Source organism: Lissotriton vulgaris, chromosome 12, assembly GCF_964263255.1.
Source record: "Lissotriton vulgaris chromosome 12, aLisVul1.2, whole genome shotgun sequence".
NCBI lineage: Eukaryota > Metazoa > Chordata > Amphibia > Caudata > Salamandridae > Lissotriton > Lissotriton vulgaris.
Window position 1 is genome coordinate 76,635,330 of NC_141700.1, and position 144,179 is coordinate 76,779,508.

Genomic DNA, 144,179 nt, shown 5'->3' on the forward strand with positions numbered 1-144,179 from the left:
TTGTCCCAAACTACCCCGCCGGGTATTGGAATGGCTGTGACATTTACTGATGATAGTTCTCGTTTCTTGACGTGGGATGATCTGTGTGGTTTCAGAACTAAGTTGATGTTCTGACTTGCTGTGTCCATTGAACTGTAATAAATTTTCCTAAAATTAGAATTAAAATTAGGCATAGTAGGATTATAAGTACCCCTGATACAATCCAATGCTCAATTAATGGTGCATCCAGATATGCTTCTTTGATTTGATGTAAGAGTTCTGTTGCTTTTGCTTTAAAAGTCTTTGTTAACGGTGGTTAACGTCGACTAGCATAAATGGCAACCTGGTGGAAGCGCAGCGGACGAGCGCAGCAGGAGCGCCGACTTCGCGCCGAAGTCGCGCATAAGTCAAGCCCGTCTGCGCCCGTCCGCGGCCGACCGGGGCCTGGGGCCATGCATGCTGCTCAACGTATTACATATACCTCTCTGGAACTTCGCTCATGTTTTTCCCGTGCTCCTCCTTCCCCTCACACGATTGCCATCGCTCGGAATCATGGTATTTCCTCCCCTCTCTCACCTAGCACCCCTCTGGCTGCTCCCTCTACTACCCTTCCCCCCAACTCTACCACTCCCACACCCCCCAGGCCTAGTTGCTTTGGTACGCGCTCCATTTCTGTCGTGTACCTGAACACCCGCTCTCTTCCCAAACATCAGCTTGAGGTCTTCCAACTTCTCGAGGCTGGCAACATTGACATCCTGCTCCTCGTTGAAACCTGGTTACATGCGGACTCCTATCCTGACATCCTGGCCGCAATACCCCCGGGCTACTATATCCTTCATTCCAACAGGACCTCTGGTAGACCGGGTGGGGGAGTTGCTGCCATCATTCGCTCCAACCTGCAATTCACTTCTTTAACAACCACTCCTATATTGAACTCCGACATTCTTATGTTGAAATTTTCCTCTCCCAAACACTCCTTCATTTGTGTTTTAGTGTACCGTCCCCCTGTTAACATGCCCTCCTTTCCATCTTTGTTCAGCGATCTCATTTCGCAACTAACCATCAACTCTGCTAGGATCCTGATCATTGGTGACTTTAATTACTGGCCATCCGACCCTTCTGAATCCTCCGTGTCACTTGATTTTTCTGGTTCTTTATCTGGCCTAAATCTTTCCCAACATATCTCTGTTCCGACTCATATCAAGGGCCATACCTTGGATCAGGTGTGGACCACTAATTTGGACATTTCTTCTCCTTTGGTGTACCCCTGTACCTGGTCCGACCACTTTTTTATTTCTTTTGTCCTACAAATCATTGCACCCACCCGCCCCCCTCCAACCTCTAATTTTTCTGCACGCAATTGGAAGCACGCTGATATTCCTTGCTTCCATTCGACCCTTGCTTCCACCCTACCCCCTAGTCACTCCGATTTGAACTCCCAAGCAGCCGTGATGGATCAATGGCTGTCTCAAGCCAGTGACGCAGTCGCTCCAGCCAAATCCATTAAATCGAAGCGACCCCACGACGCTCAGCGCTGGTTCACTGACCAACTCAAGGCCAGCAAACTCCTTCTTCGTCAGGCTGAGCGCCGATGGAGGCGTAACTATGATCCCTCACTGAAGTCTATCTACACTGACTTACTTAAATCTTACAAAAAATCCATCATCCTAGCCAAATCTGCTTATTTTTCCCAAAAAGTAATTAACACTGCATCCAAGACTAAAGAAATGTTTTCAATTGTCGCTGAACTTTCTCTACCTGACCGTGTAACACCTCAGCCTCAGCCATCACAAGCTTTGTGCGACTCCCTCAATTCTTTTTTTATTGATAAAATTGCCACAATCAAAAACAATATTCCCCCTACCACTACGTCTCACATCAGCGCCCTTCCTCCTTCGAATCCCCACTCCCTGAATGTTTTCCCCCCGATTTCTTTAGACACCTTCCGCTCTCTACTTTCGGCTGTGGGCTCAGGCTCTCCCAAGGATTGCTGCCCCCCCCAAATCCTTAGAGATGCCTTTATGGCATGTCCCGACCCTCCTCTACACCTCCGAAACCGTTCACTCTCCATAGGCTCTGTCCCAAATGCTTTCAAAAGCGCTGTGGTGGTACCTATCCTGAAAAAACCCGGTTCCGATCCCGCGGTACTGGGCAACTACCGACCTATCTCCCTTCTCCCATATCTTGGGAAGGTCTTGGAAACCTATGTCACCCGTTGCCTGAGCTCTTTCATCGAGGAGACTCACTTCCTCGATGATCAACAGGCAGGTTTCAGACCCTCCCACTCTACGGAGGCAGTGGTGACAGCGGTCATGGACACGCTGAGACAGGGGGCGGATAAGAACTTGGCCCAGGCCCTGGTGCTACTTGATCTTTCGGCCGCTTTCGACACGGTCGACCACGACATTTTGGTCGACCGTGTCAGAAATGCTGGGATCTCGGGCCTGGCCCTGTCTTGGATTGTGTCCTTTCTCCAACTTCGGACCCAATCTGTACACCTATCCTCCTTCTCTGCCCCTTCCACTTCACTTTCTTGCGGTGTCCCCCAGGGTTCTGCCTTATCCCCCCTTTTGTTCAATCTTTACATGCAGCCTCTTCTGGTCTTCCTCCGTCACTCTTCTGTTACCACTTTTAATTATGCAGACGATCTGCAACTTATCTTTCCTATCGACTCTTCTCCTCTTTCCCGCTCTAATTTCCAAACCACCATGCTTTCCATCTATGAGTGGATGAACTTCAGCCAGCTGAAGCTCAATCCTAGTAAGACAGAGCTGGTCCTGATAGGTGGGCCCCCTCATCCTTGGACTTCCAACTTCTGGCCTCCTGCCCTCGGCCCTCCCCCTTGCCCAGTTGACTCCGTGAAGAGCCTAGGTGTTGTCATCTCCAGCGATCTCTCGATGCGGCCGCATATTAATGCTGTTACCTCGGCCTGCTTCTTCCATCTTCGCAGGATCGGGAAGATCCGAAGGTACCTGTCCCCAGAGGCTCTTATTCTTGTCATCTTGGCCCTGGTCACCTCACGCTTAGACTATGCCAACTGTCTATACGTGGGGATTCCAGCCTACCATCTTCAACGTCTTCAACTGGTGCAAAACCAGGCTGCCAGATTAATCTTCCAGCAACCAAAACATCAACATGTCACCCCGCTGTTAAAAACCTTGCACTGGCTTCCGGTTGCGCAACGATGCATTTTCAAACTTGGTTGCACCGTTTTCAAATCTCTTTCTGGTTCTGCTCCTGCTTTCATTTCTCTTTGCCTACACCCTTACACTCCTTCCCGACACCTTAGATCCTCTGCCCACAATCTGTTGGTCACCCCTAGGTTTAGACGTAAGAAGCACGGTGGTGCTGGCTTCTCCTTCCTTGCCCCATTCACTTGGAACTCCCTTCCCCTCCCTATTCGGCTCACCCCTGACTATCCCACTTTTCGCAAATCTTTAAAAACTCATTTGTTCCGTCTTGCTCACGGTTAGCTGTCCACACCCCCTGCGTCCTATTCCACTGTCTTCGAGCGCCAAGAAACCAATTGGTGTATGAGCGCGGTATTAAATTTTTTTAACATAACATAACATAACATAACATTTGTTTCTGGCGTTATTTCAGGGTCGCTTTGATCTTCTGAAAAGTTATCGAAGTGGATGAAGTAGCCAGAGGCAGTTCTGTCGATTGTTGGAATAGTATTTTCTATTTGCTTTTCATTAGCACATTCTGATGCCACTTCATTGTAGACTGGTGTTTCACGACGAACTGATTCAATTTGAGTTCCAAGAGGCACGAGTGCCATGGCATTATTGCATAGTCCTTCTCTGTGCACTGCAGGTTTATCGAATGTGATTAGTCTTTCAGTTTGAACCTCTTGGATTGTTGCAAATTTGGGTATTCTGTTACTTCTTGGGAGTCCACTGGGCCTGCTGTTGATTATAGGCCCATACTTGTGGTTTCACCAGGTCGATGGATACAACTCGGTTCTCCTTTTTACCAGCAAGGGACGGTAGTACTACTGATCTTGTTCCGTTGATACTTAAGACAGGTACTGCTTTTCTGTAAGAAGGCCCAAATTCCTTCTTCACCGCTATTTTTTCTCTGATCAGATCCCCAATCTTTGGAATTCAGACAGGTCTTGCTGGGACCGGTGGTGTGTCTTCAGTGGTAGCTGGCTGTTGCTTTAACTTTGTGTTGCTTAAGGATTTTCTTGTTTCATTCAAGTCCTGTAAAACAGCCAAACGATCCTTGATATCAAAGTCTTTATTTTTATCTTTTACCACTGAAGCCTGACTATCAAGATCCTGAATATACATTCTAGTTCCGAACAATAGTTCGTACGGGCTGAAACCTTTTAGAGAATTTTTTGGCAAATTATTAAGACTATGTTGGACACTTGTTAAATGTTTGACCCACCCATCACCCGAACCTAATACCTTCGCTGTTATAGATTGCTTTATGTCTCGGTTTTTTCTTTCCACTACACTGTTTCCCTCAGGGTGAAATGGACAAGAGAATCGCAATCCAATGCCCATACTGGTCATGGCCTCCTTATAAGCTCGAGAGCTAAAAGCAGGACCCTGGTCAGAATGAAGCATGGCAATTGCGTATGTGCCGATAAAGACTCGCAGATCTTTTATAACAGTTTTGGCGTCAGCCGAGCGCTGGGGCCACATTTTTTAAGTGAATGTAGTTTTAAACAATTAATAGGACGCTGGATTGCATATAGACAGCATTATGCTATACTCATACAAGGCCATGGCATTACTCTGCTTGATTCGTTACTGCGGTCTCTGTCGCAGTCTGGACAGCTCTTTACAAATTTATAATGGTGCAGGCTCATCTCCGGCCACCAGTATACTGCTTGTTATTCAGTCAGAGATTCCTTCATCTGTTTGTGCCTTGGACCTTCACCCATGTGTGCGTCTGCTATTAAAAAGATTCTCCGGTTCGTGTTTGGAATTACCCTATCCCCCACTCCAGGGATTCGAGCAAAAGGAACGGAGTTTGCATCAATTACGAATGTATAATTGAGTGGATAGTTCACGGGTGGTGCTGCACAGTCGCCTTTTAAGGACGTTTTTACTGCCAGCATGGTTTCCCCGTCTATGTATTTTTCTGAACGCTTTTTTTGTGGCTACGGAAGCCGGTTTACCTGCTTCCGCTATGGCTGTATTAGCCAATGAATTCCCTGCAATGTGAACGCCATCACGTTGATGACTCAGAGTGTGTATCACGTGAGTCTTTTGTAGTTCTTTTTCTAAAAGAACTACCTGTTTCCAAAGCATCTTATGCTTGATTGTGGCACCTGTGTCATCTTTATAATCATTTTGAATCCAGCTCTGCAAATCATTATTGTAGGAGTTGACGCATAAATGCGAAACGCACACGATTAGTGTCAGGAATTCACGTTCCGCATTTTCAAGCGTCATCTTCAAAGATCTGATTTCAGCTCGCTGAGCCGAACATTTTCTCAGTTATTCAGTTTTTGTTATTTTCGGTCTGAATTTACAGCAGAGCCAGCGACCTTTAACAATCGCGCAGGCTGCATCGTAGGATTTATTTTCTACATTGTAGTGCTGTACAAATCTGTCTGTATAGATTATACAGGAGTACTGTTCAAGGGGCAGAATTTCGATTGGCAGAGAATATTCTTTTTCATAATTTAAGTCATTCAGTTTTTTCATGTGCGGGGTGAAATAGTATTTCACGTCTTCTGCTGCAAGAGAATTTTCCCACTGTATCCATTTCGGATCCAGTGACATTGTAGGCAGGTTTACTGGGCTGAATAGTGTCTCGAAGGCGGATTCTGCTGTGAGAACAGTGATCCTTTTACCTTGTGCGAAATTCTCGTTCTTTCGCTATAGCAGTTTGCACTGCCTTCACAGTATTTTCTGTGAGACTGAATGTTTTTTCTGCTTGTGTGTACAAATGAGATTTGTAAGCTATTGGTACCCTTTCTCCCTCATTAGAGGTCAGGTACGTGAATCCGCATCTTCCTGGGATGACTCGGATTACAAGATTTCGTGTATTGTCACGTGTTTCTAATTTTGTTTTTGCTAACATGTCTGTTTGCAGTGATCTCAAAATTTCTGTGTGTTTTTGAGTCCAGTTGATTGGTTTAAAATCAGGTTTAATTAATTTGTAGAGAGGTTTAATCCTCTCTGCGTAGTTTAGAATGTAAGTTCTTCCGAAATTCAGGAAGCCTAGAATCGATTGTAAGTTCTTCAGCGTTTTTGGTGCTTGGAGTACAGCGCACTTCTCTAAGAAGTTGTCCGCTAGGCTTTTTCCTTCACTTGATAATTCGTAACCTAAAAATAGTACTGTTAGTTGGGCAATTCTCGACTTTTTAAAGTTGAATTTGTAACCCTCTGCTGCGAACTCAAGTATTATGGTGTTCACCCTTTTCAAGTGAGTCTCCAAGTCGTCGTCTGTGAGATAGATGTCATCAACATAAGATAATGCCTCATCATCATATATTTGTAGTAACTCTGTTACTCTGGCTGAAAATAATCCCGGGCTATTCTTGAACCCCTGTGGGAGCCTACAGAAATTTTTCTGTGACCCCATTATTGAGAAAGCGGTCAAGTACCTGCTTTCTGGTGCAATATTTTGACAAAAGAACCCATTAGATATATCTAATGTTGTTTTGTATTTTTTCCGAATTATGTTATTCATCAGTGCCGCACTGTGTGAGTTCTGTACCGCAAAGGTTTTGCAACACGAGTTAAGGTGTCTGTAGTCCAGGACTAGACTATATGAATCGTCTGGTTTGGAGACAGGAAACAAAGGATTGTTCATTTGAGAGGTGCATGTTTCAATCACCCCCTGGTATTCAAGTTGATATAAAATCTCCCTGACTTGTTTTTTAGCTTCTTGCTTAATAGGGTACTGCCTTTGTGCAGTAGGTTGACTTTTTAACTGGATTTTGTGAGGAGGAGAGTCCTCATCCCATCCTACATGATTTTTATATAATGCTGGTGCCTGGGCTACTGCCCATTTCCTTGCATATATATATATTTAGTGTGAATCGGAATGTGATTCGAGAAGGCAGGCATAATCTTTTGTTCACCATGAGGGCACTCCCTGACAAACTCCGGGGGCCAATCTTTTTCCTCTAACAGGATGTCATAGCCTTTTGAGTGATTATCCCAAAATAGACCCCTTATTTTTCTAGTCTTATCTCCTTCTATACGCAGTGTTATTTCGTATATCTTATGAGGTTCGCTAACTCTGGTGTCTGCAGTTTCTACCTGAATGTATTCATTCGTGTCCACTGTCTCCAGATGACTCATCAGGATCTTGCGAGCTATGGTGATTTCTGCTGCACTGTCTAGCATTGTCTGTGCCCACTCTCCATTTTTCAGCTGTGTCCTCAGTATTCTCGGCATGTTCGATTACTCTAATACTTGCTACCTTCTTTCTTGGAAATTGTAATTTTTTACTTTGAGCAGGTTTCTTGTCTTTGGACTTGGTGTGCTCTCCTGGGTCTGACTGTCCTCTTCTTTCCGATTTCTGCGAAAAAGATCGGGAGGGACGTGTATCAATACTTTGATATCTATCAGGCTTTCTCAAGTTATCCCTATTTCTAAGGTTATATCTTTTCTCAGAGTGCTCCCTCTGGGGAGACTGGTGTTCTCGAGTCGGAGTTCTTTCCCTCCGTCAAGGAGACCTTCCTCTGGGCTGGAAACCTTTTTCCTTGGGAGTGGACTCTTTATTTCATCCCAATTTTTCTTTGGAGTATTTTGATTATTTTTAATAAACAATTTTTCAGGATTTTCGAGTAGTTGGGGTTTTACTAGTTTCCCACCTAAACTATCTCTTCCTAATTCTTCATAGCATTTTTCTATAATTCTGGCAAGCTCAATTGGTTGATCTGTTATATCTGTTTCTTTCAATTTCTGGCGGATCGCCACAGATGCTGCTTCTCCTTTTATGTTGGCTAGTAATATAGACGAGACCTGCTTGAAGTCTTTCAGTAATTTCATACCAAGAGTTAAAGCAGGTTCTGGACCGTATTCCTTCTGAATTTGTTTTAGCACATCTGGTATTACCGCCATTGACGGAACACCATGTGTTTTTGTGTAAATGGAAGCAAAGACTGTACCCCAAGTGTCACAGTCCTCCACGTGTGGTGCGACCCCCATTGGAAGGCAGATGGTCAGAATTCTGTGTTTCTCAATAGGGGTAGTATTTGGGAATACCACCTCTATTTGAGTAATTTTATGTGCTAACCAGAAAGGAATTTGTTCCCGTTTTATGGGTGTTTTTCCAAGACATGATTGTATGTTCTGTGGTGTGATTTTATTTGTGTTCCCCTGATGAGGGGTCAGCTGTGGAACATTAACAGCTGTTTGGACTGTTGCAGTCCGCATTACATATTGGACTAACTGTCTATGTATTTTAATCAGTAATTTTAGCTGTGCTAAAAGTTCTTCTCTTGACATTTTTTCAATGTCTGGATGTGGTGTGTAGCTGGCTAGAACCGGCCACGTTGCTCCTGGTCTACCTAGTGGACCGAGCCTAGTGATGTGATCATTGTGTTTTAGGGCGCCTTTAAACCAGAGCAGGTGCTCTTGGTATTTTAATGGGATTTCAATCTCCTCAAAAGGAGCGTACTCATCCGGTGGTTCCTCTATGTTGTAATAGTGGAATTCATGTGTTGTAGCGTTTGCCGCTGGAAAGTTTATCCATGAATAGAATACCTCTGTCTGCCGATATTCGTGTGCCTCTATCACGAAAATGACTGTACCACCTCGTGATGTCAGTCCGTTTTCTATAAGTTTTAACGTTATAGTTTTTCTTATGTTGACCGGAATGAGTATAGCATTCTGGTCAGTCTGTAGGAGACTCGTGTCTTCCTCCATTAGTTGATTTGCTAGTATAGCAGCATCCCTTTCTTCATCACTCATTTTACTGTCAGAAAGGTTTTTTGTTGCAGATCAGGTTTTCAAGGAAACAAAGATTAAGGGCCCGATGTAGGTAAATCGCTTTTTCCGATTTCAAAATACCGAAGCGCACCGAATCGCTATTCTGAAATCGGAAAACGAGATGTAGGGGAAAAAAACCGAAAAAATACCGAATCGGTCGTAATCGGTATTGTGATTCGATACGTACCGAATCGGCATGGACCGATTCGGAATGTACCGAATCGGCTACCACCGAATCGGAATTTGCCGATTCTGCAAATACCGATTCAGCAATTACCGAATCGGAGATCCAAATACACCCCCATGGCCAAAATGCCCATAGGAATGCATTGAACAATCCGAATCGGTAAAAACCGAATCGGTAAAATCCGAATCGGTAAAATCCGATTCGGTAAAATCCGATTCGGTAAAATCCGATTCGGTAAAATCCGAAACAGCCAATGAGGTGGATCCACCCTCCCCCACCCAAGCAGGGAGTGGCTACCCAGGCAGGTGCAGCTCATTAAGAACTTTCTGGAGAGGCAGCCTGAGCTGAACATTCACAGTGAGCAGCAGTGGAAGCAGGAGCCAGAGCACTGTGAGAGAAAGGTGGCTAGCAGCAGTGAGAGCCAGAAGGCTGGCCACAAGAGAAAACCCAAATTCAGTACCATGGAGCTGCAGGTGTTGGTGGAGGAGGTGGTGAGGGTGCACAGGCAGCTCTTTGGGAGGCTGTCCCTCACTGTACCGGACAGCACAAAGAGGAGGCTCTGGTGCGAGATTGCTGAGAAGGTTAACTCAGTTGGCGTTACCCCCAGGAGCCTTGATGACCTAAAAAAAAGGTTTTATGATATCCGCAGCCTAACTAAACGCAAAATGGCAGAGCTGCAGAGGCAAGCTGGACTGACTGGTGGAGGCAGGAACCCGGCGCCACCCCTCACTGAGCTGGAGGAACTGGTGTCCAGCACCATCGAGAGGGAGAGTGTGTCTGGAATCGGGAACCTGGATAGCTCAGCCAGAGCTACAGCTAAAGGTAAGAAGCATGCGCATCATGACACACCCTACCAGACACCTCCCCTTTAGACACAATGCACAGCCAAACCCCAGCCCAGTACTGCTACCAACAGACAAGAGAAATGCATCATGGTAAATGTAGTCAGCAGAAGTAGGCAAAATATGGCAGTGCAGAACCATAATATATAAAACAGTGGAACAGATTCAAAGTATAAGCAAGGACATGTGCAATGCTTTAATTGTAGTGACTGTAATACATCGGCACTCAATTCACAAATGCTTCTTTATACCTAGGGGCACCATCAGGTGGAGGAGCAGAAGCAACTGAGGCACCAGCACCAGCAACAACTTCCAGTGCGGTGGCAGGGCCAAGCACTAGTCAGGCTGCCCTGGAGGAGGAGGAGGACACCATTGGCCAGGGAAATGAGGGAGACCTAGGACTTGACTTCACATTTCTTCACTCCCCCCAAATGTCTGGCACACCCCCATTGCTGTTCTCCCCTGAGAACTCACCAACAACGGCCCACCCTGCACCTGCCACATCTCCTGCCAGATGTATTGTTGTGGCTCCACTGAACCCTATCCAGGGAGCAGCGGGTCAGGCCCCAGCTACCACCACAACAACACCAGTGGCACCCCAGCCCACACAGCAGGGCAGCAGCAGTTCCCGGAGGCGTACAAGTTCCAGCACTGCACTTCCGGCACGGGAGGGCAGCGTCTTTCAGGGGCTGGAGGGCAGCATGGTGAAGATACAGCGCATGCAGGCGAAATCCATCATGGCCTGCCAGCGCCAGCTTCGCCAGCATAACCTGCAAATGGGAGAGATGGTGCAAGGGTTTAAGGCTTTCGTCGAAACCAATAAGGAAGTTGCTGCAGGTCTTGGCCGTGTGACCACAGCCATCACACAGCTATGCACCAAACTTGACGAGCACGAGCACTCTCGCCGCCGGGATGCCCGCATGCACAACAGATCGATTAGCCGCCTTGCTGCTGCTACCGCACAACTGTGCCAACGTGGGGCTAATATGGAGGCCAGCTTGACCCAGAACACCGCTGAGGTCACCAGGGGCATGGCCCGCATAACAACAGCCATGGAGGCAATGATTATTTCCAACACTGTGGCCAATCCAGCCCTGGACCTGGGGGAGGCTGGGGACAGCAGCAGCCGCAGCAGCCCGGCCAGCGCTGTGTCGGAGCCGCGCCGGAGCACCAGGCGCTCTGCTGAAGCTGCTGGACATGCGGAAGGGGGAGAGGCACACCCCAGTGGGGCTGCTAAGCGCAGCAAAAAGTAGGCTTGCCAGGGCGGGTGAGGCAACCCGGACCTTTGACATTGATTTTCTTTACATTAACATTTTCTTTTGTTGCACATCAGTGCAGTAACGGTGTTGCAACATTATTAAAATTTTCTTTTCCTCACAACCATTTACCTGTCTGTGCATCTGTACTCACTCAGAAATAGTTTTCTGTAATCTCCTCGCGTCTGTATCTGCCATCACTTGGCGTAGACACCCCAGCAGGTTGTGTTTGTGGCACAGCAACGTCGTCGTCATGGTCCTCGTAGTCAGACAACTCCACCTCAGTGCCCTTCTTCACCGCAAGGTTGTGCAACATTGCACAGCCAGCTATGATCTTGCAGCAGGTGATGGGGGTATACTGCCTTGCACCTCCACTCTTGTGCAGGCATCTGAATCTGCTTTTCCAGATGCCAAAGGTCCGTTCAACTACATTCCTTGTGCTTTTGTGGGCCCGGTTATACCTCCTTTGGCTGGGTGTGGAGGGGTTGAGGTAGGGGGTGAGTATGAATGAGCGGAGGGCATATGCACTGTCGCCTAGAAGGAAAAGGGGTAACATTACTCACATGCATACATGTATTTCACTTAGCTACTTTGTGTTATGGGGGTCTGATGATGTGTCTCACCTAGGAGGTATCCTTCACCAAATTCGCCAGCCATCAGCCGTGCATAGATGCCGCTCTGTTGAAAAATGTAGGAGTCGTGGGTACTCCCTGGGAATTTTGCTACCAGGTCTGTGATGGTGCACTTCGCATTGCAGATCACCTGAACATTGATGGTGTGCGTAGACTTCCTATTGCGGTATATGTATTCTGTGTCAGCTGGGGGGCAAATCGGAATGTGCGTGCCATCTATGCAGCCAATGATTTGGGGAAATTGTGCCATCTGGTAGAAGTCAGCTTTAGTTTGTACCAGTTCTGCGTGGGTTGCAGGGAAAGAGATGTATTGGTCCATCCTGTGTATCATGGCGTCAAGGAATGTGTGGAAGAACCTTGACAGGCTGCTCTGGGTCACCCCTCCTACCGCTGCAACTCGACTTTGATAGCTGCCAGACGCAAGCAGGTTGTAGGCTGCATAGCACCTGGACGTGCGCTGGGATGGCGTGTGCCCTTGGGGTGGGGTGGTCCAACAGTGGTTTGAGGTCCCTGATGAGCTCCAGAATGGTGTCTGAGTCCAGCCTGTACCTCTGTAGGATCTCTGCCTCTGTGAGCATGAACAGGGTGATCCTCTGTCTGTAGACCTGTTCCTCTCTTTGCCATTCCCTCTGTCCTTCCTGCTGTAGCCGTAGCCGCCTTGCAATGACATAAAAAGCAGCCATCCTGCAAGTTGCAATGCATTTTGGGTCTATTTTTATGGGTTGCAGTTGGTTACCACCTGATTGTAATCCATGGTAAATACCGATTTAGAAATACCGATTTTGAGCCAAAATCGGTATTTCTGTGCTTCCCTACATCTCCCTATCTGTCCGAATCGGGGATTTTCCGATTCGGTGATTCTACCGATTCGGTAGGTTATCCGAATCGACTTTTTTCCGATTCGCTGTCTCTACCGATTCGATACATGGACCGATTCGGATTTTTTCCGATTCGGTGTCACTACCGAATCGGTACATGGACCGAATCGGATTTTTTCCGATTCGGTGTCACTACCGATTCGGTACATGGATCGATTCGGTATTTTTATCCGATTCGGTATGTTACCGAATCGTTATATTTCCGATTCGGGGTATTTCCGATTCGGATTATTTTCGATTCGGTAGTCATCCCGATTCGGTATTTGTACCGATTTGGACGTTTTTCTTTGCCCTACATCTCGATGGCTGTATACCGATCGGTAAGGGCCCAAAATCGGTATTTTCGGCCGTTACCGATCGGTAACGGCCTACCTACATCGGGCCCTAGGTGCACAATATTTTGAAACACTGTATCCTTCAACGTTGAATAAACCAGAAGCTTTACATAGGAATCTCTTCCTACTAAGTTCGGGCGGTTTTTTACCTTTCACCCACTCCGGACGTCTATTGGAGTATTTACGGGAGAAAGGGTCTGTGTGAAAAAGCACAACTGAGTTACTCTAACGCCTTGCGTTAGTTTTTTCGCCTTACCAAACGTTGGGCGCCATGTAGTGTAGTTCCATTTTCCCTATAGGCCCTGCGCATTGGAATAACATAAACAGCAGTGTAGACGTAGGAGTGCGGTCTTTTAGGTCTCTACTGACTATGTTAGACTTAATTGGGTTTGTACCAGCTAGCTCAGAGGTCACTGGAAACTTTCTTGACTGAATAGGAAGTGATCAGCTTCCCTGGCTCAGACAAGAAGGGTTTCAGTTTTCCAACAACCGCATTAACATGACAACTTTGCTCCTTAGAATAAGAGTCAATCTCTAGAGTCGTGTGAAACAATAGACAGCTATTTCACTCAGTCAGTTGTGCAGAATTACTTTCACCAGTATGCAGAGAATAGAGAGACAGGCGTTTTCAATAAAAGGTATTATTTATTGAACAGTCTTCCTTCTCATGCAAGAGAAATGAATTGCCACAATTGCAAGACTTGTTAATATAAAAAGTGCGTACAGTAAAAGGAGTATCACGAAATAATACTGTAAAAGCATTGATATGGTTTCTTAGCCATAAGATGGTTAAAATAAATAAAATATATACATTCATATATATATTTGGCTAACGTACTCAACTGGTGCTTCTAACTACGCCTACCCCAATGTACCTGACCTAAGCCTAATACGTGGGAGGGAGTAAGTAAGTAGTAGTTTAAGTTAAGTTGGTTTTGCCAAGGGTTTGCTTCAAGAATTCTCTCAGGGTTTAGTCAGCACCGTACCTCTGGAATAGAATGTTGGAGGTCTGGTATCTCCTCTCAGGACTCGATATTCCAGTCACCCGCAAGGGTAGGCTGGAAACGCTGGAGCAGGATTTTCTCGGCAAAAAAAAAGACAGCGTCTTTCTCAGCGCGTCAAGGGGTAGGGGCAGCGTCCTTGGGCTTCTCGCATCTGCTGGGCTCTCTGCAAGGGACAGCTGCTCTGCTCCAGTATTCACCACCACCACCGTCGCGTTTGCTTAAGGCAACGTCGGTATTATTTATACCTATAGGTGCCGAGTTTGACGTAAGTTTTTGGACATAAGACGTCAATAAAGATGTCACTAAGAACTGGTTGTTCTTACAGTGCTCGTTAGGAGTTCTATTACAAATCAAAACAAAGCAAGCGGGGCTTTCCCAGGTTGCTGGAGGTTTGGTATGTCGAAAGAACTCAGTGGAGAAGTGTGGCTCAATGGTTAGAGCGGCAGACCCTGATGCAGAGGTCTAGCCCGGGACCAGGGTTCAATTCCCCGCCTCGGCGGGTCTTGGGCTCAAAATTCCACGGACCTGATAATTCTCGCCTCGGTGCCTATTCCAATCATGGAGTCCCACTTTGCAACTCTGGGCAATAGCTTGCTTAATCTCCACAACGGCCCCCACAACGCTAAGGATGCCTGGCCTCCACCTTGGGGGTGTCCAGGAGTGGACACCTCACAGGGAAAGCCAGGACGGGTTCCACAGCGGTATTCGTACAAGCGCCTTGAGACCCTTGTGGGTGAGTAGTGCGCTATACAAGTATCAATTTACATATCAATTTTACAATTTACAGTGTGCTATCTAGGAATCTAAGGAAGTGACTTCTGCTGTGTCATGGACTGTCATGGACTGCAGAGGCGACTTGCTAAAATATGGCTTTGAATATTATGCCATTATAGGGATATGTATTGATTATAGCCGTATAGGGGCATAAGATCATGATATTGATCGGGGTCCTAGATAAAACACAACACCCTAAGACACGGTTGAAGCGTTCAATAAGACCGTTCCCCCTAGGATGATAAACCGGGGTTCTCAGATGTTTAATCCCCCATGTTTTAAGGAAACGACTAAAATCATCGGAAATAAATTGTGGACCATTGTCGGACAAAATTTCTGCAGGACAACCTTCCCTCCTAAAAATCTCCTCACAAAATTCAATAATATTCTCCGATTTGACCTCTCTAACAAAAGTGACTTCTGGCCACTTGGAGAAATAATCCATTAACACCACAGCGAATCTACTACCAACCCCAAGAATGTCAAATGGACCACAAATATCTATTGCTAACCTTTCCCAAGGAAGCTTCGGACAATCCATATGTTGAATGGTAGTTTGCTTAACCATGTGTGACTTATCGCTTCGAGAACACTCAATGCAATCTCTAACAAATCTTTCTATGCCTCTATCCATACCCGGCCACCAAAAATCCTCCCTAGCCTTCCTTTTCATAGCTGACATTCCCCCGTGACCTTCATGTAAAAGATTTAATAATCTGGGCCGGATGGAAAATGGTACCACCAATTTGTCACCTCTTCTTAATATACCCTTAACGAACGATAATTCATTCCAAACGTCTTTATACGTAATTAAATCAACATGAGATTTCCAACCTTCTCTGGACGGAAGACACTCCATCACTTTTTTAATAACAACATCGTCCAAAATTGCTTATTTCCAATCAGACTCTTCTATAGCTTGGCAAACTTCTTCTACTTTAGCGACTACCCATTCTTCTTCATCAATATCCATGTTCACCTCATCACCTTTGTCCACAGGAAGGCGTGACAAACAATCTGCATTTACATTTCTGACACCAGGTACATATTTAATGCAAAAGTTATATTCTTGTAAACGATAAATCCACTTCGCTATGCGTGGTGTGGCCTTTGCCGCCCCCGATGTGGAAAAGACATCAACCAGTGGTTTGTGATCTGTTTGAAGATCAAAACAAGTTCCCCAAACAAAATTCCGAAAATGCTGTACACCCCACCAACACGCTAATACCTCTTTTCCAATGGTCGAATAAGTGCTTGTCATGTCTTGCTTGCAATAAAGACAGACAAATATCTTAGTTAACACGGAGCTTTAGTTCACATGTGCTCTCTGGTCCCTGTCCTTACTCTCACTGCCCCTTTCCTGTCGTTCCTCCTCCTCTTCCCTTGGCCCCTCTCGCTCCGCCCACCCCAACTACTAGACTGCACAGCATAACATCTCCCCCTTTGTTAACAAACAAACACACCAACTTGATCATCATTACTCCATCAGTCAAATGGGTCACTGAATGTTTTTTCGCGGTCTACGAACCACAACTCCGTCGTCAGGATCACCCTCTGCTTGAACTTCCGATTTCTGCCCTGCAGCTGTATGATCAAGCCTCTCAGTATACGGTTGCTCCTTTGTCTTGTTGAGAGCCTCTTCCATAGTATGAGTACACCGTCAGCCACATGGGTCCACAGTTATCCCATTTAAGCTATGGGGACACCTATCCATTTCCGTGGCGTGACTTTCCCTTGCCTTGACAAGAGTCTCCTTGACAACACGAATGCATCTTTGAAACTGCACAATGTCTCGTGTGACCTTCTTGTCCACCAATTCATGGCAAATTCCAATGTACTTCCGGGTTGTCCACTCATCTTCATCAAGGTAATATCTGAACGGGTCATCCTCATCTGGTCCAGGGAGTCCTTAGTAGCTTCTGGTTGTCTCAGTCACTCCCCTTCGCGTCTAAGGCTGATGCACCCTTTAGCTATCTGAGTAGGTGCATATTCCTCTCTCCTTCGACGTGTAGTGTCTCTTATGTTTGTTTTCCTTCGGCATGTCCTTTGAGTCAACCTCGCTGACCCCATCAGGGGTGATGGCGCATTCTTTATGTCATGAGTTACCTGCGACCACCATGCCAGGTTATCTTGTGAGGTGATCGAGTCTTCAGGCACATTGGTGTGGGATAGAGTGCGCTTTATGGGTAGGGTGTCCTTTGGTTCTATGGTGTGTTCAGGTGCTTGACACCATGGCAATTGTCAGGACCATGACTCAGCCAACTCACAGGATTGGACAGACATGCTTTCTAAGTCAGAGAAGTCTTTTGTTGACTTCCAGGATCGGACAGACGCGCTCTCTGAATCAGAGGAGTCCTTAGCCGCATTCTTTTTAGAACGGTCCTTTGAGAGTGTCTCGGGTAAAGGATTTCTGAAATGAGTAGGCCGTGACAAGTTGCTCTTTAACTCAGGGTTGTCTTTGAGACGCTTCTCCGGGTGCTTTTGTCGACTTGTCTTCGGTGTTGTTTCATTTGAGACGTTGTTGGATAACCACGTGCTTGTTCCTTGTGTTTGATCTCGAGGTTTTTCATCTTTGCCCTTCTCACATGATGTCAACGACCTCTTCTCAGTTTCTTCGTTGTCGCGGGTGCCATTGATGCGTTGGTCTTTTCCTGTTCGTTGTTGGAGAGGATCAGTCTGTCTTATGCGATCTGTTTCTTCTTCCCACTTGTTTGGTGCTCGGACACCTATGATACGGGTGTGATGTGTTCTCCTGCTGGATGTTCCCTCGGACTCATCTTCATAACTTGGCAAATAGTGTTCCTGCACCGATTTCCAGTGTTGACTATTGTGATCTCTTCTTCTATAGTTTGTCTTCCTTACCCTCTTGTTGTGCAGGTTGCCATCTTGTCCAGGGGTGCGATCTGTCCCACTCGACACTCCCTCCTCGTCAGAGTAGTGTGTGTCAGACTTTGAATGACACCTTGAGGGTGAATAACTCCTTGGGGTTGTCCTTTGAATGGTTGACTCGGAGTAATCCTTGTCACTTTCCTTGTCACTTTGTCTCTCCCCGTTGTCTTTTCACTGGTCTGCCTTCCCCCTCTCTCCTTTTCGTTTTGTTTGTTTTCCGAGTTTTATCTGTCCAGGTATCTTGACTTTGTGCCTTCAGATGCAAGTCCTTTGATCTGTCTCTTGCCTTGATGTGCATTCCAATTTCAGCCTTCCTGATGATTTCCTCTAGCGACCAATGCCCTCGCAGGATCTTGCGCTTTGTGTCGGGGTTTGCTCAGCCTTCGATTATCCGGAGTCGAACTGCGTCCTCATTTGTAAAGGTGTTGAAATGGCAGCCTTGTACCAGATTTTGCAACCGAATGATGAAATTTGGCAATGGTTCGCCTGGTTCCTGCCGTGCTGTGTTGAAAACGATGCGATCATGATCCACATTTGCCTGTGCGTTGAGATGGGCACATAGCTTCTCTTGGAGTCTTTCATAGATTTCTGTGTCTTCTTTGGAAAATGTACTGATTGGGCATCGGCCCTCAGGACCCACCAGATGGAGGAGTAGTATCAGACATTTTCTCTCTCTTTGCTCATCTTTGCTCACCATTGGCTTCCAGGAAGTCATCCAATGCTTCCAGCCATCAGTTCCGTTTGAGACTCAGGCTCCAAGCATCAGTCTGCCCCGCTGGGGGCGGTACTTCAATGCAGGGGGTGAACCGTTGTGCTACTTCTCCCCCCGCCATGAGAGGAAAATTCTGATCTATTATACTCGCGGGGCACTGGGCTGTTCACTTTGCTTCTCGTCTTCTTAGCTGACTCTCTTTAGTCGAGGTCTTTGGTCTGATCATTTGCTTGGACGTTGATAATCTTTGCAACCATCACAGTATGCGTCAGTGAATAAAACTTAGATTTCTTGAGTTCAGAATGTCCACCACTCAGCTGCACTGTACTAGACACGGGGCTCCCTCTCTTTAGAGTCGCATGCTAGTTGCAGGTGGTTGACGACTCTTCTGCGGTGATGCTGGACACATTTGACATCTTTGTTCGTTCGGGCGTTTCCTTTACACTAGTGCAAGTCCTCCAGTCACTTCATTGATGCGAGAAGTCTAGTGTATGTTGTGCTTGTTTCTGGGACTGTCTTTTGCAGTCCTGCCCTCTTCTGCGATTCTGCCCAGCAGCTCTTCTCCCTTTTGCGCTCTTCGGTATGTGCTCACCATCACCTTTACCTGTTGCTTGCATTTGCTTATGCTAGTTTGCTTCTTCTCTCCAGTGCTTGTTTATTTGGTCTTGTCAATGCTTATTTGTTTACTCTTGTCAATGCTTGTTTGCTTATTTTCACCACTGCTTGTTGATTTGATCTTGTCAATGCTTGTTTACCTGTTGCTTGCATTTGCCTATGCTTGTTTGCTTCTTCTCTCCAGTGCTTGTTTATTTGGTCTTGTCAATGCTTATTTGTTTACTCTTGTCAATGCTTGTTTGCTTATTTTCACCACTGCTTGTTGATTTGATCTTGTCAATGCTTGTCTACTTATTCTCGCCAATGCTTGTTTATTTGTTCTGCCAATGCTTGTTTATTTGACTTTGTCAATGCTTCTTGATATTGCTGTATGCCTGACTTCAAAATGGCCGTTTCAAAATTGCACAGGGATGTCCTTCCCAGTTGCCTGACTCTAAGATGGCCGCCCCACTGGAACTCTCATTCACCACGAGGTTTGGGTTCCATGCATTCTTCAGCTCACTCGGTCTCACAGGGCACTCACCGAGGATCTCTTCTTCAACACCAGGACTTTTGCAGTACCGCTACCACTTCTAGGCCACTTTCCACCCTTAAGGTAGGCCACATGACAAATTCCGATTTTCTTCGTCCGCCTCGTGCCGTTCCTCACGCATCGGGAGTGAGACCCGATGCCGGCAGAATCGGCGCTTTTCTTCTCGCGCTCCCGCAGGAGTCACAGGCTTCTCCAGACGCTCCCCGGCTTTCAGGGCACTTCTGAAGGACTGGGGTGGGCTCCCAGTTTCTTCTTTATTGGCACATCTCTCTCGGGGCACACTCACAATTTTCGGGGCGAAGGAGCGCTTCAGGGGCCGGAGACACAGGCTTCACACACGCTGTCCTAAAAGGCTTCACACGGTCGCCCGATCGTGAAAACAGCTCGGCTACCACGGGCTCAAGGCTGTAGGCGGCGGTATCTCGAGGCACAGACGGTGCAGCAGCAACCACGTCTTATCTGGTGCCCAGGACAGGATACTCCTCGATGCAGCAGGGATGGCAGGTCACTTCATCCCACCTTCGTCGCCAGTTGTCATGTCTTGCTTGCAATAAAGACAGACAAATATCTTAGTTAACACGGAGCTTTATTTCACATGTGCTCTCTGGTCCCTGTCCTTACTCTCACTGCCCCTTTCCTGTCGTTCCTCCTCCTCTTCCCTTGGCCCCTCTCGCTCCGCCCACCCCAACTACTAGACTGCACAGCATAACAGTGCTCTCCGCCCCTTTCAATGTTCTGGAAGCAAACGCAATCACTCTTTCCTTCCCTTCATGCATTTGCATTAACACCGCTCCCAAACCATAACTACTGGCATCAGTGACAATGACACATTTGTCATTAATGTTGAAAGGCAAGAGGTAACCTAGCAACAGCAGCCAGGAAGAATAAACACACAGATATAACACTGACGAAAGTCCCGCCCAATTGTTTTTAGGGACTGAAACATGTAGACCGCATCACATAAGCCAACTCAGAGTAATATTTATACTATCTGTAGTTGCATCACATAATTTTAACTGATACCCTGGGCCGCCAAGAATAAAATAATAGGTAAGGATCCCCAGAGGTATATTTTAATACTCACCTTCATCCACATCACACAAATTGCACGATACCTGCTCCGCTGTAGTCAGGCGTGGACGCACAACCAGGCGGCATTCGGCTGCCTGATTGGAGCCCGATGATGAAGCATGACACCAACCAGGTTGGTGTGTGAGGGGTTTATAAACAAGACCAATTGGGTCCAGCCTCAAGGCCATTATTACAAGTGACCTAGAACAATAGTACACACCCTAAGCTTACAGTGGCCCAGTCCACATTGATTTTTCCATACTATACTCGGGGACTGGAGAGGCCCCTAAAAACCCTCACTCTCTCTATTGTTTATGTATACCAATAAAGATTGAACTAGTACCAATATCAAGAGAAAATTGCCTATACTTTACTTTCAATGTATTCTTCAACAAGAACGTTGTGGAGCTAATCTCACTCCGTTTGGCACCCTTGTGGTGTGGAGAGACAGTCTCTGTCTCTGAATAAACTGAAAGTACAATTTCCTAAATTTTGCCTCAATATTGGTACTGGTTCATACTGTATGGGAATAGCTTTGGCGTGTTTGATATGAAGGAGATTGGTATTGTTTCTTAAAGGAATATGCCACAGCACTGAAACATTTGACTGGGAAAGGCCTGGTAGTCAGATGACTACGTCCTGAAGAGACCCTAACAGTCACACAGGGTGGAAACGTTGACATACCTTCAATTCAATTCAATTCAAAAATAGCTTTATTCGGTATTTTGACAAAAAACCATAAAAGCATACAAAATACAAACATAGACAGACTAAATAGCTTTTCTCATTAAAAAACTTCTTACAAAAATACATATCATGAGGACAGAAGAGATGAAGTTCATTAAAATGTATAAACATTTCTAAAGTTCCTTGAAAGACTCTTGGAATTCATACAGACTCCTGTATTACGTATTATCTGATGTGGTAAGGTACAATATAATACGATTTTACAATTTTTGATTATCCATGAAGTCCTAACCATTGCCCATGGTCCCTCTACACTTTACAGTGAAGGTCAAAAATGTTATCGCTGTCACTATGGTAAGTTCATCTTGCATCATGTACAGTCTGACCAGTGCAGTTTTACAGGTTCTCAAACCCCATGTCTTTAACAATGGTAACAGATATCTTTTTCTCCCCCACTGGTAATACTTGCAAAAGAAAATGCAATGTAAGTTTGACTGTTTGGATAGGTCATCACACGGGCATTTTTCCAAATTAGCAGACCAATCATTCGGGGCCGGAAATGATATTAACCTGTAGAATGACTCCGTCCTCATTCGAGTCAGGAGCATTCTGTGATAACACGAATAGGTTGGGGCTAGATAAGCGTGAAGGCCTGTGCCATGTAGGATGTTACGATGGGCTACTATGGTAGACTTGTGCCCGTCTAAGTACCATCTCCTTTCCTCCAGTAAGTCAAGGCATGCCACTTTTAGAGCTTTTTTTGCTATTTGTGAGCATGATGTGGGATTTAGGTAGAGATCTGGTTTACCAATAGAGAACAAAAACTTTTTCACATAGGCTTACCATGACTGCTTACTAGAAGTGGAATGATTTAAACAGTCTTGGATTACTTCCCTGTTGAAACCTGTATCATCACATGTCCAGATCTTAAACCACAACATCACTGGCGCTATCTTTATCAGATCGGTGATGTGGACTCTATCCAGTTCATTGTGGCAAATGGTAGTGGACGTGGAGCGGGGGACTGATAATAAATACCTCAAAAAAGCATTTTCCACTGTTTGAATTTGTGTACAATCTGCTAGTCCCCAAATGCCTGCCCCATATACAGCAGTGGACACACATTTGGCTGCATAAATCTTAAGTAATATATCTACAGGTTTCCTACCCAGTCTTTTAGCAAATTGTTTAAGAGCACCTATCGTGCGAGAAAAGGCCAGGTTCCGGGAGGTTATTGCTGTTGACTATGTGCCCCTGTTATTAAAAATGATGCCTAGGTAAGAAAAGGTTTTGGTCATAGCTATCTTAGTGTTATTAACGAAGGTTTTACAATCTGGTATATTTTTCCTCGATGTACATGACATTGTGAATGTTTTTCCCTCGTTAATTTTTAAGCCTCTCGTGGTCATAAAGGTTGAGAATCCTGTTAGCGCTTTCTGAAGACCCAGCTGCGTGCGAGCCATGATCACAGCGTCGTCAGCATATAATAGTAGTGGTACTGAGGTGCCATTTATTTTGGGGTAGTCCACTTTAAGATCTTTTAAAAAGTCTGCTATCTCGTTAATGTATAAATTAAAAAGAAATGGCGCAAGGATGCAGCCCTGTCGAACACCCTTTGCTATAGGGATTTTTTTAGTTCGCTCACCGTTTTTGCCGTATCTGACCGTGGCACCTGCGTCTCTCTATAGTTCCTGTATGAAATATAGAATGTTTTTATCTATCCCCAATTTAACCAGGGTTTTCCATAGCACACTATGGTCTAAACAATCAAAAGCCGAGGTTAGGTCGACGAATGTTAGGAACAGATTCCCTTTTTTCCTTCCAATATATTTATTTGTTATTAAGGCCAGGTTTAAACCCTGCTCTACAGTGCCTACACCAGTTTTAAAACCATACTGCAATTTCGATAGAATCCCTTTACTCTTAGACCAGGTTTGTAATTTAGTTAATAATACTCTACCTGCGACTTTCATCAGGGTATCTAGCCAAGAGATAGGGCGATAGCATTTTGGGTCCTGTCTGTCCCCCTTTTTAAATATTGGAATTACTATGGCTTCATGCCATGTGTCAGGAAAACCCATTTTGCTGTACTCGTTTATTACATTTGCTAATAGAGGAGCCCAAAGATCTACATTTTCTTTAAATAAATCAATGGGAACTCCATCTGGGCCGGGGGCCTTTAAATTAGCGCTCTGGGAAATTGCTAGCTCGACCTCTGGGGGGGTAATGACTATATTTAAAGGGAAACTATCTTGAATCACTGCCTGTTCCCCCTGCCTATTGTTAAAATCATATTCTGGGGTCATAGTTATTAGGTCTTTTTTATATAGGGAAGTAAAGTAATCAACCCAGACGTCTTCCGTTATGGCTATCTCCATCGAATCAGACTTGCTGTCCGTGGAGAAGAAGGGGGCATTGATTTCTTTCCAGAAAGAAATATTATCCCTTAAGGCACTTGCCTTTACTAGGGCTTCCCAGGCCTGGTTTTTCAGTTCGTCCTGTCTATCGCGTAGGGTCTGTTTATATACTCGCCTGGCATCCTTAATCAAACTAGTATCTTTAGGGATTATCTTTAGTGCCTGTAACAGGTCTTTATGGGCTTTGGAGCAGGCGGAGTTAAACCAGCCGTGTACTCTCTTTACTGTCCCTATCTTTAGTTTTTTTGTTAACTTATCATTTATAGTGGCAGTTATCCTTCCATAAGCCTCTATAATTGACTGAGGGTTAATATTAGATTCTAGGCAGGTCGTGAATTGTTTCAATTCTTTCTGGACTAAATCCTTCAAGAAATTTGTAGAATCAATTTTTGCCCATTTTATGGCATATCCATTCTTTCTTGCCAGTGACACTGAGTGACCGTGAAGAATACTAGGTATGCTTGACACAGAGCTCTCGGTCTTCCCGACAGAAATAGTAGTGCTAATCGGAACGTGATCGCTTAATGCCAGGTCTTCCGTGTTAAACTCCTCCAAACAGCCCTGATTCCTATTGGACACTAGGATGTAATCAATTACAGTGCCTGACCCTCGCCCAAAAAAGGTTGTCTGGAAAGCTACAGAAGGCTCACATAATTCGTTAGCAAACCCCAAGTCCCAATCGTGCATTAATTGGTTTAGCATGTTACCCATAATGGAGTGTTCGAAGTGTGTGGTGGGGTCCCCTCTTAAATTATAAATGCCACAGTTTTTTGTGGCACTGTAAGGACATAGGTGACAATTATAATCGCCTACTAATAGAATGAAATCTGCGTCCTGCCCACCCCTCGTAAGCATTGTAGTGAGCTCAGCTATTAAAGCTTTAGGATCTACTTTTGGCACGTTGATGTATATGTTTATCACGAAAAGGGACCACCCCTTTGCTTTGACCATAAGTCCTTGCATTGATCTAGCCACCCCTACTTTGGGTCCACTTGCCATATATGTGGACAGTTTTGTGTTACACAGATTGGAGGCGAAGATACACAAACCCCCCGACCCTCTACCTCGATTACCCTGTATCGACGGGATATAGAAGGTATTAAAGCCCTCAATGTGGGTCTCCTCCTGATCCCAGCATTCCTGTAAGCATATTATGTCCTGTTTTTCCATAAAGAATAGGAATGTCTGGGCCCTTGATTTGTTGTTCAGCCCTGCGATATTCCAGGAAGTTATTTTTAGGTTGAATTTATGTTGACTGGGTTCTGATGCCAGTGTCTGAGGAATTAACCTCTCAGCACCCTCTATGTTATGTTCTACCTCCCTATGGGTTTGTGTGGTGTCCCGCGGGATTATGGGTACAGCCCCAACATTAAATTTCTCTTGGGCTGCGGAACCTTCCCATTTTGGGGCCTTAATTAGATGGTCTGGTGGTTGCTGAAGTGTTAGCGATGTTTCCCCTATTGGGGAGTCGGGTGTGTTCCCTAATGGCAGGATGTTAGCGATGATAATCTGGTGTTCATTTTTACAGGTCTCATATGGGATGCCTAAATTATTTCCTTTCTGTTTTGTTACCATTATTGGTCAATCGACCATGTCCAAACAGTCGTACCTATTCCTTGTGGGGGCCCCCCTCCAATAATCAGGATTTAAGTTTTCTCTCCTCGGTGGCCAGGGACAGTTATCCCACCCTCTATTCCAGTGGTTGTTATTATTCCTATTTCTATTTCTGTTATAGTGCCCCACCTGTGTCCAAGGCCAGTCCTGGACTTCCTCCCAACTATTAGGGTCGCCATAGTTAAAAGTATTTAGAGGTGGGTAGAAGAAGGAGAGACGCTGTACGTCGACCCCCCCCCCCCCCCCCCCTTTTCTCTAGAGCTGGCCATGAGGAAATATAATCAGCTGTAGCGGGGTCCTCACAATTAAGTACAATGCAATCGCCCTGTAAGCTTTTTTTGGTATCGCCAATCCAAAACACTCTTCTCATTGAAATAATTCTGCCATGATTAGATGGATGGAGAGGTCTATTTTGGCTCAACCACTGCAGTACCTTGTTGCGCAAAGACCAAGGGGGTTCGTCTGTACCATCTGCCAGCTCGGTGACCCCAGTGAGTATGACAGTGTATGGGGTCGACTCGGGCGGCAGGTGTATCGGACGCCTGTACCTTGGGCCTTTCCTCTCATTGGCTTGTGGCTGGGGTGGTTGGGCTTTTTGTGATGTCTGTGGGGTATTCTTCTGCTTCGCTGCTTGACTGTTTGACTCCACAGGAGCCGGGGTTTTTTGAGGATTATCAGTGGGGCCTTTTTGTTTTCCAATCCCTTCTGTTGGGGCGGGTTTTGAGGTAATTTGTTTGTTTTGCCTGTCGTTTTTTAGAGCTTCAGTATTTGCAACTCTTTCGAGCGGCAGGGGCTTGGGCCGGGTAACTGGTAAAGACGGGGGTTGAGCCAGGTTATTTGTGTCTTTCGCGATCCCCAGGCCCTTGGCAGGTGTACCCAGTGATTTTTGCTTGAAAGCAGGGGTATTTAATTTAGCTAATTGCTTCTCAATAATCATAATGCTCTTTTCCAGTGGTTGCAGATGGTGTTTTAGCAACAGCCCCATGCTTTTTGTAATGAAATCATGTAGTGTTACACATGCGGTGCATGGTTTCTGTATGCCACCCCCGAGGGCTTGGTTCTCTGTCAGCTCTCGGAGACCAGCGTCATGTGAGGTCAATATACAATCGGCACCACTATTGGTAGCGATCAATTGATCTGACAGGATTGTATCAGTAGTTGGGTTAAGGGAGGACGTGGTGTTATGCAGAGCTGGAGTGGTCTTGTGTGGGGTCATCTCTGTGTTTTGCCTCTTGGCTGTGGCACCCTCCTGCTTGCCCGTGGAATTGGGGTCTACGATATCCACCTGATGATGGGAAAATTGTAGATCTGGTGTTTTTTCCAAGTCCTCACTGGAGTTAGACCCCAGTGAGAGTTGGGTGGCAGATAGATCGACAATATTTGGAACCGTGTGTATTAATGCGTTTGTGTTCTCAGCTTGCTTAAGCAATGGGATGATTGGTCCTTGTTGAGTAGGGGTTTGTGCAGAAGCCAGGGGCCCCATGGACGATCTTCTTGCAACCTCCAGTTCATGAGATACCCTGCGTTCTAAGATGAGTATGCTTTTGTCTATGACTTCGTGGGTCTTAGTAATGAATAGATCTATAGGGCCAGTGATATCGGTTAGGCTAGAGGTCTTTTTACTTCTAGTGCGCTTATTCATAGTTGCTTCAAGTACGACAAAATTAATAATAAGTGCAGATCAAATACAATGTCAACATCCAACAGGGGGTCACAGATAGAAGTAGCGGGCTGAAAATGTAAATGTAAATACCGTGGCCCAGTCCAGTCCTGCACAGTCTGGAACGGGCTGAAACGGGCCCGCCCTTGGCCCGGGCTTCGCCTCGCGCTTCTCCCCGCGCGCGTCCCGCGTTGCGTGTGGGACTGTTCAATTTAAGGGGAGGATCGTGCAGGGGGGCGTTGCCGCCGGGGAAAGAGGCACCAGCTTGAAGATGCAAAGGCTTCTGGTCCTCGCAGTCCCCCGGTACAGGCAGCCAATAGTTATGGGGTCAAGCGCTCACTGGGAGCAAGTAGACAATCCGCCGACTGCGGAAGAGCTCCCACCAGCGGCGCGACCTCCCAAGTTGCTGGTCGTAGCAGGGCAAGATTACGATAAAAAGCACCCTCCGTTTGGCAACAGGAATCCTTTCCTCGTGAAAACGAGAGTCAAGCTATGTGAGCGGCACCCGCGGAGCGGGTGTCGCGAAAAGTAAATAGGCAGCAGGTGGGGGGCGTTGCCGCCGGGGGAAGAGGCACCAGCTGGAAGATGCAAAGGCTTCTGGTCCTCGCAGTCCCCCGGTACAGGCAGCCAATAGTTATGGGGTCAAGCGCTCGCTGGGAGCAAGTAGACAATCCGCCGACTGCGGAAGAGCTCCCACCAGCGGCGCGACCTCCCAAGTTGCTGGTCGTAGCAGGGCAAGATTACGATAAAAAGCACCCTCCGTTTGGCAACAGGAATCCTTTCCTCGTGAAAACGAGAGTCAAGCTATGTGAGCGGCACATACCTTTCCTCTTGATAATTACGTGTAATTCAACTTCAAGGGATTCCACACTGACATATCCAAACACTGCTATGAATTTTATCAATCAATGTATACAACCATTGGGAATAGTACATTGTCTTTGATCTATGTTCTTTGTACATATAATCACTATTGAAGCACTGTGTTGTCTGCACTATGATCACTTATTTCATACACTTGACTGGAGTCAAAACATTACATAAAGCAAACTATATCAGTCCTGTGTTTTGTCTTCTTTGTAATGAATTTGGCCTGATTAATAAGTCTAAGTAGCTCTGGGTTCCTTGTTAGACACATAACAATGCACTATTTTTGAATGAGCCCCACAAGAGAATTGTCTAAATACATACCTACCCTGGTCCGCGTGGGCAGATAGGGTTGTTCTTGTTATTTACACACAACCTCTTCCCAGAGTAAATAGATATCCTTAGCAATGGCCTCCCCTAGTTTGCTGAAAACGTTTCTACCAAATTAACATTTACAATCGGATGCAAGCTGTACTTTTTGGGAGGCTCCAGGATCTTTTTGATGTATCCAAAACATGTCCCTGTTTCACTTGGCACCTGAGTGGTCACCTGCATCAATGGGAGTCACTTTTAAAAATGAGCCAGCCTGTCAGAAGTGGGGAGCAGCCACCAGGGCTGGACAGACCATTTAATCGACCAGGCATTTCCCCAGTACGCTGGAGCCTTGGGTGCTGATTTTGAAAGCTTGGCTCTGCCCTTGGTGCCTCTATCTCTTCCCAGATTTCCTAGAAAAGTGACAGAAAGAGAGGGATGGAGTGGTAAAGCAGAGAGAAAGCAATGAGAGGGAGAGCAGAGAAAGGAGAGAAGGGGCGAGAATGGATAAATGGAAGGAGAGAACTTGCACAAGTATTTGAAGCGAGTGGGGCCGGTTTGTGCATTCGTGCCAGGAATGCTTTTGGTTCCCCGTTCTGACCCTGGGCTGATTCCAAGCAGGGACACACTCTAGAACCTGGCCATAGTCAATGGACACTGGGCTTATATCAACAGGTCTATCAGAAGCTTTTGTAGGTTCTGGGTCCTTAATGGCATGCGAGGGACTTGCTGAGTAGTCTGGGGCATAAGGACCTCGTTCAAAAGGAAAACGAAAGTCCTTGCATTTATTTCATTGCAGCACTAGCATACGGCAGGAGGCATGACCTGTTTTATCATGAATACACCACAAAATCAAGGTAAGCATGCTGTTGTGATATATAAATACATTTAGCAGGGCCAGAGCAGGGGCTTGCAAAGTTCTAAGCCTGGGACAGTCAGCCCAGGATAACACAACTGAGGGAGAAGAGGTTACACTCCTACACCAACCTCCCCAATAAATATACAAATTCACACAAGAAGAGTAGAGTACAGAGAAACAAACAGCTAGTATAATTAGTGGCACACGCTTTGTTTTTGAAAACTGCCCTGACCCACGAATTGTGGCATGCTTCATCATAGAGCTAACTAACAACATCCCTGCACAGACCAACACCTGGGGTGGAGCAAAAGCGAGGGGGAAGACAATGCAAACATAAAGTAACAGGGATCTGTAAAGAATAGTGGTGGAGAAATAGGAATTTAAAACTGGCTCAGGAATGTCCGCTTTTACTTTTATTCCGGGACTTCCTGGTCAGGATTAAAATGAATGTAGGATGGTGGTGTCAGGGAGTATTTGTGGCTCCACACCCCTCCTCTCTGCATGTTTGTCAACATGTTTCAGCCAATTTTTTCTAGCCCTGCAAGGGTCTTTCGGTTTTGCCAGGACCAACGATCCCTTTAATTCCTCTAATCTCCTACCCTCCTTTCATAGGTTGAAGATAGACCCAATCTGGCCTTGGGGTTGCAATACACACTCGGTAATACCTGTAGATCGAAATATAACAATCATAACCATTTGTACATGTAAGAGAACTGACTCTCTGTGTGTTAGAGAAAACCTGTGTGCACATGTGTAATGTAATTGTAATCTATTTGTGATGATGTAGCCTAATCTCTTCCTAACACACGCCTAACACACACACACCCACACACATTTATATCCCTTTTTCATGATGACCTTCCTTGCCTGGAGGACCTCATCACAATAGACAGCAGCTGAAAATTCCCAGCTCTGACATCACTGCTGCCTTTATGACACCACTGAGCTGGGGCAGCGCATGTCCCTAGACACCACTGCCCCATCTTCTTTGTCAACAGCAGACATCTTGTTTCTACTTCCAGCCTAACTATTTGAGGAAAGATGGCTTCTCCAAGTACAGCGCCACCATCTTCTCCTGACAAACTGCATCCATGCAGTGCTGAGAAAAATAATGTAATGGTTAAACGACCCGTGACAGAGAGCAGAGTACTAAGATCGAAGGACAGCAATCCCGCTGATGGCCCTTTAAAACATAGCCATGAGCTCTTCTTGCCAGTGAAGAAGTCAGAAGCCATTGTGATTGACTCCGGCAGCGGAAGTTGCAAAGCTGGCTTCGCTGGACAGGCCACGCCATTGTCGATTTTGAAGACCGTGGTTGGCTATCCTCTGGAGAAGTCTCTGGATTCTGGCGACATCCGGGAACCCCATTTTGTTGGACAGGTTGCCTTGGAGGAACCAGACCTAAGAACTGTTGAACCAATAAAGCACGGCATTATCACTGACTGGGATGCAATGGAAACTCTGTGGCGGCACATCTTGGACCACGAACTCAAGGCCTCCCCGGAAGAGCATGCTATCTTACTCACCGACCCACCCCTTAATCCCACAAACAACAGGGAGAAAATGGCAGAAGTCTTGTTTGAATCCATGAACTGTCCATGCGTGTGTGTGGCCTATCAGTCGGTCTTGTCGGCATATTCTTACGGGAAGATCAGTGGCTTGGTGGTAGAGTGCGGGCATGGGATGACATACGCTGCCCCTGTTTTCCAGGGACACAATGTTCCGAACGCAACAGAGAGGATGGATGCCAGTGGGGCAGAACTCACTGAGTCCCTGGTGAAGATGCTTTCTAGGTTTCAACATATGTTTGAAGGGAACATGAAGGACCTCATGGACAACATCAAGCGGGAATGCTGCTATGTGGCCCTCGACTATGGAAAAGAAATGAATCGACCAGAAGACGACTATCTCCGCGACTTTCAGCTTCCTGATGGGAAAGTCATCACCATTGGGAAGGAGAGATTTCAATGCCCTGAAGCCCTCTTTAGCCCTGCGGAAGCGGATGATGTCAATCACTTGGGTATTCACAAGATGGCTCAAAATAGTCTGAATAGAGTCCCAGAAGAAAGCAAGAAGGCAATTTCTAATAACATTCTCCTTTGCGGAGGATCCACTCTCTTCGAAGGATTCTATGAACGGCTCTGTCGAGAGTTCCAACAATGGCAGCCACAACTAGTAGAGACCAACGTCATATCCCTCCCAGAAAGGAAGTACTCGGCATGGATTGGAGGCTCCATTCTAGCTTCACTGAAAGCCTTCCAGTCTTGTTGGGTCCCTTGTGAACAGTACAAAGAGTACGGGCCTTCCATTATACACCGTAAGTGCTACTAAGGAAAGTGGATAGTCCAAACTCCATGTCAGGAACAAGAATAAAAGACTGTTTATCCGAAATTGTCTCTGACCATTTTGTAATACTGTGTTGCAAAAAAGGCAAAGTTGTTAGCCATTTTCTCCACAAATATTAGGACTTTTATTTCAAACGGCACATTCTTTTCAGACCTAGCAGAAGTTAAGAAATGTAAAATTGGATTAAATTCGAAGTGTTGCATCAAGTTTTCTATGATGTGTGCCCTGATAGCAAACCCAGAACATTGATGGACAGAATATCGAAATATTATCTGGTAAGTTTAGATTTTCTGTACCTAGCTTGACATGTATGCATGTTACGCGATATATGTATACCTTCAAGGCATGTAGATATGGAGTTAGGAATAGTAAATCTATACTTTCCTCAATGCACTTGTCTGTTGATATGCTTCCTCTATGTTCTTGTACCAGGATATTCTTGAGGCCGACATTTATTAGTGAAAACACATTTCATTGATTGAAGAGCGTTTTGCAGATATTAATAATACAGAAATATTTTGCTCCACTGTGCACATGTGTGTAAAATCGTATTTTCAGCTGCCAGATTCACTTCTCAGCTTATCTGCAAGCTAATCCACCACACACCACACATCCACCCACACACAAACTTCCCTATCATAGAGAGAACATCGGTTCAGCACAGACAATGCACGGAAAGCTTCCCTTAAACACTGAAGGCCTGATGTAGTTACTCTGTCAAAAAGGTGGCGGATATCACGCTCGCTGAAATATAAATTCCATTATATCCTAAAGCATTTATATTTCGGCGGACAGAATATCTGTCAGCATTGTGATGGAGTAACCCGTCCCCTAAGATCTAAATCATGTCCAGAAAAGCAGAGTTCATCTAGTGTGAGTACATCATCCAGCCCCCAACTTTATTTTGCAATTTTTGTATCTGTAATCCTGTTTTGAGAATAGGGAAAACTGTGAGCACAAGAAAACAACTTAAAAACAGGCACTGGCAAACCAATATATTTGAAGTTTGCAAGCTTCATTCTTACAGACTGACATACAATCCTGTGCAAATTGTGGACTCATACACCAATGTGGAAATAACGTTGTCACGTGGGCATCTGCATGTGTTTGCACATTGCTTACCCCACTCTTTTGGCCCTGGTAATTATGATCTGATTACTGCACACTTCAATAATTACCGCATCAGACTAAATGAGGGGCGGGTCTCTTTTTTTTGTGCCATTTCCGGCGAATTTCATAATCCCACTGTAGAATGATGGGTCTTTTCGCCCCATGCCCAAGGAATACAAATGTGAGCTTCATACCTCTTTTTCGTTGCTGCGCTGCATTAAGCTATGCAACCTGGAGGTGGCGCCAGAGTCACATTACAACTGCTCAGCTGCGTTTATGATCAGACTGAATTGCCTGCCAGAGACGGTACCAGAAACTGCTCATACCTGCAAATTTACAAAATATTCTCACCGTGTGAGGAGGGGGCGGGGCCTTTGAGAAGGCGAGGCCTGGTGCCCAGAGCTAACTAAAACTTTCTAAGGCCTTTTGGCGCATTCGTCGTAAATACGAATGCACTCTCCGCAAAAGGCCTTAGAAAGTTCTTTTGAATGCAATGGAATAAAGAATGTATACTAAGTTTAAGCCTTTGCGAGACCAGGCTTAAATTAGATGAAATCAGGATTACGTAGGCCTGGTAGTAGAATCAGTTGGTAGGGTACAACCTTGAAGCTTGGTAAAAATGTTGTTTGGTAAATGTTTTTCAATGTAATTCAATTGTTTATGTATTGTAAAAAGTGTTCACAGTAAATGTGTAAATTTATGTTTTTTGTACGGCAACGAACAAACCTCATACTGCTTTCAAAAATCTGAAAAAAAGTGATGTAACTTGTATAATTCAAAAAAAGTGTATACATCACCCAAGGATTAATTACCTTAGGGGTGAGATTCTGCTCAAAATTAAAAAAGCGGCAGAACTAAACAGTGACAGGGTCCCTCATTTTCTCAGTTCTAAGACGTTGTCCTACCCGGCCACAGTGACAGACACAACCCCACTTCTTGCATAAGTATACAGAGCTAACTAAAAGGCACTCTTCCCTCGCTAAGCCCCCCACCCCCAAACCCAAAACAAAGGGTCATGGAGGCTGTCACTGATTTCCCGGGGTGTATGGACGTCAGCTGCTTACAGCCTCTGAAAACGAGCTGAAAATCCACTGTTTACCCTCACCTCATTTTTCCTGCCACCTTGAGATTTTGTCTCCTCACCGGGGAAGCGAAATTTCATGACACACAGTGGCACCCTGTGAGTTGGCAGGTCTGCTGCAGGCTATTCTTTGCCAGATTAGGTAGCATTGTGCGGGTGCAGTTGGCTATCAGCAAAAAGTAAATGGCGGAAAAGCTAATTGTTGTACCAATTGATGGGTGAACATATTGTTTTTGAAACTCTTGTTCTGAAAACTGCAAAGTCGTTAGCCATTTTCTCCACAAATATTATGACTTTTATCTAAAACTGCAGTTGCTTTTCAGACTTAGCAAACGATAAGAACCTTAAAATTGGATACATTCATCAAGGTTTCTGTTGTGATGCAATTTACCTTTTCTTCCTTGCAGCATGTCCTTTTGTTATGTTTACCTTACCTGGGTTTGGAGTGTTCATATTTTCTTGTTCTTTAGAATGTTAGGCTAATATGGTGTGCAAAAAACACTATAAGGGGTCTGAGGGAATTTTAAGACACAACACGGATTAAGTCCCCCTATTCTATTTATCACAAAAACAATATGAATAATCCTTGGTCTATCGGAGCCAGCTGCTGATCTAGATGAATTTCTAGAACAAAGTGCACAGAAGTTGCTTTCGAACTGAGTGTAACCAAAACAAGGAATAAAGAAAAGCTAAAGAGATTAATAGGAAGAGAGGACCCATTCAAGATTGTTGGAGTCCCATCATTCACCTAAGTGACCAGTGTCATCATTTGGGGTTCCAATCAACCTTCTCTCCTTCCTCGCCGATCACAGAGGAATACTGAAAGAGTGGTATCCTCTGTTGGGTCTTATCAAAGGAAAGAGAGCATAGAGGAAGGTTTAGGACTTATATTTGACCCCTTGGGGTAATTCCAAATAGGAAAGGTGCAGTGCAAGAAATAGAAATGTGGATAGTTTAAATAGGATTCGCAAGTGAAGGAATATTATCTTTTTAGTGACCTTCAATGCATTCCTACGTAAAAACAGTTCTGGAAAACAGCAGTTCAAAAAATTCACTGCTAATAAATGGTCGACATGTTTCAGCCAATGGGACAACTGTCCCCGGCTTTCTTCAGGACCTTACCAAAGATTTTACTTTGCTACTGCAATACTTTGTTTGTGAAAGTCAAATCTAATTATACATACACTATGGATTCACTATACCCTTGTTCTCTTATTCTGCTCCTCTGTATCTACAAGATGTATAGGACATCTGCAAGACAATAAAGTTACAATCTCAGTGATAATGCATCTAAATAATGTGGACACATTCTAACAGTAGAAAAAACAGCTTGCTAATCGGAAAAATCAAGTGAAGATTCAAAATGCTCACCCGTAGAGTACGAGGACTAGACCTCACCTCACTTGACCAGCTCCAGTCAATTAAACCCTGCGACGACTGCGACCGACTGATGACGGTTACCGCCCCCCACTGCCGGTGTCTTCATTGCCTGGGCCTCGACCACGACGACAAGGCCTGCTCCAACTGTCGGGCCCTGACTTCTAAAGCTAGGCGGGAGCGGTCCCGCAAGCGTCTTGAGCTCCGGCAGTCGGCCCGCGCCGCTCGAGGTCCTGTTCCGCGAGGAGGTCGAGGGACCGGTCGCGGGGTCGGAGCCACCATAGCTCCGGGAGTCGTCCTCGGTCTTCGGGCTCGAAGTCCTCAGGTAAGCACAAGAAGTCGAAGAGACGTCATCACTCTTCCGACTCCCCCCGACGCTCGTGTGACGCGACCGGGGGTTCGAGCGACACCGCCCTCGCGGCTCCGCCGGAGCCGCGGGCGTCCCAACCTGCTTCATACCCGTCGGTCCCTGGGCAGAACGCAACGTCGAAGGAGATCAAGGCCTTCCTCACGGCCATGAGGTCGCTCACTCCTCTATCGGGCTCCACGGCGCCTTCGGGCCCAGCGGCCCCGACTGGGGGTCCCAGCGGGTTGGGCGCTTCGGCCCCGATTCCGTCGGGTGCTTCGGTCCCGACGCCGCCGGTGACTTCAGTCCCGGCGCCGCACGCCCCGCAGTATCCGGGTCCGGATCCGGGTTGTCGCTGGTCGACCTCACGACCTCGCCGGCGCCGGCCCCCAAGGTATCGCCCCCGGCGCCGCCTCCGAGCGGCTCCGTCCCCAATCCCTCCCTCAATTCGGGTCCGGCGCCGGAACAGCGCCGCTCGGCGCCGCTCTCGACGCCAATGGGAGATTTCTACTTCTATGACCCGCCCCCATCCTTTGGTCCTGAGTCAAGTCAAGTCAAGTCAATTAATTAATATAGCGCGCTACATACCCAGAGGGTCTCAAGGCGCTTGAAGAAGGGTGGGGAATTACTTGTCGAATATCCAGGTTTTCAGGAGATGGGTGGCGAGGGGGATTGGGAGGGTCTGAGGACCCTCTGGCACAGGAGTGCCAGTCTTATCAGGACTGGACAGGTGAGCTAGGGGAGGCCAGTGGTCTGGACACGTCGCCGGACACTGGTTTGGTCTCCCCTCCTACCGTGGCTACGGAGGAGGGGGCTGCCTATAGCTCTGGGAGTCGTCCTCGGTCTTCGGGCTCGAAGTCCTCAGGTAAGCGCAAGAAGTCGAAGAGACGTCATCGCTCTTCCGACTCCCCCCGATGCTTGCGTGGCGCGGCCAGGGTTCGGGCGACACCGCCCTCGCGGCTCCGCCGAAGCCGCAGGCGTCGCAGCCTGCTTCATACCTGTCGGTCCCTGGGCAGAACGCAACGCCGGAGGAGATCGAGGCCTTCCTCACGGCCATGAGGTCGCTCACTCCTCTGTCGGGCACCGCAGCGCCTTCGGGCCCAGCGGCCCCGACTGGGGTTCCCAGCGGGTTGGGCGCTTCGGCCCCGATGCCGTCGGGTGCTTTGGCTCAACGCCGCCGGTGACTTCGGTCCCGGCGCCGCAGGCCCCGCAGTATCCGGGTCCGGATCCGGGTTGTCGCCGGTCGACCTCACGACCTCGCCGTCCCCGGCCCCCAGGGTGTCGCCTCCGAGCGGCGCCGTCCCCAATCCCTCCCTCAATTCGGGTCCGGCGCCGGAACAGCGCCGCTCTCGACGCCGATGGGAGATTTCTACTTCTATGACCCGGCCCCATCCTTTGGTCCTGAGTCTCAGGAGATGGGTGGCGAGGGGGATTGGGAGGGGTCTGAGGACCTTCTGGCACAGGAGTGCCAGTCTTATCAGGACTGGACAGGTGAGCTAGGGGAGGCCAGTGGTCTGGACACCTCGCCGGACACTGGTTTGGTCTCCCCTCCTACCGTGGCTACGGAGGAGGGGGCTGCCTATAGTGTGGTACTGACGTGGGCGGCCAAGGCCTTGGGCCTGGAGCTCCCCGTCGCGGCCGTGAGGACGAACCTCCTCACTGAGGTCCTTAAACCGCAGGCAAGCTCGGCTGAGCCTCTGCTGCCGTTTAATGAGGCCTTGTCTGACGTTCTTCTGGGCACTTGGTCTAAGCCCGCTACAGGTCAGCCTGTAGATAGGAACGTGGCCAGACGCCACCGCCCGGCTCCGGGCGACCCTTGCTTCCTGTCCACCCATCCCACCCCCGAGAGCCTGGTCATCCAGGCCTCTAACTCCCAGACCACATTCCCGAAGGCTCCCCCCGAACGGGAATCCAAGAGGTACGAGCAATACTGGAAAAAGGTATTCTCCTCCCTGAGCTTAGGGCTGCGGTCAGTCCACACAGCGTGCCTCTTGGGCCGTTATACCCACTCTCTGTGGGGCATGGTAGCGGACGTGCTGCCACAATGCCCGGCGGAGGTCCAGACTAAACTTACCCAAGCCCTTGCGGAGGGTCGAGATGCAGCACGGTACTCCATCCGGTGTGGACTGGATACCACAGACTCACTGGGCAGAGCGATGGCAGCGACGGTGGCGATTTGTCACCACGACTGGTTAAGGTCCGCCAACTTTTCGGCTGATGTCCAGAACACCCTTATGGACATGACGTTTGATGGCCGTCGCCTCTTCAGGAACAAGGCAGACCATGCGCTTGAGCGCTTTAAGGACTCCAGGGCTACGGCCAAGTCCTTGGGCCTCTCGGCCCGCACCAGCAAATGACTGCTTTTCGCTCCTTTCGGGGCCAAGGAAGGGGCGCCCCCACACGTTCTGCCAGACACGGGCTGCAGACTACCGTCCAGCACGGTGGCGGATGTGGAAACCGCCGTGGTGGCGGTCGGGGACAACGGCGAGGCCAGTCCACACCCGCCCCTGCAGCATCCGCCTCAAAACCCTCCTAGTCTGAGCTTTCAGGCCCATGTGACGCCAGTGTGGGGCAGGGTTCGCCATCACCACCTCCACTGGCGCACTGTCACGTGGGTGCTGCAAATCGTCCGAAGGGGCTACTCTCTCCCCTTCGAGGTGACCCCTCCAGCCATGCCACCGCGATACCACCGCATGTCGGGGGATCACTTGACACTTCTACGAGAGGAAGTTACGGCCCTCTTGGCCAAGGGGGCCATCGAGCGCGTTCCTGGGCCAGAAGTAGGGTGTGGTTGTTACTTCCACTACTTTCTGGTACCCAAGAAGGGCAAAGGGGGCCTACATCCTATCTTGGACCTGCGGAACGTCAACGGCTTCCTCTGGCAGGATAAGTTCAAGATGCTGACACTAGCTCAGGTCCTAGCTGCCCTGGACCCAAGAGACTGGATGGTAGCGTTGGACTTGCAGGACGCTTATTTTTTTGCTGGCCCACCGGCGTTACCTGCGGTTCACGGTAGGCCACGAGCACTTTCAGTTTACTGTGCTCCTCTTTAGCCTTCCCAGCGCCCCACGGGTGTTCACGAAAGTAATGGCGGTGGTCGCAGCTCATCTGCGCAGGTTAGGGGTTTCAGTCTTCCCCTACCTCGACGACTGGTTGTTGAAGGCGGGCTCGCCCCAGACAGTCGTCAGCCACCTCCAGACTACGGCCGACCTCCTGCACCTGCTGGGGTTCTCTATCAATGTGCCGAAGTCACACCTGTGTCCCTCTCAGAAGCTCCTCTTCATCGGAGCGGTTCTGGACTCGGCGCAGTTTCAGGTTTATCCTCCCGAACAGTGGGTTCGGGATATTCAGGCTCTGATTCCGATCTTTCAGGCGTTATCCTGAGTCTCAGTCAGGTTGACGCTGCGGCTTCTGGGGCTGATGGCCTCCTGCATTGTTCTGGTGCATCACACCAGGTGGCGGATGCGGGCTCTGCAGTGGGACCTGAAGTCCCAGTGGGCCCAGCATCAGGGCAACCTGTCCAACCATGTCTTGATCTCAGAGGGCACAGCAAGACTGTTGCAGTGGTGGCTCACGGACCGTGATTGGGTCAGCGGCAGATCTCTCTCCCTACCCCAACCGGAGCAGGTAGTTGTGACGGGCGCGTCCCTCCAGGGCTGGGGAGGCCACATGGGAGAGGCGGAGATCAGAATCCTCTGGTCTCCTGCGGAGTCCCGGCTCCACATCAACCTTCTGGAGCTGCTGGCGATCCGGCTTGCACTGAAGGCATTCCTCCCCTCTGTCCGGGGGAGTGTAGTGCATGTGTTCACAGACATCACCGCCATGTGGTACTGCAACAAACAGGGAGAGGTGGGGTCATGGATCCTATGCCAGGAGGCTCTGCGCCTCTGGCAGTGGCTGGAACATCAGGGCGTGACCCTGGTGGTTAGACACCTGACAGGTTCTCTGAACGCCAGGGCGGACTAACTCAGCCATCGGTGCATGATGGATCACGAATGGCGTCTGAACTCGGACGTGACGCAAGGCCTCTTTCAGCAGTGGGGAGAGCCTTGGTTAGATCTATTCGCCACAGAAGAGAACGCGCAATGTCATCAGTTCTGCGCGTTGGAATTTCCAAGGTGGCACTCGCTCAGAGACGCTTTTCGTCGCGAGTGGAACTGCGGTCTGTTGTACGCCTTTCTGCCTATACCACTTCGGCCCAGAGTGCTGAAGAAGATCAGGCGCGACCGGGCCCAAGTTATCCTTGTGGCTTCGGACTGGGCACGCAGATACTGGTATCCCGAGCTACTCAGTATGTCTGTCGATCCCCCGATTCGTCTGCCTCTTCAGGAGGACCTTCTGTCGCAGCAGCTGGGGACGGTCCTCCACCCGAACCTGTCCAGTCTCCACCTCCATGCTTGGAGATTGAGCGGCGACAGTTGAGGTCATTTGACTTGCCTCCTGAAGTTTGTGATGTAATTCTGGCAGCCTGGCTTCCCTCCACAAAATCGGTATACGCCTGCGGGTAGAACAAGTTTGTGGCATGGTGCACAGCAAAGGCTGTGGATCCCCTTTCTGCCCCTCTTTCTGAGGTTCTCCTCTTCCTTCTTTCTCTTGCCCAGCAGGGCTCTGCTCTGGGCCCTATCAAGGGCTACCTTTCTGCCCTCTCCGCCTTCCTAAGGCTACCTGATCAGCCTTCTTTGTTCAAGTCCCCGCTTGTTAACAGATTTTTAAAGGGCATCACTCATATGCTCCCCCCTGTTCCCTTCGTGATGCCTCAGTGGGACTTGAACCTTGTACTTACTTTTCTGATGTGCGCTCCCTTCGAGCCACTTCATAACTGTCCTCTCCGTCTTCTTACCCTTAAGACTGCTTTCCTGGTTGCCAGCACCTCTGCCAGGAGAGTGAGTGAGCTCCAGGCTCTTTCATCCAAGCCTCCCTTCCTTTCTGTCTATCCGGACAAGGTTGTGTTGCGTACAAGACCCTCTTTCCTGCCCAAAGTAGTCACGGCCTTCCACATCGGGCAGTCCATCACCTTGCCCACCTTCTTTCCGCCTCTGCATCCCTCTAAAGAGGAAGAGCGGCTCCAACGTCTGGACCCAAAACGTGCGCTCTCATTCTATTTGGATTGTACACGCCAGTTCCGGGTGGATGACCAACTCTTTGTTGGTTACGTGGGCGCTACGAAAGGTCGGGCGGTGCACAAGCGGACCATCTCTCGGTGGGTCGTGTTATGCATCAAGGCATGCTACTCTTTGGCTAAAAAGGAGCCTCCTGTTGGGCTGAGAGCCCATTCCACTCGGGCCACGGCGGCTACTACTGTCCTTGGTCGGGGAGTCCCCTTGCAGGACATCTGTCAGGCAGCTACGTGGGCCTCGCTGCACACGTTCGCACGACACTACTGCCTGGACAGCCAAGTCCGGAGGAATGGCTTTTTTGGCTGTTCCGTCCTCCAGGACTTTCTGGTGTGAGTATTGGTTCGCAGACCCACCACCGGGGGTTGGTATTGCTGGGGTATCTATTCTAAGGTAAGGAATCTAATACTAACCTGTTTCTTTCAGATGCACAAGTTACTTACCTTCGGTAACCATATATATCTCTAAGAAACAGTAGTTAGTATTAGATTCCTTACCGCCCCACCCATCCTCCCCGTTCTGCGAACCGATATCTAGGGTTAAGTTCATCCCCTTTCAGGGCCCTAGTTTCATGCCACCAGTGTTGGTTTTTATCATGGCTCTGTGCTTCTGGCGCTGAAAAGCTGTGTATAAGAACTGACGTCAGCGCGCGAGGGCGGCGTCTAAGTACTCCGGCGCCATCATCCCGGCGCCAACGACGCTGACGACGGACGCGGAGCCGCAGACGGCGCCTACCGATGCGCAGGGTTACTGCTACGCAAGAGTTTCCAGATCCAGTCTGACGCCTGGGGATATTCTAAGGTAAGGAATCTAATACTAACTACTGTTTCTTACAGATATATCGTTACCGAAGGTAAGTAACTTGTGCATCTATGACATATGTCAGTGAAAAATGTCCAAGGTTATTTGGGATAAAATATCCTCTTGCAAAAAGCAGAAATGAAAGGATTTTGTCCCTCTTGTGTTAATATACGTCTTACTACTGAAGAGCGTCACTTGTTCTGCTTAAGTGGGGGAGCAGCTTAGGCCTTGGCAGCCGGGTAGACCGGAGAAACTGATGGGTAATTTCCTCCTTCGGCCCTGGTCAGTTCATGAAAGTTATAAGCACACACTTACACATAGGACATTAAATTTACCCCTATACTGCAAACGAGGTGAATTAATGTGTCCTTCTACTGTAGCTCCACGCAGGCCTAGGAGATAAAGAGATAAGCTCATACACACGGCCCTGGTTGGGAAACCTTTAGCCAGTCAAACTTGGTGTGTGTTACAGTGGCAAAACTTTTAAACAAATAGAAAAGAATGTGGCTCATTGTGCCCCATAATTTACCTTTTCTAGTCACATACTTTAGTCAACCTGGCAAAGTAAGACACAGATAAGATGCTAGGATCCTGCAAGACAGAATCCACGGAGGTCCACAGCCGGGTCACGGGACATCATTTTCTGAAGCTGAAGTGTGAGGAGGAGCCTAACATTGGTGGAGACAAGCTCCTGAGAGTGTATCTGTAATAATGAGTGGCTTAGTATAAACAGCTGTCTCCAGGTATACCATTGACCCTGGCATTATCAATATAATATCCAGTGCTTCGTTTGCAAAACAATAAGTGCCAGGGCTCTTGTCAGGGGGCCACTGCAGCTTGCACCACACATTGCCCCTGCCATGCTGCCAATGATAATAACAACACAACTACTAACCATCACACTTCTACAAGTGTGACAATTGAGACTAGTCCAGGCACCCCCCCCCCTCGATCTACGGGCAGCATGTATAAATCATTTTTAATGTATATTGAAGTAATAATAAACTGTTGTTGTAGTCATTTCTAAATTAGCCAGACATCACCACCGGAAACCACCGGCTCAAATTAAGCACTGATAATAACACTTGATAATGACCGAGAAAATCATGCAACAAATGACCTGAGCTCATTTGGAGTAGGAGATATCTATGCTCCTCCTATAATTTAGCAACCCTATTTGATCCGTATCCTCACGTCCCACCCACAGGTACTGCCCCAGCACAGAACACTGCATTCACAATGATAAACTTTGCAAAATAATAAATGGTCTCCAGAAATGACGAGAAAAAAAAATTTCAGTCACTTCACAAGATACACTGCCCTCCATCAGGCCTTCTCTGACACATGCAGGGGTTTTCACACTCCCAGCAGACATCCTGTCACTCCTATCCAAGTGGCTAGTTTTACAAAGAGGCCTTCACATTCTGGTGCAAAGGTGACTTCTTTGTTGCAATAACAGATGGCAATATAAAATGGTAATAACATGCACCTATGGGAACTCACAATATTTCACTCCAGCTAACAGTTTACTACTCATTCCCTCTCTTTATACTCCTCAGTTCAGTGTAAGGCGTGTTTCTATCATTCACCCCCGCCATCTTCCTGCCAAGATCCTCCAGCAAATCAGCTGTCTTCAAATGGACTGTGACACCCCTTAATTTGACTTTTTGAATTTTTTTTAGAACTAAATGGTGGTTACACATAGTTTTATATTAAGAAGACTCAGTACAATTATGCTATTTTAAAATTATTTACAAAGTTTAAAAACTTTGTGGTGCTATCACAATCTCACACAAAAACAATGCAGACAAATACATACAGGAAAAAAATCCCCAGATCTAAGAAAACACCTGTAACAGGAAAGTGGCCAGAGATTATTAGTATAACAACTAAGTTTTTATTCATTTTTAGGTTGAGCATTCGTGACCTCTTGTATATACTTTAGTATATACTTTGTGGGCTCTGGAGCTCTGGAGATCAGCCCTAGGACTTGTCTGCTTCCGCTTAGGGACTTTTTTTTCTGTTGAACTGCCTCTATTTAACTGTCTTAATAGAAAACGACCAGTAGAGGTCAGTAAAATACCAGAATTGCTTTCTGCTGAGGGAACTTCTTTTTTAACATTTTTCTGGCAGCTGCCTCTCTTTAACTTTCTTGATAGAAAACTACCAGCTGAGGTCGGTAAAATACCAGAATCACTTTAGCATTTTCTAGATTCTAGTCCATAGAAATTGTCTTCCACGAGCACCTATAGACAATAATATTTTTTTCAAATCTTGTATTCCAATGATATGACCACCGAAGGCCGTGATTTAATATTAAAAACAGAGCTTTGGACCATACCATTTTCTGCTGAAAGGCAATATTTCTCCTCATGTGTTCCCATACCTGGCGTGACACGCAGTTTGGTGCTTACTTTCCCTCCATCTTAAAGAACAGTAGATGTTTCACCACCCAGGCTAATGTGCTGCATAGCTAAATACATATAAGGTCCCGAAGGCGAGACTGATTGCATTGTAAATGCTTGTTTAATCTAAGTCGACATAATTCTGTGGACAGAAAGACTAAGAAGAATTTCAACATCTAGCAGCTGGAACAGAAAAAGCCCTAGGACTATTTTTTTTAATTTTTAAAAAAAAAATGTTATCCTCATTCGCCTACTCGCCACCCATTTCTACTAACGAATCCGCCACTGGGCTTTTTATCTCATGAGCTGGTAGGAGGAAAGAAGCATAAGCCTCACCTGTTATTGAGTCTGCCCTGCTCGAAATAACCAGCTGTTCCGAGCCGGCTGACTTAACAAGTGTGCCCACCTCATCCTCTAATGTCGACCTGGAGTAAAACGGAGTGACTACCAGCGAGATAGACGGAGGCTTAATCATCAGACATATTTGTTATTTACATTGTATCCCACCCTCTCCAAAATCTACCTCACCCAAAACATGAAAGAAAAGGTACCCAGAACCCTAGTCTTTTCTTAGTGTGATCCGAAATATCCAACTTGGCTATGTATCTCATAGCTAGTATCCAGTCTTTTACTTTAGGGGAGAGCGGTGACACCCACAACTTGCACAACTCTCTACGGGCTAACAAGATGGCATAAAAATAAGTTTCACATTATCATCCATGCTTTTTCTCTCTAAATCATGTCTCCCCGTTATTACTGATTCGGGGCTTACCTCAATCTGCAGATTCAGGGCTTGAGACAGGCAGTTACTTACATCTAGCCAGAATTGTCTTATATTCAGACAAGACACAAACATATGTAGATCGTCCGCATTGGGGGTCTTGCATTTTGGACATTCCACCACGCACCAGCTTTAAATTTCGACAGTCTGCGAGGAGACCAGTACGCCCTGTGGATCGTGAACAAAAGGTTTAGCCTTAAGTTTGCAGGTTTGACAATTCTATAAAGCATAGCCATTGTTACTTGCCATTGGTTCTCCGTCGCGATCTTCGGCAAGCATTCTTTCCACAGAACCTCTGGAAGCAGAAAAGGACCATCCTCCAAATCCAGTGTCATCCAGTACCACATGGCCACCTCCTTCTTGAAGACCCCCTCTAAACCAAGCTTTACTTCAAAGTCATTTTGCACCCCGATTACATTTTCCGAATAGTTGGCCCAGCTCTGAATCTGCAAATACTTATATTTTGAAAACAAATGCCCCCACATTTGCTGACATTGACCCCAAGACACCAACTTGCCCTCCTGGAACAAATCCTTCCACCTCTGGAATAGGCCTGCCCTCTTTAGTGGGAGAGCCAAAGCGTCCTTTGTCCACGGCGGAGATCCCGGAGAATCCCACAATGGAGCCATATAGCTATAATACGGTAGTTTTCATACCTCCTTATCTTATACCAGATCTCCGCCAAATCCCGGAGGACCTTAAGTCTAACCTTCTTGAAAAATTTGGGGTCTGCAAATTTATTTAAAAAAAACAAAATCTTTATAATCACAGCTTTTTAACATCACACTAAATAGTCCTCCAATTATCGACGAGGTCAGGGTACCCAACAACATCCTGCAGTTTTTTAAGCAGAAGGCCCACACGTAGATTTGCAAATCTGGGGCCGCCAAACCTCCTTTGCTAAGTTTCCTCCTTAGTTTTTTCCAGGAGAGGCGCGACCCCTTTGACGCCCAAATGAATGAGGCTATCTCACTCTGCAGTTTAGCCAGCCATTCCTTCCTGAACCCAAGGGGGATAGTCTCAAACAAAAACGTAACCTTCGGCAGGATCACCATCTTAATTAAATTAGTCCGGCCATATAAAGATAAAGGTAGATGCATCCAACCCCTAAGAGTGGCCGAAATTTCTCTCTTTATCTTGAAAAAAATTACTTTAGTAAGGTCCCCAATGTTTTGGGTGATCCTAACCCCCAGGTATCTCATTTCTGTCTTGCTGACTAAACCTTCTGTGTTCAAATTCCAAGTCATGATCTCAGTCTTGTCCCGGTTTATCTCATAGCCCGAGACAGCCCCGAAATCCTTAGTTATCTTTACAAGATCCTTCAAAGACTGATTCAAATTAGAAGAATAAATAATAATATCATCTGCATACAAGCCCATTTTTTTTTACCAATCCCCGACCACAAAAGGGGTTATCCTATCCGAACTCCTGATTCTGCAAGCTAATGGTTCTATATATAAATTGAATAACAAGGGTGATAAGGGACACACTTGTCTTGTCCCACGCATTATTTTAACGGACTGGGTTAATATACCGTTAACCATGACCCGAGATGTCGGAGAACAGTACAAAGACAGGAGGGATTCAGTGACATTTTTTCCTAACTTAAGATGTTGCAAAAGTGACTTTAGGAAAACCCAGTTAACCCGATCAAAAGCCTTGGCGGCATCCAGAGCAATCACCGCCAAGGGAAATTTATAAGCAGAGGCCATATCTATGATACCAATAAGAGAGAAAGTTAATTCTTTCAAGTACCGCCCTTTAATAAAACCTTTTTGGTCCTGATGGATCAGCTTTGGGATAACCCTACTCAATCTATCTGCCATAATTTTAGAAAAAAACTTATAATCACAATTTAATAGTGATATAGGTCTCTATGAGTCCATATACCTAGGCGACTTTCCTGGCTTAGGTATCAGAGAGATTGTTGCCTCATTCCAGGAGCTGGGTATAGCTGCATTACCAGTAAATATCTGATTAAACAGTTGGCACAATATAGGAGCAAATACGTCTACCAACGCTTTATATATTTCAACTGGAAGGCCATCCGGGCCTGGTGCTTTCCCCCTCTTACTCTCTTTAATGACCCTAACCACCTCTGCTCGAGATATTTCATTATTTAACAAGCCCACTAGGTCACCAGAGAGAGGTTCCATATGTTGTAGCCACCCCTCCATCTCAGAGTGTCTTGGACATAAATCTTCCCTATATACATTCAGAAAAACTTGTGGAAAGCTTCCACTATTCCTCTACTATCTGTGATAATGACTCCAGAATCTACCTTTTTAACTTCTTTTATTTGATTGCGTACCTGATCTCTTTTGGCTTTCCACGCTAAAAGTTTACTGCACCCTTCTCCATAGGAAAAGTGGGCCACCTGACTGACTTCCCATTTTTCCTTAACTCTCTGTGACAACACTGTTGTTAATTCTAGCTTTAATTCAAACAACTTATTTGTTGCTTCCTCGTTCCTCGTGTGGCTCCCTTGCCTTAATATTGTAGCTTCACATGAGCGGATTTCCTCCTCTAGATCCAACACCTTCCTATAATATAATCTTCTCTTCTTAGCGCCCTGAGCGCCCAGTCTCCCTCTCAGAAAGGCTTTACAAGTGTCCCACACAATCTCCAATTTAGCTGACCCTACGTTTTTGTCTAAAAACACCTGTACTTCATCCCTAAGAGCCTCTAAATAATCCATATCTAAGAGGATTGTGCGATCCAGCCTCCAGATTGAAGTCAAACCCTCTGCACCCAGCTTTAAATTCATTACAACTGCTGAATGATCTGAAATTTGGGCACCGAGGTGCTCCACCTTCGTAACCCAATCTTTTAACCTTACATCAATCAAAAAATAGTCTATACGAGACCTATGATTGTATTTTTAATTATGAAAAGTATATCCTGACTGTTGACCTGCTTTTATTCTCCATATATCACACAACCCTTGCTGTACCATAAGCATCTTTATTCTAGCAGACATCTTACCGTTTACCATAGCTCTACTTTTTTACGACAGGTCCAACTTACAATCCAACACCGTATTAAAGTCTCCAGCCATAATTATTTTACCTGAGAAGTCTAGTAATTCCCCAGGCAGCTCATCTAAAGGGGCTTCATCATCTAGATTCGGCCCATAGTACCCGACAACCACCAACGATTCCCCTGCCACTTTTAATTTCACAATCGCCCACCTGCCTCTCCTGTCTGCTACCTTATCTTCCAAAACAACATTTACCCCTTTCCTAATCAGAATTGCCACCCCCTTTGTAACTATTTCTTGGGGTGTAAAAAATGCGCTAGCAATCCAACGTTGAACAGAAAAAATCTCATTACTTTCCTTATTAGTCAAATGTGTCTCTTGTAAAATAATAACATGAGCAGGGGAATCCTCCAAATATTTCAAAATGAACTGTCTCCTGGACTTTACTCGTAGGCCATTAACATTCCATGTGAGGAACCTTAGTTCCATGGAGTTAGCCCCACTCATAACAACTAACACATAACTCCCACTTTATGGTGGCAAGAACGCTTCTGAGGATATTTTTATTCTTTTCCCCCTCCCCCCTTCCCCCCTCCAGCCTCACCTCCCTACCCCCCACCCTCCTCCCCCAACCCTCCCCTACCTCCCCCCCACCCTTGGAAAACCCAACCAAAACACCCATGGCCTTGGCCTTGTGGATGTCCGTAGTGGCGGTGCACAACACCTCACCTAATTCTCACTATACATCAATATCACTGCCGGGCCGAGATCCGACCTTCATTAATCTGCTCCCCCCTCCATGTTACTAACTACTCCACTTGACATTGTTCCAAAAAGCCATCCACCTCTTCAATTGCCCGAAACAAATACATTTTATTTTGCCACATAACCTTTAGGAAAGCTGGGAATTTTAATTGGACTGTAGCCCCCAATGCTCTTAGTGGCTCCATATGCTTCCCCAACTCCCATTGCCTATTTGCTGTAGCAGGTGACAAATCTGATCTTACTTCCACTGCAGTTCCATCTACCATTATGCTCTTCTTCTTAAGAGCGGATGCCAAAATCTTTTCCTTCAAATTATATGTCAGGAAGTTAACCAGTATCCTTCTGGGCATAGAGCGGTTTGGGTTCAACCTGAAAGGGTCTCGATGAATCCTCTGAATATCACGCAATAACACGTCTTCCGTTTCTTCTAACTGTAACTCAGTCTTAAGCAACTTCACTACATAGTTCCTTATATCAGATCCCTCCTTTCCTTCCGGTAACTTCAAAATCTTAAGATTGTTTCGCCTTTGCATATTTTCAAGCCTTTCCACTCTCTCATCATTCTCTCGCTCTTTAAACTTAATGGCCTCAATCTCTTTATGATTGTCTAAAACCCTCTCACGCATCACTTTTACTTCCAACTCCAACAGTTCTGTACGGGCACTTAGTTTGTCAAACTTAGCTTCCAGAAGACTACAAGAGGCTCTTATTCTCTCCTGATTTTTGTTGGAACCCTCAAAACCCTGATGAATATCCTTTTCCAATTTTCTAAGAAGCGCCAAAACTGAAGAATCCAAGCTATCTAGCTCAGGGTCCACCCCAGATTCTTCTAGGAGCTTGTGATCTGTCGTTAGACTATCTGCTATCACCAGGACCTCTCCCCCACACTCCCCATCTCTGACATACCTTCAACAGCCGACACTACATCCAACTGCGGTGGGGTACCTGCGGTGGCCATTTCACCATTATCCTGTGCAATCTTCCCCTCCTCCATCTCAATCGAAAGATCTTGAAACCGATTAGGGGTTAAATGCAAGGACCAGTCCTGTACTTCTACGTCCTTCAGAGCACCCTTTGTACCCCTATCACCCTTTTCAGAGTCTATGCCCTGACTCAACTGTGTGGGGTGTGCTTTCAAAATTAGTATTTTTGGAATGGGTTTAAAATAAGAATTCAGCGACGGGGTCGTATTTAACTTATATTCCAGCCCCCTCTGTTTTCCTTTTTTAATGTCCGTCTCCCCCCCTTTACAATTCTTTCCTTCTTTGGCCGAACACTTCCACGTTTTCTTAGGCAGGGCTTTCAACTTGCCCAAAAAAGTGTTGCTTATACCCCTCCTTGTACTCCTTAATGTATATCTGGGGTGTTCTGCGACTACTGCTGTTTTCCTAAGCTCCAACTTGCTATTTCCTCCCTTACTCCCTGCCTGCAGTGCAGCCAAACCTCTACCAACTAAAGCTGAAGATGGGGGGATCCTGTCACAATTTCCCTTGCTCCCTTTGCCTCGGACACAATCACCGCCAATGGCTCCGCTCCTCTCCCGCGACCCCCAGCACCTCTCAATGGAATCCTTGCTACTGCTCAATTTCCTCTGCCTAGTTCCAGCGCCGCCCTGCTCCAGCTACCACTCAGCGGCTCTGCAGTCAATCCCAGCTCCTCCTCCACCTCCGTGCAAACCTGTACGGACCCTCCAGCCTCTGCCGCCATCCGTTACTGAACGCCTGCAAAAGACCCCTTTGCCAAACTCAAAACCCGATGTCCGCTCACAGCTCACTACCCAGGAGAGCAGTATTCTCCTCCACTCCTAATCCACTCCTAATTCAGCCGGTCTTCGCCCCAGCACTCCTTCCTCACACCGCCACGTCTCCCGACATCCGCGACCCGCTACCTAGCCGGCTGCCATGTTTTCCTTCTAGAAGGCCTAGGACTATTGTTATGGTTCTATATTTGGAGAAGAGTTTAATGTGCAGACCATTAACACAATCCTGTAGTGTGCCCTTCAATTTCAAAGCAAAAGAACCTTGAGGGGATCTTTAGTATTATTTTTGTAAATCTCCATGCTACAACATTTACTGGGGATAAGGAATACCTTTAATTTTCTTGCACTTAAGAAATATTTCAATATCATCCTGATGATATTCAAAGAGGCCAAGTCACTTCTGTGAGAGTTCTATGTCGCTTACAGTTGTCATCTGTCTATGGGGAACAAAGTCAAATAAAGTTTTGCTGTCTTTCCACATTGAAATAAATCATTTATTTTCTAAAGAAGGCATTTATCTCTGAAAATTTGCATACTTCTGTAAGTATCTTAATCTTAGGGTAAAAACCCTGGTTTAAGGGAGCCTGATGCACACAGTGTGTCAGGGTGGGGCTAGTGATTTTGCACTGTTCGAATTAGTGAAATGAACACTTTTTGCACTTGGCGAACTTGCAAGGCTTTGAAGTTCTTTTCTAAGTGTGCCTCTGTCACAAATGTTCTTGTCAAAAGCTTTTTGTGGTTTAAATCTCCTCCTAAAAAGTGCATTTGTGCGTTTCAGTTTCATAGATATAAGATTTTTAAAAAAGTGTAATGGTATTAATAATAGGTAGACGATTTAAAGGTAATTAAAGACATTTGCCATCACGATATGTGGTAAGTAATGTGCTAGATAAAATCTAATTGTACGCCAATATTATTCAATATATATTTGCTAATTTTTTTTCGAATTATTTGGAAATAACATGAACTTTCCAAAGTTTGCACATATGTACAGAAAATGTGCAGATTAAAAGGTCAACAAAAGCTTATCATATAAGTACATTTTACATGCACTGTTCAAGTACGGTGTAGTTGCGCATGTAAATGTGTTAACAATAGAGACCCACAAAGTACTGTTAATGTCAAATACTTTCAAGATGTAGGTCAAAGATATATACCAAGTTAGTTTCACCACAAAAAAAGACGCCACTAAAACCCAGTGCCTGTTTTGTATAGCATATTTTCTCTCAATCTCTGGGGAATTTGAAGAAACTTTGAGTTAATCTGAACAATGAACGTGCTGCGGCGTCGACAGGTGAGGGCAAAGTGAGAAATGTAGACACCTGAACAAAAAATACTAAGACAGGAAAAACGAACAAAAGTACCTTTCTTATGCTTTTCTTCTAAGTTTCTGCTTGATGGTGGCAATGTTTCCAGTGTTAGAAAGTTGAAAACTGTGTAAGAAATGTGAGAAAGATAGGCAGGCGTGCTCAACAGCACAATAGTGATCCCATAATAGAAGATAGGGAAAATAAGTCTAATTTGTTGGAGCTGCTTGGATAAAAAGTGCGCTGTGCCCAGCGATGGGTACATCCGGGGTGTCCAATGTGGATCCAGGAAGGCAAGATCTATGCAGAATTTCTCGATGTCCACAAAAGGTACATTTGCATTGGAGTGATTCTAAAAGGAACTGATTAGTCGAGGGTTATTCTAAACCTCTGGCAAGGAGGATCACCCCAGAACATTAAGCTGAGGCATAACATAGCATAGTGTATACCGTGCAGTGAGAGTCCTGGCACCACCAGGAGGCACCCATTCCGAGAGTGAATGTTCACTACTGTTGTGTTTTACCCCACTGAGGCCAGGAGGTAACCCTTCTATCTGCCAATCCATATGAAGTGTGCTTCCTGTGTTTGACACTTTTGTTATCTAATGATAGGAATAACTGCAGTCAGAAAAAGATGTACAGGGTAGCACACAATAAGCTTGCAGAAAAATTGGGCTTGATGTACGACAAGCCCGTCTGCCAAAAAGTGGTCGCAAATTACGCACTGGCTTCTGCGAAGGGAATCTGATTCAGCGAACCGTACAAACTGATCGGTTCACAAAATAAGGACTTACAGAGGATTGCATAAAGATCTGCCAAATAAATATTCATTAGGCTGGCCGTAATTTGTGACTCCTTGTATTGGCAGGAATCAGTGATAGTTGCCAGCGGGGAGGGGACACCTCATCTCTGTGACTGCATTGCAAAACAGATTTTGTTTTAAAAATCTGCCTGTGTTCCTTAAAGTATTTGGTGCTGCTTAAAAAAAGCTTCTGTTTCTAAAATTTTCACAAGGAGCATGCAGTGGTCCCCTGAACACAGCTGATTACCGCCTGAGTCACCCACACTGATTCCCAAAGCGTGAGGGGTCCCAAAGAGACCCCTTTGCCTTTGGCAAATCATTCACCATCTCTTTTGAGGAGTCAGTAACTGGTCAATGGTTTGCCACTGGATTACTGGTCACAAACTAGCAATACTTAGATTCCTAGAAAATCAGAACTGGTGGCTCCGTGGATCTATGCATCCACTCCAAAACGTGTGTGCGACCTCATGGCCACAGGTTCAAATCCCTGTTGATCTACTCAGCCTTTCCTCCATCCTAGGTCAATTAAATGAGTACCATTGAATTAGATAACAATAAACACCTGTTAATAAGCGTCAAGGCACCCAACAGGTAAAAGTGTGCTTTTTTAAATGCACATTATGCTAATTTTATCAAATCATGTTTTGGAAGGAACGCCCATTCCAAATTGCAATCGGGTCACAGTACCCATTTTACTAGGCGGAAATAGTTTTCTGGCCAGGACTTTTTTTTAGGCATTACAGATAGGGATTTTCTAGTCGCAAACCCAGTGATTTTGCAGATTTGTGAGCACAAAATTCTTTTGTACATCAGTCACAAGGTAGGCCTGGGCGTAGGACTTTGCTACGCTTGTGTAGTTTGCACAACTAAGCGCTACGCAAATTGCACGTAGCACAGTGCAATAACGCGCAGTCAGCAGTTTTTTGCTTGCTTGCAGCCCTCAATGTCAAGTTGGCGACTGTGAGCGAGCAAAATAACATCCCGACGAGACTTTTTCCTTGTTCCCGATCAGCAACATCAAGTTGCAGATCGCGAGCATGGAACATAAACCTCCCGGCGAGATTCTCTACGCGGGGAGGTCAGGTTTCTGATTGCTTGTGGTCGTTTATGCTCGTGACCGCTCGCGATGAGAAATTACCAGTCCGCGTTGAGAAAGCTGCCGCTCGAGTACAAATCTACTCTAGCGGCAGAAAACGATCGCTTTCACTGTGCAAGATACGGTTTGCAATGATTGCACAGTGCGGACAAGCATCCGGCACTGTGCAATCAGTGCGAACAGCATTTTGCACAGTGCACTACGCAGTTCGCGTAGCTACGCGTAGCTTGCGTAGTGCGAAGTGCACTTTGCGTAGTTACGCGTAGCGCTACTACGCGAACTATGCCCAGGGTTATCACAAGGTCTTCAATATAGAACAAAATCATAAGTTTGTCAAACATCCACAGAACTTTGAAAGCAACTTACTCAGAAGAGATTGAAAGGACATAGGCCCTAATGTTGGTAAGGGACATAAGAGCAGGGTAGGAGAAATAATTTGGGAGCTCATCTGCTGTGAATCAAAAGAATGTGCCTCCCGGTGGGTCTTCCCAGATGAAATTCTGGGGCGGTAGAAGGTGGATGCTGCTTGTGAAAATGAAGGAGCAAAAAAAAGACATACCGTACATGGTAATCATTTTGACTTTAAAGTAGAGAAAAGTTAACTTAGTGGTGAATCAATTTTTCAGACGCAGGGATCAACTACATAAAGTGAGAAACTGGTTTTCTATTTTTAAACTAGACAATACCCTTACATTAACTTAAACATTATAGTAACATTCTCTGAGAAATAAAAGTGAGTTGGTTTTTTTTTGTTGCAAAGTCAGTAATGTTTATTTTATTTTCAGATTACATGTTAAATTATTATTTTGTTATATTTGTGTTCCTTTTTTGTGGGTGCATTAAGGTTATTTTAATTCAAGGTATGAAAAAATGCTTAATACTCTGTGTTTTTATAATTACACATGTTTCACACAGAGATCTTTTAAATGTGTATAAAGTTTTTTTATACGGACTCCACGATTATATCAACTTTCATTTAATTTCTCAAGCAGTCTTTTCTCAATTTAAATGTTATTAAAATTCACATAATATTGCCTTCAAAGGTCTTCTTTCCTAGATCAAATCCTCAATCTCTAGTAATCCTTTCACATCAGTCAATCAAACATGATTTATGTAGCGCTGCTATTCACCTGTGAGGATATCCAGGCACTGAGAGCCATGTTGCTCGGGGGTAAGTGAGTATAGGAACTCTTCGAGATTGTTGGCATTTGCTTAGATGGATACTTTTGAGATGTTGGCTGGACTGGACAGGTCCTTTATTCTACTGGGTATTTCCCTGGTGGGCGGGATGCCTTGAAGGACAGTTCTGAAAGCTCAGGGCTGCTTCTGATGCCTCTGTCACTTTCACCAGCCCCCTGAGGTGCAGCAGTCATTGGGGGGCTCCTAGAGAAAACAAGCATTTACAATGCAACGGTTTCGCCTTTGTAAAAGTTAGAGCACTTTCTCTGCCACATACACACTTACGCACACACAAACAGGGCCACAGAAGCAAGGCGCTCAAACAGCACAACACCGGCATGAACACCCAACATTCACGCAAACACGCACACTCAAAGTACACACACTCAAAAGGACGTGTGAGCCCAAAACACAATTACAGGAATACTTCACCGAAGCACACACATACAGCAATCAAACCATGCACGCCTATAACAATACAAACTCCTGTGCATTCGGGGTAGGCACACAACCACAAAACACAAACAAAAACTTACAAAACATATGTAACACAAATCACAGCGATAGAAGCACAACCAATCACTCATACATAATGCATACATTCGACACACACGGAACACTCTTATGTCACAACGACATGTACATATAAAAACGACATGTGCACATACCCAAAACATACATTGAACACAATTATAAACTTTCAAAGGCGCACCAATGCAGTTTAGCATACAAGACACGTATGGCAAAACACCAAATACAAACTAAATACACACACATATCTACCAAAAGTAACGAAAACAGGTAACACAAAACCACTGGCCCAGAGCACACTGCGCCCTTCCAGCTCAAAGACAGCTTATGGCTTTGCAAAGGACAGGAACGACTTCCGCAGGTACTAGAGGAGGGGCAGCAGGGTCGGAGATCCGAAAGGACCAGCACAGCAGTATTTATTTATTTTTATTTAGGGCATTTTTATATAGCGCGGACATTACCCAAAGGAACATTAAACAAGGCTTTCCATAAAAGGGATATGTAACTCATTTATAGACAGTCAGATCTATTCACTGGCCTCATAAACTGTTGTTCTAGAGCTTGTTCACCCTAAAGAAAAATCGCTGGCTGATTTAAGACTGAAAACATACAGTCTGGTAAGATGAACGTTTCTGCAGCTTCAAGTGTGTTTACGACTCCTTACCATGGCTGCTGCTTTGCACAGAGCTGCATGAGGGGGGAGGAGACCCTGCTTTGAAGGGTGGAGGCACCCCGGGCATTGCTCGTCTGCACACACACGTAGGTGGGCCCTAATGGAAATAGGAAGAGTGTGCCATAGAGTGCACCATCAGCCACTGTTAGTTCAAGAAGCCAGAATCAGAAATGCCACCGCCAACAGGTCTAATGCCTGCAAGCCAGACAACAAAGCGTGTTGTTTGGCTGATAAAAATCCTTCAGGGAGAACCCCAAACCTATTGTAAAGGTTGGGTCTGGTGATGCTGAGACCAATGTTACTTGCAAACGGTGCTTAAAATAAAATTTGACTTCGCTCTGAAGAGCTTGGCTTTGAACACACACCCACGGGGAATGAGTTTGGGGGGGTGAGCTGCTGGGGGGCATGTAAAACTAGGGGGTCGGAAGGGTGGGGACCTGAAATGGGGTGACCAGCTGCGGTGAATAAAAAGCCAATACAGTTTGGGCAGACTTTAAGGACAGTGTTTGGGACAGCGTGACGGAGTGATAGGTGAGAGTTCTGCGAAGGGACAAAGTGTGGGGCAGTAGGATAGCATAGATACAGACCAACATAGAGAGTTTGTAGTGAGGGAGAGGAGAAACTAGAAGAAAGACGGAGAGAGTTTTGTATGGGGGATAGGTGTTGGGAGCGTGCATTTGAGGAATAGAGTTTGTCGAGCAGAGGCAGATTTTTGGGCTTGAGAAAGAATAGAAACTTTAGAAGAGAGAGTCGGGCAGAGTTTTGGGGAGGTCGGACGGACGCTGGGTTTAAAAGGAATACGCATGAGAGAGAGAGTGCGTTTTGGGGACAAACAGTGAGTTTGAAATCTAGTTTATGGGGACAGGGGAGCGTCAGGCGGAGGGGCAGACCTCCAAGGCACAGGCAGAGTATAAAGCAGATGATAATAGGTCACTGTTGCCCCCACCACCCCAGCCCCCCCCTTCTGACTTTCATGCCTCCTTTGGAAAACTTTCTGGCTGAACTTGGCACAGATGTGCCAGCCCCTCCGGCCCCATCCTTAGGGGCACTGCCCCTTTACTGTGCAAACAATTCACGGCAACACTTATAATTCACTCAGGGGTTCACAGCTAGCCAGGTAGCGTGACGTGCACAGAGTCCCTAACACCTGTTGGGACAATATCATCCAGATACAAGGATAAACAACAGCGCAAAGGTGATATAAAGCATGCCGTGATTATAAAAACAAGGACTGACCTGCATACTATGTACTACTCCATTTATACAGCCTCTTCTTTTAGAAGCACCCGCTACAGTAAATGTTGTCTGTGAAGGGCTCTGCAACGCGTCAGAACCCTTTACTGGATGAAAATTATATCATGTGTACCTTTTGTAACTTACTTGGTTCTACTGTAAAAATGCTCCGACACCTTTGGGTAAAGTTTGCGCTATATAAAACTGCATTCAATAAATTAACAAAACGGGCAGATGCCTCGTTGAGCGCTAGGGAGAGGGGGGGTTTATAGGGCGATAGTGCACTTGGAGAACATTTGAGCTTTTTGATGAATTCAAAGAGAAAATGGACAGTGCTGTGGGCAGTATGCGCTATCAGGGCACCCAGTGTGTGCAGTGACTTACAGCCTGGCATAGCTGCACCAACCTTCCGGAATTCGAACCCTTCTGGGAAACTTACAAAACACCACAGTTTAAAAAACATGAAAATACTCTGCAACCATGGAAAGTCCTTTCTCCTTAGAACTCTCAAATTTTATTTGCAATACTGGGCGATAAATACAATACTTTTTTTTGCAGTTTTTTTATGTAGCGCGAACTCGACCCGAAGATATCGATGCGCTCTATGCGATCACCAGTTGCGTTGCAGACAGACACATTCATTTTAGGCACGGAGAGATTTGTCCAAATTTACAGGATGTTGAGCCTCCCGCCGAGACCGGAACCGGTTCCTTAGCTTCACAGTCGTCCGCTCTAGCCGTTACGCTACCATTAATAGGCTCTGCCAGTGACACTAGAAACTAGTGCGGGAAACTATCCGCAAGTGCTTCGAACGGACATTCGTCATTAGGAGGAGCTGCATTAGTTGGAAATTGAAACAAGCACAAGCAACCAAAATGTGCTGAGAAACGCAAGAAAATATACCCTAAGTGTCGGAAATACCTCAATGGATAAGGGGAATCTGAAACTGCATAAAACAAAAAAAGACACCATGTCAGTGCACAAATAAAAGCACACACTTAAATAAACACTTCACTATGCATGCGTTTTGAAGCTGTACACAGAAAGCGTACAGAGTAGTCCAGTGCTTTCCAAACTTTTCATCTTGGTGACACACTGTATAGGCATTAATAATTTCGCGACGCTGTAGTTCAGTTTTGCTAGCACACCGGAATTTAAATTAGCAGCATTTTTAGACATGCATCATTTTTCACACTGTACATACATACAGACTTACTGAGTATTGACAACAAGTAGTGGGCAGCGAGTAGGCAGAGGCAGCTTAGCAGCACCACTTGGATTTGCATGAGAGCTGTTTATGGTGAAAGAGGAGAATACTTTGAAGTCGGGATTTGTAGGTGGGTTTGTTTTTCACCAGTACTTTGGTGGTCGGATTCATCAAGCATGCCTGCAGTGCCATCCATGATTTCGACATCATCAGGGTCAGGGGAGTGTCAAGGACAAGGACAGAGCACTTCCTAGTGATAGCCATTTCATTTTGTTGTCTTTCAGTATTTGTTAATGCATATATCGGTATTTGTATTTATGTAGCAGAAACCTAGCAGTGGAGCAAAAGCATGCTGTCAATTAATTAGTGAGGTAAGCGACGATACAAGGATCGTGAGTTGCCATTTCTGGATTGATGAGGCTGGAACAGTTGGAAGTCCAGATATTTGTTGGAGCTGCTTGTGGGACGTTATGTTAACATCATCTCTAGTTGTGATGCCCAGGGCTGAATGTGGATTACTTCCAAGTATACGTGGTTCATGGATTGAATACTCAGCAAATATCTTGCTGTAAGTCAGGTGTTGTCCGGGCTGGAATGATCATGTGGGATACAGGGAACTCCCTCCAAGAAAAAAAACACGCCGAAGTCATGTTAGAAGCAAATGCGTACGTTTGAACGCATGTGCAGACCTATAAAATTATGCAGCAGTCATGTCATTACCTTTTTTAAAAAAAATGTTTATAACAGCCACACTGCGTGCAGCCGAGATGCTTCACAGCATGGCTAAAAAAGATTGGCAAAGTCAATAGGTCTAATCAGTGCTTGAAATGGAAAAATCGAAGTGCAGGTGCTCTGTAGCAGAGTACCTGCTTGTTTCTGAGAAGTGCCAGTGCTCTCCAATTAATAGTATAGCATTTCTCTTTTTCTCTTGAAAAGTGCCGGTACTCTCCCTTCCAAAATAAAAAAGTGCCGGTACTCCGTACCGGACAGTACCGGACCATTTAAAGCACTAGGTCTAATGAGAGACACATAGTGGCTTAGCCAGTGCTTGTTGTTTATTGGTGCATTTTGATAACCTGTTGGGTTTCATGTACTTCTCAAGGCAGTGGCGTAGCTTGGATGCTATGGGCCCCAAGGGAAGCAAGAAAAATTTCCCCTGGCACCCCACCCCTGCTGAATCGGTAATACAAAAGACAGCGCTATACGGGGTGCAGTGGGTTCCTACATCCATTGACTCCAGAGGCACTGCACCTGCTGCACTAATGATAGCTCCGACCCTGCTAACGTCTCAAAGTTCTTTAATCAGCATGTCTGTCTTCTCTTCTCCCTCTCTCCACTCATCTCCTTCCAATCTTTTACTCCCTCCTCCGTCCTCCCCATTGCCTTCCTCGCTTGCTTTTTTCTCACTGATCTATGTCTCCTTTCTCCCTCACATCCTTTTTCTGGTCCCTTTCATTGCCTCTTTGCTCGTCCTTATCATCGTTTCTCTGCCATCATAATTCACTTCTCTCATTCTAACCTCTTTCTCCAACCTCCCCATTCTATCTTTCACCCTCTCATTTCATCCCTTTTCTCCCTAAAACCTTCCCCCCCGTGCTCCACCCAAACTCCACAAAAACTAAACACAGAGCCAGGCTCAAGGCAGGCTTTGTGTTTAAAAACACGTGTGCGAGCGGTCTCCTAAGTCACTGCAAACAGGGCAGGACTGAGTCCCTTCAAACCCCTGGGCCACGGTGCAACTGCACCGGCTGCACCTCCGACAGCTACGCCACTGCCTCGAGGCGAGATCAGGATGCAGCAATCGGGAGATAAATATGCAAATCCAACCACATAACTCCATTCTTATTCCATTTACACGACTAGTCACATAGCGAAAGCAGACAGCCCTTTTGAACCGTGTTGCCACATTTTGCAGGTTAAAACCTCGAAACTCCAGACCTGACGGGCACTGGACTCTGGTTGTAGACAAACGGCTAACAGAGCGGCTCTCACCGTAACAGAGCATTAATTGTTCGGTGACACCATTTGATGCCGTACATCTGGTCTTGAAATGTGTCTTATGTTATTTTGTTTTGTACAGAATGTTGCTGCTGAAGTGAAAAGTCTGTCCTACTGCTCTCAAGACATGTCATAAGTAGATGCGTTTTATCTTTTTTTCCTTCTATGAAATGGCTGCATACATTAACCTTGAAGAATTGCTGTCCGTGAGTTTGGATTAGGATAAAAGCCACCGGGAGTGGTGATTGTAGGTTTGAATGCGCCCCTGTAGTCCACCGCGGGTCCTGCCTCTCTCTCTCCCCTCTGCGCCCCGTTTCAATAACAATGTGTGTAGACATCAATGGCAGGTGATTTCAGAAGCGAATTAGTATTGGGTTGACGCCGCAGTATAATATTCACCGCTGCTGCAATGAGTCAGCTGAAGAATGGCATGATAATTAGGCCGCATCTCGTCCTCATTGCGCGACACACCCACACATGGCAGCCGACACAGTAACGTGTCGCGACATAGAGTTTGGAAAGCTCTGGAGTAGTCACTCACCAGCAGCACGAAAGAACTGGTGTCCTGTTAGGCAGAATTGAAGTGAAATACCAGACGGGGGACGGGCAAAAGTGAAAGTACTGAGTAGGCAAAGAAACACGCAATTAATAAGCGAAATGCCGCTACTGCTAAAATACAGGTATTCTCAAAGCAAAAGGGCAGCGGGGGAACTCTAAACACTCACCAGGAAACAGATGAAGGAACAACGTGTCTGCTCAACCGGGTTTGGAGAAATGTAATCGACACAGCAAACAACCGTGTAGGTTTAAATCGCGGAAATTCAGCGCTGATTCAAAACCACGTAACATTGTTACGGTGACACTGGCTAAATAATATGTTTCTAGGGCGCCATCTTAACGTGGTGCTAAGAGGTAATGATGTTAAATGTTGAACAAAGCCACAACGGGATAAAAAAGTAAAAAACAAGAAAGAAAGGCACAAACAGGGGGGCAGAGGCTTACCTCATGGCATGGCCTCGGTAGACGCTGCTCAGAAAGCACAGCGTCCTGTAGTGATTCGGGGGCGTGCTCTCCCCTTCCCATTGGCTGGAAGGTAAAATTCCAGCCAATGGGAAGAGGAGAGGGCGTGACTTAAAAAAAGACACGGAAACGCCCCCGAATCGCCTCAAGGCGGGCCCTGAACTCAGTGACGCTCCTCTCCTCCAATGGCTGGCCAGCATTTACGAGGCCAGCCAATGGAGAAGAGGGGCGTGTTCAGGCTCCGTACTACTAACAAAAGATTTCGGCTCCGCCTACCCACTGCTTATGCAGTGGGACGGTAGCCGAAACCTAAAAAGGAAGGGAGAAAGCTGAGAGAAAGCAATCAGAGAGGGAGAGGCGAGTGAGGAGAGAAGAAGGAAGAGAGAATAGATGGATAGGAAGGGAGAGATTGCACAAGGAGAGGAAAGGGGCGGGGCTGGTTGGAACATTTTTGTCAGGGCGGCTTTTGGTTCCCCAGCCCGGCGGTGACTGTTGCTTGAAGCGGCAAGTTTAGCCCTGGAGAGTAACCCCATGCACTAATAGAGCCACTTACTCCTAAGTATGCCCATGTGGCTACTGTTATTCATACCAATTACGCTCTTTTGTGTTTATAAGACTACGGTTTTATCCTCCGAATTCTAAAGGACAAAAGATTTTTACAAGCAAAACCGGTATTATGTATTTACAGTTGCTGCCCAATGTCTGGGAGATTTTTAGTATAGCCAGTTTCCTTACTGCAGCAGATGGAATAAGGAGGAAAAAAATGAGAATGATTTTTATGACCTAGATTACATTAATTAATTTTAACAAATCAGTGTTTTTAATATCGTATTTTAAACTGTTTGTCTTTGATTGATTCTATTTTTACAAATATTTTAACATTTTTGCTGCTAACAAACGGTATATCAATTTAAAATTCTGTGTAAAGAATGCTTTTATGGTTTTAATTAACCGAATAAAGTACTTTTTGACTGACTGACTGCCGTTTATTAACATCCTTAAAATAGCACCACTTCTAAGCTGGACCTAAGCATTTTTTTCACATCAGTAAAAATTAAAGCAAATGTATTATATTGGTCGAGTCTAGTGGGTTGGGTCTACCATATCAACTGTCTTTCAGCTGGCTTTTGCAAAACTTGGGCTAGAAGTACCCTGCCTGTGACATGCCTATTACCATCACTTCCTGGTCTCCCCACGGTGGCCCTGCCGTTTGGCATCCCAAGGCCTTTGTGTAATGCGGGACCACACCGTTTTGTCCTTTGGCATGAACTCCTCATTGCCCTTTTTGAGGCGGATTGCCATTGCTACCGCCATGTTGCTAAGGGGGGTTTATGCCCCTTTGTGGCTCTTCCCTTTCTGCAGAGCAGCAACAGCATGATCTTCTAAATGGGGGTGCTTAATCATGCCCACTGCATAGGCTGGTTTGAATTTGTTCATGGTGCTCCCATTGATACGCCCATTTTGCACCCCTTTCTTCCAGTGGCCTGCACCCCAGGCTTTCTCTTCCTCTTCAGGCCTCTTCCCAGGGGGGTGTGATGGGTGGGCTTCCCTCTGGCCAACATGGCTAGCAAACACAAAAGTGGGGCAGTAGGTAGCTGGGCACTCAGCCTGTTAAGGCGGGGGCACTGTGTTTAAAAATAACCTTTGGTTTAAAAGCAGGTGAAGGTTCAGCAGTTTTCAGGCAACAATAAAAATGTCAAAATAACTCTGGTGGTTAATGTTCCTACTGGTGAGAGATTGGAATTTTTTCTATTGGCAGTTTTGACTCATCATAAAGTAGCACAGAGGGTTAATGTACCTGCTGCAAAGAACGTGTACCATGCACATCACAGAAATGAGTGGGAGTAAACTATGAGTAGCACTATAAAAATGAAATGTATGTCAGAGAGAGGCTACAGAAAGATGAGGGGCACTGTTGGATAGTGGTAGTGAGGGAGTGCATGGAGAAGGAGGCAGTGGGGGGGTTGCCAAAAGAAGGTTGTTGCACCGGGCATGGCCAGCGCTAAAGCCGGCCCTGTGATCATCAAATGACTCTGGGATGGCTTCTAAAGTAATCCTGCTTGACCTGGGTTAAGCTGCCTTTTTTAAACAGCCACCTACTGCAGGATCTGATTTCAGATCCTAAAATTAAGGGATACAGATAAGAAACATGTTCGTAGCTCATGTGCCCACCAGAGAGAACGGTCCCTATTGTTAGACAGAGCATTTGTGTTAACCAGTGTTTACTGGAAGTGTTGTGAGCACAGGTTCCACAGACGGCTTAGAGTCATGTTTATTTCTTGCTCTTTACATTCATTTCCAGTTTCTGGGCACCAAAAAGGAAAGGCTAAAGGTGGGACAAAGAATCAATCCTGTGATGTCACCGGGTGTCAAAGGGCATGTAATGTCAGTTCCTTCACCCCCTGCATTGTTGTGAATCACATGCCCAAGATTCACAGCGGTGGGACAAGCCTGATAGAGAGTGCCACCCCTCACCACTAATCAAAGAAAGCCCTCAGAAAGCACCTACCCACAGATATGGGTAGCACCGCGTCAAGGTGCCTCCCACAATGAGTCATGCCAATAGTAAGGTGCTCCGTTCCTCGGTGTCACTTTTCCTGACTCAGACAGCAAAGGGACTTTGACAGCTTGAAACAATCACTCACAAACTCTGTGACCTGGCGAGCATCAGAGTGCCTTGAGCACCCGAGCACCCTGGCATGCATGGTGCAAACCAGTGCCAAGACTATAAAAACGAAGAGGGCAGACTTTCTTCGCAAATCTCTAACAGTACTTTTGTGTTACATTTTCCAGACCAATTCTCACACATCCCCATGGAAATTACAACATGTGCATAATTAGGTATCACTTACAACCACATAATCTACACAAAGTTTCCTTCAGCTTTGCATCGCGAGCCTAAATACGTAATTTAGACAATCTGCGTCTTTATGCCCAGTTCAAACATTTTTCAGCAAAAAGGTATGACTTTCCCTGCATTTAGTCCTGGTGTACTCCTGAAATATAAGTTGTAACTCATAACTAGATATGGAAGAGGATTTTCTGTGAGGCAGGGCATTGTGTACGATTCATGGCTCTTTAGAGGCAAAGTTTAGACTTACTTACGCAGGTAAAAGTTTTTTCGACTAGTTTGCTATGTGTTTAATTTTGGTAAAGTCTGTTTGATTGGTCATTTAAATGAGGCTCTTTGACTTTTCTTCAAGGAGGATCTTCAGCTGTGACTTTTTGTGGGCTCCCACGGCTTCCACAAAATGGCTTTAGGTTCCCCCTGGAATTGAATACACAATCAAATTCCCATACCTTGGGTCTGATAAAAGAAATAAGTCCTCTTCCAGATGTCTAAAGTTCTGGGAATATTTGAGTGTTTCAATGAGAAATACCAAACCCAGTGTCCTGCTGAGTGCATTGAGAGCCAGAGCACCCTGACATGCACTTTGCAAACCAATGCCAACCCTGAAAACGCAGATGGCAGACTCCTTCACAAACCATCTGACGTTTTCCTGCCCACTTCTCTCACACCCCCATGGAAACAGTATGTAGGCAGTTGATATTGTGGGATCAATGTAAGTGCAGATCAATACAAAAACTCACTATTTTGATAGAACACCAAGCGAAATGTTCTATCCGAATGGTGATCCTCACACCAAAGGTTCTTTACGTCGCCAATTATCGTTTTAAAATTGTTCTATGCCCGGCGGCTGAAAAGCTACTTAAAATCTCTTGGAGGCAGTGATAGCAATGCTAGCCAATGGGATCTTAGCCAAGAAAAGCCATGTCATTATTTAAATTTTTGTCATCCCTAAGGATACTATATAGTGTTGACTTCTTCTTGATCCTCATAGGCGATGTCATCAGCATATTTTGTTAGAGACCCAATGAATGATAAGTCTCCAAAATTCCAAGGCTAAAGGAAGTGACATCACACACCTTTGATCTGTATTGCCCGCACAAAGGCCTACTATTCGCTGCTGGGCATCAAATGGAAGGGCAAGGAAGGTAAACTTCAGCAAGTAATAAGGGCTCTTAGACTCCTGATAACTTGCTGTCCTTTGCATTTGATGGGCACTGTGAGGCATGGTTGGTCCACCGTCTCTGAAGGAGTAGCTTGAGGCATTATCTTCTTTTTAACCATCTCTAATGGGAATATCTGATGACTATGAGAAAATAGACCAGCAGTCCATGAAAGACAAAGCGCAAGTTTCTAAACAAGCATTGTATCTGAAGTTGAATAATTCTTCGCTGCAGTGCAAGAGCACTTACACACAGGGCAGAAATATTATTTCACTACAAGCACGCTGGTTGTCATGGTCTCTTGTGTAATCCTAGTTGCTTCCTCTAGATATCGTTATCAAAACATGATGTTGGGTCATATCCTTTTTCTGGTTTTTAGCAAAAAATTGTAGACTTTAAGAAGAAAACAGAGCAAACATCAAAGCCGAAAACGAGGATTAAAAGATTCTGTTTTGCAGGTTAATGTATAAACGCGCCACGGATGGGGCTAACCTTATAAAAACACAGGAACAATAAATACTACATCCAATATAGGATTTATAGGTACCAAGAGTGTCACTCATTTGGAGTGATCCTCACATCTTGCTGCACAGACTTAATCTTGGGCACTCTCAATGGCCTATTCACTTTAACAGAGTTTCACATGTGGGAATTACCAGTTTCTCAAAGAAATGTTTTACTCTTGTAGAAAGGTTTTCACATCTATGGACTCAATTAAATCTTAAGAGCTCAGGGGCTGCCACTTACCAATCTACTGCTAATGTATCTTCTGTGTACATTCCAAGCACCAATGATTGATTTATAAACATATTAAAGACACTGTGACTGCTACAATTAATATTATCATTATAGCCTGCTGCAGATGGCTGTAATGCTGTTAAAGCATTCCGCCCACTGAGAACAGAATATTCTATATTGAAAAGGTAGAAACAGAAAGACAACCATTAGAATTTTAAAGCAGCCCGAGCAACTCCTTTGTCTTTAATTGAGGTTCAACATTCCAATGTTTTAATTAAGCATTATAGCCCGCGTCCTAGGGCGAATACTGTTGTTAAATGCTCTCTCCCCAAGTGTTGAGGGCCTATAATGGGAGAAAGGACATTTTATATCAGGTGTGGTCCAAAACAAAAGACCTTAGAACATTCCACCCAATGAGTTCTGAATGTGTTAAATTAAACTTGGAGAAATAGAAGAGAAACAATGGAATGGTATATCAAAACATTTTAACCAACACATATTTCCCAGTTAGGGTTCATAAGGTTATATGTCATGAAATGTTTGTGGGTAAAAGTAAAAGATACTGAGTTGTACATCTTGGAACAATGGAAAAATTGCATTTTTTCATAATATTTTAAATATGACCAGCGGAACGTATAATTGTAAGGACATACCGTGCTGGGGGAATACTGCAGAATATGGTATTGATATGTATAGAGAATGGCATTACCTACTCATATACAGAGGCTACATATTTCTTCTTTGAACAAATACATTTTTTAGATCAGGTAACTCTACTCTAACTGTAACCATGGTTTTATTTTTATACATTTGTATGTTTTACATTGTGAGTTTTTATTACTGTACAATAAACCTTACTTACTCTAAGCGCATATTTCTCTTCTTATATGTCTGTACAGAGAACCCGTTGCCTCCACACACTCTGGGGTTTTCTGTTCAGCCAGGTGTTGCGTAACCTGAGTCCATCAGAATTGGAATTACGTCATGTTAGGACCCTTAAAGAGGCCCTGATAATATTGTGAAACTACATCACCACTATGAGTTGTCTCCTATGAAACATGCCTTGTGACTTGGCCCCCAAAAATCTAAAATGAGAATATAATAGGAATTTTCACGGACAATTCATATGCAGTTAGTACAATTAGAAAGGACGTTGCCCACCTTGCAATTTTAGTAAATGGGATTTAGGCATTTCAGGCAAAACTAAAAAAGGTGTGTAAAAATGTGTACAAGAGCAATCCTGCCAGACAACTCCCGTACACATAAATGCTTTTATGAATTGACAGCAAAAGAGTTCAGGTTCCCATACATTAGTTACCATGTGTAAGAGAAGGGCCTCATTGTGAGCACTTCCCCTTGCGTTCTCCTACATGTTACACAGCTCTGTGTTGTGAAAGAGTGTTGCTGTACTCATTTTCCAAAAGTATGGACTATTTCATATGTGGGCTGAGGTATTGTAATGTGATGATGAATTGTTCTTTAGTTGTTGTTTTGCAATCTGTATTGACTGTTTTGTGGTGGGCCCTGCTTTGTTTTAATTGTTTGTGTTTTAATTGTGTTGCCGTGCTGTTTTGTGTATATTATTGTGCTATGTTCTTTTGTTTACTTTTGGTACTTCAACAAATATTGCTACATTTCTAGCCAAAAGCAGCACATACCATTAGCGTTCTTATGATAAACAATCATTTATCATTAAGGTAGTGAAGTAGCAATGCTACATCTCTTCAACTATTTAAGACACCAGTCAGTGCACAACTGTGGCAAAGACTGTGGTCCAGATCACAAAACATTTTGACTGTTGCTCTTATATGTCCTTGGTGGCAGGTAAGGAGGTGCTTGGTGCAACCACCTTTTACCACCATGTTATGAAAACAGCATTTTAGTGGGGGTAATGTGTGACAAGAATATTTGTGCCTGTTTGCGTGTGGCATTTTTCTGTGTGATGTATTCTGGTGTGAATTTGCACTGCATTATTGCAATGTTTTGTTTCACTGCAGTTGTTCTTTTGTGTTCTGTTAGGCTGTGCCCTGTTAGTTTTAAATTGTGTTGTTATGTTGCTTTTTGTTTGTAATTGGTCTTACGTTCTTTTGTTGCCATTATATATGTCAACAAAATGCTGGTACATTCCCAAGAGCCGCACTTGCAATTTAAGTTACCACAACAATCATTTAACACTGTGTAAGGTGAAAAAAAAGAATTGATCCGGCTCTTTTTTCTACTATTTAATACACTAGTCACCCCAAAACCATGGCAGAGATCGGTCTTCAATTAGCACTTTCAGTGCTCACTTTATGTGAATAGGCCCCAAATCTCTGTTGTAAAACACACCCAATCCTACATGTTTCTATTGAGAATACTAGAAGTCCTACAGCATTTTGTTGTAAAACATACACACTCATTAGCTGCACTTTCCCGAGTACTTTTTTATATGTAGAACAGGTCTCTGTTTTAAGTGCACTGCAATGTCTTACATATTGTTCTATATATAGAAACACTTTCTAATGTAAAACAGCTCTGTGAACGCTTTCCTATACATTTTTTTTATATTATTTGAAACTTTCAATGGTAAAAAAGTCATGCCCTTTACTGGATCACGTGCAGTTTATAGGCAGCAGTTTATTCACAGTTACTTCACACTTACATAAACCCATAGGTTTATCTTTATCCATCAAAATGCAAACACTTCTTAGAAGTTCCTCAATTCTTCTGTAACAGTTCTTAGAAAAATTGCACATGTGCAAAAAAAATGTGAAGAAACAGGATTTGCCTCACTTGGCAGGGTGCTTGACACATCATAACAAGAAACCAAAATAGTAATATTGTATTATCTGCATCCTGCAGAGCAGCACGTTAGATCCATGTTAAACCCTCCAACACGTATGCTCAGATAAGAAGTCTGATGTCCCCATGTTAAAGGGTATCTTATTATTACAACATTACAATCAACTGCCTTGTGAGATAGCATTGACCCAAGGCGCCAGCACATATGGCAGACTAATAACAGGTTTAGAGTTTTAATGCTTGGATCACTGGACAGTGATATTTAATAACCCTCATGTGTTGCACACGCGCCTCATCTCAGACATCCCATCTATTAGATTGGGAGGGGTACTCACTAGTGGAATTTGCTTCACCTTGCTGTCCATATGCATTATTCTCCATAGTGGGTTCTACTCTGTGGAAGAGCATCCAAATGTAGGTAAAACTGAAGTAAGCCTTCCTAAAGTATGAAGGTATGAAGACCTTTTTCCTCAGATTATGGTTAAGACCTCAACACTGTAAATGACTCACGTTTAGGCTTTGCACTATGCAGATCACAGGATAAGACTTCACTGAGATACAGAACTCAGGCTGAGACCTCCTCACTCTAGATGACTCAGGAGCAACCTTTTTTTTAAATTTATTTTTTTATTTTTTATTGAAGCCAAGGTTTTTCAAACATAAAACATTCACATATTGCAGCATTATATCGTAACAAAGACACTAAACAGTGAAAATCTATTTTAACAAAATGAAACGCAATAAGTCGCTATCCCACATCACAGACTTATTATACACTTCATAAAAGAGAATTAATCAGGTACAAAAATACAAATCTCCCCTAGAAAAAAGCACCATGTAAACATTCACACAATAAATAGATAAATAGACAGTCAACGAGGTCTAAAATCTCATTCCCCCCTCCACCAAAATACTAGCTACTGCCTCCTCTCCCTCTGCTTTAATCAAAGCTCGAACCCCATGTTTTCTTAAATTTCTTAAGTCCCCCATTTCTTGCTGCGAAGGTATATTCTCTTATCTTCACCCTTCTCATCTTCTGCCCCCAATCCAAAGTTGATGGAATTGAGTCGGAATGCCATTTTTGTAGGACCAGTGACCTTGCAATCGCCGTAGCTATATATAAAAATCTAGTCATTGAATCTACAAAAGGGAGATCCGGTCAAAGCCAAATCAAAGACTCAGGAGCAACCTTATCGGACTACAGAACTCAGGTTAAGATTTCAACACGCTAGATGACTTAAGTTTAGACTTCATCTGGAAACAGAACTCAGGTTAAGACTTCAACACTCTAGATGACCCAGGTTTAGACTTCATCTGGAAACAGAACTCAGGTTAAGACTTCAACACTCTAGATGACTCAAGTTTAGACTTCAACTGGAAACAGAACTCAGGTTAAGACTTCAACACCCTAGATGACTCAGGCTTAGACTTCATCTGGATACAGAACTCAGGTTAAGACGTCAACACTCTAGATGACTCAGGTTTAGATTTAATCTGGAAACAGAACTCAGGTTAAGACCTCAACACTCTAGATGACTCAGGTTTAGCCTTCGTTGGTATACAGAACTCAACTTAAGACTTCAACACTCTAGATGACTCAAGTTTAGACTTCATCTGAAAACAGAACTCAGGTTAAGACTTCAACACTCTAGATGACTCAAGTTTAGACTTCCTCTGGAAACAGAACTCAGGTTAAGACTTCAACACTCTAGATGACTCAGGCTTAGACTTCATCTGGATACAGAACTCAGGTTAAGACTTCAAAACTTTAGTTGACTCAGGTTGAGACTTCATCTAGATACAGAACTCAGGTTATGAGTTCAACACTCTAGATGACTTAGGTTTAGGCTACAGCTGGATACAGAACTCAGTTAATACTTCAACACTTTAGATTACTCAGGTTTAGGCTTTACCATTATCTGGATAACAGGTTATAGACTCACTGTTACAAAAAACCCAGGTTTACATTTCACCACTATACAGAACTCAGGTTGAGCTACGACTGCTACAGGAACCTCAGTTTAAGGTCTCAGTAGTATACACAACTCAAATTAAATCTATAACAGAATACATAAATCAGGTTAAGACTTCATTGTTACACAGAACTCAGGTTAAGGCTTTACTGCTACAGATAGTGCAGGTCTAGACCTCACTACCATACCAAACTCAAATTAAAACATCATCAATGTAAACCACTCTGCACAAAACTTCACCAATGTACAGAACTTAGACTAAGACTTTAGTACACTATAGCCCATTGAAGCCTAAATCTCACCACTATACACAATAGGGATCTCAAGTTCAGACTTCACTGCTACACCGAACTCACTGCTGCACAGAACTTAGACTAAGACTTTAGTACACTATAGCCTATTGAAGCCTAAATCTCACCACTATAAACAATAGGGATCTCAAGTTCAGACTTCACTGCTACACCGAACTCACTGCTGCACAGAACTCAGATTAAGACTTTACCTCTATAGCTAATTCAAGCCTAGTTCTCACCACTATACAGAACTAAAGTTAAGATGTCACCAGTATACACAACTCAGGTTAGAACTTTTAAGTTAAGACTTCATCACAATATGGAACTCAAGTGAGTACTTTACCACAATACAGAACTCAAGTTAAGACTTCACCACTATAAAGCACTCCAGTTAGCATTGCACCCTGTTACAGAACTCAGATTAAAACTTTACCACTATGCAAACCTCAGGTTAGGATTTGACCACCATACAGAGCACAAGTTAAGACTTCACTATTATACAAAATTCAGGTTAATACTTCACCACTGTGGAGAGCTCAGATTAAGACTTCACCACAAAGTATAACTCAAGTTAAGACTTCACAAATATACATAGCTTGGGTTGAGACGTCGCCACTTAACAGAATTTAGGTTAAGGAGTTGCCACTATACATAATTTAGATCTAGCCCTTACTACTAAACTGAAATCAAGTTAAGATTTTATCAGTATATTAAACTCAGTTTAAGACCTCACTACTACACAAAATTTAGAATAAGATTTCACCACAATGTAGAACTAAGCTTAAGAATGCTACCAATGCACATAAACCACGTTAAGACTTCATCGCTACATGGAACTAAGGTTACGACTGCAACAATATATATAACTCAGGTAAATACTTCAACACAACACAGATCTCAAGCTAAGACTTAAATACTATACATAATTCAGGGTCAGACCTCACCACTTTACAGACCTCTGGTTAAAACGTTACCATTGTACACACTTTGACAGACACTATCCCTTGAACCATAATCTCTTCCATTGTGGTGTCAGACTTCTAGGGCTTTCCGAAGGTTTTCCATTGTATCTTTGTCCGCTCTTGTAAGTTGTACTATTCTGAGGCATGCTTTGGTTTCCTTTGTACCACCACTGCAACCATAATTCCAGTGCACCGAAAGAGCTCTGAGGTGACTTCCAGCGGTCTGCCAAACCTTACCAAACAATAAATTCCATGAAATGGAAGAAATATGGCTAGTGCAATCTCAAGGCTTTATATTTAGTTGGCAAAGGAGTGGGGTTGCGTGCCCTAAGGCACTGTTGGAGCTGGACTGGAAAAAGGCCGACGAGCCAGTGAAGACAGTATCACCTAACTCAAGATTCAAGCTAACCCCAGTGGGGTAACAATAGTCCCCGCAGCCCCTGTGGTGCAGGGGCCCCAAGTTCCAGGAGGCTCCTCTGGCACTGTACAAGAGCGGCAGGCCCCTGGACTAAGAGCTCCTGGTGGATCCGGAGCATGGGGGGGCCCGTCCATGTACTTTGCAAGGGGGTCCCCACAAGTTTTGTTACGCCACTGGCTAACCTATTGTAATTACCTACACCAAACATATCTGACACTGAGTAAACTGGCCCGAATCGACCCGGCCAGGCGGGTGGCGTGCGTAAGATGCAGGCTCATTGCAGGGGACTTTCCGCACTGGACCTGGGTATTCCTCGCCGCGTCAAGCTACCCAGCATATGAAACAGACGAGACGAGAGGATAAGGTGGATGAAGGCCTGGAGAAGTGGGGTGGGATGATTAATAGAATTGAGGAACACCCTGATGACCGTGTGCCCAGTGCCGCCACAGATGAGAGTGGGGACACGGAATAGTACCCTGCATAGACCAGGCGCGAAGGAACAGAAATAGGGACATGTGAGACCTCCTGTCAATGTATAACCGCTATGCCACATAATTATGTGTACCACCAACATAGCTGCAAGCACAATTTTTATGACTACACTTTGTCAAAATTAAATACAATTTTTTTTTAAAGAAATGAGAGGGGTTTCCATTACCCCAACTCAGAATTAGGCCTATAGTAGGTGACGTGGTCCTGCTCCACTTTAACCACATAGGTCTACTTTTGCTCAAAGCTACTGGAATGATGTGATTCTGTTGCATTGGCATTTTCTGCATAATTGTGTTTTTACCACATTTACCACATCTTCAACCGTCTGCTGAACTTTTTGTAGAGTTCACCAAAAGAATTGGTACAAAAATGACTAAAATAGGTGCCTCAACACGCTGCTCGTTGACAGTCCCCTCCATTCACAACCTATGCAGTTTTTGATTCTTGTATGAATGCAAAGAAAACCTCTAGATCCAGGAAAGACGATTCATGCACTACAATCTGAAATCATTGCATTCTGGGACTTGTAGTTTCTTACAATGGGGAAAACAAGAGTACAAGACTCAGGATCAAAGACAAAGCTTTGACTGGATCATCTAGTAACTCATGCACCTCGGTGACCTGGCAGGGCTGTGAGTCATCTGAAAACCCGAAATAAAACTGCCAAGTGTGTCTGGATTCCCTAACAGGAAACCACAAGAAACTGAGCAGAAGGCAGAGGGAAAGGTGTGTGCTGTGACCGTAATACTTCAAAGCTGGAAGCCAACAAGTGAACTATGCATGGAGAAGAAGCAGAGATGATCAGTGGTCCTGGGTGTTTTAGCATAATGTGGCCCATTGCACCAACACGTACTCTCTTGTTTGGTAACTCAGTGGCGCAATGCACTTACTGCTGGAGACTGTGATTGAGTGCAAGGTCACTGGTTCGAATTGAAGTAGTTCCACACGACTTTTTATCCATCCCCTAATCGATGATGACAATATATATATATCTATTATGGGTGTCACAGAACTCTTCTGGTGGTGAACAGCTGTGTGCAAATGCACTATGCTGTAACCCTGGGTTGCACAAACAACAGGAGGAAGGATGGTGTCCTCCTTATGTAGCAAAGAAAGGGGACATTGAGGTGTGCAGAAGTGGGAGATGTGTCCTCATGTACATCAGTGGCGCCCAGGCTGACACTGCATGGTTACAGATAGATTATTGCTAGTGACACCCCCTGCAGGGAGTGCCTAGGTGACCTCAGTAAAGAAAAGGCAGTGACGACATCATAGATATTTACTGAATGTACATCAAGTGTGATGGTCACTCCGTCATCACAGACACTGCTTGCTGTCCTGAAGTTTTCACTTGCATACCATTGGTTTCAGGATTGTTTGTCTAAGAAAGCAAACCAAGAGTACAGCATCCAGAATGCAATAGGGTGATACTCAGAAACACACGAAGGGAAGCCGCTACTGTAATGAAATGGAGTAAGGTAGTCACCATACGCAATGTGGGGGAGTCTGGTGAGTTGGGATGGCAGTAGAAACATCCCACCCCCAGAGGCTCAGCACAGTGCACTTAACAGGCATGGCAGACTTTATGTATGCAGGCATGAGAGCGGTGACGTGTTGAAGCCTTTGGGGGCTGGAAGCCAGAGATGCTAAATCAGTGAAATATTCTTTTTAGTACTTCACTCTCTTAATTATGCCCAGTGGTCGAAGTGGGCGGGAACTGAGGGGCACGACGTGCCCATACTTTTAAATTTTAAGTAAAATCGTTCCCCTACTCTGTTTCGTGAAAGGACCACCGTCCCGGGACGGTTAATTCTGAGAGATGAAATACTTCAGCTGAAGTGTAAGGCAAGGAGTCTCCTGTACTGTGAAACCAAGGGAGGGGCAGACAGCTGAACAAGCCTTCCTGTCAGGGTGTCTGCTGCTTGAAAGAAATGCAAATGTGTGCAACTGGTTAATCTGCAAAAATAACAGGCGCTTGGAAGACGGTACTGGCTTTAATTGAGGGAATCATTTGAAGCTTCCTGAAAACACAGATGTATTCGTCTTGAGGGTATTATAAGGTACTTACCAGCTGAGCTGTGAAGTGTGCGCCTTAAAAGGACAGTTATAAAAAAATTGCACGGTGTACAGTTTGGGCTAAACTATAGTTTTATAGTTAAGGACAAGGCGTTAAGGGTTTGGGGTTAGGGGTATTGGGTTAATGGGTGGGGTAAAAGTTTAACCTTTATGATTACAATTGTTTAGTATCATTGTTGGAATTTTGTTTAAGTGTGTTGATGATTATTACAGTTCATTTTAGTCTATACATTCAAAATGAAAAATAGAATCCTATTTTTGCCCCAATTAAAAGAAGAAAACATGTTACTTACCTGTAACTTTGGTTCCCCAGTATTGGTAACTTTCATAGATTCCCATGCTTTGTATCATTCCCCCATCATCGGAATGGGAGCCTCTGTAAATAAAAAATACCATAGCAGTAAGTACAAGAGAGAAAACTAGGCTTAGGCCTCATCTCATTTTGTAGCTTATCCACCTCTTTTTGTAAAAGAGACCAAAATTCTGCAACAACCAATCAGAACAGCCTCACCCCATAGAAACCTCCTGAGAGAGCCTAGAAGCCTTAGATTTTATACCGCACGTTGTGCTAGGGAGTCTCCACTGAGCTCTGCTCAGTTTTTTCTTCAGATTGGATTTTTTTTTTCCATTTCTTCAACTTTGATATGTCTGACAAGGAGAAGAAGGCGTTATTTAGAGCTTGTGCTACCTGTTCTAAGAAGAGGCTGTTTGTGGAGGACAAGCATGAGGACTGTATCTACTGCTTGTACCCGGACCACAAGGCCACAGATTGTAAAATCTGCAGAACATTCTCTACCAAGACCTTTAGAGACAGGGAAGGCCGCTTGTTGACTTGGCTGCAGAAAATGAAGTCACGTAAGGAGGTTATGTCATCTGACAGTGAGGATTCTTATTCAGCTGCGTCCTCCAGAAGATCCAAGAAGAGGGGTAGGTCATCCCCTTCAACTTCTACTGAGCCCCCTGTGAAAGCCTTACAAAAGACCTCTGATAGGTCTGAAAGGGCTAGTCCCATAAAATCTCCTCACCGAGGTGTAAAGGAGAGGCTGGGACAGACTGAGGAGACACAGACAGCTAAGAAGGTGAAGAAAGGTGTTTCTGGTACTGTTTCTGTTACTTCTCCACCATCTGAAAAGGAGAAAGGATGCAGAAACCTTCTGCTGTCTCTCAGGACGGAAGATCGGACAAGAAACCACGTCCGTCGATGACAAAAACAGCTGGTACGTCTTCCAAAAAAGACTTGGGTTCAGGTACAGCTTCTTCGACAGCAGCTTCTTCGACGGCGCGACATTGATATCTTCGTCGACGTTTAAGGTACCTGTTTCCTGCTCGTCGACGATGGTGTCTATATTTTCGACGTCGACGATAATGACAACGAAGGTAGTGTCGACGGCGGCGACGACGACAGCCATGATGATGATGACGACGAGCTCGTCGACAACACCGTCGACGATCAACCCTCCGTCGATGATCAATCCTCCGTCGACGATCCCGTCGAGGTTCCATCGACGACGATTTCGCTGACGTTTCAAAGTGTCCGCATATCTATAAAGAGGCAGCAAATTACCCCAGAGATGACATCTCCTCAGCGTGTATCACCTTTGCCTCCCACTTTGCTTCTTGATGAGGAGTCTGATGACGATGAGGATGGTCCTTATGGAGATGCTTATAGCCCATCCGAATTACAAGTAAAGTATCAGGATTCGGATTCTGATGAGTGCTATGCTGAAGAGCGCCAGTTTGTTCAGCAAGAAAGGCCTCCACAAAAATCTCGTCAGGATATGGTGGCAATGCTGTCGTCTCTTATAACGGACTTACAATTGATGCTACAAGATTACAAAAGGAGGTTTCCGTCGCAAGCTGCGGAACAGCAAGAGCGTCCTCCTTCTCCATCCATCGCTACTACTCCTGCAGTTGCAGTGACGCCTTTGGTTACTCGAGTTTCGGAACCAGAACCTAGAGAGAGCTACCAGGAGGTTTTGACTGTTCATGATGATGTCTCATCTGATGGAGATCCTCAGGTTGATCCTCCTCATGACCCGGATAGAGGTTGGCACGATGATGTCATTCAGGATCCGGATTTACCAGTGCCGGATACTGTTACCTCACCTCCAGCTGATATTGGCGGTTTCCATAATCTTATGGAAAGGGCGTCCAAGAGATTTGGCCTTCCTATTACGACAGTACAATCAGACTGTTTCCTTTACGACTTCAAGGAACCTTACAGAAGTCCATTTGTTCAATTCCAATAATCGAACATGTATTGCCGGAAGGTACTAAAGTGATGCAGAATCCTGCAACAGTCATTCCTGTTCTTCCCCGGCTGGATAAGAAATATAAACCTCCAGGAGGCAGTCCCGCTTGCCTGACTGGTCAGACGAAGCCGAGCTCAGTTATTACCCAGGCGGCGCAAAGCAAGTCTAAAAATCCATTGACACCACTTACAACACCGCCAGACAAGGAAGAGAGACGTCTTGACAATGTGGGAAAAAGATTCTCTACTATGGCCAGCCTCTTGGTTCGAGCTGCTAATGCTCTTGCTATCTTGGGCAGATAGGATCGCCAGATGTGGTGCGATTTATCCCCGTTTGTGGACCAACTTCCGGATGGATCGAAAGATGAGGCCAGGAAGATACTGGTGGAAGGGGAACGTTCCTCTTCAGAGGTGATAGATTGTGCTATGGACATAGCAACGACAGCTTTCCGTGCACTAGCGGGTTCAGCAGTTTTAAGGCGTCAGGGCTGGTTACGGGCAACCTGGTTTCGGCAGGAAGTTCAAAATAAGATCTTGGACTTTCCTTACGACGGAGAGATGCTTTTTGGAAAGCATGTAGATGATGCCCTTCAAGGCATCAAGAAGGACACAGACACGGCAAGGTCCTTGGGGACATTGAATTACTGCAAAGATTTTTCAGAGATGTGAGAGGGAGAGGTTTTTCCTCGTACAAAGGTGGCAATCAACAGCGCTACTCTTCGTACTTGCAGTCCTCGCAATCTTACAAGCCACAATACACACAGCGCCAAGGCCAGTCAGCATCTTTCTCTCGCCAGCCATCAAGAGGGCGTCAAGGGAGAGACAATTCTAAGTGACAATAGCGGCTTCATGGCTCTTTCTACTGTTCCTACCCCTCCGATAACATCAGTGAGGGGCAGGATTTCTCATTGTCTACGCAGCTGGAAGGTTATTACATCAGACCAGTGGGTTCTGAATATCATTCAGGGTGGCCACACTTTGGAGTTTCAACAGCTTCCTCCAACCAGAGCTCCGGACGCCAACAAGTCGAAACATCTAGGACTTTTACGTCTCGAAGCCCACCAACTTTTTATCAAGGGGGCAATAGAACCTGTACCTCACTCCCAAAGGGGGAAAGGGTTTTATTCCAGGTTCTTCCTGGTTTGCAAGACAAAGGAAAAGTGGCGTTCAATATTAGATTTAAGGGAGCTCATCACCTATCTCATAAAGCTATCCTTCAGGATGGTTACCCTTCAGGATATTCTACGTCAATTGAATCCAAGAGACTACATGGCGACTCTGGATTTAGAGGATGCATACTTCCATGTGCCGATCCACCCAGCTCACAGGCAATACCTACTCTTCACAGTAGGCAAGAGCCACTTTCAGTTCAAAGTGCTTCCTTTTGGTCTCAGATCCATACCAAGGATATTTACAAAAGTACTGGCTCCGGTGGCGGCGTTTCTCAGAAAACAATCTCTAGAGGTCTTTCCCTACCTAGACGATTGGCTGATAAAAGCTCCATCTTTCCAGGCAGGTTCCAGGGCGGTCACAAGCTGCTTTCAACTTTTCAACCAACTGGGCCTTCAACTCAACAAGGAGAAATCGATCCTTCTTCTATCCAGGTCAGCAAAGTTTCTAGGCTCTATCCTGGACACAAATCGCTGCAAGGCCTTTCCATCGGAGGAACGTCAGAACAAACTTGTTCTGTCAGCTCGTCTCTTGCAAAAGAGGAAATCACTGTTGGTCCGTCTCTACAAGTCCCTGCTTGGATGGATATCATCCTGCATACCATTGATTCTGCACTGCAGGCTTCGAATGCGTCCACTACAAGAGTAACTGGACAGGCAATGGTGCCAAGCGGAAGGCTCGTTCGACGACAGAATCACAGTGACATCAGCAATGAAAAAAGCAAGCAGCTGGTGGTTGGTAAAAGACAACATCTCAAGAGGTCTAACCTTCACGCTTCCTCCATCTCCCATGGTTCTAACCACGGACGCCTCACTGGAAGGCTGTGGAGCGGTGCTACAAGAGTTGAAGGTGAGCGGTCATTGGGATCCAGATCAACGCAAGTTCCACATCAATCTATTGGAACTCAAAGCTATTCGCTTAGCCCTACAGGCCTTTCTTCCGAGGAGTCAGAATCACACAGTGCTGGTTTTGCACGGACAACACAACGGCCATGCACTATATAAACAAACAGGGCAGGACAAGATCCCGGGCTCTTTCAAAAGAAGCTCAGGAAATTTCGAACTGGGCGATTCTCCACAACATTGCTCTTACGGCAGAGCACCTCGCAGGTTCGCTCAATTCAACAGCGGATGCGTTGAGTCGCCAAAGATCGATCAGTCACGAGTGGGAATTAGACCAGACCATTCTCGAGGAGGTCTATTCAATTTGGGGAACCCCCACCATAGACCTGTTTGCAACCCCAGAGAACACCAAATGCCAGTTCTACGCAAGCAGGGATAACCAATGGGGGTCCTTGGGGAATGCACTTTTGATAGCTTGGTGCGGCGCATTTATCTACGCCTTTCCTCCAATTCCACTAATCCTGAGGCTGATCAGGAAACTCAAGGCGGAACCTTGCAAAATTATTTTAATTGAACCAGCGTGGCCCCGACAGTTCTGGCACACGGAACTCCTCCTGCTGTCTCAAGATCAACCGATTCACCTGCAGCAGATTCTGTCTCTTTTGACAATGTCTCAGGGTCAAGTGCTCCATCCAGACCCAAGCTCACTCCAATTGACAGCGTGGCTCCTGAGTACAGAGAAGTCCAGGATTTTAACCTCACAGAAGAGTGTAAGGTTATTCTGTCTCAGGCCCGGGCTCCGAGTACAAATAAGACTTATCGGGCGAAATGGAAGAGGTTCTGTCTCTGGTGTCAGAGGCAGGATATTCATCCATACACTTCAGCTCCGCATCAGCTTTTGCCATATATTCTTTCTCTGGCTAAGTCAGGTTTGGCTCATTCTTCTGTCAAAGTACATCTAGCAGCCATCTCTAGATTCAGGCGGACGTCTTCAGGACCTTCACTTTGGTCCGCGAGGATTATTAAACAATTCCTGAAGGGCCTGTTCAGAGTTTTCCCTCCAGTCTGGCCTCCACCACCTGTCTGGCAGCTTAATTTAGTTTTGGCTCATCTGATGAGAGCTCAGTTTGAGACCATTCACAGAGCAGATCTAAAATTTGTATCATGGAAACTGGCTCTTATATTAGCCTTAACATCGACCAGAAGGATTAGTGAGCTCCAAGCGCTCACGATTGTGGAACCATTTCTTTAGTTCAAAAAGGATGTTCTGATTCTAAGGACAAATCCAAAATTTATCCCGAAGGTCCCATCCGAATTCCATCTGAATGAGCAGTTGATTTTGAAATCTTTTTTCCCACGACCTACTACACCAGCGGAGAGGTCTTTGCATTCGTTAGATGTTCAGAGGTGTCTGAAATGTTATCTGGAACGAACAAAACCATTCAGGACGTCTTCTCAACTTGTTGTCTCTTATAGTGCCCCGCAGAAGGGATTTCCGCTTTCAAAGCACAGTATTTCACATTGGATCTCGAATACAATTCAATTTTGTCATCAAGAAGCGGGCAAACCGCTTGAAAGACGAGTTCGTGCTCATTCAACGGGATCTGTTGCTTCATCAGTGGCTCTATTCTCAGGAGTCCCTATCAAGGACATCTGTAGAGCAGCTACGTGGAGCAGTACCCACACCTTCACGAAGCACTACTGCTTGGACTCTTCCATGAAGGACGATGCAGCGGTGGGTCAAGCAGTCCTGAGAAATCTTTTTCAATGAGAGGTGAGCTTTCCCTACAATCCCTCCTTCCTGTATTGCACATTTTGTATTGATTATTGTATTCTTCTCTGTGCTAACATTTTTTATGATTTGTTTCCTATGAGGATAACTATGTTGACATGTAAGGATATTCATGCAACAAAATGTGCTTTTATGACTTACTGCTAGCTACTCTGTTACAAAGCATGGGAATCTATGAAAGTTCCAATACTGGGGCAAGAAAACAAGTTACTTACCTGTAACTTTGGTTCCCCAGTATTGGTAACTTTCATAGATTTTCATGCGGCCACCCTCCTCCCCTGGGAAAGCTCAGCCTTTTTTTACTGAGATAGTTGCTGTTACACAACAGCTATAAAAATCTGAGACCCTGAGGCTCTCTCAGGAGGGTTCTATGGGGTGAGGCTGTTCTGATTGGTTGTTGCAGAATTTTGGTCTCTTTTACAAAAAGAGGTGGATAAGCTGCAAAATGAGATGAGGCCTAAGCCTAGTTTTCTCTTTTGTACTTAGTGCTATGGTATTTTTTATTTACAGAGGCTCCCATTCCGATGATGGGGGAATGATACAAAGCATGGGAATCTATGAAAGTTACCAATACTGGGGAACCAAAGTTACAGGTAAGTAACTTGTTTTCTTCTTTTAATTTCAAGTTAGCTTTTCACACTAACATTGCACTTAGTTTATTTCAATGGAGTACACTACAATTTCATAGTTATGCTACTGTATATTAAAAAAATAAAAAAAACATTGACAACATTGAAATTAAGTTACATTTTGAGTTTTAAAGTTAATGTAAAGTTAAGAAGTTGTGGTTTAAAAGGTTAGATGAGTCTGATCCATTAGGTGGACAGTCTGACCAGGTGACCGGAAGGTCCATGGACATCAGGATGGCATGACAGGAGAGCAAAGGAAGGATTAAAGGGGCCATTTGGTTTGATAGGGAAAGGACATGTATGTAACTAATATAATGCCAGGAGGGGGCATTCAGTAAGTAATTTGTGTATGAAAAATATGCGCAGGGGCCTCAGTTTTCCTTAGGAGCCCTCCGTTTGTGATGGTGAATAACAAAGCTACCTATTTGTGAGTCCATCTCATGTCTTTTTCATACGCCTCCCTACAATTCCTGTTTCTTTCTTTATTTTTTCCATAGTTTTGACCCGAAGGTATCAGAGCACTTTACATGAGCCCCAGTTGCATTAACCAAGGACACATTCATTTTTGTTAGGCACGGGGAGATTAAGTGGTTTGCACAGAATCACAGGATGTTGAGCATCATTGCTGAGGCTCAAACCCGGTTGCGCAGATTTGAGATTGACCGCCCTAGCCTTTACGCTACATCTTCTCCCCATTTATGAAGGATCTTATTAATCTCTCATTCCTCTCTTTGCCAGTGTTTTCCTTTCTTTTCCTATCTTTTGTGTCCTCTTTCTTTGTCTCTTTACTGACTTTCTTTCTCCTGCTTGGGATGAACATTTTAAAGTGTGTTTTGCACATTGTGCTACCAGGGATTTCTTTCCAGTGTGTACTATTAATACAGAGTGAAAGTTGAGGAGAACCAGTTTGCATTACCTTTTGAGGTGGTTATGCATGGCCGACTTCAATTTGACTATGACTCATGTTGTGTGCTGCATGGTAATAGAGGTAGAGTTTTGAGTGAACTGTTGAAGAATGTTGAAGTGTGTGTACAGCTTGACTTGTATGTACTGTTGAGGTGACAATACTTAGCCAACCATGTGGCTTGTAGCTGGGTTGTGACCATGAAGGTTTTAAGGATTGTGAGGGGTGTCTATTGTTGATGAAGGGTCAAGTTCTGGTATACCGTGGTGTGGATATGCAGTTGAGTCAACAACACTTAGACACTGTGGGCCCGACTCACAGAACTAATTTAAGACAAAATCCTAAACTTACTACCGTTAACTCATTTTGGTATTCACAGATGGCACTTACTCATTTTGGTATTCACAGAAGGCACTTACTCATTGATGAGTATGTGCCTTCTGTGAATACCAAAATGGTGGTAAGTTTAGGATTTTGTCTTAAGTTAGTTCTGTGAATCGGACCGTGTGTCTTACAGCCATATTCAGAGTGTGATATTTGCAGCACTTTTCAATAGCTAAAAGAAATGATTGCCATCCAATCCGATTGATCAGAAAAATATTTAGGTGATCTATTCTCAAGAACATTTCCAGGACAGAATATAATTACTGCGCAAGATTCGGTTACTAGATCAGTTTATATACAGCAAAGCATAGTCAATGATTAGAAGCAAAGATGTATATGGGAAGCTGTTAGAGGTTTACGTATGTCCTTAGCAGATTTATACTGGAAATGTTACTGAAGTTGTCTTATTTTTATATATAAACAACATTAAAAATGTTTTAAAATGACCAGTCCAGAACAGAAAACAGCAGCATTTCAAGGGTTAATCCGATAATGCGCTCTCTTGGAAGTAAACCTGAATGTTCACCTATCAAAGTTTTTTTGTCTTTGTGCTGTCAGTCTGCATGCCTTGCACTTGAGTGTAGAAACAGAGAAAGGGCATTTTGTTTGACTGCTTAATTTGCCCCCCTCTGTAAATGATATAAATCTGCGCGAGAGGGTGGCTTTAGTGACTTAAAAATTCACCACTGACAAATGCCATGAAATGAGTTTGAATCCAAGCATGCCATGATCCAAGGCAGGCTCAGTCATCCAAGATGTTGGCAAATTGTGCAATAGTAACATCTGTTGTTTACAATGGAAGCAGCAGAAATGTGGTAGTAAAGCACCATATAAAAAGAGCGAATTGTTGTTATTATTTGAGTGCTACTTGCTTTGAACTGATGGCCCAGGTCATGCCTTTTGCTGAACATTACTTTTTCTCTACTATATAGCTGAATTAACTTTGTTCTAGCTAGGACCCCCTGAGGAACTCTCAAGTGTAGGGATCCCCAATCCGACCATGGTATTCCAACGTCATCTGCAGTGTCTTACCTCACCGTTTGCACTCTATAGTATCTTCTGAATTATGTGGGGATGGACTTTCAATGCACAGAATAATAAAGTATTAACACTTTATTAGAGTGACATGCAAATATGAAAATTATATCCACTGAAATTTATTACATGGACCACTGTGGATATCAAGAAAACCTACATGGATTTTACTATTTAGGGTAATCGATGAAACCCAGACCTCATCAACAATAGTGTATTTTCAAATGACATTGCCCAAGACAATCGAGAAACTCACATGCAAAGGTCAGGAAAAGGATCTTAAGAACCTTAAGGGGGGGAGGAGCCAAGCTCGCGACCGTGATGGCCGCACTGTAGCTCGGCTCCGTCAACTTTCCTGCCTGAATCGTAAATCCTGTACTTTATCCTGCCCCAAGGAGACACATTCGACGGAATATGGAAATATGAAAGGCTGCTTGCACTCATCGTTTGTCAGGGGAGCTCCTGGGTGCCGCGGATCTTGAGTTGTGCCCTTGTTTGCTCCGGAGCCTCCGTGGCGTGCAGGCCGGGGACTCGCCTGCGACGGTCGGCCGGAGCGGGGTATCGACGCCGACCCCTGGTGGAGGAGAGGAGTCGGCCGAAGAGGCCATTGCGCGGTTGGACCGGTGGCGACTGACCGGGCCCGGTCTGGTGGCCCGGGGGCCCAGCTGCGGGGCGCGGCCTCCCTCGGACGGGGGTTGACCGTACGGGAGGCTTGTCCCCCCTTTGTTCTCCTGTCCGGCCATCTTGAAGCCCTTCGCCCGGAATCGGCGGGCGGCGCCCATGAGACGGTGGCGCCGGCTACGCCCTGCGCCTTGGAGACCCGTCTTTCTGCACCAAGATTGCCATTAGCGGGACACGGCGAGACTCCGCTGGGCCTTGCTTGACGGCCCGGACCAGGGTTGAGGAACGGAGCGGCCTTGTTGCGCCGACAAAATGGCGGTTGGCGCCCTGGGTCTCGGACCTGTTGGGGGCGGCGAACCTGGTCTGTCGAACTGCACGTTGGCTGAAGAGTGTGGGAGTGAGCCCACGATTGGCGATGTCTTCGCCGCCTTGTGTTCCTGGCGTGCGACCATGGCCTTTGCCGCAGGTGTGCAAGATAACGGTTCTGCCGCCGGGCCTGTTGGGCCGCCCCCCATGTGTGAGGTCCGACCGAGGGAATGTGCTGATTTGTCGCTCCCGGCTGTTGAAGGGAATGCGACCGCAGTTCATCTGGGAGTTCATATGTCTGTTGCCTCGAGTCTCCAGGAGGTTTTGCTTGAGGTGGACGTGGGAGAGGGCCCCATGCTGGGGTCCGTCCAGGTCAGTTTTGCTGGGGTACCCAGCGGCTTTTTGACTCGAATTGCTTTGAGGGGGTCCCATGGTTGTTCCGTGAGGGACACCTCCCCCCTTTGGTCGGCGGGACTGCACCCACGCTGCCTGCTGCTCCTGACGTTGCTCTTCGCCACTTTGGTCCGCGGCCGCCATTGTTTGTATTGCTGCTCGAGACTTGGACCCCCTGTTTTGCACCCTTGGCCTGCCTTGTTCTGATCCTACTTACACTTCGTGCCTAACTGCTTGCTGTATTCTCCTTTACTGTGTACTAAAGTAATACTCAGGAGAGGACAGGGGTGAGATGGAATCGCCTCGGCGGACTGCTAACTAATGTGTGGAGATGAAGACTGCTCGCAGCTGTAACAGTATGACCAATTCCTCTTCATGTTCCTGATGTTCGAGTTTGTGTCGATTTCATCTCAATGTGGGTCCTAATTTTGTTAAGGCGAGGGGTGGGAGCTGAAGGTTCGATTGCATATCTCCTCTCCCACTGGTTTTTTCTTCCCGCTTTCCTTCCTCTTTTTATCTGTAGTGTTCTTTCCTTACTTTCTGATTCTTCTGTATTTCGGGTTCTACTTAGGGCGACAGGCACACTGCCGGGGGGGTAGGCCGTAGCCTTCTGCAGGGGTGCAGGGTGGTGTGGGTGGGATGGGGTCTGTATATTGTTCGTTTTTTCTTAGTTCCATGGCTCTTTTGTATCCCTTTATCGGGACGCTGTGTCCGCACGCATACTCCATGGGATGTTCGCTGGCAGTGTAGGACATGACTTCTTCGCGTTAATGATAATGATAGCACACTTACACGTCCTACTTGCCTCGGCCCCGATTGTGGGTCTTGAGTATTGTGTGCCTTATTCGCCATGGGGCGCGTGCTGCGGCGCCGCGTTCTTTCTTCATTGTTTTTCATATTCCTTCTTCTACCTTTCCTTTCCTTTTCCCCTTCTTTGGGTTAGTATAGCGGATGACTATCTTTGTGTTGCTGTTCTGACTCCTCGGATTGGTACCAGCACATATTCAAGTTGTGTCGGCTGGACGTTGGGCAGCGGTGGGAACTGATTCGAAACGGGGGAACTATGCGTTGCCCTCGCCAATTGTTGCTATTATTTCTGATTCTAACTGCTCCTTTGTACTGCTGCTTCACCAACTGCCCGCCATAGGAATTCGGAAATTAACAGTTGAAATTGTTCCTGCTATACTTCCTACTATATTATAAAATCAACCTTCTCTTATCCTGCTCCTAGCGGTTATATTGGGCCTTTTAATGTTTACTGATTGTTCGTAGAATGCTGAGGAACTGCTGGAGAATTTTTATCCTGATTTTGTGCGCCCGTAATGTGTTGTGGCCGGCCTGATTGGTTGTAGGCCCGTATTTGTACGCTTCTGCTTGCACAATAAAGGTTTTAAAAAAAAAAGAACCTTAAGAAAAGTAGGTCTAGGAGACTTTTCATTCACCATTTGTATTCCTGCAAACTTTCAATGGGGTAAGGAAGGCATTTTGTGGTTGTTCATAATCCACTACTATACAGATACCTTCCAGGACTTTACAAGATCAAGGAAGCGTTAAATCAGCCGAACCACATAACCAACAACCCCTCATATCAGGGAGAACCACACCCACTACAAACCCAACAACTATACCTCTTCTTCCAACAAACACATAATGGCGTGATCAATGCAAACCTCGGTGATTGTTTCCTCCTCAAATCTCAACAGACAAAACTAAACTCCTGACTATCTGACCAAACCACGTAACTCAGTACCCGATTTTAAAAAACAAGTGCAAAGTCAAACAATTTCAATAATGTGTATTATCTATGTAAAACATTGGACATACTGCATCATCACCAACGCCGAGCAAAACAAACTAAGACACAACAGCCTATCTCACCTGCCAACAGCTAATCAACTTTCAACCTTTCTTTTTTCTCTTTAGCCTTTCTTAGCTTACATCCTAGCTCACCAAACAACCATGCAAGGAAATAACATGCTTTAGCCAGGGAATATCCCCCCTATCTCAGACACGGCTTCTAGAATGCTCCTGGCCGCTAATACTTAATTCAATAACAACTACTTCTTCGACCCGGGAACGAAAGAGCGTGGAAATTAAAAAGACTTCAACCAAGACTGCCGCTGCTGAGGACCACTATCTTCAACAGTTTTCCATTTTTTAAATGATCTTTTAACACCACTAGACAGAAATTAAACTGCTGTCCTCTTAGAGGTGCTATTTTTAGGTCTCGCCTGGCGCTATCAGTGCGCATGCGCTACTCTCGCCATGCGAGGCCTTTTGGAATCAATATAGTTTCGGAAGGGACTGTAAGCTCCGCCCTTGTTTTCAATTGGCACACGTCACCGTTTATGTTAAACGCTGGCGTGTAATTGAAAACCGGGCTTTTGGGTTACCGCATTGACAGGCCGACGCTATCTTGGTTTGGTGTGAGATGGTGGGAGAGTTCGTTTTATGGCATACGCTGGCTCGTGATTGGCCTTTGAGCGCACATGCCCACTTTCACTTTTAGAGCGCAGCCGGGCAATGTGGCCGTTTATATGTGTCCCTCCCTCAGCCCCTCCACAGGCCGTGTGTGCACACAAAGGACGGCTTGCTTCAGGGTGCTGCTGAGCTGCATACGCTAGTTGCAGCAAATACATCCGCGGCTGCATTCACACGAGATGGTGTCATGTGACTGCGACAATATACATTGTGTCAATATTTGCCGATAGTGGAGACAGGAAGTTGTCACTCGTGAGGCGGGCCCACGGGGCAAAAGAGTGGCAGTTATGCTTCTTTAGTTTGCGTGCGTGCTGTGCACTGCTCACATTGCTGCCCGTGCCACCCGTTAATTTGTGCCTCATCATGCTGCAGCGACTGAACACACCGAAGAGCGGTCGCACAGTCTTCATCACAGAGAGTCTGCACAGACAACCTTCATTACAAAGAGACTGCCGGAGACTCGTCATGGCAGTGGCTCACTCAGGTCTGTATTACTTTTTGAAAATAGAGGCATACAATCATTCAGTTGCCGGCGGCTCGGGTTCAATGCTGGCTGCTTAAGTTCCAACTGTGCTTGCATGCACATGTTCGACATAGTGCCTGACACTACCGGAGCTAAAGCGATAGACAGAAGTGCCTCCCTTTAAAAGCACTTGTAGCGCTGACTATGCACTGCTGTGAAAGAGTGCACTTCACTGATGGCAAATTTTGTAATGCCGCCTGCTACAGCTGTTGATTGAGTTCACTCATGGCAGTGGTTAGCGGGCCTGGTAACTTAGCTGTGATGGCTATGTTCACATGGGCTGGAGCCTAAACAGCCGTCTCCGGTCAATGGCCATATTTCAGTGTTTCACCTCTGTTATCCTCTTCGCCGCGGCGGAAATTCGCGGCAGTGCGGGGTGATTTGACGCATGCGCAGATCGGACGGCCCCTGCCCGTCCGACGCACACGACCACCGTAACGCATGGAAGAGGTTAAAGTAACAAAAGTTGTTTATTTTGAATGACATCGCTATACCACGTCTAAAGTAGGAGTTTAAGAATTTGATTCTTTCCTTGTGTTTGGATGTAATTTTCTCTACAACCCGTGAACTGCAAAACGGTTAATTGATCTCTTCATTTACATTAGCGTTTTCACAACAGTATCTGCACTTTGAACACACTGAATTCTTATTCCTTCAACCCCACCTGCCTGTCCAAGGAGACCCTAATATGAGTTGGGAAGAGTGGAGGGTATAATTGTGTAACTAATATTTCCACCCTTGAGGTGGAAGATTTAATACAAGAGAGGAAGAAAACTGAGTTATTGCACTGCCTTGATCCTGGAGGCAGGGGCATGGCTTCAAGGGGGATGTTTCTGCATTATCTGTACAGCTGCTGAGACTCTCTCAGCCAGGTCCGGCAGCATCATGTGACATAGGGTCACGTAACAATAATTAACACAGTATGTTCGTTTGCCAGCAAGAAGTGATGAGACTGAAGTTAGCTTCTATGGGCCATATGTATCAATGTTGAGTTTGTGATTCTCAAATAGCAAATTTTTGAGAATCGCTCTTTGAGAATCGCAAAATGAGATGTATGTAGGATCTGCAAAAAGATTTGCGAATCCTACCTATTCCTTAATTGCAAATCGCAAATTGCGATTCGCAATTAAGGAAACCCTCCCCATTCATTCCTATGGGCCAAGAGGTCCATAGGAATGAATGGGAAGACATTCTCAATTTGCGATTAGCAATTAGAGAATCACAAATTGAGAATGCAATTTCAAGGGTGCAAGGGTGTCAAAAGGACACCCTGTTGCACCCCTGAAACAAGCATGGGTGCACTTGTGGCTCACATACATGCCCTAAGGGCATGTATGTGCTCCACATTGTACTTTGAAAAATACAAAAAAGAGCATTTTTCAAAGACCAAATTGCACTTTGTTGGTGCTTCTTACATTGCACTTAAGAAATCACAAAACAGGGAATCATAAATTTTGTGATTCCTTATTTTGAGAGGCAGTTTTGCCTTAATATATACCACTAAGCCAAATTGCGATCGCTGAAATTCTGCGAATTTCATTGTTTGCGATCGCAGTTTTGCTTGATACATATGGCTCTAAGTTCTTAGGCCATGAGGGCAGTTAAGTTTCTATGCCGCACCCGTCGCGTGCCGGGCCTCATCATATACAGTCATTCGGAGACCCGAGAGGACGCACACAGTCATGCTGCAGAGGCAGGGATCATGTTTTCAAAAGATCTGACTGCTTAGTTTACGATGCTCTGCTGCAAAACTCGTCTGCCGCTCAGGTCTGTGTGATCACTGACATGATGATAATTTATATCAAGAACACTAGTAAAGATATAATTTAATTTTATCAGTCTGAGCCTGCAAGTAGGGATGCAGGAGATGATTAGGTTGTGGACAGGGAGGTGGCAAACATGTTTTAGAAAATCCCCAGTGTGATTGGTAGAAGGTGTCGGGTGTTAGAAATCTGGACTCTGAAGCTGTATCTGGACTCGAAATCTAGTTTCAGTTTTCCATTTAAGTAATTTATATACCATGTCAGTGTGCTCATGCATGCCATGTGTATCAACTCCATAAATTTATTCTGTACACACATTTTTTGTTCAATTTAAAGTTATGCTTTAAACTGTGCAACAGCCAATCAAAATGCGCACATGCATTATTACTTATGATTTGTCTCTAAAATTATGATAACTGAACTGGGAATATGTGAGCGGGAGGCCAGAGGACTTTGTTTAGAGTTGTTGCTCAAATGTTTGTCATTTTAATTTGTTTTCCATGTCTTCATTGCTTGAATTTTTGCTTGTCAGAAAGTGTCACTCATAGTCGTTGAATGTCACTCAAAATAACACTGAAATTATGAAAATGTCTCACCTAGGCAATCTGAAAACTTGGCAGCTATGCAGCTCATACAGGCCTGGGTGAGTGATCAAACATAAACCCAGGCCCGGCGGGCTCGCGACTAAGTCACCAGCCCCCTTCCGAGCTCCTTTACCCCACACCACCCTGCTGTTGTACGTTGAGTCCACTCTCCGTGCTTCGGCTTCCAGCCTGGCCGACTTCAACAAGCTGCACGATACCACTGCTCAGGCCGCCAGTTGCTTGCTCAGACGTGCAGTCCTGCAGTACCTAATAGGGGCCCACTCCACATGCGGACTGTGGTTCCCACCCCGTGTCCCGGCACCTCCCGGCAGGGCTCTCCGGGTCTGGATTCCCAGTCGGACCAACCACTGAAGACCTCCCCACATGCCCAGCCAGAGTCAACGGACGCGTTCTTGGCCAGCCGGTCGTCCGGGCCCCTGGGTGCTGTTGCCTGCTGCCAAGGCCAATCTTGGCTGAGCCTATTTCTGGGTGGGGTCAGCTGCAGGCACCGCTCCCTTGAGTAGGGCAGGTCAGTGCTGATGGTCTGGCCCAGTGGTGGGTGCAGAGAGACGAAAAAAGCATCCTACCCTGCCACCATCTTGCGCCCCCCCCAGTTTATTTTAAAGTCAGTATATTTTGCCTTGAAATGCTTGAAACACATGTAGGCTTGAGCAAAAAGTATCCGCAGGAGCACTTAAAGAAAGTGAACTCCGCCCTGGAGAGAGATATTGTGCTATTCTACCATGTGGACTAAATGTTTGGTTTCTATAGTGTATTACATGATGGATTATATCCTAGATTGGGCAGTCAGTCTGACTTGAAATCTGATTACCATGAGTGAGGACATACATGAGCAGTTCTAGGGGGTGGGAATGGACTCCTAGACTTTCCAGCGTGTCATTTCAGACTCCCCATGTGCGCTAATGGCACGTTATTCCCTGTAACACATCCCTATCCACTAAGCCTCAAATAGAAAGGACTAGATCAACATAACACCACTGCCTCTCTCCTGTGTCCCGCTTAATACTCCAACCCTGCAAGGAGGTTTATTTTGCCATGCATCCCTTTGCTGGTACATCAAAGCTTCAGTGCACGGCACTGGCACAACTTCCTTCATGTGCCATGATTTTTTCTTTTTTTCTTAACTGGACATACCAAGAAAGAGGTCCCACGCTTTGCCTATAGCGAGCCTCTCCGCATAAACTAGGTTGCTCAGGGGTGAGTTAGTCTGATTTATGTTTGTTCACTTGCCTTGAAATATCATACACTGTGTCCACTGTTAAAGCAAAACTGTATCTGTTCCCTTCGATGAAAGTTACTTTAATGATAAGGCTCGATGCGTCCTACTTCAATTTTGTGTGCGCTGAATTTCTCCCTACAAGGGCAGATGAAAAAATATCTTAACATAGTTATAGGCTTCTTTTCTGTACATTCTGTTTGGACAGTGCAAAATTTCCTACAAATGGCTTTTGACTTTCCTTAAAATAAGGGGGCATATTACCAAGCAATAGCGATAATTATCGCTATTGCTTGGTTAGAGACAAAGATTTACCGCTGAGCTGCGACGATTTTTATCGCAGATAAACCTTGGTATTACCAAGGTTTATCGCAAATGCGATAAAAATCGCCCGCAATGCATGAATATCGCTGAAAAGTCAGCGATATTCATGCATTACCGAGCTAATGCTCTTAGCCATGTTATCCACCTCCCATTGGATAACATGGCTAAGAACTGCTCAGGGCAGGTGTTTTGTTTGCAATTACCGCCATAAGTGCGCTGGGGATGCTCAGACGTGGGTCCCAGGAACTCCACACCACTGGAGTCAAGCTAGCCGGGCTGATGAGAGGTGTTACCTCGAAACCGGTCCGGTCCTCGGATGCTTGATTCCGTTCTGGGAAGGACATGGCTTTTGTAGTTCGGACTGGACTGTTCCCATGGGGCACAGTGAGGTTCTGTGACAATTGTAAGTGGTGTTTTCGACTCGCCCGAATATGGTCGAGTCTGGTATCTATGAACCGCAAATGACGAGTTTAGTGGGTGTACGCGTTTTCGCTGTACTAGCCTAAACCGTTCGTTTGTTTCGTGGGTTTCTCCATTTGAACCCACGGGTTCCATTTTAGATATGGCATCCATTTTGTTTCTTGCCCTCAAGTAGCCAGAGAACGGACGCTGTCCGCTTCGTGACCCTGGGATTCACAAACTCTTGCGGAAGACACGTGTTCCTTTGAGGGTGTCTTTATGATGAGGGGGATGACACTGTAAGGCAGATGGCCCCGCTCGAGGCTCATCTTGCCGTGCCGGTCTATTGTCTCAGTTGTGCATTCATTAGGCACATCCTTTTGATCCCTGCAATCGTGTTTCCTGATACCACCCCTTTTACACTTTCTTCGATCTGTTCGCTATTCTTCGTCTTCCTCTGCACCTGTTCTGACTCTTCCTTGATTCGTTTACAGCCGAACGGAATGCACTAATGGTAGGAAGATGTTCTTTTACAGTTGGGAACTGCCAAATGCTACTGTAATTATGTTCCGGGCCCTGAATACATGAAAGCGACCCCCTATGATATTTACTGTGGAAACCGGGTTGCAACCTTTTGTCTGTCATGTTATCCTATGACGAAAAACTGTATAAAAAGAGCGATCCACAGATACAATTTGAATCAGACTCCGTGAACCTACATGTTATGTACTTCTCGTGACTTCTGTGTTCCCTGCAGTAAATAAACCTCGAATCTTTGACGCCGAAGGAAGTGTCCCATGTCTCTGTCATTTGTACGCCGGAACAGGTAACCAACGAAGGTTTCAGGTGTTATCCCTGGCACCGCTGGGTCTTAGAAAAACCCAGTCCTTCAGTAGCGTCAGAGCAGATTTGCATATCGCCATTGTCTAACCCAGGGTGGTGTGGAGTGCAAAAAAACGATGGATTTGGGCCCAGATCTTTGGACTGGGGTGAATGTGTGACATTGATCCACATTCTGTCCATCACCTGTTTTGTTTGCAATTACCGCCATAAGTGCGCTGGGGATGCTCAGACGTGGGTCCCAGGCACTCCACACCACTGGAGTCAAGCTAGCCGGGCTGATGAGAGGTGTTACCTCGAAACCGGTCCGGTCCTCGAATGCTTGATTCCGTTCTGGGAAGGACATGGCTTTTGTAGTTCGGACTGGACTGTTCCCATGGGGCACAGGGTCAGAGCTGATTTGCATATCGCCATTGTCTAACCCAGGGTGGTCTGGAGTGCAAAGAAACGATGGATTTGGGCCCAGATCTTTGGACTGGGGTGAATGTGTGACATTGATCCACATTCTGTCCATCACCTGTTTTGTTTGCAATTACCGCCATAAGTGCGCTGGGGATGCTCAGACGTGGGTCCCAGGCACTCCACACCACTGGAGTCAAGCTAGCCGGGCTGATGAGAGGTGTTACCTCGAAACCGGTCCGGTACTCGGATGCTTGATTCCGTTCTGGGAAGGACATGGCTTTTGTAGTTCGGACTGGACTGTTCCCATGGGGCACAGGGTCAGAGCTGATTTGCATATCGCCATTGTCTAACCCAGAGTGGTGAGGAGTGCAAAAAAACGATGGATTTGGGCCCAGATCTTTGGACTGGGGTGAATGTGTGACATTGATCCACATTCTGTCCATCACCTGTTTTGTTTGCAATTACCGCCATAAGTGCGCTGGGGATGCTCAGACGTGGGTCCCAGGCACTCCACACCACTGGAGTCAAGCTAGCCGGGCTGATGAGAGGTGTTACCTCGAAACCGGTCCGGTCCTCGGATGCTTGATTCCGCTCTGGGAAGGACATGGCTTTTGTAGTTCGGACTGGACTGTTCCCATGGGGCACAGGGTCAGAGCTGATTTGCATATCGCCATTGTCTAACCCAGGGTGGTCTGGAGTGCAAAGAAACGATGGATTTGGGCCCAGATCTTTGGACTGGGGTGAATGTGTGACATTGATCCACATTCTGTCCATCACCTGTTTTGTTTGCAATTACCGCCATAAGTGCGCTGGGGATGCTCAGACGTGGGTCCCAGGCACTCCACACCACTGGAGTCAAGCTAGCCGGGCTGATGAGAGGTGTTACCTCGAAACCGGTCCGGTCCTCGAATGCTTGATTCCGTTCTGGGAAGGACATGGCTTTTGTAGTTCGGACTGGACTGTTCCCATGGGGCACAGAGTCAGAGCTGATTTGCATATCGCCATTGTCTAACCCAGGGTGGTGTGGAGTGCAAAAAAACGATGGATTTGGGCCCAGATCTTTGGACTGGGGTGAATGTGTGACATTGATCCACATTCTGTCCATCACCTGTTTTGTTTGCAATTACCGCCATAAGTGTGCTGGGGATGCTCAGACGTGGGTCCCAGGCACTCCACACCACTGGAGTCAAGCTAGCCGGGCTGATGAGAGGTGTTACCTCAAAACCGGTCTGGTCCTCGGATGCTTGATTCCGTTCTGGGAAGGACATGGCTTTTGTAGTTCGGACTGGACTGTTCCCATGGGGCACAGGGTCAGAGCTGATTTGCATATCGCCATTGTCTAACCCAGGGTGGTGTGGAGTGCAAAAAAACGATGGATTTGGGCCCAGATCTTTGGACTGGGGTGAATGTGTGACATTGATCCACATTCTGTCCATCACCTGTTTTGTTTGCAATTACCGGCATAAGTGCGCTGGGGATGCTCAGACGCGGGTCCCAGGCACTCCACACCACTGGAGTCAAGCTAGCCGGGCTGATGAGAGGTGTTACCTCGAAACCGGTCCGGTCCTCGGATGCTTGATTCCGTTCTGGGAAGGACATGGCTTTTGTAGTTCGGACTGGACTGTTCCCATGGGGCACAGGGTCAGAGCTGATTTGCATATCGCCATTGTCTAACCCAGGGTGGTGTGGAGTGCAAAAAACCGATGGATTTGGGCCCAGATCTTTGGACTGGGGTGAATGTGTGACATTGATCCACATTCTGTCCATCACCTGTTTTGTTTACGATATGAGACATGGCATGAAGGGCCGAACGTACCACACACGCCCAGCGTTTGTTACGCCCCCAGCACACGCCCACAGCACAACGCAGACACGCCCACAAGGGACTACTTTGCTGGCACGGTTCTTTTACCTTTTAAATGTTTATGGTGGGCGCCTGCATAGCCTATGTCCTTCTGCTGCAACTGCCCTTTCCAACGCTGTATTGGGTGTTGTGATTGGTGCTGTGGTTCCTGAGATTACCCGCCTCAATGGTTTGGGCTCTCTCTTTATTATATTAGTATGGATTTCAAGCACCCCAAAAAGTTGTATGTATGGACAACTCTTTTCTGTATTTCTACATTCGCAGAAATTCTTAGCAATACAGTATTAGCTGTGCACTTGAGTCTCAACTCTGATTATCTGATTTTAGCACAGCCTTTTGTATACAGTAGAAAAGCAAGATTTTAGTGTATATGTAGTGTATATTTGTGATATGTTGTAGTTGTATGTAGTTAGAATTGTTTTGTTAGCTGTGTAGTAGTTTAAAGCATAGCGGTAATAGCAAAAGTGCAGTGTTTCCGATTTGTGAGGTGAATGAATAGAAGAATAGTATGTGTGTTAATTTCATATAGTGAGGATTACAATAGCACGAGCCAGACGAAAGGTGCGAGAGGATAGCAAATATTTGCAAATATATGCACATATCACAAATATACATTAAATAATGCAAAGCTAGAATACAATACCATTAGCAAAGCAAATGTCTTTAACTTAATCAAAGGCGTGACCTATTGCATTTTCAATGCTTGTTGTAAATGAACATCTCTTTATATGCTTATTTGCACAGAAAAGCTCACACATCAACGATCACAACAGTCAAAATCTGATGAGGACTCTTGTTTGATTATTGTGCAACTATGTAGTCATTAATCTTTTATTTGAATTGTATAATGCCCTAGTATCCTGTCGCTTTTTAAAATTGAGTGGTTTTATTGTTCACACATTGTGATGGTTTTATTTAACTATATTCAATAAAGATGACTCACTTACTTACCCTCCTGTCTCTCTGTTTGAATGATACTCTCCTAACACGTTGCTTGCCTTCCTGCCTCTGACTTTACTCTGACATTTCAAATGCCTGCTATCTTGATCTCATGAAAAGACTTTAGCAAGTTACCTATACCCCACCTTACAAATCCTAAACACCCCTTCTAAATACACATTTCTGCAACACCAAAACCTTTCTAACCTATCTGCTCATCATGCTGCCATAAATCACAATGTCTCATTCCGTTCTACCCTTTCTGTTGCTCTATATACTCACCCATGTTTTCCACTTCCATTAACCCATTCTAATAATAATGATATCTAACACTAATACAGTAATACTTGCATCTTGAGAATGGAGGAAATTCTTCAGTTTCTTTAAACACAAGACTAACCCGAGTACCATAAAAATCTACAACAATAATTAATAACCACTAGATTAACAACTAACTTTAGGTTACCCACCATAAAGCGCTTCAGTGCCTCATCATGGAAAATTAACGCTACACAAATGCACCTCCAATTATAATATTGGTTTACTGAAAGAATCATCTACTGTGGTTGCAAGCTCTCAACTGGAAGGTTGGTTCTTGGCAACTCTGATGCCATCTCCAGGAAATGTTTACTGCTTACTTGGTTTTTGGGGCTGTGAGTAGGAGGTGCCTCTGAGGTCATTTTCTGTCGAGGTTTGGTAGTCCTTTGATCATGCATTAGGGGTTGGTTTTCACACTTTGTTCAGAGGACTTGTTCATGTCCTGTGCTGTCAGCTGGTGGGTGTGAAGATTCATTATTTTTACAGCCACCAGACAGTGGTTTTGTTACATGTCTCCAATAAAAGGCAACTAATAACTCACAAAGAGGGGTTCGTGTTTAATGATTAAAGCTGTCAGACAAGATTCTATACAGAAAGCAGTAAAGTAAATAAAACGCATGTAGCACTTTCTAATTTCATTGTTTATAGAAACAAAATATATCCATTGAAATATTATATAAAAAAAACATTGTGCAATAATATCAGCAGAAATACTGGCAAAAAGTGAACAAAAACATAGTACAGGTGGCGCAGTAACAAAGGATTATGTGATACAAACAGATATAAATATCTATATCTCTATGTGTGTGTGTGTATGTATGTTTTAAAGCGGCACAATTAAGATTTTCACAAAAAAGGCTGTATTGTTTTTTAACTAGAATCATTAAAAACTTTTTCCATGGAACACTGTTTTTTCTTAGAACTTAGAATTTGTGTAGTTTTTTTCTAGCAGTTTCCTTGAAGATTTACTACAATTAATAGTTTATCAATGGATGGATAGGCCAACTTTGACCCCCTAATGTGACATTTGTTATTAATGCTTTTACCATTCTGATCTGATTCTGATCTGTCGTTCTCTTTGATGAAAATTCAAGAGAGGGGGAAAGGGCTGCATTTTAACCTAAAGCTCAGGGCTGGTCACTGGCTCTCCTCCCATCAGATCATGGTGGCCTGCAGTAGCACCCATGACTTACACAGCACTTCTCCAAGTTCATATCTGGTGGTTCATAAGCTTAGAGTGAGAAGGATCCCTATCTGCTGGCAGGAACTAGAGTTGTGTGGAGGTCCTTATCGCAGCCTTATCACACAGCTGATATCCGAACCACGCAACATGGCAGATCAGCGCAGGCTGATCTAGGCTCAGCTGCCTCTTAATCAATATAGTAATCTGCTCATCATTTCTGTGGTTTTTTGCCGGGTGCCATTGTCGTGTTTGCAGGGAACAAGAATTTGCTAGGGTGGCAAAGACCATACACATATTACTTATAATGTGCACAAAATTACATACGCTGACTGGAGTGATGGAGATATTGTTTGGTACAGAAGGAGTTCCCTTTGTTAGAAGTATATATTTTGATTATTTGGTTAATTAAAACCTTTACAAAAATGTAGATCATATGCATAACAACTAATGTTAAATAATCATATAGTAAGATAAAAAGCAGTGCACTAATAATATGGATAAAAATGTGCTTATGTTTTCTTTTTAATAGCTGTACTGGTGTTATTGATCAACCAAGGTGCGTGAACCTGCTTAAAGCCATCTAAATGCTCAGTCCGAGCCAATTCATAGTGAATTTCGCTTTGCTTTATGGGTGTAAGTTGTATTTCCATGAGGGTGGAGCTGTCCCGATGGAACCTCACATCAGGGGAATCATATTGATCAGTAATCACAACACATTTCTACGGTGTCCTGTAGGTCCATCCTCACCGCGGCCCGGCTTTGCCATTGGGGATTTCTCCCAGGGGATTGGAGTCAATGGAACCTGGTTTCTGAAAGCCCAAAGACACAATTGGTTCCCTTCTTCACTCTCTCCAGGTCCCTGGAGTTTACTCCTGTAGGCAGAGAGAGGGCATAAGCAATGAGGAGAGGAAGAGAAAGGAAAATAGAGTAGTTGGAAAGAAGAGGCAGTGAAAGATCAGAGAGACAGGGGGAAGAGTGAGAGGTTGAAGGGAGAGACACTGAAGTTGGCTGGATGGAAAGAAAGAGAGAGAGAGAGAGAGAGAGGTATAGGGGTGAAGTGTGCAAGAGGTGGGAAAGCCATGAACTCGAATGGATACAATGGTATTCTCTCATTACACTAACTCATTTGGCGCTATGCAGGGTTGGTTTGAACATTTGTGCTAGTGTTAGTTTTAGTTTCCAGTCTGCCCTTTTTCCACTTTTCTTATCACAATGAATGAATGAAGGGATTTGTAGAGCGCATGGCTACTCACAGAGTGTTCCTGTGCTGAGAGCAAAATGATACACAGCCCAAGCGCTGAAGCCCTAATCACTAGAGAAGAGCCCAGTTTTCAGCTGCTTTCTGAAGGCGACCTCAAGAGGAATCCTCCAAAGATCCCATGAAAGCTTGTTCCATTCTTTGTTTGCAAAGAACGAAAATCTTTTGCCACCCTTCGTCAAGCGCTTAATGTAGGGGACAGCCAGCAGCGAGGCAGATGCAGAGTGTAACCCTCTAGAGAGGCAGTAGGACACAAATCTCCTCGCAAGGTAGCCTGTGCTGGCTTGAAACACAGCCCTATGAACCAAAACAAGGGATATAAATAAGATCCGCTCCCTGACTGGCAACCAGTGTAAGGATTTAAGAACAGGAGAGATCCAAGTATGATTGGACAAGCACATAATGAGTCTAGCAACAGCATTTTGAACCACCTGGAGGTGACCTAACAAGACTTCAGACACTCTGAGATAAAAAGCATTAGCATGATCCCGGCATGATTTAATCAGAGCATGGATCACCATCCTCCTGCAATGTAGGGGCAGGAGGTAAAGACATTTTCTAAGAGTATGGAGCATCACAAAGCATTGACCCACTACTGTAGAGATCTGAGCTTGCATGGAACAGATAATTGTTCAAGCAAAAGACACACAAAGGATGCCAAGGGTCTGAGTAGAGCTATAAATATCTGTACACTCAAAAGTAGTGTGTAGAGAGATAATCAATGTGTTATGAGAGAGAAGAATGTTGAGAAAGTGTTAGAAAAAGGAATATATATATACCCATCAGCCCACCCATTGGCGGAGTCTCGTCATCTGGATTTTTTTGTAGAAACTGGTATCAACTAGGTGCCTCACTGAATGTATAGTGAGGAGTTCTAGTATAAGATCCACCAGTGAGAGAAAGCCAACAGGATATGTTGGTAATGCTGGAGGGAAAAAGTTGCAGTGCTCTAAAAATGTGTGAAAAGAAGTGAAAAAGTGATGTTTAAGATTGCCTGTTATGCTGCCAGAAGTAAGACTTTATTAAGGGGGTCATCATAACGGCAAGATTAAAAGCAGAGTGACGATAGTGTGACAACAAATACTACTATCAGTAGATGGAACTATATGATCGACATGTTTCAGCTTAACAAGGCTTTCTGCAGGACCCGTAAGTATAACACTACTGCAACAGTGGAAAGTAAATAAATTGGAACCATGCATAAATCGGAACCTACCGTGAGTAGAATACTAAATGGAAGTATAAAGTCATGGTTAGAAAAATTCTCTCCTGTAACACAAGGAAGATACATCGAAACAGATATAGTAAATAACAAAGACAACAATACAAAAATGTATGTGTAAACGTATAATAACGTAGCAATCAATGTTCATTCAGCATTTTGCAAAAATTGACTCACCCAAAAAGTTGTAGGGAGGAAGCCTCACCTCGCCTGGCACTCGCTCAGGTTTAAGATGCCCCGCTCTAAGAAAATGGAGAGGGGAAATGTTTTTTTTATAGTATAATGACAAACAGTGTCCGTATGTCGTAATTCCTTAACCTCTACCAATTCTTGGAAATCACTCTGGTGTAGGTAGGGAAGATGGCAACTTCTAACAGCCTAAACGTTCAGTGGTCTCCTGAAGGTAAATGAGACTCTAAAGGTTATGTTATTATGACGTTTAAAAACACAACAACATCCTTGTTTTCAAAAATATCAGAAGCAACGATTTTATGCCTCCATTACATTCGCCGTTGTAACTATACTTCAACAGTCACAGGGTGCTGTTCAGTTCAAAGCAAGTATGGAGATAGGGTGTGCGTCTCCATTCACGAGAAAAGCTCACTGGGCGATTATAAATATAGGTGGGCTAGGTTAGAGAAGGTAGAGTAAATCTCACTGACAGAGACTGCTTTGGAAAAACCCAATGTACGGCTGCTAATGATCCATAACCTTTGTATGTGGACATGGAAACTGCCTCGTTTGAAAAAATGGAAACTGCCTCGTTCGAAAAAGCGGCCACCCATCTGTCCGTTGGTGCCTCAGACTACCATCTGAGCAGAGGGGAAGGTGACGGACAGTACGGCCCGGCCAGCTAAATGCAGTGTATGCGGACCAGACGTCTTTGGAAAACGCAGCGTAAGCTGACGCGGAGGGCGTATCACCGTAAGTCGGTGTGGAAGACGTTTCACGTAGTGTGTCAAGGAAGATGTTTGTGTTCACTGCGGGGTGTGACTACGGAAGCCAGCCAGCGAATTGGAAGTTTAACAAATACAATGCAAATACTTCTTTGATAAGATTCACCGTATTTAAAAGTGGAAGCTCTTATTTTTCACAGTACAGGGGCATTTGGTGGCACATTAATTTAAAAAAAAAGGAAGTTAAGAGGAAAACATATCAAAATTGGAGATTACAACAAGCTTTTAATATGGAATGCTGAAATGTTATTGGAGGAGCAGACATATTGTTTTGGAACTCAACAATAGTTTGTTAATTTGTTATTTTTCCATATTTATTTTAAATTGTTATTTTTAGGTTGTTGTTTTTGTTGACTTGTTGTGTTTGTTTAATTTTCAGGATGTCAGCAGCGAGTGGAATGAATCAACCCCCTCAGTTTTTAAGTGAACAGGGTGAATCAGTTTTACCATGGAAAAAATGGAAGCCAGTTTTTTATTCATACCTGGTTGCCATTGGTGGGGAGAAGTTCTCTGCTGCCAGGAAACAAGCAGTACTATTAAATAACCTTGGAATTGAAGGAAGGAACATATATGACAGTCTGGATCCTATACCCATAGGCAGGGGGGCTGGTGAACCTAAGGATGTATACGAAATTAGTGTTTTTTTCTTTTACAAAGGCATTTTGGAGCACGAATAAATATGGTTATGGAAAGACACAAATTTTTTATGCGTGTACAGGCTAAGGGAGATAGAGTTGGCAACTATGTTGCAGCACTTAAATTACTTGCACAGACTTGTGAATTTGAACAATTGACTGACTCTCTCATTTGGGATCAACTTGTTCGTTGTACGAATGATCAGAAAATCCAGGAAAAGTTATTATAAAAAAATCAGAATTTGAAGGAGGCCATAACCATAGTTGAGAGTGTGGAACATACTTCCAATTGGGTTAAAGAAATACGAAAAGGCCAGAGTCCTTCTGATCCAGTCTCTAGTATTAATGATAAGAACCAAGACAATTTGTCATCTGAGGTACATGTTACAGCTGTAAGTAAGGCAAATGTGGGTCAAGGTAAGATTTTTCAAAACTTTGAGTTGAGGTAGGCACTTGGCACACCTTGTTTTCTCTTGATTTTTAGTTTTATTCTTTCTTAAGAAAAATATATTCAACCTACTGCGTGCTATCAGGTGTCACGGGGCTGCCTATCCCCTATGTGCATAGAACCTTAATAGAACGGGTAGTAAATCGCTGTTACTCCCTAACCTGATGCACAGCTAGAATTCATTAGACTACTATTCTTAATTGAACAACAATTCTTGCACAATTTTTTCATAAATTTCTCTTGGTTTTATTCACCATGTTATCATTATGATAAAGTGATTATTCTTTCATACTTTGTCTTTTCATTTCATGTTAATGACACATGATGTATTATTCATTTCCTATACAATTATTCTTTGGTGTGAAACTTATCACACATTAACACAACCCAAAACAATTGTTTTCGACGATTGATGAGTAGTTGGCCCAATGCATTTCGGGACCCAGTCCCTTCTTCGGGGGCCTTCCTGTGAATGAAATGCATATGTGTCACTTTGTTGGGTTTTAAGCTTAGCTTCTTAATTTTTACATTTTTACATATAATCAAGGTTCACTGTAAGTTTCAAATCGACCACAGCTACAATTACTAGCATATTAGTCATTGTTCTGGAATTTCTATCTCACATTTTTTCAACTTATGTTTAAGATTCATAAGATTATGTATCTATGGCTATTAGGATAATGATAAGTGATCGTTATCCTATGGGTGTTTAGAGATTAATCTATTTATCTGTTCAAATACAGAATTATCTGGCTGTGGGACAGCTGGCCTGATGCTAGTTCACGCTTCAAAATTGTTCACAGCTATTCGACGTTTGCTGCATTGCAAAATCACTCTACGTTCTGTTCTGTTATTAAAAAGTTTTTTACTGTGTTACTGGTTCAATTCTCTATGTAGTTTTGAGATGTTTTAAAGCTTTCTGGTAGTTTAAAGAACTAAACTTCCTATATAGGACGACGCTGGACTGATTTATAATCGCTTTTGCAACACAGTGCGTAGAGAAATTAATTATCACGCTGTAGTGTTATTGAGAGTTTACCTTATCGTTCGTTACTGTGTCCTTTACGATATTGTGGAACAGTTTACGGTGTATATTAACCGGGAGCTGAAGAAATTTTAATCCTGTTGTAATACAACACTGATTACCAATCAATTTCATGTGATAAAGTTGTAAACTATGCTATTCATACCTGGCTGTATTCGGTCGCGTTCTCACATCTACCTGCGGGAATCAATGGATGCGAAGCTTTCTGGGGTCCCGTTCTCACTTCTACCTACGGGAGTCAAATGGGTCACGAGTTCAGGATTATGCTACTCGTTGATCTAAAATCACTTTTACATTGCGGTCTGTATCTAGCTTAGAAGTTAAGCTGAGTCAGCTTACCGGCTCGAAGTAGCGTTCGGGGCTTTCACTTCCTAGTCAGTTTCTCTGTCTGCTGGGTTAGTCAAGCATATCAAAATCTCGTGGGATTTAACCGCGTAAATTGCGTTTAAAGCTCTTCCTATAAAGTTGAGCTGTCTCTATCTCTGCTATGGGCGCCATTTTGAAATGGTGTAAAACGCGGGGATTATTGAGGATAAAAGTTAAAAAAGCTCCCATGTGCTTCATTTTAAATTAAAGATATATTTAGGCAGATGTTATATGTAATGTACGCGATTGCTAAATGTGAATAATGTTTGGGATAAATATGTGATCCCGTTTGCGTAATGGATCCCACTGGTAATTTCTGAGTTCTTGAAAATAATTAGTATATCGAATCCGAATTCAAACGCCGCTAATTTTCCCTAGTGCATCGATGTCCTGTGTACTACTGTCTATTAATACTGTATCAGTAGCAAGGCTGTATTTCTACCTAATCATCATCAGTTATATGAGAACATCACATCATTTACATACAGAGCATATATTTTCCTGGTGCATAGCTTTTCATATTGATGGTAATCAACATTACAATCATATATCATTGTGTGTGTTATCAATTCACAGTTTACGATAAACACCTTCTAACAAAATCGTGAATACACATGCGTATATTTTGCGCTTTCTTATGCCAGTTATAGAAAACATCCCATGTCCAGTTTATCATTTATCCCTAGCGGTTTCATAGTTTGGAATTTTTTAATTAACATTACTTCCCTTTGGGACAAAAAATTTTGATTATCCCTTCCTGGTTTAATTTAAGAATCTTAGTTGTGAGATGTTATGGTGCTTTTCTAACCAATGGGCTGCTAAATTGGAGTTGGTGTTCTTATTTCTTATCATACTTTTATGTTCTCCAATTCTGATTTTCACCTTTCTTTCCATTTTTCCGATGTACATTAGTCCGCAAGGACATTTTATACTGTAGATGACAAAGTTAGAATTACAATCTGCTGTTAATCTGAGAGGTATTTGTTCTCCTGTTCTAGGATGAGATACAAATGATTGTTGCATAACGTTATTACAATGAATGCAATTGCTGCATTTCTTCATCCCCTTGTGTTGTAATGTCTCTTTCTTTCTTTTGTTTTTCAATTCTTCCTTTAGGTTCCTGCTCCTTGTGTACGTGAAAATTGTTTTTTCCTGAAATATGTTATGGAAATCCTCGTCTTGTTGTAACAGCTCCCAGCGTTTGAGTATGATTTTTTTAATTTTGCGTGATTTTGTTGAATACTTTGAAACAAAGACATTGTTAGACTTAGAGGATAATTTCTTTGTGCTTGTTAGTAGACTTTCACAGCTTAGTTTATTCACTTTTTCTTCAGCTTTATTGATGCACGTGGTAGAGTATCCTCTTTGTTTAAATTTGTCTTTAATCCTCCGCATGTCTTCTTCCTGTGCTTCAAGTGTGGAGCAAATTCTTTTGCTTCTCAGCATTTGTGAAAAGGGTAAATTTTCTATCAATTGTGGTGAATGAAAGCTTTTAAACAACAATGTGTTGTTCGGGTCAGTTGGTTTAACATACGTCTGTGTATGTATTTTCATTTCTCTCTGTGGTATTTTCACATCCAAAAAGGATATTTCTTCAGTATTTATCGTGTGAGTAAATTTTATCCTTGTTTTTTTTTATTCAATTCCAGGATGTTACTTTCAAGTGTCTCCTTCGATCCTCTCCAGATCAAGAATATGTCGTCTATGAATCGACGATACATGACTAACGAAGTGTTCCATTTTTTTTTCTGCTAGAATATGTTGCTCTTCAAATTGCGCCATAAATATGTTAGCGTACGTAGGTGCTCCTCCAAAACCCATGCTGATTCCACTGATTTGCAAGAAGAATTTCTCTTCAAAATGAAAATAACTATGCTGTAAACAAAACAGAAGTAATTCCAGTAGAAATATTTTGTTGTCTCCAATGTCCTCTATTTGCAGTAGTGCCCATTCAATGGCTTCTATTCCTTCTTTTAATGGTATAGACGTGTAGAGTGATGTGACGTCAATAGTGCAAAATATCCATTGTTGATTGTCTTCTAGTGTTACCATTCTTAGTTGATTTAGAAACTCAGTGGTATCTTTGATGTTGGTTTTCCACTGGGTCACGAATTTTTGGAGAAAAAAATCTATATATTTGCCTAGAGGCTCAAATATGGATCCTACTCCCGAGAAAATGGGTCTGAATGGTGGGTCCTTTAAGTTTTTATGCACTTTGGGGAGCATATATATGTGTGGTCGTCTAGGATCTGCTTCTGAGAGAAATTGAAAGGTCTTAGTCAAAATCCAACCCATGGTGAGGGCGTTTTGAAGTATTGTTTCTAACGTCCTTTTTATTTCGTTGGTAGGATCCATCTCCAGTGGTAAGTATGTTGTGTCATCCATCAGATGTTCTTTGACTTTCTTATGATATAATGAAGCATCCATTATTATAAGGGCATCCACTTTATCCGCTCTTTGGAATTCTAAGTTTTCCATTTCTGCTATTTGTTGTAAAATTTTCCTTTCTTGTTTGGAGAAATTGGTTTTGCTCTTTGTTTGGAAATTCAACTTTTGAAGGTCTTGTAACACTAGCTTCTCAAACATATCAATAGTTTTATGTGATGTGGGTGCTATGAATGTACTCTTAGGTTTAAATTCTATGTATTCCTTGGGGGTTGCTAGTGTAGATTCTGGTAATACATTGCTGAAAAAATGACGTAATCTGACTGTTCTTATAAATTTATAAAATGCTATTTCAGTCTCTGGTAGGTTTGAATTGTACGTCGGTACAAACGATGTTCCTTTATTAAGCATTTCCATTTGCTTTTTTGTTAATTGGATTGAAGAAACGTTTATTACGATGTTTTCCCGCTCCTCAGGTATGGTACTTTCTTTTCTTTTTGTTTTTCCTCTCCTGGTTTTTGGACGATTGTGCTCGCTTTTTGAGTTGGTTGGTCCGGCGGTTGGGTTGTTTCTGGGCCCTGTGACAAAAAAGCTTCTGCTGGTGTTGCTCCCTTCTGTTTTGATGGTTCTTGTTCAGTAGAAGTCGTTGGTCCTTTGCTTTGTACTGGTGCTCTGGATGCTGCTATTTCACTGTCTGATACAACGCTTTCATTAGATGATGTGTACTGTTTCTTTAGCGGTCTCCTTTGAGCATACATCTCTGCCCATGTATATACCTCGTTTAAGCGGTAATCTATGGTATCTCGCTTAAATTTTCTCAATTTTCTCTATTGCAAATCTTTTTCATATTGCTACAGCCTTTTATTAATCTCCTCGAGATTTTTATCCCATTCTTCGCTCTTGAATCTTTTTGATAGATCTCTTTGTAAATTAAAAATCTCTTCCTCCAATTCTTTTATGGTCTTTGATAGCTCTTCCACTATCAAAAGAATTAAGTCCAGGGAGCATTTATTGAGCACTGAGTGCCACTTCTCCATAAATATTTTATTGTGTTGTAATCTAAACAGGAGTGGTTTAATCGCCAATCTTAGCCCTCTGGGAATCCGATGATGTTTATGATATTGAATTAGTGTGGTTGTTAATTTTTAAATTTTATCCTCAATAATCACTGCGTTTTACACCATTTCAAAATGGCGCCCATAGCAGAGATAAAGACAGCTCAACTTAATAGGAAGAGCTTTAAACGCAATTTACGCGGTTAAATCCCCCGAGATTTCGATACGCTTGACTAACCCAGCAGACAGAGAAACTGACTAGGAAGTGAGAGCCCTGAACGCTACTTCGAGCCGGTAAGCAGACTCAGCTTAAGTTCTAAGCTAGATACAGACCGCAATGTAAAAGTGATTTTAGATCAACGAGTAGCATAACTCTCAACTCGTGACCCATTTGACTCCCGTAGGTAGAAGTGAGAACGCGACCCCAGAAAGCTTTGCATCCATTGATTCCCGCAGGTAGATGTGAGAACGCGACCGAATACAGCCAGGTATGAATAGCATAGTTTACAACTTTATCACATGAAAGTGATTGGTAATCTGTGTTGTATTACAACAGGATTATTATTTCTACAGCTCCCGGTTAACATACACCGTAAACTGTTCCACAATCGTAAAGGACACAGTAACGAACGATAAGGTAAACTCTCAATAACACTACAGCGTGATAATTAATTTCTCTACGCACTGTGTTGCAAAAGCGATTATAAATCAGTCCAGCGTCTTATATAGGACGTTTAGTTCTTTAAACTACCAGAAAGCTTTAAAACATCTCAAAACTATATAGAGCATTGAACCAGTAACACTGTAAAAAACCTTTTAATAACAGAACAGAACGTAGAGAGATTTTGCAATGCAGCAAACGTCGAATAGCTGTGAACAATTTAGAAGCGTGAACTAGCATCAGGCCAGCTGTCCCACAGCCAGATAATTCTGTATTTGAACAGATAAATAGATTAATCTCTAAACACCCATAGGATAACGATCAGTTACCATTATCCTAATAGCCATAGATACATAATCTTATGAATTTTAAACATAAGTTGAAAAAATGTGAGATAGAAACTCCAGAACAATGACTAATATGCTAGTAATTGTAGCTGTGGTGGTCGATTTGAAACTTACAGTGAACCTTGATTATATGTAAAAATGTAAAAATTAAGAAGCTAAGCTTAAAACCCAACGAAGTGACACATATGCATTTCATTTACAGGAAGGCCCCCGAAGAAGGGACTGGGTCCCGAAATGCATTGGGCCAACTACTCATCAATCGTCGAAAACAATTGTTTTGGGTTGTGTTAATGTGTGATAAGTATCACACCAAAGAATAATTGTATAGGAAATGAATAATACATCATGTGTCATTAACATGAAATGAAAAGACAAAGTATGAAAGAATAATCACTTTATCATAATGATAACATGGTGAATAAAACCAAGAGAAATTTATAAAAAAATATCCGTAAGAATTGTTGTTCAATTAAGAATAGTAGTCTAAGGAATTCTAGCTGTGCATCAGGTTAGGGAGTAACAGCGATTTACTACCCGTTCTATTAAGATTTTTCAAAAACCAGATAGATCGAAGGCTAATTCCAATCCGAACAGAGATGGGAAGTTTAAATGTTTCAGGTGCGGTAGCCAATTTCATGGATCTAACTTTCCAAATTGTTTTGCAAAAAGTACTACTTGCAGAAATTGTGGGAAAAAAGGACACTATTTCCGAATGTGTAGGAGTAACAAAGTGAACTTTGTAGATGACGAAGAAGAATTTGGTCAACAAGCTGTCCATTGCATCACTGACGGACCATCTGCTACGATTAATGATGTAAAACCTGTAGACTCTGATACTGTGTCTATGCCAAAATGTGACATATGTATAGGTGATGAGATTGTTCCTGTTTTAGCTGACTCAGGTTCATTGTATACTTTAATTAGCGACAAGTTTTGTTTTTCTTCTTTTGGTCCTTACAACATAAAACTGCTAGCACCTGACATAAATCCTGTTGGGTACGGAGGCCAAAAGATTGATCTGATTGGTTATTCTGTTCAGACCATTTTGTTTAAAAACAGGGAAACAGTCGGCAAAGTTTATGTTGCTAAGCGTGGGGACAATATTCTTGGTTGGCGTCATCAAAGGGACGTGGGGATTATTTTGAATCCAAATTCACCTGAACAAGTTATGTTAGTTTCTCCACAGGGTGATGTTCAGGACATTGTGGAAAAATTTCCTGGAGTTTTTACTGACAATTTAGGGCTTTTGTGTGGTTTCAAACACAATTTTTTTTAAAGGATAATGCGAAACCTGTTGTGCACAAGGTGAGTAAGGTACCTAATCAAGGGGTCGATTAGGATCGCGGACGGACTTGCGTCCGTCCGCGACCCCAGAGCAGGAGGGAACCTCCGCATGGCATGCGGAGTTCCCTCCTGTGCAATTAGGATGTGACCGCCACCCTGGCGGTCACATCCTCTATTTTTAACATTGCGGCGGGTGCAGCTTCAAGCTGCACCCGCGGCAATGTAAAAAATGCACGCATTGCGTTTGCATGCAGAAAGAGGCAGGCACCGCGCGGTGCCTGCCGCTTTCTGCATGCAAATGCAGGGGGGTACCATAGGTACCCCCCATGTGCACCCCCCTTCACCTAGGGGGCCCGCAACGGGCCCCCGCAGTGAAGTTCCGTATGCTTTTCCACGGCGGAAAACCCGCCGCGGAAAAGCATAATTTACTGGCCATCCTAATATGGTGGACGGTGTCTGGAAACACCGTCACCATATTAGAGCTTTTTCGCCGCGGTTGTAATCCGACCGCGGCGGAAAAGCTGCGGACAGAAACCAGGACCCACCAGCCATCCTAATCTGGCGGTGGGTCTTTGGTCAGTCCGCTGCGGTTTTTCCGCATCCTCGGGGCCGGCGGTGGCTTCCGCCGGCCCCGAGGATGCGGAAAAAACGCAATCATAATGACACCCCTAATATTGAAACCTTTACAAGAAGAAATTGACAGGTTACTCAAGTTAGGTATAATTGAAGAGATAGAATCTTCATAATGGCTTGCACCACCCATTGTTTTAGCACCCAAGGACAATGGAACCAAAATTAGAATGTGTGTAGACTTAAGAAGCTTGAATGGTTCAATTTGGGTTGATAGACACCCGCTGCCGAATATTAAGATTCTATCAAAATTGGGACGGGCTAGTGTGTTCAGTGTAATGGATTTATCGGCAGCGTATATCACCAAATTATGCTTCATGAAGACTCAAGACACTTAACCTCTTTTGTAACTCCTGTTGGAGCTTACAGATTCATTAGGATGCCTTTCGGGCTGGCAAGTGCTGCCACTTGTTTCCGAAGAGTTATGAAGAATGTTTTGTCTGGCATTGATTCTGTTCTGTTTTTTCAGGATGATATTCTGGTACATGGTCATGATACATGTGAGCATGATAAAGTTTTATTTGATGTTCTGTCAAGACTGGAGAAATTTGGGTTAACCTTGAAATGTGAAAAGTGTAAGTTCAGGGTAAATTCAGTATCTTATCTTGGACATTCCATTTCAGGGGAGGGAATCAGTCCAAAAGTTGATTTGGCGGATGCAATTTTGCAAGCTCCTTCTCCCTCGAACAAAGACCAAGTGAAGTCATTTCTTGGTTTGTCCGAATACTATTCTAAATTTATTTACAATTTTGCTAGTGTCATGCAACCAATCAGGCTTCTCTTTAAAAAGGGGACTGTTTTTGATTGGAACCAAGAGTGTGTTAATGCTTTTAATGTTGTGAAGTCTGAAATTGGAAAAATGCCAACTTTGGGGCATTTTGATGTGCACAAAAAGACAATTTTGACAACGGACGCAAGTGTTTGTGGTCTGGGAGCTGTCCTTTTGCAGATGGTAGATGGTTCTGAAAGGGTCATTGGTTTTGCATCTCGTTCACTGAAGGGTGCTGAGGAACGCTATTCAGTAATCAAGCGTGAAGCCCTGGCTTGTTCATGGGCCATCAAACATTTTAGATTTTATTTGTGGGGTTTGCCGTTTGTAGTCAGGTCTGACCACAAGCCTTATGTAAAAATGTTTTCTTGTAGGAATGTTGAGTGCACTACTCCAAGAATTAAGAGATGGATTGAAGGACGTCTAGAGTATAATTGTTTTGTGGAATATTTGCCTGGTCTTAAGAATGTTCCAGCTGATTTCCTTTCAAGATTACCCTTACAAAAATGTGTTGTAAATGACTCAGATTGTCAAATAGTTTCGTGGGTTAAAGAATTAGCATTAAATGAGGTTGAGTGGAAAAATTGTTTTATGAGTGATGAAGCCAGAGCGCATATATTGGATTTTGTTCTTAATGGTTGGCCTGTTTTGAAGGATGTTCCTGATTGTGCAAGAGGCTACTGGCATGTTAGGGAAGAGTTAAATATTGTGCAGGGTGAACTTTTTTGTGGAGACAGACTTATTCCCCCTTTGTTGATGCGTGAAAAGATAATAAACCTTGCTCATGAAGGACACTTGGGACGCAGTCTCACGAAGGCAAGAATCAGGGAATTGTACTGGTGGCCTGAAGTAGACCGTCAAGTAGAAGGAGTTGTTAGAGATTGTTCCATCTGTGCTGGGAATGATAAATCAAGGAAAATAAGAACTACTCTTCTTTCCCCTGTGGCCATTCCCGAACGTCCCTGGTCAAAGCTGGCAGTGGATATAGTTGGCCCTTTTGATAATTTGGCTTTTTCTGAAAGATTTGTTGTTGTGTTAGTGGATTATACATCTAAATGGGTATCTGCTTCTTGCATGAGTTCTGTCACTTCCAAGAATGTTATTGAATTTTTGAAGGATGCTTTCACTTGTGAGGGGATCCCTGACATATTGGTCACTGACAACGGAGTGCAGTTCACTTCACAGGAGTTTTCTGATTTTTTTTAATGATTTGTCCATCACTCACCAAAAAACTGCCCTTTATACTCCCCAGGCAAACGGTTTGGTGGAGAGCATGAACAGACAGATTAGAGCTTCTGCTCAAACTGCTTTGGAGTTGAGAGTTCCACTTAAGCCTGTTCTCAGAGAAAAGTTATGGGCACATAGGAACACACCCAACAGTGTGACTGGTTACTCTCCTTTTAAAAAACTGAAGGGTAGGATGGCTGGTTCCAAACTTAATCCTCTATGGTTAAGTGTTAAGGATAGAGGTTGTGTTGTCAACAATTGGAAAGTTAGAAATTATCAAAAGAACTACAAGCGGAAGTTTGACACCAAAATGGGAGCAAAGAAAATTCTTTGGAAAGTAGGCGATTTTGTTTATGTTAAAAAGGCAGTGTGGTCACCAAAAGGTGAATCTAAATATTTTGGGGTTAGACACACTGTAAAAGTTAAGAATAATGTTGTCATGCTTGCTGAGGGAATGTTTGGAGTATGTCTCGTTTGACAAAGTGTACGGAGGAGGGTGGTGATGTGAAATCAAGATCTAATTGTTCCAACAATTTGCAGGATATTTCTCCTCATTTCACTCGCAGTTCCAGAGTTAAAAGGCCTCTACGGTATTTACAAGATTATAATTATAAGTGATATCTTTATGTTGTATTTTCGCTAGAGTCAAAGATTTTCACTGTATTTTCAACATTGTTATTTTAACTAATGATTCTTCTGTTATTTTCTTCACATTTTGTTTAGTATTTGATGGTTATTTAGTTTCCTGTTCATTTTTATTTTATTATTATAAAAGGGAGATGTGTTGTATCTTCACCTTTAAATCTGGCATTCTCTGTGGGAATGCTATATGACATCAGCAAGAATGTTAAGGGTCTTGCCGATGCCAGTTGAAGCCATTCTCTTTGTTGTGCCACAAGCCTCTCCGGTGTTGTGTGAATAATGAAACTTCTAGCAATCTATTTCAAGATCTTTGTTATATTAAAAACATTGGTGTTTGCAGTGGAAGGAACGACTAGGAACATTAAATTAAGAAATGCTTACTACTTTAAATATTCTATTTATGCTGTAGAGGTAAGAACCACAGTCTCAGACAGTGACACCTCTTTGAACTGTAGTGTAGTTCCTATATTCCCAACAGGCTCTGCGCATTGGAATAACATAAACAGCAGTGTAGACGTAGGACTGAGGTCATCTAGGTCTCTACTGACTATGTTAGGCTTAATTAGTTTTGCCAGCTAGCTCAGAGGTCACTAGAAACTTTCTCGAATGAATAGGGAGGGGTTAACTTCCCTGATTTAGACAAGAAGGGATTAGCTTCTGACAACCATATAACATGACAACTTTGCTCCCCCAGAATAAGGAGTGTATCTCCAGAGTTGTGTGAAAACAATAGACAGCTATTTCACTCAGTCAATCGTGCATGCTTAATTTCACCAGGGTACAGAGAAATAGAAAGACGGGCGTTTTCAATAAAAGGTGTTATTTTATTGAGCAGTCTTCTTTCTCATGCAAGAGAAATGAATTGCCACAATTTCAATACTTATCATGAAGTAAAGTGCGTACAGTAAAAGGAGTATTATAAAATAATACTGTAAAAGCATTGATATGGTTTCTTAGCCATATGATACTTTAAAACTGATAAAATATTTACATACATAACATATTGACTAACGAACTCAACTGGTGCTTCTAAGATACGCCTACCCCGGTGTACCTGATCTAAGCCTAATACGTGGGAGGGAGTAAGTAAGTTGCAGCTTGAAGTTAAGTTGGGTTTTTGCCAAGAATCTGAATCAAGAATTCTCTCTAAGGTTTGAATCAGTTCCGTACCTTGGTTATAGAATGAAGGAGGTTTTGTATCTCGTTTCTCAGGACTCGATCTCCCAGTAACCCGCAAGGATGACTGGAAACACCGGAGCTGGATTTCTCGGCGTGAGAAAAGGCAGCTTCTCCAGTGTGTCAAAAGGGTTGGCGGCTTCCTTCTGCTCTCGCATCAGCTGGGCTTCGGATAAGTAGATAGGTGCTCTGCTCCACACCACTGTGTGTTGCTTAAGGCATATGTTGGTATATTTATACCTGGAAGGTGCCGTGTTTGACGTAAGGTTGGACATAAGACGTCAATAAAAGATGTCACTAAGAACTGACTGTTCCTTTAGTGCTCACAGGAGTTCAATGACAAATCAAAACAAAGACATGGGGAATTCCCCTAAGAATCTAAGGAAGTAGCCTTGCCGTATTTGGGTTGCGTGGGCTATGACTGAATATGGGTAAGATTCTTATGCCTTCATTAGGACATGATCTATCATAACCGCATAAGGGCATGAATCAGGAATATTTAATTAGGGTCCTAGATACATTCACAATACCCACTCCACGTATAATGTCCATCATTACTAAATACTAAGCAATATATAAACATATAGGTATGCATGTGTTTTCCAACCCACCCCAAAATACAATGAAATGCATTTGAAATGGTATAGATACACAAAATGAGTATTATAATGTACGCTTTCAAGCACAGTTATCATTCAGTAAATGCAAATATGAATATAGGCTGAATGAATTGCAAAAATTACATTTATGAAATGGCTCTGAATACAGAAAAAAAGTCGAGACCATTTCATCACAAAGTTATATAAGATTGTATATATGCTAGAGGCTGATTCAAAATATTGTCTCTAGAGTCTCTAAAAATAGAACTTCTGTTCTTTAAGAATAGTTCTACTTTAAGCAGAGTACCATGTGCCAAAAAACTGTAAATATTTTGGAAATTAGGGGAAAATAATTTTGTTCTCGGGAAGGGAGGTAAAAAAATACTTTCACTGTCTTTTTGGAGTTCTGTTTATCAAAACTGAAGCCCGAATTCAGAGTTCAGGGAATGCTGTGAGCTCGCTTTTTCAAATATTATTCTCGTTGTTAGGGGAGAACATTACTTCTGATAGGCCGGTAAAAATTTGTCTACAACAGTAGGTGAAAGTTGGGCCAACTCCGAAAAGGTGGAAATAATGCATATGTGCGATGCATTGCCATCATCGATGTCAGGATCAGCAATGTTCACAGAAGGTTGTACCTGTGTGGTGCCGCTTTCATCTCGTACCTCACCGTCACTTAATCGTAATGGTGAAGTCTCAACGAATGCCTTCATCAGAATCGGTAGCCGCTGGGGACAACACGTTGCATGAGTCGTTACCGGACAAAGCAAAGTGTCAATATCCATTGGTACTGCTGATGGTAGTGTAAGACAGACGTCCAACACGCATTCTTCTCCGCATAGCAGACATCAAAGCACAGGTAAGATGCAATTTTGCCAAATTGGTCTGAATGAAAGAAACCAGGTAGTATTCAGATGTCTTAGCCGGGCCAATCCGAGGATCTTAGTGATACGGTCTTGTTATCGTATTGCTAGGATCGTTTCTTTCACCTCAGCCAGAGTTTTGTCTGTGACTTGGCTTGCCATATCGGAGCAGAAGGAACAAAAATAAAATTCCTGCTACAAGTCCCAAAATAAGAGGCAGGCCACCGAAGAGCGAATGCACAAAATTCGGGAAGATGCCAAGAACTGCTTCGAATGGGTGTTAGCAGTCCCGAATTTTTTTTCTTAAATACATGTGCGATGCTACTGGTATCTGACATGTTTAAGAATTGACTTAACATTTCTACAAAATGCACCGGGCAATTTGTCGATAATAGGGTATGTATCTCTGCTGCTGTCCTTGCAACTTGCAGGTCATACGTCTCTTTGGACGAGGTTAAAGGCACAGTTGTCTGTAAAAGAATAGACTTCATTCTGCTTAAAGTATCAATTTGAATAGAAGAGATATTCACATAAGGCCATATTGCCGCCTCCATGTCTGGATTGCTGTTTGGATACAATACTTGCATACAGCAAATGACCGTGGCCGTCACAGTTACAAGATAGGGTTTTCCTGGCACCATGCCACAGCAGCTGTGATCACTTATTAGAACGTAGCTGTTGGACTTGGCCCGCAGGGCAGGTTCACCCCTAGACTTTTTGCCTTATGTGTGACCCTGTGTCAGTGATTTTTGGGTCTCTGCGCACTTTCCCCTGAGTCCCAGAGTGAAAGTGCGTGCGTGTAGTATGGCTGACCTGCCCTCCCATAGGAATGCATGGGGAATGTGTGTGTCCCTAGTAGTTCCTGATGCGTGGGGAGTGCAGGCTCGAGTTTGGTATGCTTAAACTCGTGAGAGGGAATGCTGCAAGATGGTGTCTGCGGCATGTATGTGTCTAGTTGGGAAGTGCTACTTCTGGACATTGAGATATGTGTGCAGTGAGGGTGCTGGAGCGTGATTGGCTGGAGCTGGCTGGCATGCCAGGCTCCAGGAAGTCTGGATGGGTCTGCCCGGTGGTGAGTGGGAGATTAGCATGAGTGATGTGTGGGAGGAGTGTACCTGGGTCCTGGATGGGCTGGGTTTTCCCCACACAATGCTGGCTCCGCCCCCCTGTGGTGTGTCTAACGACCCTAGCCTCCCCAGTGAATGAAATGGGTGGTTGGGCCATCAAGAGTGCTCCAGAACCAGCTGCGACTGGTTTTCCCCCCACCCTGCACATTGTAACAAAGGATTTACAGTATAAGAAGGGGCTGTGTCCCCACTGAAAATGTTCTGCTTTTGGATCCTGCCAGAGGGGGCTGTTGCTGCTGCTGGGGCCAGGAGGACCGCCACTTGGGGTGTCTCCCTGCCTGGAGACCCAGTGTGCTGGCTCTGGCCCAGCCTTGCCCCCCTGTCTGCCTCCAGCCCCTGCTGGAGCTTGTGCTGTGCCTGCAGCACTGAGAGCGCTGCTCTCTGCCCTTCAGCGCTGGGGAGCGCTGGAATCCCTTGTCTAGCGCTTGAGAGCGCTGCATTTGGCCCGGTGGCGCTTGGGAGCGCCTTTTTCTTAGAGGCTAGCGCTGCTAGCGCTTTGAGAGCCAGCCGGTGCCCACCCGGCATCAGCCCGAAATTGCGGTGCCCAGCGAGTGCCTACCCCGCTTTATATTTGCTTTGGCGGCGCGGGTGCCACCCCGCTCATTGCCGCTTTATTTTGGCCGCTTTGTGTTGATCTACGAGGGAGCCCACTCCTCGGATCATGGGAGCCCGCCTGCCTGCCTGAGAAGCGAGCCGCCGCGCTGCCCGCGGCTACCCGGAAGTAGAGAGGCGGCCAGCCAATCCCAGCGCGGCCCAAGAGGGGCCGACCGGATGTCCCGCCTCCGTTGCCGAGCCGGGAAGAGAGAAGCTACCGGCCGGATCCTCGAGGCTCCCCGAGTGGAGAGGAGAGCCCCGGGACCAGCGGGAGAGACCCGCCTCCGCTGGAGACCAGCCGGTGAGTGTGGCCGTTCTGGAGGGAGGGGCGCCGGGACACATTGTCGGTGTCCGCCCCCCCCCCCCCCTGCCCCCTCGGCAGCGCGACCTCGCGCCCACGTGTTTAGAGCCTAAGAGAGGCTCTGGGGGCACTTTCTGTTGGCGAGCCTTGCGAGGCTCGATTGCCGGCACCACGTCCCGAGCCTGAGAAAGGCTCCAACGAGTGGGAGCGTTCCTTTGGAGCCGCGAGGTGCCCCGGGGGCACCAGTTGAGTTAGAGCCCAGTGAGGCTCTTGGCAAGCATCATTGCTTTGGGTCCCCAGAGAGAGGGACCCCACAGCCCAGCGAGGCTGCACCTTTTGTTGCTGGAGCCCTGAGAGGCTCAGCAGCACCCTTCCTTGTTTGAGAGCCTGAGAGAGGCTCACCAGTGCCACAGTGGTGGTTCTTCGAGCCCAGAGAGGCTCCAACGTTGCCCTAACTTGCCCTGCTTCAGTTGCCCAGCACTTCGTGGGCAACTGCCACGTTTAGGCCCTGACATTGGGACACCGGGACAGTCACAGGTGGTGACTTGTGAGTTTGGCGCAATGGTATTTTCTCTGCACCTCTGAATGTATTGTTGATGCGTCATGTGCCTTTACACCTCTGAATGAATGTCATGCATTGCATCATGTGTTTTGCTTTTACACCCCTACAGGTAGTGTTACATGTAGGTGGTTGTTTTCTCCCTAGTACAGGTGGTGCTAGAGAGGTCCTGTTACCAGTGGTTACTGGTTGTATGCTCTACTTTTATATTGTGTGCTACACTGATTTTATTTCTGAAAGTATTATTTCTAGAAGTGCTGATACCCTTGACAGTGGTCCAAGTGGCCCTGTCCTGTACAAATATCCCTTGTAAATTCCGCCCGTGCCTGTTGGCACAGTGTAATAAGATGTGTGTTTTATCTGATGTATATTTATTATAATACAAAGGCTATTTTTACATAACCTTGTGTGGAGTTTTCCTTTGTGGTGGGCCTTTGGTTGTTGTTGCTGAGGTGCGTGCGCAAATACTTAACTTACATCGCCTCCAGGTTCAGCCTTGACTGCTCGCGCCACGTTACCTAGAGGGCGAGTAGGGGTTGCCTTGGTGTGTGACTCCCTTGCCCTGACTTTGGAAATGGCGATCCCTGACTGACCTCGACGCGAGTCTTGGCCGGCCAGGGTCCCGTTTCTAACATTGGCGGCAGCGGTGGGATAAGGATTTGTGTTTGCGTTGTACCACAGTGGCAACTGGCCACTACAAAGCTCTGCATTTTAGATGACCACATTTTTGGGGATTATTGTGTTTTTGGTAGAATTCCATTGTTTCTTCTCCTGAAAGGTATCATTGTGCAATTGTGTCCAGTACATTTGTTCCCCTGCCCCGCGCCCAGAGTTTGGTACCTGTGTCACAAGTGGTCAGGTTGAGGAATCAGGGGTGGTAGAAACTGCCTTACCAGTCCGAGGGGGGGGTTGTGTGTGAATGAATGGTGTGTGGCACTAGGCAAGTGAGTGTGAGTTCTCTGGGAGAGAGAGCTTGCTGAGCCTTTGTGAATTGTGTACTCCTGTGTTAAGCCCAGACCCCTAGGTTCCCTGTGTAATCTCTTCTCTAGAATGTCCGCCAGAATGGAGCCTGCTTTTGATTTCTGTGATCTGTTTGGATACAGTATGGGAGAGTTGGTAAGGTTCTGTGGAGAGAGAGGCATAGGAGTGGATGAGTCAGATACTCAGTCTGAACTTAGGAGCAGCCTGATCCTATGGCAAAAGGGTCAGTGGGATCTTGCGCGCAGTGAGGAAAGGGCCCGGGAATCACACCAGGAGGGTGGTGGGTCTGTGGGGAGCCCTGAAGATTCAGAGGAGGAGGAAGAAAATGATAGCACAGGGACGCCAGCAGAGAGCGAGTACCCCCGAGATAGGGAGTCCCTTGCTGGGTCCCGTGTCAGATGTAGCACCCCATCCCTTTCCCTGTCCCCAGAGGAGTGGGTGGATAGGAGAGAAGAGAGGGAGCACCAGCTGGCCATGGAGAAGCTCAGATTAGAGCATGCCAGAGAGATGGCGCAGCTGGGTGTGAATGAGCGGACTGCAGAGGCTGAGAGGGCCTTGGCCAGGGAGAAGATGGCCCTAGAGTGTAGGTTATCCCCTGACCGCAGTCTTAATTTTCTGGATCCCCCAGGGAGGGTGGAGTCCAGTGGTGGCAGCTTTTTAAGTGTTGGTGTTGACAGTCCCACTCCCAGTTCCCAGAGTATGGTTCCTGTGTCTCCAGAGGAGGAGAATAGGTTGAGGTTTAGAAACCTTAGAAAACCGCCTCACCAGGAATGGAAGTATTTTGTGGATGACTGTTCAGATGCAATGTGGGACTGGCTGAAGGCTAACTTGAACGATGAGGTGGATGATGAGGTGGACTGTGTGGTAAATATGTTCCTCAAGGAGCAGTTGCTCAGTGTTGTCTGTCCAGAGTTGCGTCAGCACCTGCTGAAGTTGAAGTGTTTTAGTCCTTGGGGCCTTGCAGATGAAGCAGAGCGCTGGGAGAGCGCCAGAGGTTCTGTAGAGTCATTAGAAAGTGAGTCCAACAGTAGTGGTACAGGGAGCTTCCAGCCCAGCGTGGTGGAAGAGGCTCAGTGTAGCCCAGCTAGGTCCCAGTATAGTGAGAAGGGTGGAGGGGCTGACTGCCTGGCTCAGTGGAGCAGGAGTCAGTGGGTGGCTGAGAGCACCCAGAGGCCCGAAGCCCTGTCTCAGAACTTGGGTGGTTTCTTGAGGGAACACCAGGTTGGGGACCTAGGCTGTCCTGTTAGTACACTTGAGGAGGATCTCCTAGTGTCTAGGGAACCTGGAGCGTCTGTAACTAGAGCTCCAGGGGTTCCAGTGTCCGGCAGTGTCGCTCCAGTTGGGAGGGCACAGAAGTCCGAAGCGAGGAGTGATTGGGGGATGAGTTTCCCAGTGGATGCACCAGTGGACCAGAGACTAGCCAGTTGGGCTAGATCTTCTTGGGTGGACCCGGGTGGCGCCACTTCTGGTCTGGGGGATCTTTGCGCACTGTCAGGTGGACAGGAGGCGGGAGATCTGCGCCAGACAGACAGTCACACGACACATGGGTCATGTGTCAGCCTCAGGGGGATTGCGTGTGAGTCCCCAGAAGTCCTGGAGTGCCAGGCAATTATTCCACCAAAGGTTTTAGACCGGAGGTTGGGAGGCCAGGTTCAGGTTCTGCCTGACCTGAAGGGTAGGACGACTGTAACCAGTGTCCTGACCGGTTCTTCCAGAGGAACTTCTCCAGTTGGGAGAGGGCAGACCTCTGGAAGGGGGTGCAGAGGGTGGGAAAGCCCACCTCTGACCCCGGTGCAACCTGAGGGGTTAAACCCTAGGTTGGAATGGCGTTCTAGGTGTCCCCCTCGCACGGGGAGGAGGAACCCTAAAAGAAGAGGTAAGGGGAGGAGAGCCTTCCCAGAGACTCCTGGTCCGCCTGAGGTTGTAGACCAAAGGCTGGTGAACCAGTGGCAGTCTAGTCCTGTCTTGCAGACAGGGAGAGTGGAGAATGGACACTATGTGCCAGGGGTTACTACCCCCCGCTCTGCAAATTGGCAAGGACCGGTGGCACCTGGGTGGCCCAGGGCCTGGTCCTGGCCGCGGACAGCTGAGGAGTACCAGTGGGGTAGCCCAGTTGGTCCTTACAGTAGCTTTAGAAGGAACCCTAGGGGTTCACCGTGGCATAGAACCGGAGGGTGTCCCGGCAGTGGCGGGCCTGCGTCCGAGTTCTATCGCCCCAAGCAGGGAAGTCCATCACGGTGGTGATTGTTCTCCCCTGCGTTTTGGCTGGTAGGGGGTTGTGTTGGACTTGGCCCGCAGGGCAGGTTCACCCCTAGACTTTTTGCCTTATGTGTGACCCTGTGTCAGTGAATGCTGCAAGATGGTGTCTGCGGCATGTATGTGTCTAGTTGGGAAGTGCTACTTCTGGACATTGAGATATGTGTGCAGTGAGGGTGCTGGAGCGTGATTGGCTGGAGCTGGCTGGCATGCCAGGCTCCAGGAAGTCTGGATGGGTCTGCCCGGTGGTGAGTGGGAGATTAGCATGAGTGATGTGTTGGAGGAGTGTACCTGGGTCCTGGATGGGCTGGGTTTTCCCCACACAATGCTGGCTCCGCCCCCCTGTGGTGTGTCTAACGACCCTAGCCTCCCCAGTGAATGAAATGGGTGGTTGGGCCATCAAGAGTGCTCCAGAACCAGCTGCGACTGGTTTTCCCCCCACCCTGCACATTGTAACAAAGGATTTACAGTATAAGAAGGGGCTGTGTCCCCATTGAAAATGTTCTGCTTTTGGATCCTGCCAGAGGGGGCTGTTGCTGCTGCTGGGGCCAGGAGGACCGCCACTTGGGGTGTCTCCCTGCCTGGAGACCCAGTGTGCTGGCTCTGGCCCAGCCTTGCCCCCCTGCCTGCCTCCAGCCCCTGCTGGAGCTTGTGCTGTGCCTGCAGCACTGAGAGCGCTGCTCTCTGCCCTTCAGCGCTGGGGAGCGCTGGAATCCCTTGTCTAGCGCTTGAGAGCGCTGCATTTGGCCCGGTGGCGCTTGGGAGCGCCTTTTTCTTAGAGGCTAGCGCTGCTAGCGCTTTGAGAGCCAGCCGGTGCCCACCCGGCATCAGCCCAAAATTGCGGTGCCCAGCGAGTGCCTACCTCGCTTTATATTTGCTTTGGCGGCGCGGGTGCCACCCCGCTCATTGCCGCTTTATTTTGGCCGCTTTGTGTTGATCTACGAGGGAGCCCACTCCTCGGATCATGGGAGCCCGCCTGCCTGCCTGAGAAGCGAGCCGCCGCGCTGCCCGCGGCGACTCGGAAGTAGAGAGGCAGCCAGCCAATCCCAGCGCGGCCCAAGAGGGGCCGACCGGAAGTCCCGCCTCCGTTGCCGAGCCGGGAAGAGAGAAGCTACCGGCCGGATCCTCGAGGCTCCCCGAGTGGAGAGGAGAGCCCCGGGACCAGCGGGAGAGACCCGCCTCCGCTGGAGACCAGCCGGTGAGTGTGGCCGTTCTGGAGGGAGGGGCGCCGGGACACATTGTCGGTGTCCGCCCCCCCCCCCCCCTGCCCCCTCGGCAGCGCGACCTCGCGCCCACGTGTTTAGAGCCTAAGAGAGGCTCTGGGGGCACTTTCTGTTGGCGAGCCTTGCGAGGCTCGATTGCCGGCACCACGTCCCGAGCCTGAGAGAGGCTCCAACGAGTGGGAGCGTTCCTTTGGAGCCGCGAGGTGCCCCGGGGGCACCAGTTGAGTTAGAGCCCAGTGAGGCTCTTGGCAAGCATCATTGCTTTGGGTCCCCAGAGAGAGGGACCCCACAGCCCAGCGAGGCTGCACCTTTTGTTGCTGGAGCCCTGAGAGGCTCAGCAGCACCCTTCCTTGTTTGAGAGCCTGAGAGAGGCTCACCAGTGCCACAGTGGTGGTTCTTCGAGCCCAGAGAGGCTCCAACGTTGCCCTAACTTGCCCTGCTTCAGTTGCCCAGCACTTCGTGGGCAACTGCCACGTTTATGCCCTGACATTGGGACACCGGGACAGTCACAGGTGGTGACTTGTGAGTTTGGCGCAATGGTATTTTCTCTGCACCTCTGAATGTATTGTTGATGCGTCATGTGCCTTTACACCTCTGAATGAATGTCATGCATTGCATCATGTGTTTTGCTTTTACACCCCTACAGGTAGTGTGACATGTAGGTGGTTGTTTTCTCCCTAGTACAGGTGGTGCTAGAGAGGTCCTGTTACCAGTGGTTACTGGTTGTATGCTCTACTTTTATATTGTGTGCTACACTGATTTTATTTCTGAAAGTATTATTTCTAGAAGTGCTGATACCCTTGACAGTGGTCCAAGTGGCCCTGTCCTGTACAAATATCCCTTGTAAATTCCGCCCGTGCCTGTTGGCACAGTGTAATAAGATGTGTGTTTTATCTGATGTATATTTATTATAATACAAAGGCTATTTTTACATAACCTTGTGTGGAGTTTTCCTTTGTGGTGGGCCTTTGGTTGTTGTTGCTGGGGTGCGTGCGCAAATACTTAACTTACATCGCCTCCAGGTTCAGCCTTGACTGCTCGCGCCACGTTACCTAGAGGGCGAGTAGGGGTTGCCTTGGTGTGTGACTCCCTTGCCCTGACTTTGGAAATGGCGATCCCTGACTGACCTCGACGCGAGTCTTGGCCGGCCAGGGTCCCGTTTCTAACAGTAGCCACCGTTGGAAAGCTGTCTGAAAAATGGCTCTATCTGTGTAGTAGGGTTCCCCTGAAGATGACATGAAAGGATGTTCGAAGAACCTTCACAGGCCCCATGCAAGTTAATACCTTGACACAGGAGTGTACTGCTTAGTGATTTTTTACAATCATTACCACTGTAACATTTGTGTGTATGAGGTAAATTCCAGGATGATTTTATGATCCTTTACCCACCCTTTCATACATACCTGCTGGCATATATTTTTGGCAGTATTGAAACTGAAAAGTCGTATTCGGGATTGTAATGGTGCCATGTATTATCCATTCAATGACAGGTCTTTCTGACATTGTCAATGGTAATCTCTCAAGTTTTTCAATGCTCAGTATCGTATAGTCTGCTCCTTTTTGTGCCAAACTGATTTGTTTATCAGTAAGGTTAAAGATAGAAAACAATGACGTTGTGCTGATTAAACGCCATGGCACATAGCCTGAACGCAGGTTTTGCAACGTCCAGCCTAGCTGTACAATAGAACGTAATTGGGACTGGCCATGTTGTAACATTAGCATGTCCTGCTCTATTATAACAATAGCAGATGATACGATGCTGTCCAGTGAATAGATTCTGGAGGACAGAGTCGTTAACCCATTGTCCACTACAGAAAGTGATTTCTCCAAATTGATACAGTCAATTTCCCGTATTTTTTCTGCAGTTTCAATTTTTTTCAATTTCCAAGCTTCATTGTAAGCTGCGTATATACCGGCGTATATGAAACGTTTTTGACACTGTTTGCAAGGTCCCATTATGAAATCTCGCAAGTCAGCACCTTCTTTAAGTAAAGTTAAGTGTTGCTTGATTTCGGGAAGTGTGGATTTCTGTAGCCAGTCAAGGCATAGTTTTCCTACACTTTCGGGCACATGCATCAATCTCGGCATTTGCGATTCCTTAATTGCGATTTTTAAGGAATCGCAATTAAGGAATCGCAAATGCCTATGCATTAAGAAATCGCTAAATAAATTGCGATTTCTTAAAATTCCTTAATTGCGATTAGCATTTTGCGAATCGCAATTAAGGAATCCCTTACCATTCATTCCTATGGGCCTAGAGGCCCATAGGAATGAATGGGAAGACAATCTCAATTTGCGAATCGCAATTAGCTAATCGCAAATTGAGATTGCGATTTCAAGGGTGCAGGGGTGTCCAAAGGACACCCTGTTGCACCCCTGAAATCAAACAATGCACATATGTTGTGTACACACATGCCCTAAGGGCATGTGTGTGCACAACATGAAAGTTAAAAAAATGCACAAAATTGCATATTTCTAACATTTCGCAAATTTACCATGAGGTCCAACCTCATGGTAATTTTTTCTCTCTAATTGCGAAATCGCAATTTTTTTCAGTTTCATGCATTGCTTTTAAGCAATCGCAAAATTGCGATTCCTTAAAAGCAATCGCACTTTAGAAAATCGCAAAAATAGCGATTTCTTCACTTTTAGGATAATGCATCCCAAATAGTGATTTAGGAATCGCAAACGGCTGCGATTCCTAAATCGCTTGATGCATGTGCCTGTATATGTTGTTACTATCCCTGGATGTTGTCTCTGGGAATATATAGGGTCTGGCCTGTTCTGTTTGAATCCCTGTGTTTTGTTCAGGAATCTATTTTGACAGTTATTTGTGTCTATGGGCCAGATCAACCATTTTTTCCAATCAGGATTTGTTCTGTTTTGTTTTAAAATATAGGACACGTCTAACCCCTCATCTGTAGTGGTGTTTCTATCAGGCATAGGTTTTGGTATAGACAGGTTATTTAAATCTTTTATCTTAGCTAAGCTCAGACATGTTGTTTGCTGAATTGTGTCATTCAGGAACATTATTTGTTCTGGGATCATGCAGGCTCTGAATAATGCTTCTAGACTTTGTACCTGCCATTCTTTTGTTCCCCAGATGGTTTTTGTTTCAATGTTGTTTTTCCAAAACTCAAAACCAAAAGTTGATATTTTGTCAGAAATGTTTTCAGAACAAATCAATTTAGTATTTGTCAGCATGTTTTTCATTCCTGCCTTATTTAACATCTTGAAATAAAACATTTCTGGATCAATGTGATTAAACCCTGAGAGGTATAGGAATTTTTCATAAAACGTTTCGAACTGCCTATAGGCGGAGTTGGACAATGTTCCCACTGATTATAGGTAAAAACATTTCTAGGATTCACCGATTTATGCAGATAATGATGACCATAGTGGTTATAACAGTACATCTCTTCATAATTCGATGAGCCCTGTAAATAATCATGTTCTGTAAATTTTGCTGACATTTCTAAATCTGACATCATATTATTAATGTTTTCAAAGTCCCAATCATCAGAAAAAGAACTTGGTGTCACAAAGTCACTTAATGAAATCTTGAATTGGTGTGGATACTTCAAGAGCTCTACCGGGTCATAGATTTCATAGTCAGTTCTGTCCCATGTTATACCACCAGGTATAGGCTTTGCTGTGATGTTCACTGATGATAGTTCTCTTTTCTCTATGTGAGAGGATCTGTGTGGTTTCAGGACCAGGTTGATGTTCTGACTTGCTGTGTCCATTGTACTGTATTTTCCATCAATTCATTTTCCCAAAATTAAAACTAGGATTAGCCAAAGTAGAAGGATAAGTACACCTAACACAATCGATAGTTCAATCCAAGGTGAAATCCGATATGTTTCTTTGAGTTGATGAAAAAGTTCTTTAATTTTCATTTTGAAAGTTTTTGTTGCTGGCTTGTCTCCATGTTCACTCGGATCATCGGAAAAGTCATCAAAGTTGATAAAGTAGCCAGATGCAGTTCTGTCAATTGGTGGGATTGCTTCCGGATTTCCATTGATCTTTGCATTTTCTTTTGTTACATTTGTATAGTCCGAGGCTACATCGTTGTAGACTGGTGTTTCTTGAACTGTTGCAATTTGGGTTTCAAGAGGCACAAGTTTCATGGTTTTGTTGCATAGTTCTTTTTTATTCACTGATGGTTTATCGAAAGTGATTAGTCTTTCAGTTTGAACCTCTTGGATTGTAGCAAGATTTGGTCTTCTGCTACTTCTTGGGAGTCCACTGGGCCTACTACTTATTATTGGCCACATGATTGTGGTTTCACCAGGTCGATGGAAACAACTCTGTTCTCCTTTTTACCAGCAAGTGGCGATAGTACTACTGATCTTGTTCCGCTGACAGCTAAGACAGGTACTGCTTTTCTGTAAGAAGGCCCAAATTCCTTCTTCACCACGATCTTTTCTCTGACCAGATCCCCAATCTTTGGAATCCAGACAGGTCTTGCTGGGACAGGTGGTTCTTCAGTGGTTGTTGGCTTAGACTTTATGTTACTTAGACTTTTCCATTTTTCATTCAAGTCCTGTAAAACAGCCAAACGATCTTTGATATCAAAGGTTTTTTCTTCCACCACTGAAGTTTGACAATCTAAATCCTGGATTTTCATTCTAGTGCCGAACAATAGTTCGTATGGAGTGAAAGCCTTAAGAGAATTTCTTGGCAGATTGTTAAGACTACGTTGGACACTTGTTAGATGTTTGACCCACCCATCACCCGAACCTAATACCCTCACTGTTATAGATTGCTTTATGTCACGGTTTTTTCTTTCCACAACCGTATTTCCCTCAGGATGGAAGGGAGAAGAGTACCGTAATGCAATGTCCATGCTGCTCATGGCCTCTTTGTAAGCTCGAGAGCTAAACTCAGGACCCTGGTCAGAATGTAGCATGCCAATTGCGCATGTGCCGATAAAACTTGAAAATCATTTATAACAGTTCTGGCGTCAGCCGAGCGCTGGGGCCACATCCTTAGTGTATCTAGTCTTAATAATCATGGGACCGCATTTGTCCGGTCGGACGTCTGCGCATAGCTTTCCTGATGCTGTCTAATAGTGGTGTCTGGGCTGGTGCCTGGTCCGGTTCACAACTGCGATCTCTGTTGCAGTCCTCTCAATTTATTGCAAAATTGTTAATTTCTACGCTCATCCCTGGCCACCAGTATTGTGATTGTAATTCTATCAGAGATTTCAGGCTCTCTTGGTGCCTCAGACCCAATCCCATCTGTGCTTCATGTATCAAGAAGATTCTCCGGTTCGTGTTTGGAATTACTCTATCCCCCACTCCAGGGATTCGAGCAAACAGAACGGAGTTCGCATCAATTATGTATGAATTATTGAGTGGATAGTTGAGAGGTAATGCCGCATAGTTGCCTTTTAATGAGGCTTTTACTGCCAGCATGTTTTCTCCATCTATTTGTTTTTCTGAATGCTTTTTAGTGCCTACGGAAGTCGGTTGACCAGCCGCCGCTGTGGCTCTATCAGCCAATGAATTCCCTGCAACGTGAACGCCATCACGTTGATGACTCAGTGTATGTATGTACCGACAGGATTTTTGGACCAGATGGGATCAGCTCCTGAGAGCCCCTCTAACCCAGTCGGAACGTAACCACATCCCTCCCCAGGACCATCTATCCAGGCACCTGGGTACCTACCTGAGGATGGGGAACTCGCAATATACAAGCTCATATTATCAGAAACACCACTAAATCTATAGGGATACTAAGAATACTCACTGATTACTAGGAATATCCATGCCCTACACCACACTCATACCTTATAGTCTCGCGGCCACTCAGACTCAGACTAATCTACCCTGGGGCAGATATGACACACAATCCGGCGTGTCTACACACGTGGGTCTGCAGCCCCAGTGCTCTCATTTTCCACACGGTCCGCAATCTGGCAGACCTCCACGCTGGTCTCCTCCCCCAGCGCTCTCATTTACACACGGCCCGCAATCCGGCAGACCTCCACGCTGGGCTCCTCCCCAGTGCTCTCATTAACGCCACTTACCAATGACGACCACTTTCCTATGAATACCTTCAGCTCTCTGTCTCTCTATGTTGGGAAATCTCTCTCTCTATTCACTAAGGGTTTGCTACTACAATAATATTATGGGATGGCGTATAAACTTTATCCCTTAGTTGCAGGTCTCCTATCTCCCTAATTACTCACTATTACTTACCTGATCAGGGGTAACATCTGTTCAAACAGTAATACCTGGCTAGGAAAACAAAGGATATACACCACACTAGTTCACTATGGCTTTCTAGATTACAATATGTACCTTCTGCTCCTGGCATCAAAGGTCCCCTCGCTTCCTATTTGCTTGATCACTCCTTACCTGATCGGGATTTCACATCCGTTCATGCAAACAATTCTCAACTAGAAGCGTGAGTTACCATGATTAAACAAGAATACAAGGCACATGTCAGTTCACTAAGAACTGTGTTCACTTTTATTGTAACAATGATACAGTACACATACACAAAACTATGGGGCCTCTATAACTAGCAGTAACTTTAACACACCGCTGAAAGAAAAGGATTAGACATACAATTTATCTGCGGGGTAACAGGAACCTTTAACACACCGCTGAAAGGGAAAAGATTAGACATACAATAGCCTAGGGAATAAGAACAAGATTAAGGTGTAATTGTAAAGGGGACTAGTTCAGACTACCTCACCTATTAGAAGGAGGATTTCTCTCTGACTCTGGTGGGATCAGGGCTCTTCCTGTCTCTCCCTCCGTCACCACATCACCACGCCTCTGGTTCAATTGCTCCAGCTGGCAGCCTTCTTTGATGCTCTCTGCACTGCTCTCTCTCTCTTCATCTTCAGCAATCATCTGCCTTCTTTCTCCATTCCAGAACTGCACTCTATTCTGCAGCTCCAGCAGACATCCTGTTCTCTCCTCTGCAAGAACCACACTGCTCTGACTCCAAGCTGAACTGACCTCCAAGCTGGACTGCACACAAGCTGGAATGAACACCACGCTGAACTGAGCTCCAAGCTGAACTGAGCTCCAAGCTGAACTGACCACTCCTCCTCTCCTGCAGTTCGCTAATATGGATTCCTCTCCCCTCATGGAAATTTCCAACAAAGAGCTGCCTCCCACCGAATTCCTGTGCCAGCTCCAGAGCTCTTTACGCAACCGCAGTGGCCAGCTGCATGTTACGTCTGGGCCCAAGAGAAAAACACATTCCTCGGATAAGAAGCAGTCCTAACTGGTTTTTCCTCTAGCACACAAACAGCCTTACTGTAAACTTTACCTTTCCCCCTGAAGCCTCTCAGCTCCATCAAGATGGAGTCCCTCTAGTTCTAGGCCTGTACGCCTGAGAAGGATGAAATAACCCTTAGCTCTGTCAGAGTACCTACATAAACCATACCAATGTATAATATAAAGTCAGGACCACAGGATCCAACCTCTACTATAAGCAAAAATAACAGGCCAAAGCCAATAGGCAATAGATGGTCTCTTCTAGGTCTGGAAGAAAGGGCTTAAAAGGGCCAACACAAGCTAAGAATACATATCCTAGATGTGAGCAAGATTAAAGTCTATATCACTGCTAAATAGAGCCAAAAACCCTGTCAAGACATTCCACCCTTAGACTTTATCTTGCGAACATCTATAAACAACAACATCCATATAAACAAACATCAACACAATCTATCAACAAATCAAAAACCAAAAAACTCTCTAAAATAAATGACAACTTAAGGAAATTCCACCTGAAACTTAATGTAGGGAATACAAATCTAACAACTAACTGAAAACAAATCAAAGCACCCTTGACCTGAATGCTGAAACATATCTAAGATGTGAACTGATAAGAACAGAAACTATCCAAAGCATCCTCAAACTAAATGTGCCTCAACTTCTAGTGATAACTGGTGAAGTCTAGTGATGTAGGGATTATTGTGTTGAATGAAAACAGCAAGGGGCCTAAATGGGGCCTACCTACTTCGGACAACTTAAGAACTAAATGTGTTTCAACTTCTAATGAGAAAACAACAAAGGGCCTAAATGAGGCCTACCTACTTCGGACAACTTAAGAACTAAATGTGTTTCAAACTTCTAATGATAAAACAACAAAGGGCCTAAATGAGGCCTACCTACTATGGTCAACTTAAGCTAATAATAACTCATGAAATCTATTGGTATAGGGGCTTGTTTGTGGAATAAAAATAACAATGGGCCTAAATGAGGCCTACTGACATTGGTCAACTTAAGGAAAAATTTGGTGAAATCTGAGAAGTAATCATGACAAACGGTTCTCAAGGTCTGGGCAAACATTACTAATAGATGTATGACATAACCATACTAAAAGACACGCCTCCCAGGACAACTTAAAGTCTAGGGTAACCACCCTTTGATCAATCAAAGTGAAAGTGTAATAACAGGAAAATAAAGACAACCCCATTCCTACAAAATAGCTGGTGTAGCACTATGCATATAAAATGTATCTAAACGTGGTGCATACATAAAAGCACAAAACAGTTAGCACCTAGTTTTCATCACACTGTGGAACACGTGTGCACCACCATTTTTTTTTCCGTTCCTCAATAGGCAAGACTGTTTTGCAGAAAACAGGAAAACTATAATAGGTGACTGCATCCTAAAAAGCAAAGATAGTACTACATAAACATCAAAACCATGAAAACATTTTTTTTTTTAAAGTGGGGCCTGTTCGTAGTGATTGCAAAGAAAAACAAACATGGGAATAATGCAGGCCAAGGAATTGCATAACAAAATCCTTTTGCGGGAAATCGTATCATGATGGGTTCTTCTGAAATAAAAAAAAAATTGTGCTATTGTCTTTGTCAAAAATATATATGGTTTTTGAACCTGACCGCTGAGGCAGCCAACATAGATTATAGTTAACCCCTTCCATGCTCATGACGAGCTCAGCCAATTGCAGGTTGTAAGTCCAATGTCCTAATATCGGGGTTCAAGGCAGTCAATTTTGGGATATCAGTGTAGGTCACCACCCTGCATCTTCATCTGTATTAGGTATGGGCGGAAAATCCGTTTCGCTCGCGGATTTTGCGGATTTTCGGGAAATTCGCAATCCGCGAGATTCGCGAATCTCCCGCAAAATCCGCAAATCCGCGAGCAGCGGATTTTGCTCGCACTGCTCGCACTGTTCGCGTGAGTTCGCGGCTTCCCAGTACAACTTCGCGCCCCGCGAATAAGTGCTAAATTGCAGAAATACGATCTTAGCAAAACTGAAACTACTTGCCAGGTTCAAAAGTTCAGGCTCATCATTAGTAGCCATTTCCTGTAGTGCTTCCTGAGGGGCCCCTCCAGAGTTCAGTTGCCAGTTGCAACTATTATGTGACCCTGCTCTGAACCTCAGAATAGTTACACATATGCCACAAAGGTCCTGAATTACAGCTAAGGGAGACAAGCAGGAGCCAGGCTGGAAGTTAAAATCCATTAATCAGCCCCTAATTCATTTTTGTCAGTTGGGGCAGGGCAGGTGTTGTAACTAATTTTGCAACAATGAAAGCACTTAGCAAGTGCAAAAGATCACTAATCAGGGCGCACTAAGGAAGCAGGTGCCAGCTAAAAAAATATTCTGTGACACATTAATCAGCCCCAAATTAATTCAGGTCACTTGAGGCAGGGAAGGTGTGCTTTGCTTTGCCAAAAATAATGTACACTGGACAACCAGAGGGTGTGGTGATGAAACAGAGGGTGGCATGGGTGGGCCAGAGGGTAGCATGAGTAGTCAGAGAGTGGCAGTGGTGACAGAGAGTGGCAGTGATGAAGAAGAGTGTCCCAAACAGGCTGGACACGTAGAAACAACAAGTTCGCAAAACTTGCGACCCGACAGGTAAGTTCGCAAATTGCGAAATTGTAAAAACCCTCGCGAACTGGCAGAAACACGGGCGAACACAAAAAAAAAAAAATCGCGGGAATTCGCGGATTTTGCGGATTGCGAGTTCGCAAATCCGCAAAATTCGCGAACGCGAGATCCGCAAAATTCGCCCATGCTTAATCTGTATCCGGTACCAAGGAAGCACTTCTTCCGCCGTTCATCCACCACCAATCCGGTCTGGTCTGGTCTGGTTCCATCTTCCAAAAATAACAAACTAACATAAAAACATGAAAGTAAAAAACTAAAATAATAAAGGGAGTGGGAGGGGGGTGGGCCGACGCACGCACCAAACACCACAACCCAGCAACCTATTAGAACGAGAAAACCAGTATCATTAATCTAGCAAGATAAAATTTTCCATTTAAAAAGCACCCCAAGTGCTTTTCATTGTTGAAAAGAAAATATCCTAATTAATTAAAAACATTATTCTGAAGTCAAGAAATAATTAAAACCATATACTTTGAAATTTGTTTGGGTAAAATCTATTTTTTTTAATACACAGCCGGAAGGGCTGGGGCCTAACAGTACCCTAATCCTCTGTGAGACAGCCCCTCCCTTCAGAAAGATGTTCATGCTCAGAGTTTTGAATCTGCTTCAAAAAATACGCAGAAGCCAGGCTACAGTGTGAAGTAATTTGAATCACTGCCAAGTGCTGATCTCATTGCAGGAGCAGGGCACTGCCAAGCACTCGGTTCAAGCCTCTCTTTCTCTAATCAGGGAAGCCTACCCAGGCCTACTGTATCTAATTAACTCCAAGGGCCAAGAGTCTGCCAACTACTCTGCATGTACAAGGATCCCTTATCTGGAGGCAATGAAGCTGTCTGCGCCGACAGCAAGGAAGAGCGAGTTGACCCCACCCTTACATAAACACTTCTTGCGCGGAACAAAATTGGATGTTGGCCAATGATAACAAGACAGCTTCTAGAGGGAAAAAGCCCTCCCCTTACAAAACAGCTGTCTGAGAGCCAGGCAAGATCAAGGTCAAACACATTTCCTGGAAGCCAAAACAATTCTGTTCCCAGGCCAGATTCTCTAACTAACGAAAGCAAATTCAAATATGGTAAAAAGCAAATTAATCTGTAACACAGTCATATGCTAGCATTTTAAAAACAATTCTGTTACAATGTACTGCTACTTAAAAGCTCCACTTTCTAAAAAGACTTTAGTCTAACTAATTCAGCTAGAAGGCAAGACATTTGAAACATGGGCATCTATTTAGCATGCAGATCAACACACAAAAAGGGGCAATTTGCTTCTGCACACAAGCCCATGCATTTTGCATTTGAAAAACGAATTATCATGGACTGTTGGGTTTAATATTTCTCTGCAGGCAGCATGTTTAGTGAACACTGCTTTTACCGTGCAAGGTATTACCTTTCTATCAACAGCTTGTCAAAGTACATAGGCGAGCCTTGTAACTAAATGCAAATTAAACTAATGTAAGGGACACATAGCAATGCATTAAGATGGTAGTGTGTTATAGTTATCATTTTTAGTCAAAATAGAACAATATATTCTGCTCCACCCTAACTATACACACTAGCATCCAAAAAATAAAAAATAAAAAGAAACCACACTGTCAGCTGCTGAAAGGGAAATAATATTAAAACAACATAAAATGCAGACACATTTCATCATTGCTTTTGTTTTCAACCAGGGGCAACATATAATTTTGCATTGCAGCATAATTTATCGTGCAAGCCTTTCAATTCAACCTAATAAAAGGGCCACATTCATATATTATCAAACAGCCATTTATTTTTCAACTGAGTGGGTTAACTTACATATGCTGGTCTGCTGCATATTAAAACATCTACATGTGAAAAAAGGTTCAGCTTGCATTTGGGAAAATAATAATGAGAACACATTTATTTTAAAAGCACACGGTTGCCTTTCACTAATTAAAGCACATTCTACTGTGCACTGTTGGGCAAGATTGATTATTCTCAACCTGTGATCATTGCAAAACACCGGCCAGCACATTCCTTTCTAGATGGAAAACCCTCAAAGAAATAATTAATGAAAACAGCCCCGTAGCGCGCGCACACCAACTGGGCCATCTTCCAATATTTCACTCATTTTAAACATGCATTCAAAAATAATTCTCCACACGTCTGTGGATGCATATTAAACAGCACATTCAAAAGAACACAGCTCTCTCCGTGCAAACCCTTATCTCAATCCGACTGGCTGATTTATAACTTACCGACCTCTAAGAGTCAGACACATGAAGTCATCCGTTCCAAGGCAAACCCACACAAATTCGTAGACGCATTTCAAAAAGAATGTTAAATGAACAGAGCCCTACGCTCAGCACAAGATGTTACCTTTCCTTCAAGAAGCTGACAAAGCACGTAGGCAGACCCAGGAACCAATAAAAGTCAAATCAAACCATCAATCATCAAAACACTCACTGACTTTTAGAGTCAGCTCAAAAGAACCATGCATGTTAAACAGCATGTTAAAATAAATACTGCCATCACAATTCAAGATATTAACCCTTTGGCAGCTCAAGCACAATCATTCCCCAATGTCCGCGGATACATGGGAAAGTCATGAGCTCATCTCTCCACGTTTACAGATAACATGTACGCACATCTTCAAAACGTTATCCCCAAGCACCCGAGAGAGATCCAGCTCTCTCCTGCCTAACGTAATGATAACATGCCCTGTCCAAGCCATGACCACATGGCGCTATTCACAAGCCATATTTACAAGACAGTAAACAAGTTCAAAAAATGACACGCTTTTCACAAGGAATATATGCAAGGCGCAATTCACAAGCAACACAGCAAGTCAAAATGAGAACATGCTCCTCACAAGCCACATTAACATGGCGCTATTCACAAGCCATATTTACAAGACAAGCTCTTCACAAGTAATATATCCAAGGCGCAATTCACAAGGAACACAGCAAGTCAAAAATGAGAACATGCTCCTCACAAGCCACAATAACATGGCGCTATTCACAAGCCATATTTACAAGGAGCTATATACAAAGAACACCACAAGTCATATTACATTGAACACATTTCACATTGCACAGCATAAGCAGACGCAGCAAGCAATCTAATGGACAATTTAAAAGCATTTTTTACACACATTTATACAATTGGACCATCACAAAGATGTTACTGGCTCCCTCATGTAATACCATCCTTCAACCCTGACAGTTCAAACACCAAAACGAAAACCATTCCTTCCACCCTGAATAAGCCAAATGCCATGATGTAGTACAATCTCCTCACACTGCAACTGTCCAAGCCCATAGGTCACACAGGCTACATAAACTGCAAGACTACGCCAGATGGAACTGGCGCTCAGGGCACTCCCTCACAACACATGGGAAACTCTCCAAGCACATGGCCAGGTCACACAGGATTCGTAAGCAGCCGACTACGCCAGATGTAACTGGCGCTCAGGGCACTCCCTCACAACACATGGGAACCTCTTCAAGCACATGGCCAGGTCACACAGGATTCGTAAACAGACGACTACGCCAGATGTACCGACAGGATTTTTGGACCAGATGGGATCAGCTCCTGAGAGCCCCTCTAACCCAGTCGGAACGTAACCACATCCCTCCCCAGGACCATCTATCCAGGCACCTGGGTACCTACCTGAGGATGGGGAACTCGCAATATACAAGCTCATATTATCAGAAACACCACTAAATCTATAGGGATACTAAGAATACTCACTGATTACTAAGGATATCCATGCCCTACACCACACTCATACCTTATAGTCTCGCGGCCACTCAGACCCAGACTAATCTACCCTGGGGCAGATATGACACACAATCCGACGTGTCTACACACGTGGGTCTGCAGCCCCAGTGCTCTCATTTTCCACACGGTCCGCAATCTGGCAGACCTCCACGCTGGTCTCCTCCCCCAGCGCTCTCATTTACACACGGCCCGCAATCCAGCAGACCTCCACGCTGGTCTCCTCCCCAGCGCTCTCATTAACGCCACTTACCAATGACGACCACTTTCCTATGAATACCTTCAGCTCTCTGTCTCTCTATGTTGGGAAATCTCTCTATTCACTAAGGGTTTGCTACTACAATAATATTATGGGATGGCGTATAAACTTTATCCCTTAGTTGCAGGTCTCCTATCTCCCTAATTACTCACTATTACTTACCTGATCAGGGGTAGCATCTGTTCAAACAGTAATACCTGGCTAGGAAAACAAGGCTACCCCCACTGTATGGGGACAAAGGATATACACCACACTAGTTCACTATGGCTTTCTAGATTACAATATGTACCTTCTGCTCCAGGCATCAAAGGTCCCCTCGCTTCCTATTTGCTTGATCACTCCTTACCTGATCGGGATTTCACATCCGTTCATGCAAACAATTCTCAACTAGAAGCGTGAGTTACCATGATTGAACAAGAATACAAGGCACATGTCAGTTCACTAAGAACTGGGGTCACTTTTATTGTAACAATGATACAGTACACATACACAAAACTATGGGGCCTCTATAACTAGCAGTAACTTTAACACATCGCTGAAAGAAAAGGATTAGACATACAATTTATCTGCGGGGTAACAGGAACCTTTAACACACCGCTGAAAGGGAAAAGATTAGACATACAATAGCCTAGGGAATAAGAACAAGATTAAGGTGTAATTGTAAAGGGGACTAGTTCAGACTACCTCACCTATTAGAAGGAGGATTTCTCTCTGACTCTGGTGGGATCAGGGCTCTCTCTGTCTCTCCCTCCGTCACCACATCACCACGCCTCTGGTTCAATTGCTCCAGCTGGCAGCCTTCTTTGATGCTCTCTGCACTGCTCTCTCTCTCTTCATCTTCAGCAATCATCTGCCTTCTTTCTCCATTCCAGAACTGCACTCTATTCTGCAGCTCCAGCAGACATCCTGTTCTCTCCTCTGCAAGAACCACACTGCTCTGACTCCAAGCTGAACTGACCTCCAAGCTGGACTGCACACAAGCTGGAATGAACACCACGCTGAACTGAGCTCCAAGCTGAACTGAGCTCCAAGCTGAACTGACCACTCCTCCTCTCCTGCAGTTCGCTAATATGGATTCCTCTCCCCTCATGGAAATTTCCAACAAAGAGCTGCCTCCCACCGAATTCCTGTGCCAGCTCCAGAGCTCTTTACGCAACCGCAGTGGCCAGCTGCATGTTACGTCTGGGCCCAAGAGAAAAACACATTCCTCGGATAAGAAGCAGTCCTAACTGGTTTTTCCTCTAGCACACAAACAGCCTTACTGTAAACTTTACCTTTCCCCCTGAAGCCTCTCAGCTCCATCAAGATGGAGTCCCTCTAGTTCAAAGCCTGTACGCCTGAGAAGGATGAAATAACCCTTAGCTCTGTCAGAGTACCTACATAAACCATACCAATGTATAATATAAAGTCAGGACCACAGGATCCAACCTCTACTATAAGCAAAAATAACAGGCCAAAGCCAATAGGCAATAGATGGTCTCTTCTAGGTCTGGAAGAAAGGGCTTAAAAGGGCCAACACAAGCTAAGAATACATATCCTAGATGTGAGCAAGATTAAAGTCTATATCACTGCTAAATAGAGCCAAAAACCCTGTCAAGACAATGTATCACGTGAGTCTTTTGTAGTTCTTTCTGCAAAAGAACTACTTGTTCCCAAAGTTTTTTATGCCTTATTGTGGCACCTGTGTCATCTTTGTAACCGTTTTGAATCCAAGTCTGCAGGTTCTTATTGTAATACTGGACGCAGTAATGTGAATCGCACACTATTTGTGTGGGGAATTCGCGATCGGCATTTTCAAGCGCCATCTTTAGGGATCTTATTTCAGCTCACTGAGCTGTACAGTTTCTGAATGATTCCGTTTTAGTGACCATTGGTCTGAATTTACCTAAGCGCCAACGACCTTTAACAATCGCGCACGCGTTGTTGTAAATTTGCTAATCCACAGCAAAATGTTGTGCAAATCTGTCTTTGTAGGTTACATAGGTGTATTGTTCGAGAGGCAGGATTTCGGTCGGCAGAGGATATTCGTATTTGTGATTTTCTAGTTTTTTCATTTTCGGATCAAAATAGTGTTTCACGTCTTCTGTAACAAGAGAATTTTCCCATTGTATCCATTTAGGATCTAATGCCACAGCATTTAGATTGCGTGGGATTGTTAATGCCTCAATGGCTGATTCTGATGTAAAAACAGTTATTCTCTTGCCTTGGGCTAGGGTTCTTTCTCTTGCTACAGCAGTTTGAACCTCTGTCAGAATTTGTTCTGTAGAACTGAATTTCATTTCAGCTTGTGTGTACAAATGTGATTTGTAAGCTATTGGTACAGTTTCTCCCTCATTAGAGGTCAGGTATGTGAATCCGCATCTTCCTGGGATGACTCGGATTACCAGATTGCGTTCGTTTGCGCGTGTTTGCAGTTTTGTTTTAGTTAACATGTCTGTCTGTAATGATCTCAAAATTTCTATGTGTTTTTGAGTCCAATTATTTGGTTTGAAATCAGGTTTTATTAATTCGTAGAGAGGTTTAACCCTCTCTGCATAATTTAGAATTTATGTTCTTCCGAAATTCAGCAAACCTAGTATTGATTGTAAATTTTTCAGCGTTTTAGGTGCTTGGAGTACTGCACATTTCTCTAAGAAATTGTCTGCTAGGCTTTTGCCTTCACTTGATAATTCATATCCTAAAAATAGGACAGTTAGATGGGCTATTCTTGACTTCTTAAAGTTGAATTTGTAACCTTCTGATGCGAACCCAAGTATTATGGGGTTCACTCTTTTCAAGTGAGTCTCCAGGTCATCGTCTGTAAGATAGATGTCATCGACATAGGATAATGCCTCATCATCATACATTTGTAGTAATTCTGTTACCCTTGCTGACATTAATCCTGGGCTATTCTTGAATCCCTGTGGGAGTCGACAAAATTGTTTTTGAGACCCCATTATTGAGAAAGCGGTCAAATACCTGCTTTCAGGTGCAATGTTTTGACAGAAGAATCCATTAGAGATATCTAATGTCGTTTTATATTTTTTGCGCATGATGTTATTTATTAGTGCTGCACTGTGAGAGTTTTGGACTGCAAAGGTTTTACAGCAGGAGTTTAAATGTCTGTAGTCCAAAACTAGACGATATGAATCGTCTGGCTTGGAGACAGGAAACAAAGGATTGTTCATTTGTGAGGTGCATGTTTCAATCACCCCTGATATTCAAGTTGATCTGAGATCTTCCCGACTTGCTTTTTAGCTTCTTGTTTAACTGGGTATTGCCTTTGTGCAGTAGGTTGATTTTTTAACTGGATTTTGTGGTGAGGAGAATCCTCATCCCATCCTACATGTTTTTATATAAAGCAGGAGCTTGGGCCACTGCCCATTTTCTTGCAAATGTGTATTTTTTATGAATTGAAATATGATTTGAGAAGGCAGGCATAATAATTTCTTCGCCATGAGGGCACTCCCTGACAAACTCTGCTGGCCAGTCTTTTTCAGCTAACAGGATATCATAGCCTTTAGAAAGATTCTCCCAAAAGAGGCCTTTTATTTTCCTAGTTTTATCTCCTTCTATACGTAATGTTATTTCATATAGTTTATGGGGCACGCTAACTCGCGTGTCTGCAGTTTCCACCTGAATGTATTCATTCGTGTCCACTGTCTCCAGAAGATTAATCAGGATCTTGTGAGCTATGGTCACTTCTGCTGCACTGTCTAGCATTGTCTGGGCCCACTCTCCGTCTTTCAGTTGTGTCCTCAGGATTCTCTGCATGTTTAATTTTAATACTTGCTACCTTCTTTCTGGGAAATTGTGATTTTTTATTTTGATGAGCAGGTTCTTTGTCTTTGGACTTGACGTGCTCTTCTTTCCGATTTCTGTGAGGAATTCTGAAAAGATCGAGAGGGACGTGTATCAATATCTTGATATCTGTCAGGTTTTCATATTTTATCCCTATCTCTAAGGTTATATCTTCTTTCAGAGGGCTCTCTTTGGGGAGACTTTTCCCCTCCTCCTGGAGACTTATTTCTCCGTTGGGAAGACCTTCCTCTGGACTGAAATAGTTTTTCTCTGGGAGTAGTTTGTTAATTCCCCTCCCATTTCTTCTTTTGAGAATTGAGATTGTTTTTAATAAAGTTTTTTTCAGGATTTTCAATTAGTTGGGGTTTTACTGGTTTACCACCCAAACTATCTCTGCCTAATTCTTCATAGCATTTTTCAATTATTTTAGCAAGCTCAAAAGGTTGGTCTGTTATATCTGTTTTCTTCAATTTTTGGCGGATTGCCATAGATGCTGCTTCTCCTTTTATGTTGGCTAATAATATAGCCGAGACCTGCTTGAAGTCTTTCAGTAATTTCATACCCAAAGTTAAGCAGGTTCTGGACCGTATTCGTTTTGAATCTGTTTTAGTACATCTGGTATAACCGCCATTGACGGAACACCATGTGTTTTTGTGTAGATAGAAGCAAAGACCCTGCCCCAAGTGTCACAGTCTTCCACATGTGGTGCGATCCCAATTGGGAGACAGATAGTCAGAATTCTGTGTTTTTCGTGAGGGGTAGTATCAGGAAACACTGCCTCTATCTGAGTGATTTTTTGAGCTAACCAAAAGGGAATTTGTTCCCGTTTTGCGGGTGTTTTTCCAAGACATGATTGAATATTTATTTGTATTCCCCTGATGAGGGGTGTTTTGTGGAATTTTAATTGTAGTTTGGACTGTTGAAGTCCGCAAGACATATTGGACCAATTGTCTATGAATTTTAATTAATTGTTTTAGTTGAACCAAAAGTTCTCCGTCTGACATTCCTTCAATGTCTGGGTCTGGTGTGTAGCTGGCTAGAACTGGCCACGTGGCTCCTGGTCTACCTAGTGGACCGAGCCTGGTAATGTGATTTTGATGTTTTAGGGCGCCATTAAATAAGAGCAGGTGCTCTTGGTATGTTAGCGGAATTTCAATTTCCTCGAAAGGAGAGTATTCCTCTGGAGATTCCGCTATTTTATAATAGTGGAACTCACGTGTCACAGTATGTGCTGCTGGAAAAGTTATCCAGGAATAGAATACCTCTGTCTGCCGATACTCATGTGCCCCTACCACAAATACAACTGTACCACCTCTCGGTAATACCCCATTTTCTATAAGTTTTATAGTTATGGTTTTTCTTATATTGACCGGGATGAGTATTGCATCATGGTCGTCTTCATTAAACCCTGTAAGGTCTATACCTGGTTGATTCGTATTTACTGCGGCTTCATCGGTTTCGTTGTTGTCGCCATGATTTGACATTGTTTAATGAAAGTTTCTTGCAGAGCAAGTTTTGAGGAAACAAAGATTAGGTGCACAATATTTTGGAACACTGTATCCTTCAACGTTGACTATACCGTAAGCTATTACATAGGATTCTCATCCTACTAAGTTTCAACGGATATTAACCTTTCATCCACTCCAGACTTCTATTGGAGTTTTACGAGAGAAAGGGGTCTGTGTGAAAAGCACAACTGAGTTACTCTAGTATCTTGCGTTAGATTATCGCCTTACCAAACGTTGGGCGCCATGTAGTATAGGCCCAGATGTAGGTAAAATAGATTTACCGAATTTTAATTACCGAATTCTACCGATTCGGTAATTAAAAATCGGTAGATCTTAGGGGTGGATATGTAGGAACATCCAGATGTTCCTTTTACCGAATCGGTAAATATCTGTATTTACCGATTCGGTAAATACCGACCGGTAATGCCCCATTCATTCCTATGGGCTTTGAAGCCCATAGGAATGAATGGGGCATTACCGGTCGGTATTTACCGAATCGGTAAATACCGATTTTGACAAGGGTGCAGGGGGTGTCACTTTGACACCCTCTAGCACCCCCAAAAAAGATTCGGGGGCCATGTGGCAGGCATACCTGCCCTAAGGGCAGGTCTGCCTGTCATATGGCACAGGTGTGCATGCACACCGGAATCGGTATTTTACCATGAAGTTGGATTTCATGGTAAAATACCGATTCTGTAAGGCTTGTGGGACTCAGAAGAGTCCCACCTACATCTCATTGTTACCGAATCGGTAAAAATACCGATTCGGTATTTTACAGATTCGGTAAATTTACCGATCGGTAAATTTACCGATTCTGTAAAATATGTGGCCCTACATACCATTTTGTGAATCTCGGTCGGTAACGGCCGAAAATACAGATTTTCGGCCGTTACCGACCGACCTACATCCGGCCCATAGTTCCTATATTCCCAATAGGCTCTGTGCATTGGAATAACATAAACAGCAGTGTAGACGTAGGACTGAGGTCATCTAGGTCTCTACTGACTATGTTAGACTTAATTAGTTTTGCCAGCTAGCTCAGAGGTCACTAGAAACTTTCTCGAATGAATGGGGAGGGGTTAACTTCCCTGATTTAGACAAGAAGAGATTAGCTTCTGACAACCATATAACATGACGACTTTGCTCCCCCAGAATAAGGAGTGTATCTCCAGAGTCGTGTGAAAACATTAGACAGCTATTTCACTCAGTCAATCGTGCAGGCTTAATTTCACCAGGGTGCAGAGAAATAGAAAGACAGGCGTTTTCAATAAAAGGTGTTATTTTATTGAGCAGTCTTCTTTCTCATGCAAGAGAAATGAATTGCCACAATTGCAATACTTATCATGAAGTAAAGTGCGTACAGTAAAAGGAGTATTATAAAATAATACTGTAAAAGCATTGATATGGTTTCTTAGCCATATGATACTTTAAAACTGATAAAATATTTACATACATAAAACATTGAGTAACAAACTCAACTGGTGCTTCTAAGATACGCCTACCCCGGTGTACCTGACCTAAGCCTAATACGTGGGAAGGAGTAAGTAAGTTGCAGTTTTAAGTTAAGTTGGGTTTTTGCCAAGAATCTGTATCAAGAATTCTCTCTAAGGTTTGAATCAGCTCTGTACCTTGGTTATAGAATGAAGAAGGTCTTGTATCTCGTTTCTTAGGACTCCATCTCCCAGTAACCCGCAAGGATGACTGGAAACACCGGAGCTAGATTTCTCGGCGTGAGAAAAGGCAGCTTCTCCAGTGTGTCAAAGGGGAGGGGCGGCTTACTTCTGCTCTCGCATCAGCTGGGCTTCGGATAAGAAGATAGCCGCTCTGCTCCACACCACCGTGTTTTGCTTAAGGCAAGTGTTGGTATATTTATACCTGGAAGGTGCCGTGTTTGACATAAGGTTGGACATAAGACGTCAATAAAAGATGTCACTAAGAACTGACTGTTCCTTTAGTGCTCGCAGGAGTTCAATGACAAAGACATGGGGAATTCCCAGATTGCTGAAGGTTTGGTGTGTCGAAAGAACTCGTTGTGCTCTCTAGGAATCTAAGGAAGTAGCCTTGCCGTATTTGGGCTGCGTGGGCTATGACTGAATATGGGTAAGATTCTTATGGCTTCATTAGGACATGATTTATCATAACCGCATAAGGGCATGAATCAGGAATATTTAATTAGGGTCCTAGATACATTCACAACAGAACGTCCTAAAACTCAAGGTTAAACAGCCTTAAACTTACTGTGGGTGGTTCTCCTGGTGTTCCTGCTCCTATATAAAGTCATATAGGGTGCAATAGGGAAATATATATTCTGTGTTGTGGTTTTATGTAGCGCGAATGCGACCCGAAGGTATCAGAGTGCTTTACATGAGCATCAGTTGCATTACAGACGGACACATTCATTTTTCTTTTTAAAAAATGGGGAGATTAAGTGATTTTCCCAGAGTCACAGGATGCTTGAGCCTCCTACCCAGACTCGAACCTGGTTCCCCAGCTTTAAAGTCGATCGCTCTTGCCATT

General features: G+C 44.7%; 1 protein-coding gene across 1 annotated transcript; it reads left to right on the forward strand.

The window, feature by feature from the left end:
- The first annotated feature begins 30,075 nt into the window (after positions 1-30,075).
- LOC147673357 (actin-like protein 9) lies at positions 30,076-31,365 on the forward strand. The gene has a single exon (XM_086945494.1). It carries the CDS (start codon positions 30,076-30,078, stop codon positions 31,363-31,365), a length of 1,290 nt encoding a protein of 429 aa, XP_086801620.1.
- The last annotated feature ends 112,814 nt before the right edge of the window (positions 31,366-144,179 follow it).

What these genes read in the sequence shown, in the direction of transcription:
- LOC147673357 (XM_086945494.1), top strand. Translation starts at nt 30,076, where the DNA reads ATGGCTTCTCCAAGTACAGCGCCACCATCTTCTCCTGACAAACTGCAT.